Raw genomic sequence first — 144,179 nt, 5'->3', positions numbered from 1 at the left:
AATGGATACCGGTGGTTCTTGTTGATACCGGATCCGCCATCAACGTTTGCTCGGCAAGGACAGCATATGCGATCGGCTTAAAAACCGTGGACTTTTTACCAACAGCCCAAGTAATTCGAGCATACGATAACACAAGTAGAGAGGTCATGGGGACGGTGAAAATTCAGACTAAAGTTGGGCCAGGACAGCATGAGATAGATTTCCATGTCTTAGAAGTTCAGGCAACTTTCAACCTGCTTTTGGGGAGGCCGTGGCTGCATTGAGTGAAGGCCGTCTCGTCCACTCTGCATCAGATGGTGAAATACCCCTATGAAAAGGGAGTAACCATTGTTTTCGGAAATTCATCGATCCACCCACCTCCAGAGGTATCTACACCGGTCTTAGAAATTGAGCACGGCATGGAGGACGTGTTTATATCAGGTTTCACCCTTGCTGAGGCTCGGGTTGTACAAAACATCATGGCTGCTAACGAGGGGATATATGTCAGTGCTCAAGCGGTATACCTCATGAACAAACTCCAACACATCCCTGGGATGGGGTTAGGAAGGAGCGGCCGGAAGGGCGTCGCAGCATTAGCCGAAGTGCCACATAACCCTCATACCTTTGGCTTGGGTTACCTGCCCACCAAGGAGGATTGGGTAAGGAAAGGAAAGGAAATGGCTGGAAGAGCCAGAGCGAAACAGATGGGAAAGCCTTTTGAGTTGATGCACCGGCCCATCTAGGGTACCTTAAACGGACGCTTCGTCCGGGAGAGGGAGGATTTTCCATTTTGTGGTTTTCCGGAGCCGTGGCTGAACGCGGAGAGGAAGCGCGTACCGGGGTTCGAGATTTTCGTTGACCTACAATTATCTGGGGACGATGTTGCCGAAGAGCAAACAGACCCGACAGTCGAGGCTGAGCATAGTGGGGAAATGGAGTCTGAGGACACCGAACTTGAAATGGGGGTAGCACTGGCATGTCTACTTTTAGATCCTTCGATCGAACGGAAGTGCTTGGGGGATAACTTCTCGATGTCCATGATTGGTAATGAAACGGTTGCGGGCCTACCATCAACCATTTTGGATGCATCCATCGCACCCTCTCTCGTTTGGCAATACGAAGAGGGATTTTTGTCGAACAGCACCAAGTCAGGTAGTGAGCCGGAATCTGATTCCACCGAGTCTTGTGAGTCGGAATCAGGTTCCAGCTCAACTGAATCTGAGTCCGGTATTCTTGGGGGTGATAACCCGAATGCCATAGTCCTGTCCAGGTCGTCTTTTTCTTTCTCCTTTGAGTCTGTTGTAATAGAAGAATCGGACGATTTGGAAGTACTTAATGAGAATAATGTAGATGTGGTTTCCGAGTACTTTTCGGTGCCTTTGATATATTGCTTAAATTAGGACTTTCAAAATTTTGACGAAAACGACGAGGGAGAAATTCCTCTGGTTTTGCAACGATTAATTGATCAAGAGCAGGAAAGATTTGTTAAACCTTTAGTTGATGAAATCACTACTGTGAATATTGGTACTGAGAAGGACCCGCGGCTGGTCCAGATCGAGTCCACGTTGTCTTCGGAGGAACGCGAGCGCTTAGTCGCTTTATTAAAAGATTTCAAAGATGTTTTCGCGTGGTCCTACGAAGACATGCCTGGAATCGATCCTGAGATTGTACAGCACCGGATCCCTCTTGACCCCGAGGCCCGACCTGTCAAACAGAAACTCAGAAGGATTCGTCCAAACTGGGCCATCAAGATTAAGGAAGAGGTCACCAAGCAAATCGATGCAGGCTTCCTGCTGGTATTCGAATACCCGACTTGGTTGGCAAACATTGTTCCAGTGCCAAAGAAAGATGGCAGAATCCGAGTATGCGTGGATTTCAGGGATTTGAACAGATCTAGTCCAAAGGACGACTTCCCCATGCCACATATTGATGAGTTGGTGGATTTCACGGCAGGGCATGCTTTGCTTTCGTTTATGGATGGCTTCTCAGGTTACAATCAGATAGTGATGGCACCTGAAAATCGGGAAAAGACTGCTTTCACCACCCCGTGGGGGACATACTGCTACAGAGTGATGCCATTTGGGTTGAAGAATGCTGGACCTACATATCAACGGGCCGCGACCACAATATTGCATGACATGATCCATAAAGAGGTTGAGGTGTACGTGGACGACATGATTGTCAAGTCCAAAAAAAGAGCGGGCCACTACACCGCCTTGCAAAGTTCTTTCAAAGGATCAGAGAATTCCGGTTGCGTTTGAATCCTCAGAAGTGTACATTTGGTGTTACAGCAGGGAAAATGCTGGGGTTTCTTATTACACAGAGAGGTATCGAAGTCGACCCTTCCAAAATCAAGGCCATCCTAGAAATGCCACCACCAAGGACTGAAAAGGAGGTGCGAGGCTTTCTGGGTAAAGTGCAATTCATAAGACAGTTTATCTCAAAATTAACCTTGACTTGTGAACCACTTTTTGGTCTCCTGAAGAAAGGAAAGAAATTCCAATGGAACGGCCGATGCCAAGCTGCTTTTGAACAGATCAAGGAATACTTATAGAACCTGCCCGTGTTGTCACCGCCAGAGCCGGGGAGACCGTTGATATTGTATCTTTCGGTAACCGAGACCACAATGGGCTGCATGCTCGCGCAAGAATCAAAGGACAAAGTGGAGAGAGCCATCTACTATCTGAGCAAGAAGATGCTAGAGTATGAGACTCGCTACACACCGTTGGAGAAGGCTTGCTTAGCTTTGGTATAGGCTACCAGGAAGCTGCGGCACTACCTGTTAGCTCACTCTGTAATGTTGGTTTCATGACTCGATCCCATCAAATATCTTTTCGAGAAACCGGCACTTACGGGTAGGCTAGCTCGTTGGTTGCTGTTGTTTTCCGAATTTGATCTGAAATATGTGACGCGCAAGTCAGTCAAAGGAAGAGCAGTAGCAGAATTCTTAGCCGACCATCCAGTTGCAGGGGGCGAAGCAGTTGAGTACTTATTCCCAGATGAGGCCATTTTGCATATCGACGATGAAACTTGGACGATGTACTTTGACGAAGCGTCAAACCAGTACGGGTATGGAATAGGGGTGTTACTGATAGCACCCGACAATTCCCGTATCCCTCTAGCATTCAAACTCCGATTCAAAGTCTCGAACAACGAAGCAGAATATGAGGCATGCATTGCCGGTCTAGAAGCAGCCCTGGAACTAGGGGCAAGACGGTTGGATGTCATCGGGGACTCGAACCTTGTTGTGTCTCAAGCAAAAGGAGACTAGAAAGTCAAAGAAGAAAAGATGATAATGTATCACCGGACCTTGGACTTGTTAATTCCTCGGTTTGAGAAGCTAAATTTTGCTCATCTACTAAGAGAGAACAACAAGTTCGCAGATTCTTTAGCAACTCTATCTTCCATGATAGACATCCCGTCCGAAGTCCAGATGCGTCCAGTCATCATTGACTAGAAATTTGCGCCAGCCTACGAGTCAATCGCCGCCATAGATAAGGTTCAGGACGAAAACCCCTGGAATTACGACATCTAGAACTTCTTGGAGAAGGAAATGTATCCGCCGGAGGCAAACGCCAAGGATAAAAGGGCAATCAGAAGAATGGCCGTTCAGTTCATCATCTGCGGCGGTAAGCTGTATAAGAGAGGTCATCTGGGAATACATAAGCTGTGTGTAGAAGCTGAGGAATCAAAGCGCCTGATGGAGGCTATCCACGGAGGAGAATGTGGGGCACATATGAATGGGGTAATGCTAGCGCGGAAGATCCTCAGACAGGGTTACTACTGGTCCACCATGGAGGAGGATTGTATCGGCTTTGTTCGGCAATGCCACAAATGCCAGATCCATGCAAATCGCATGAACATTCCGCCATCGAAGCTGTACAATATGACTTCGCCATGGCCATTTTCAGTTTGGGGAATCGATGTAATCGGGGCTGTTACTCCGAAAGGGTCGAATGGGCATGAGTTCATCCTGGTCGCGATAGATTACTTTACGAAGTGGGTCGAGGCCCAATCTTATGCGGTGTTGAAGGCTTCACATGTTACAAAATTCATCAAAAACAACATCATCTGCCGCTATGGGATCCCAAACGAGATTATTTCAAACAATGGTTCCCATTTCAAGAAGGAGGTGATTGATTTGTTAAAGAAATACAATGTGGCTTTTCATAAGTCGTCCACATACCGGCCGCAGACCAACGGAGCAGTTGAGGCCGCTAACAAGAACATCAAGCACATACTGCAGAAGATGGTGGAAACCTACCGGGACTGGCCAGATAAGTTGCCGTTTGCTCTGTGGGGCTACCGGACTTCAATTAGAACTTCTACAGGGGCGACTCCATATTCATTAGTCTATGGGATGGAGGCCGTTCTACCTATAGAAATTAAGGTTCCGTCATTGCGAGTATTGGCTGAGTGTCAAATAGCCGAAGCAGATTGGCAGCAGAGCAGATTCGAGGAACTTATGCTCTTTGATGAGAGAAGACTGAAAGCATTGTACCATGTTCAAGGTTATCAGCGCAGAATTGCCCGGGCTTTCAACAAGAAGGTTAAGTCCAGGAATTTGAAAGAAGGAGATTTGGTACTCAAGGATAACCGAGCTCCCATCCATGACCCAAGGGGCAAGTTCAGACCCAATTGCACTGGCCCCTACATCATTAAGTCTATTTGATCAGGTGGAGCTGTTGTTCTGATGGACCTAGACGGCCTAGAGTTCTCCCAACCGATCAACATGGACAAATTGAAGAAATATTACCCCTAAGAGGCTCGCTAGGCCGAAAACCCGAAAGGGCGACCTAGGCAAAAGCTAGAGCACGGGAAATTAGAAAATATAAAAACTGAGCTCGCAAGGTTGAAAACCTGCAAATGGTGGCCTTGGCAAAAGTTAGAGCGTAAAAGAAGAGTGAAAATACTCGAGTGAACCCAAGCCTAAACTACGTAAGGATTGATTCCTATCTTTGGGATACGTAGGCAGCTTCATCCTAAAGTTCAGCCATAAACACTTCCCCGATCAACTTTGTCCATTTGATCGTCTTGGGCCATCTTTGTCTATTCAGCATCCAAGAGCTCAGTTATGATCTCCGGTGCAGTGCTTGGCAGACTAGGGGCAACTTTCCAGTTGCTGGGATCCGGGGTTTGTGCATCTCAGTGACAGATCTCAGGCGTGTCCAGTTCTGATCCATATCGAAAATAGATTTGAAAAGTTTTCATAAAAATTGACTTTGTTCAAATTAATCTTTTTACAACTAAGACCATCTCTGGACCAAAACGGGAAATTTTCAGTACCACAACCTTCAAGTTCATTGATTTCAGTACAGAGTCCTCCTGCTCTTGCATACAAATTGAAGTTGCTTTTTATTACATTCATAAGGAAAACTTGAAAGTACTAATAAAGCAATAAATCCGGGGCATAGTCAAGTCAGGTGTTCCTGCGCCCCCTCCCAGAGCTGGTCGAAGCCCCCGGTGCCAAGCTGGGCCCGATCTGTGCCTCCTCATTAAGCCAATCTATGCACTCATCAGACAAAGTACAACTGAAAGTAGGAGCGGGGGCCAGGAGTTCTCTTGTCCTCCACGCTGTGGCCTGCCGAACAAGCTATGCACCTCGAAACGGAAAGGCAGCAGGATATTCTATCCCCTTTGCGGGGCAAATCTGGTCATGGCCGAACTGGCGTCGGAACCGGAATGGGAAATAGAACACACAGTGAGTAAAGCCAATCAACTGAATCCCAATCTGTCGGGACATGCTGTAGCCCATTACCGGTGGATTGAGCCAAGGGCACCGCCAAGCAATGACGTCGACAGATAAATTGCACATCCAGTCGAACCACCAACCCTCATCAAGGGCGTCGACCAGATGTTGCCTGAAGAAGTAGCCGCGAGCTGAGTATGCTGGGCAAGAGTCCACAACCTGTAACTTGTCCATCAACCACACCTAGGAAGGGATGAAAAATGAGAGAATGAAGAATATAGAGATATACGATGAGAGAAAAAGTGAGAAAAGGGTTTTGTGAGAAAACGAGTTTGAGGGCCGAGCGGCGTGAGTAGTACACATGTGAGATTGGGTAGGAAACTTTACCTGCAGCAATAATGGACTCCCCGCAAATCTAGTCGTCTCTCGATGATAAAAGGCGTCTAACCCCATCAACGTCTCAGCCAGAGTCATGACAACACAACTCTTGCCCTCTTTCAAGCCCTGGGTAACCTCGATCAATCGAATGGAGCCTGAGACAAACAAAAAATGAGATAGCATGCACAAACAGAGGGCGTGTCGCCGGAAGCCTTGCCAATGATGGTTGTTGCGATCGCCGGCATCGAAAAACCGATAGATCAAACTAGGAATATCCAGCATTCCGTCATAAATCAAAGACCGAGCGTCATGCATAGTGAGTCCACACATTCGCCCTAAGGTTTGGGCATGGCCAAAATTAAGATGGGGCAAGATCTCCTCGTCACGCTCAGATTCCAGTAAAACTCGAAAATCTTCAAAGGTAGGACACACTTCTTGCCCGCTAAAGCTAAAGACATGTGTCACCGGATTCCAAAACCTTGCCGCCGCATGGAGAAACGGGAGGTGTAATGGGGTACGACCCAGAGTGAATAGTGCGTTTATGCCGAAACCCCGAAAATTCAGCTTTTCCGAGCCATCCAAGTTGTTAATCCAAGTTGTGAGATTTTGGGCAAGAAGCGCTTCCATTTGGGGCAAATCAGTGTTGAATTGGGAAGAACCACGAAGCTGAGGCCTTTTTGTAGAAGATAAGGTTGAGTGAAGGACAGATGTCAACATTCTGCTGATTCTGACAATATAGCACCGACCGGCCACCACTTTTGGCCGATTGATCAAAGTTTCTGGCCGATGGCCATTTCTCACGGCCGATGGCCTTTATCTCTGGCCGGTGGTCTTCCTCTTTGTTCTCTGAGCTGTTCATGCTGAGGATTGGGGAATTCCACCACCTCCAATGCCCTCCGGTGATCAATTCTTGTGGAGTCACGCCTATTTGCTTATCGAGTTGTTGTACATTTGCTTATTGAGTTGTATGTCACTCTCTTCAAGTCTTTAATTTGCTTATCGAGTTGTACTCACGCTTGGTTGGTTATATCGAGTCTCTCTATTTTTCTTATCGAGTTGTAAATTGGCTCACTACCTGATTATTACGACGCGAATGCTCTATTTTCAAAACGAATCTCATTCACATTGTTATGTGATGCCATGCGATGCAATGCATAGAATACACAAATACAACACCTTTTTGAACAAAATAGCAGTCTCATTCCCATCACATGCTTTGCAAAAATATGCAGTTTTGAGAAAAAGTAAAACCTGCCTGAGGCAGTGCAATGTGCTTAGACTACTAGTAAAAAGGAAAGTAAAGCAAAAAGAGAGTAGGGCAGCAAAGTATCAGAGTTGATACCGGTAACCCATCCCTTGAGGTCAATACATCTCTCGCGCCTTTGTTGGGATCCATTGTTTAGTGTTGCACCTCAAGTTTCTCAAGGCAATGCAAGGAAGTACACCTTTGAAAGGTTCGTAGACCTCCGAGTTGACCTCAAATTGTGTCTGCTATGAGCAATGCTCCGTGTGTGCGAGGAGCATCCCCTCCCATATCCTTTGTGTATCATGTGAACTCCACAAATCACTTCAATCATAATGTATTGCAGTACTTTGTATTTCGACATCTTGGATAGCTTACCTTTACCATAGTTCAAGTCCCTTTTTATACACATTGCTTGCGTAGACCGCATGCTTTACTTACATGTGTTCAAGTTCCTTTCTATACACATTGCTTGCGTAGACCGCATGCTTTACTTACATGTGTTCAAGTTCCTTTTTTATACACATTGCTTGCGTAGACCGCATGCTTTACTTACATGTGTTCAAGTTCCTTTCTATACACATTGCTTGCGTAGACCGCATGCTTTACTTACATGTGTTCAAGTCCCTTTTTATACACATTGCTTGCGTAGACCGCATGCTTTACTTACATTTGTTCAAGTTCCTTTCTATACACATTGCTTGCGTAAACCGCATGCTTTACTTACATGTGTTCAAGTCCCTTTTTATACACATTGCTTGCGTAGACCGCTTGCTTTACTTACATGTGCTCAAGTCCCTTTTTATACACATTGCTTGCGTAGACCGTATGCTTTACTTACATGTGTTCAAGTTCCTTTCTATACACATTGCTTGCGTAGACCGCATGCTTTACTTACATGTGTTCAAGTTCCTTTTTTATACACATTGCTTGCGTAGACCGCATGCTTTACTTATATGTGTTCAAGTTCCTTTCTATACACATTGCTTGCGTAGACCGCACGCTTTACTTACATGTGTCCAATTTCAAGTCCCTTTTTATACACATTGCTTGCGTAGACCGCATGCTTTACTTACATGTGTTCAATTTCAAGTTTCTATACACATTGCTTGCATAGACACGCATGCTTTACTTACATGTGTTCAATTTCAAGTTTCTATACACATTGCTTGCGTAGACATGCATACTTTACTTACATGTGTTCAAATTTCTTCATACACATTGTGCACGTTGTCACGTGTTCTTTACTTACATGTGTTTGTGCCTTCACAGCATTGTTATGCGCCCCACTCGACTTGCGTTGTCACGCACTTTCGATTGCATTATTAGGCATGTTGCTAACAATATTGTACCTGTTAAGTTTGCTTTCTTTGCAGGCACGATATTGTATGTACGGTTCATTTGAGGCTAGTGCAACCAGACGAACCGGACAGGTACTGTATTCTCCGAGTGAGACGTATCGAGAATTGCATCCTTTCTGCATTGTAGTGTAGTTTGGTGTATGCTAGCTTAAAATTGTCGCATGTTATGCTTCGTTACAGCTTTCTTTGCATGATCATAAGTTATGCTCGGCGTGGTGCATTGTCTTGCATTCTGCCCCTACCCTCGGGCACATATCTTTATCTGCAGCTTGTATGCCTTGTCTAAGTCTTCGGCCTGATCAAAAATGGGTCATCTCTGGGCTTTCACAATCACTACCGTCATTGTTATGACTTTCGAGTTTTGTCAAAGAGGGGCAACTGTAGACACCCTATTTTTGACCGTCCTCAAGACTTGGACGTCACCGCTCGAACACTCAGTGTTTGTGTTTCGTTTTGAGTTCCCAGAGGTCTCGGCCACGCGCCTTGCCTCAGGATCTCTCAACTCGACTGTTCTGTGTTTGGTTTTGCACCAAACGCTTGTGTTTTTGCTTCTGAGGGTAGAAAGTAGCTTGTTAGCTACCCCTAACACCTACCGGCCTTGGTTTGAGGCCACCGGCCATGTTTTGAGGCTACCGGCCATTGGTGAATTATACCATTGGCCGGTCGGCACTCAGTATGGCCAGCCAGCCATCTGTTTGGCCGGTGACCTCCTTTTCTGGCCGGTAGCACTTTTTTACCTTTTTCAGGCATGGTGCATGCCAACTGTGCCAACTGGAATGCACCAAACCTGCCCCGGGGCATACTTGTGGCTGTTTTGCCCTTTTTGCACCCTTTTGGTCAAAGCTTCTTGAGGAAGCTTGACCCTTTGTCAAAGCTTCCTCAAGAAGCTTGCCAGTTGTCCTAGCTTCCTCATGAAGCCTTGCCCCCTTTGCCCCATTTGACCCCTTTTTTTGTTTAGCTTCTTTGAGAAGCTTCAAACCTTTGTTTTGTCTATATATAGAGCCCCTCCTCCTCCTTTGTTGGGTTCAGCAAAAAAAACAAAAGGATATACATATATACATCTGAGATATACCTTCTCTCTCTATATCTCCCTCTCTCTCATCATTTGTGTGTGTTTGAGGGCCTTAAGGTGTATTTTACCCTTAGTTTTGCACACAAACAAACACTGCTACACCATACTTCGAATTTGAGAGGCTTTGAGGGTTTGTTCTTGAGGTTTTGGATTGGTTTTGATCAAAAGAAGAAGGCTGCACTTGTTGTTCATCAAGGGTTCTTCCAAGGTAGCTCTTTTACTTTAGATTCCCCAATCTTGCACTAGACTTTTACCTATCTTGCTCATTGTTTTAGACTTTGTGTATAACTGAAAAAAGTCTTGTATTTGCATGCTTAAGATACTTCATTAAGGTTGTTTTGGTGTTGGGGGTCGATCTCCCCCTCTTAGGCCTTGTTTGGCCCTTTTGGTGCTCTCTTTGCTAAGCTTTGGTTACCCTTGAGTATTAGCCTTCTCACCACTGAAATCCAGTGGATTTTTAGTGGTAAAGAAGAGGTTTTGAGGTCTTGCACAGGGGAGGGACACCCCACTCCCTTTATCTCTTTTTTGCCCTCATTTTTGGCTCATAAGGGTAGCATGTATGCTTGGTTGTATTTGGCCCCATTTCAGAAGTTTTTGGATGTTATTTGGTCACTTATTGCCTCTGTTTTTGGTCAGATCTGTGGTCCCTTACATGCATAGTATACTTGCCTTGCATTCCTCCCTTTTGCCTAGAAGTAAGCCATGCATTTAGGCCATGATTCTTGCATGCTCTAGCTTAACTCCATGAAGGTCTTAGCATTATTTTTGCCATGCTCAAGGACTGTTGGGGGCTGTTTTAGTCATATTTTCCATGTTTAGGGTAGCCTCTTTGCATTTTGGCTTGTGAGCCTTGAGCATGTGGGTCTCTAGCATGCTTAGCCTAGCTTATTCTCATGATTTGGAATCATTAGGGACCATGTTTCAGTCCATAAATCATGCTTGTATGCATACACTCATCATCTCTTTTATGCTTTAGGGGAGTTGTTTTGTTGTGCCTTGAAATGAGCATTGTACATGCCTATGTGTTTTAGGCTTTGAGTTGCCATAACAGTGGGTTTTGGGACTTATTTTGGTACATTAAAACTCTGTTTTTGGTTGCATGACGCATGTCATGAGTGTTTGGGGTAGTTGTAGTAGAATGCTCCTTGTTTTGGGCCTATTAGTATGCATGTTTGTGTGAACATTTATCCATCCTTTTTGGAATTTTTTGGTTACTGTTTTGGGAGTGGGTTGAGGTCTGCCCTTTGTGTCTTAGGTCCACCATTGCATGATCATGTTGCATTGGTTTCATGCTTGCATTGTATCATACTTGCATGCTTCCATATTATTAGCTAGTTGCATTTCAAGTCTTAGCTTACATGTTTGATTGCATTGCATTGCATCTCACATGCCTAGCATTGTACATTTGCATGTTTAGCTTGCATCACATTTGGCATGTTTTGCATCTTAGCCTCATGTTGCATCTTTGAGCCAAGTTTGTATACATACATTGCATTGTTTGGTTTGGGGTGTCAAACCAAACTTGAGGGGTGAGGAGTGTCCGTACTCCAAGTGACGAAACACATCTCGACCCTTGGTAGCCAATGCCCTTGACTTCAATATGATAGGGAGTTGGCACTCATCTCTTTTGTTGCATTCATTCACATTGAATTGCAAACTTGGCCTCTTAGGCCATCATGCGTCGAAATGCGCAATTAATGGCCCGAGGGTCGAGGGTCATGCTCCCTTGAGTCCCTTGCATGATAGGGAGTGTGTCCATGCTCACATTTGCTTAAACAAATTTCATGCCATACACTGCTTGCCCTCTGCTGCTGTCAACTGCAGGTTCTGCAGGAAATTTTGGCCGGTCGGCTACCAGGAGTGCCGACCGACCAATAATTTGTGGCCGATAAGCTTTATCAGTGGCCAGTGTCCATCCCCTTTGGCCGATGATGTCCCCACTCGGTCGGTGATGCTCCCCAGTGTCCATATAAGCATCCTTGGGGCTTGTGAGAATTTTCAGAGGAGCAGGGCAGTGCAACCAGAGGCAACAGTGCTATGGCAACGAGTTTCCGGGCGAGACGAGTCAAGCATGCATCGTCTGCGCACCTCGAGGCGGGGCTGCGGCCACCTTTCTTCTGCATTTAATTTGTTAATTAATTAGAAATTTTTGTAATTAATTATTTAGCTTGAGAGTTAATTAATTAGGTGGTTTGTAATATTTATTCGGACCCTCCGAGCGAGGGCAATTATATAATACGCGTGCGTGAGTGTGTGTATGTCTCCCAACCCCACGTCTTTCTTCCCTTTTATTTACTAGCTTTCGATGGTTAGCCTAGGGCATGTTTTAATTAGCATACAGTATGATAGCATGCGTGCATCCATACATTTGTCTTACATGCACCGGGCTCGGCGCATCATACTAACTGCATTTGTATTTCAATTCCAAAGTTGAATACATGTTAGTTATAGCATCATCACATGCCATCTTAGAATAGCCGAGCCTATTGTAGTTACATCTTGTATGTGTTGCATTAGCCATCTTAACATGAGCTAGGATCATGCATTGATTACTAACTAGCTTTTGTTTTGGCTCGGAGTACTAGGTAAGCATTTACGCTTTAGCATACCGCATGCGTGTGACTGTTGCCATAATAGCATGATTACCATGAGGCTAGCTGCTTATGTGATATAACTGCTTGAGTGCCTGTGGGTGGAGGTGGAATTACCTAAATTGGAATAATGCATTAAAACTGTGAGTTTTAAGCCCACTAGATAGTGGCAAAACCATCTTTTCTAAAGCCCACTTGAGGGTGGCAAAACCTACATTTTAGCCTACTTACGAGTAGCAAGCCATTTTCAAAACAAGCATGAAATGTTTTGTTCCAATTTAGGCGATTTGGTCTATACTTGTTTGCTGTGCGCATAACATAGTAATTCTAGGCTAATAACCGGAATAAGAACACATAACGTTTTCAAAAACGGATATCGCGGTTAGTAGAGGCCAATCTTCGGATCGGGCGAGAGGGGGTGCTCATAGCTGACCTTCCCCAATCGTACCCAAGCTCCCGAGCCGAGGCAACTTTGGTGATGACGGACACGTGGCCTTTGGCACCGAGTCAGGGTTTCCTAAATTCCCCATAAAAAATATTTAGGTGGCGACTCTGTATCTGGCAAAGCAGTCCATGTTTGGCACTTCTTTTCTAAAAATCTATTTTCTCAAAACGATTTGCCAGATTTGGACTCTTTGATGATTCATCGGTCTTGCATTGCACTCTGCGAGATTAGATACAGGACCGTGACACCAATTGAGTCCAAACTGTAGCATGAGGCCCGAGGGCGCGTCTACACATACATACATACACAATTTAAGTCAAGTGACTGTGGTTCCAAACATACTGGCCTTTGGCCCATTTATCTTCCATTTGTCAAACTGGCCTTTGGCCCATTTAGATTTTCATGTCAAACTGGCCTTTGGCCCATTCAACTTTTATTCATTTCAAACTGGCCTCTGGCCCATTCATTCATGTCAAACTGGCCTCTGGCCTATTCATTCATGTCAAACTGGCCTTTGGCCCATTCGTTTATTCATATCAAACATTTGTCCGTAATTCAAACTAGCAAACTTATAAGGCTTATAAGGAAATAAGCAATTGGACAAATGACGACTTCAAGGTATCGATATTGTTCATAGTGATCGGTTGGTTGGTTTGCCCTGGAGCTCGACCCTAGACATTCCATGAACACAAAAGGGTCACAAACAATTCAATCCGTTCTAAATTCACATATTCCTCTTTAGGCTTCATTCTTATCTTTGTAACTCAATTACAATGCTTAATGCATACCTAAGAGTACTTAGAAGTGAAAGAGAACAGAAAACGAAACACAAGATGTCTTCTCAAAATTTCAGAAAGCAGGGTCCCCGCTCGAGCGTAGACTTCCCCGCTCGAGCGGACCCACGAGGCCTACAAAAGTACTGGATATGTCAAATTTACGCTCGATCGCGAACTCTGGCGCTCGAGTGGAAGGCCTATCTACATGGCTCCCCACTCGAGCGTGAACTTACCCGCTCGAGCGGACACCATGTCTGCAAAAAATACTAGAAACACGAATTTCACGCTCAAGCAGCGGTTTCCCCGCTCGAGCAGACATCAAAATTCTGGAAAATCCAAAACATGTTCTTAAGCTTCAACTCGACATTCAAAGGCTCCAAATGCATGCTTTTTGCTCAAATTCCACATATACAAGTACTAATCATGGTACAAACACCAAATTACAACATTATGAAGCTCAATTTCACAATTTAGTCACATGCATGTCCCAATTCACATCAAATTCATTTCCAACATAACAAACTCATACATTCAAACTCATATTCTTATAAATTGTACATGCATGTGAGATATGACTCTCATTACCAACTCAAATGGTGCAAATGGTGATCACAAGCATGAACTCTAACCGAAATCTTACGTGGATCATACCTTTCATGCTTAATTATACAAATTCAAAGCAATTACACACATGCATGCATACATTGACCTTCAATTCAACAAAACCAACCCAATTTCATCATACTCAATTAAACTCATGTTCTTGACCATTAATCAAACTTGGATTCACAACATGATAACTTAAAATTTATGAATTCACTTACCTAGGAGCTTCAAACCCCCAAACTCTAGCCAATTCTTGAGTTTAATCTTCAAATTCCCAAGCCTTGAGCCAAGATTACACAATTCTCTCCCTTTCTCTCTCTATAGCCGGCCGCTCTCTCTCTCAAGGCACAAAATCAGATTTTTGAGCTCAAGTGTACCAATTAAGTGTATAGTGCCTCTTTACATAAGTTCCCACTAGCACCAATTTAATAATAATAAATAATTAGGCACTAATTTAATAAATTAATCCAATTAATCTGATCTGAATCAATTTTCAATTAAATTTCACCATAGGCTCTAAAAATTATGCTAATCACAATGGCATAATCGATTTCGGGTTTTGTGGCCGATAAGGCCTTCAATTAACTTCCAAAACAGATAATCAAACAGATATTCCTACGGTGAATAGATAGAAATTCAAAACCACATATTTTCACATAATGGCACACAAAATCATATGAAACACATAATCACATTCATATTAAGGACCAATTAACATATTACGGAACAAGAATATCACACGCGACATGGCCACCGCCACCGCCATCGCCATTCGGTATGCCACGAGTGTAACATCAGGCTCTTTTGGATAATTAAGCCACTATTCAGCAATTTGTGGTTGATCTCCGGATAGACTATCAAGCCTATCGGGATTACTCGCAGATGGCATTTGATGGGTATCAACAATCAGTTGCATCTCTGCAAACTGACTTCTACGCATACCAGGACTCGAGCGAGCAGTGGTTTGATCAGCTTGGTACTAGGGTTCATGATGAGGCGTTCGAGACTCGAACACTGACATATGCCCTAATTGAGTAGCATTTCCCACCACTGTCGGATCCAAATCAGTGATATCTGTATATTTTCTTTGTTTTATTTCTTTATTTATTTTTGTTTTGTTTTATTTTATTTTTCTTTTCCTTTTATACTGTACTGTTCAAAAAGAAAAAAAAATAAATAAAAAGTGTGAGTGTGTGTGTGTGTGTGTGTGTGTGTGTTTGGGTGTCCTTGTCTCGCTGGATGTGTGCCTACGCCATCTGGTAAGATCCTCTCTTTCTCATTTTACTATCTACTGTACAATTGCTTACATTGAGGACAATGTTATATTCTAGTTGGGGGGGTGAGGGTATTTATAAAAACAATTCATGTTTGTACTTGTTGTACTTGATTGCACCACTTCACTTGATGTTCACTTTGTGCTAGTATGTGTAACACATCCGCGAGGGACCCCGCTACAGTTCGGACTCGATTTGTGTCACGGTTCTTAATCTGAACCAAAAAGTCCAAATCGGGCAAATCGTTTTGAGAAATAGATTTTTGAAAAGAAGTGCCAAACATGGACTACTTTGCCAGATACAGAGTCGCCACCTAAATATTTTTTAAGGGGGAATTTAGGAAACCCTGACTCGGTGCCAAAGGTCACGTGTCCGTCATCACCAAAGTTGCCTCGGCTCGGGAGCTAGGGTACGATTGGAGAAGGTCAACTATGAGCACCCCCTCTCGCCCGATCCGAAGATCGGCCTCCACTAACCGTGATATCCGTTTTTGAAAACGCTATGTGTTCTTATCCCGATTATTAGCCCAGAATTAATATGTTATGCGCACAGCACAAAAGTATAGACTAGATTGCCTAATTTGGGAATAAGCATTGCATATCCGTTTGTTTTGAAAAAATGTTTTGGCATTTGCTACTCGCAAGTAGGCTAAAACACGGATTTCAATGAGCTATTTCAACTCAGACAATCCAACCTTCACCCATAGGCATTCAAGCAGTTATATCACATAAGCAGCTAGCCTCATGGTAATCATGCTATCATGGCAACACTCACACGCATGCAAGGATGCTAAAGCATAAATACTTACATCGTACTCCGTGCCAAAACAAAGAACTCTTTACCAATCAATGCATGACCCAAGTCCATGTTTAAATGTCTAATGCAACGCATACGGAATGTCACTAGAGTAGGCTCGGCTAGTCTATGAATGACATGTGAAAATGCACAAGTACCATATATTCAAGTTAGATTTGAAATACTAATGCAGTTAGCATGATGCGCCGAGCCCGATGCATGCAATACTGATGAATGATGCACGCATGCATAGCATAAGGTATGCTAAATTAAACATGACCTATTACTAACCATCAAAGCAGGTAAGTAAAAGGGAGAAAGAAGTGGGGGTTGGAAGACATGCACACACTCACCCACACTTATTACAAATTTGCCCTCGCTCGGAGGGACCAAAAGAATAATACAATTCGGATAATGAATTAACTATCCTAGCTAATTGATTATTACAGACCAACTAAATTAATTAAACAAATTAATTAATTTAAGAAAGCAAGAAAAAAAGGGGGCCTCGGGAAGAGGGCTCAATGCACGCGTGCTCGGGTCTTGCTCGGAAGTCCACTGCCACGCACAAGCTGCCTCTGTTTTCCCTGCTCTGCTTCTCTGAAGACTGCCAAAGTCTCAGGATGTGCTCACTGGATGTTGGGGAATGCCACCGGCCGAAGGGAATCATCATCGGCTGTGATTTGGTATCGATCAGCCAAAAATGAATCCATCGGCCACATATGGATTGCCGGTCGGCACTCTGTGCAGTCGATCGGCAAAAGGTTCCTGCAGAATCTGTTTGACAGCAGCAGAGGACAGGGCTTTGCATGGCAATGCAATTCAAGCAATGTATGCACCGACCATATCCCTTATCATGTTTATGACTCAAAGGGACATGGTCCTTGGTTCTCGGACCATCAATCGCGCATTTCAATGCATGATGGCCCAAGAGACCAAGTTATGCATGTTGATTTCAAATGCAATGCAAACCAACAAACAAAGGCCCAACTCCCATCACTAAATCAAGGAACAAGGCATGCATGCTAGATGGAGTGCAACCTAGGCATGTGAACTAGCATGCAACATGGACATACAATGCATTTATACAAGTATGCAAGCAAATATGCAAGGTAAGCATGCAAACAAGCAAAGGATGAACTTAAGCACGGTTTAGGCAGCCCTTGCTAGGCCTAAAACAGTGGCCAAGGTGCTCAAAAATGAAGGACTAATAGGCACACAAACATTCATGCGAATGATCTCCAACACATCAAGCATTAAAGAGCAATTCTCAAGCACACTCAAGAGGATACAAACATGGACATATAGCATGCATTAAGCTCTAAAATCATGTTAATGATGGTGCCAAAACAAGCAAACAAGACAAGCATAGCATACAACAAATGATCTAAAGCCTGAGGCTCACCAAAGAAGCATTGAACTACACTTAGTGCAACCACACATGGCATGAATTAAGTGACTGAAAATAGAGATGTGACATGCTAAAATGAGCCTCAAAACCCACCTAAATGGCATCTAAATGGCTTAAGTATGGAAGCATGCACAAGGGCCCAAACAAGGAGCATAAGACAACAACCTTTTAACATATTAAAGGGATATCAAATGCAAGCATATAGGCATGCCACAAGGACTGAAATAACATGACAAGTGGTTCCAAACCACTGAAATGATGCAAGGATGGCATGCTAGAGGGGTCAATGCTCAAGGTATGCAAGAGAGTTTGCATGGTAGCTATACAAAGCAAAGCATGGATGACTCAAATGACCAAAAACAGTTCCTTAGCATACTAAAACAAGCATAAAAGCTTCACAAAGCTAGACCAAAACACATGAGCATGGTAGTCTAAATGCTAGGCACATGTTGAGGCAAATCATGGCATTAGAAGGCATGTATGCTAAGCAAGCATGGTGTACCAAAACCAACTTGAAATAATGCTATTTCATGGCAAAATAAGCATAAATAACAGCTAAGGCATGGTCAACAAGAGCCTAAGCTAGGTGCTCCCTTAAGAGGCAAAAATGGTCATTTTCAAGGACAACAAGGAGAGGGGGTGGCCCTCTCCTTCTTGGGACCTCAAGGCACCATCCTCACCTCTGAAATCCCTCAAGATTTCAGTGGTGAGGAGGCCCAAACACCAAGGTCTCGGAGCTCACCCAAAATAGCACAAAACAAGGGCCAAACAAGGCTTAAGAAGGGTCAAACAACCCCAAAGCTTAAAACACTCTTAACAAACTATTTAGAGGCCTTAAAAACAGAACTTTTATGTATTATATGCAAAGCCAAAAAACAGTTGCAAGATAGGTAAAAGTGGTGTGCAAAAATGGGGTAAAAAGGGCTAGTTTCTTACCCTTGAAGTCCTCCTTCACAAATGATGATCTTGCTGCCTCCTTGAGCTCAAATCCAGTCAAGAACACCAAGAACAACCCTCTGGTCCCTCAACAACCAAGAGAAGGTGTAACACTATGTGTTTGTGTGCAATAGTATGGACAAACACACACTAGACACACACAAGAGAGAGATATTGAGATAGGAAATATGTATCAACCCTAACTCTAATCTAGAACTCCCTCTGAAATTTTTTTGTAACCCTAAGGCCAAGAGAGGAGCCCTCTTCTTATAGGCAACTCCCTCTTGTAAGGCTTCCAAAACAAGCCATCCAAGAGGGAAATCCCTCCATACACGTGTATGGAGGGGAGCAGAGTGGGTGCCAGTTATCACAGCTGGCACAAAATATCTACTAAAAGTAGATGAACAGTGATCGGCCATTCAGAATTGCCATTTTGGCAAAATAAATGGCCGACCGGCAACAAAGAGTACCGACCGGCAATATACATTGCCGATGGCATAAAATCACTGGCCGGTGGCCTCAAGCCATGGCCGGTGATGTGTGGGGATGCCTCACAAGGCATTCCCTGCCCTTCCAAGGCAAAACACAAGTGTTTGGTGCAAAACCAGACACAACACGGTCGGGTCGAGAGATCCTGAGGCAAGGCGCGCAACCAAGACCTCCGGGAACTCAAGACGAACACAAACAAGGGTAATCACCAAGTGTTCCAATAGTGACGTCCAAGTCTTGAGGACGGTCAAAAATGGGGTGTCTACAGTTGCCCCTCTTTGACAGAACTCGAAAGTCATAACAATGACGGGAGTGAATGTCAAAGTCCAGAGACGACCCATTTTTGACAAGGCCGAAGACTCAGACAAACATGCAAGACAAACAAGATATGCGCCCGAAGGCGGGGGCAAGATGCAAGACAATGCATAGAGCCGGACATAACTTATGATCAGGCAAAGAAAACTGTAATGAAGCACACATGCGACAGTTTTAAGCTAGCATACACCAATGCAACTACATTACAAATGCAAAAAGGATGTAAGAGAATTATGCAATTCTCGATACGTCTCACTCGGAGGATACAATACCTGTGCGGCTCGTCTGGTTGCACCTGCTTCAAACGAACCGTACATACAATATCGTGCCTGCAAAGAAAGCAAACTTAACAGGTACAATGTTATTAGCAACATGCATGACAATGCAAAAATGAATGCAAAATGATATGCAATATATACAAAACAAAGTATAAACAATGCAAAAGAAAATGCAATGTAATTGAAACAATGCAAACTACATGCAAAGCAATTGAATCATGATCCAATCATGAGCGGTTCGAAACCACACCTATGTCAAATAGATTGATGGAGGTAACAAGTCCGTCTACCATAGAACGGTCAACAGAACTATGAGTAATGTAGACGGACACAAGAACAAGTATTGGGGGGAATGACAAAGGTGGGGAAACGACCTACTGGGGAAAGGACTACGATCCTAATGTTGGATGCAACAATTACACTACAATGTAATATATAATGAAAATGCTGGGGAAATGGCAATGGATATGGCACGCAGGCCAAACCAAATCTTGCCTAGGCAAGGCATGTACAGATACAAGCCGTGTCTAACATAGAACGGTCTACTGAACTATGTTTCAATGTGAAAAGTATGGGCACATACCAGACCAAGCTCAATCATGGAAAGGCACAAGCCATAGATGGAAGTGATGCAGTGAATGCATGCAAGCTACAATGCAATATACACTATATTAAAATGATGCATGACAATGCAACTATTTACGATGGTGCATGACAATGCAACTATTTACGATGATGCATGACAATGCAACTATTTACGATGATGCATGACAATGCAATTATATATTTTTTTGTTTGTTTTTTGAAATGCAAATGATGTATGAAATGCATGTTGCATGGAATGCACGACAACACGCGGCTTTTGAGATGCACGTGAACTTGAACATGCGACGACGCGAGTCGCTTGAAATGCATGTATAATGCAACTTATCAAAAGTCATTCGGGCACGACAAACAGCGAAGGCCTTGCACCTTCAGAGGATTTAGGGTCTCTTAGACCGTAAAAATTCTCGATATGTCTCACTCGGAGCATACCATACCTGTCCGGTTCGTCGGGTTGCACCAGCCTTAAATGAACCGTACATACAATATCATGCCTACAAAGAAAACAAACTTAACAGGTACAATGTGATTAACAACATGCATGTTAATTGTACTTGAAAATGCGTGACAACGCGAAGCAAGTGGGAAGCATAACAATGCTATGAAGGCACAGACATGTAAGTGGAGCACGCGGTCTACGCAGGTAACGAAATTGATCATAAGCATGCGGTCTACGCAAGCAATGAAATTGGTTTCAAACGTGCGGTCTACGCAAGTAGAACATGCAGTCTACGTAAGTAATGAATTTGAACATAAGAATGCGGTCCACGCAAGCAGAACATGCGGTCTACGCAAGCAAAACACGCGGTCTACGCAAGTAATGAAATTGATTACACACATGCGGTCTACGCAAGCAAAACATGCGGTCTACGCAAGTAATGAAATTGATTACAAACATGCGGTCTACGCAAGTAACGTAATTAATTATAAACATGCGGTCTACACAAGCAAAACATGTGGTCCACGCAAGTAATGAAACTGATTACAAACATGCGGTCTACGCAAGTAAAACATGCGGTCTACGCAAGTAGTGAAATTGATTACAAACATGCGGTCTACGCAAGTAGTGTGTATGAGAAGAGTTGAATGTACACATGTAAGTAAAAACATGTTATTCATGATGCTGGAACGTAAAGTACTGTAACACAGCATAATTGAAACGATTTGTGGAATCCACAAGACATGAAAAGGATACGGGAAGGGACGCTCTTCATACGTACCGAGCATCGCTCATAGAAGACACGGCTTGAGGTCAACTCGAAGGCCGGTTGAGCGTCGGAGATGCACGTTTCTTGCACCGTCTTGAGCAATGAAGGCCCTGAACCACACATATAACCCAAAAAGGATGTAGGAGGCTCCCAAACCACTGTAAGAGACCACCGGATACCCACCGGCCATCAAAATGCATCATCGGCCGTCCATCGGCCATCATACAATTTCCATCGGCACAATATTTTGCCGACCGGCAAAGAGTGTGGCCGACCGGCAAAAAGTCCCTGTATCGGGGCAGTTCAGTCATTTGGCCACGGGTATTTTAAAATAGGGCTTCTAGCCCTATTTTCTTCACTTCCTCTTGCTCGAAATTTCTCTCTCTCTCTCTCTAGATCATTTTCCTCCTTTGATTTCCTCGTTTTCTTGCGTTCTAGCCTCCATTTCGTCGTCCGATTCGCGAATACCTTCGCGTTTCGAACGTTTTGAACCGAACGAAACTTCGTTTCGGTGTCTCGTTTTTTATTTCCGCCACTCGGGGCTTGTTTCCCTCGAGTTTTTCTCAATATTTGTGCCTTTTCCGCCCTTCGGCTTTTCCGGCCTTTTCCGGCCCTCTCGGGGTTGACTTTTTGTTGACTCTTCACATTCTCGCCCAGTTTTTCGTCTTCCGATCATTTTCACATTCTCTTCGGCGGACGATCTTCCACAGGGCAGGACCCCTCCAGAGCTCGAGATGGATCCCGAGGCCGACCCCTTGCCACTTCGCATCTGGCCGTTCGATCCAGAGACCTACAGGCCTGCGGTTCATGTGATGCTCCCCGATGGACTACGCCAGTTCCGGAGCTTCGAGAGGGGCGTGGCACCCGAGCTTCGAGAGGGGCGTGGCACCCGAGCTTCTCCTGCGTGAGCCCACCTCCCATCTGTCCTTCGGCGCTTCCGAGGTAACATTCTTTCTTCTGTTTTATTATTTTCTGCAACGTAGAACATAACTGTCATTAGTTGATTCTATTCTTTAACTGCTTAGCCTGGATGCACCGATACACTGTACACTCTAGTTGATTGCAAACAAACTTACAACCGATATCTGTTTGAAACTTACACATGCACACACACTGCACTGACCCTGAATCGCCCAAACACACGGCGCACACTGTATTTTACTGCATACACACTGGTACCCGGTATCTGCTTGAGTCTGAAAACATGCACACATGTTGTATTTGCCTTGAACCACTCAAACACACTGACACATCACACGTTGTAGTTCACTGTAAGTACACCGGCACCCGATGTCTGTTCGAATTTGAAAACATGCATGCATGCTGTATACCTATATGCTTCTTAAAACTGCGTTTTGAATATTGCCTCGCAATTGTTGTTTTTGATTACAGGGGGATTCCCATACCATCCGCGGGTATGGGAATGTCGTTGCTCGGGATTGGTATATAGAGCTGCCAGACGCAGTTCGTCATATCGTCGACGAGGCCAGTTTCGGCATCTTCTGCAGGGGGCTCTCCCGGCTTACGACCTGCAGGCCCTTGCTTGCCGCTTTAGTGGAGAGGTGGTGGGATACCACCAACTCCTTCCACTTCATCGTTGCGGGGGACATGACGATGACCCCTTATGATTTCTCGATGCTCACCGGTATCGGGGTAGGGGGTGATCCGATCTCCTTCGACACCGATATGGATGAGTGGGACACCGCCCAGCTGTACCTGCTCGGCACTCAGCCTCCCCTCGCTCGAGCAGGGTTTGTCACGTACTCTTGGTTCGAGAGCCATTTTCGGATTCAGCTAGCCTTAGCGGAGGAGGCGCAGATGACCCCAGAGGAGGTGGATCAGTATGCGCGGGGCTTCATCATGTTTCTGCTCGGGACGACCCTTTTCGCCGACCGGGCGAACACCGTGCCTCTATGTCTGTTGAGCGCACTGGTGGATGTTAGGCGGATCCGCCGTTATGACTAGGGTGGCGCAGGCTTGGCCACATTGTATGGTTACATGAGCTCTTCTTCCCGCCTCAGCGGACAGCTTCTTGGCGGCTACTGGCGAGCTTGGGAGGTACATCTTCTTCCCCTTTTACATTTCTGCTTCACGTTTTCTGTATTCTGTACACTGCACACACCACGGTCTGCCTCTCACTGACTAATACTGCACACGCGGCACACATATACTCTGCTTTACTTTGACTGTATACTACACACACTGTATACCCTATACAATACACTGCACAACACACGGCTCTGCCATTTCTGCTTTATTCTGTATTTTGCTTTATCTGATAGTCATGCTTATATCTGTTCTGCAGTTATGGGTGTATGCCTACTTTCCCAGGCTTGCCCCAATACCTGATGTGGAGACCCCACTCGGCGTCCCCTTTTCTCATCGCTTTGATGTGCGATGCGTGCGGAGACCACGGGAGTCTTTTATTTTCTTCCGCCGCTACTTCGACACCATCACCGCCGTGGAGGTATATTCAACTTTAGAATTTGCTTAGGCTTCGCTTAGCACTGTATGTTTTCAATAACAGTAGATAACAAACTACATTTCATTTTCAGATCACCTAGCGGCCTTGGGCTACGTTGCCAGTCGTGGTGAGGGATCACTACGAGGGCGCAGAGGAGACTGCCCATTGCCGGATTCTATTGGAGGGCCCGGTCTGTCGGGCTTGGTACCTGGGCGAGCATTTTTTGCGTCAGACCTTGGGTTTACCGGAGCAGATAGTTCCGGGTCCGCCTCCTACACACATGAGGCATACAGAGGGGTTCTCTTTTGAGCACATGAGGGACTACACCGTCGGCTGGGGTGCAGAGTGCCACAGAGGCGAGGGCGACTACGCAGAGTACGTCTGGACCTACATTATGCGACCCTTGAGCGGTGGTCGTCGGGCTGAGAGGGAGAGGCCAGCGGCGCCGGCAGCTAGAGCAGGAGCGGGGGCTGGAGCAGGAGCATTGAGGAGAGCTCGAGTCCACGGCAGGAGCGGAGTTCAGAGAGGTCATGGGGTTAGCTGGCCTGCTCTGCCCACTATACTGACATGCCGAGGGCAGGGTGGGGCGACGTACCAGATTTCCTTTGCTCCTCCTCCGGCTGACCATGAGTTGGTCGGGTTCTATGACTTACCTCCGGTATGTACTACTTCATCTTGCATCTTGCATTGTCATTTTATTTCAGTTTATTTTGATATTTCGCAGAATATTGATGCTTTTGATACTTTTGCAGGCATCCTCCGAGTACACCCGGCAGTCCCTGGAGTTGAATGCCTCCATGATGGGGATGCTACAGCGGACCTTCGGCCTCCTGGTCCTCTATAGTATTCCGGTATGTTCTTCTGATCACGGCCTCAAACCATACTCATAAGCTACTTCACATAATCTGGTGCACAACACAACACTTGATAAGCTGCTCACGTCATTCATACACTGTACTCATATACTGCATTCTGCACTGATAAACTATTCACGGCATTTGCACACTGTACTCATACACTGTATTCTGCACTGGTAAACTGCTCACGGCATTTGCACACTGTACCGCATACATTGCATTCTATACTAATAAACTGCTCACGGCATTCGCACGTTGCATTGCATTCTGCACTGATAAACTGCTCACGGCATACTGATGTGTTTGCCTCTTATACTTTTCAGCCTCCTTTCCCGATTCCCACTGTGGGAGGTATTCCAACTGGGCCCTCTATTCCTGCGCGAGGAGGGCGTGGAGACGCTGTACGTCCCCGTACCAGGGCGGGGCGTGTTCATGTCGGGAGTAACTCTCAGGCGCCGACCCCTGATGATGACGATGATGATGATGATGAGTCCGAGGCAGAGGCCGGGTCATCTGAGGAGGTTGGAAACGACTCAAACTCAGGCTCAGATGACGATGCTGATGACGATGCCCCTGGACCTTCGTCCAGGAAGAGGGTGAGGACAGATCCCCGGGCCTGAGACTACTGATGATGATCCCGATTGCTGTTTTTCTTCTTTTTTGTACTTTTTTCTTTTTTCTTTCTTCTCTTTGCTGGTAGTTAGATTACCTTGTACTGCCGCAGGCAGATTTTTGTTTTCAAAGCTATGTACTTGAAAAAGATAATGAAATAAACAAACTTTTGGTTTAAAAAGTGTTACATTTACATATCTCATGTATTGCATCGCATCACATCATGTTACACCTCAATGTGAATGGAATTGACCTGTTGTCTGAAAAATCGACATTTGTACTGTAACGATCAGATAACCAAATGGCCTCATAGCAAAACAGCCCAAGCAATACACTGCTCAAACTGAACGCACAGCCCATACTCTGTTGGGGATTAGTCTGCATACAACCCCTAACACCACACTCGGTTCATTCTGCACACAGCAAATCCTGAACAAACAGCCCAATCGGACAAGACGGAACATAAAGATGGAACCAGTTGAAGTTGAAGCACGCTCAGATGCCCCGAATTTTTTCTTCTTCTTTTGCTTCGCACTGATGTAGAGGATGGCACAGCACTCTGAGCATAAATGATTTTCAGAATAAAAAAGGATCTTCAACCAGGGTATCGAGCCTACAACTGAACACAGCAGGAAAGACTCAAACAAAGGGGTACACGACCTAAACACAACGAGACACGCTCGGAAAAGACCCAAAACAAAAGTTGAGGTGAACAAAACGGAAGACACGACACGCGGACGTGTTCAATGAAAGACCTCAAATCTCGAGGAGCCAATTCCTCCGGGTATGTTTCCCACCCTTTCTGATTTGTGATTCTCACATCACTCGGCCCACGGGCTCGTTTTTTCCTCTCAAAACCCTTTTTCTTACTTTTCTCTCAACTTACACCTCTTTATTCTTTATTCTCTCATTTTTCGTCCCTCCCCAAGGTGATTGATGAATGAATAGGAAGTTGCGGGTTCATGCCCAACGCCGTCAGCTCACAGCTATTTCTTCTAGTGGGTAGAGTGCCCTCCTGGCAAGTATGTTGACGACGGGGGAAAAACAGAACGCCTGACTCAACTGTGCCCCTAGTTCATCATTTTGACCATTTTTTGTTTTGGTTTTCTACTAAAACAGTTTTGATCAAGATGAGAGTCGGATTAACGTACTTGTTCGATTTTTGATTTGAAAACCATGCAAGTCAGACTATAAGCACTGAAAATTTTCCTTTTTGGGTCCAAGAAAATGGTCCAATTTTGGAAAATGAAATAATTTTCGAGAAAATGGTCAACCTCAGTAAAAATTCTCAAAGATTATATTTGCAAACGGCCGCCGCCCAACGAGCGCGGAACTCATTCTTGAGATGCACAACCTCGGATCAGAGGCAATGGAAAATTGCCCCTTGTTTGAAGGACGTTGCACGGCAACGGAAAGTTGCCCCTGGTTTGAACGGCGACTCATGGCAACGGAAAGTTGCCCCTTGTCTGGATGATGTCGCAGCATATTGTAAACAGTCATTACCAGTGATGATCACGACCGAACTTTCTCGGATACAGAGAAGACGAAGATGGTCAAAACCAATATATGGACACAGTCACTTTGAAGGTGTTGAGGGCTGGACTTCAGGACGAAGTTGCCTATGTATCCGGTTGTCATAACCGAACTATCGGATTCAGAGAAGGCAAGGATGATCAAAACCATTACATGGACTGAGGCGCTATGAAAGCGTTGGGGGCTGGACTTCAGGATGAAGTTGCCTACGTATCCCAATCATGGGAATCAAGCCTTATGTAGTTCCGGCTAAGGTACACTCGGGTATTTTAACCTTCACTTTTTAGGCTCTAACTTTTGCCAAGGTGCCCGATGCGGGTTTTCGACCTTGCAAGCTTCTTTTCATTTTCTCTTCTTTTTTTTTTCTTTTTTTCTTGATTTTTTGTATTTTTTCATTCTCTTTTTTTTCTTTCTTTTTTTTTTGATTTTATTTCTCCTCTTTTTTTGCATTTTTCGTATTTTTCTCTTGCTCTAACTTTTGCCTGGGTTGCCCTTCCGGGTTTTCAGCCCAACGAGCCTCTCAAAGGGTAAAAGTGTAACAAGTCCATGCCAAATGGTTTTTGGAGTTGAAGCCTCTCTGTATCTAGGAGAACGGCTGTTGCAATGATTTGCAGAAGAATCCATCATGGCTGCTCCACGAGCTTCTTCTGGTGAGATCTAATCTTTTTGATTCGACTTTGGTGCCTCTTGTTCAAGGGCTGCTTCAAAACTGGCCACACGGGCCTCCTTTGACAGTTGTCCGTTGAACGTTCCGAATGAGTTCGAGGTTCAAAACAAACAGGTCGAATCTTGAGGCTGAGAGCGATCCTAGGCTGCACAATCTCAAGAGCGATTCCACACAGGTCTTCACAGGACCGCGCAAAACATTTGTTTTTGAAAGTTTTTAAGAAAGCGACAAATCGCTCGCGCCGAAGATAGTGTGGAACCAATCTGGATCAAGCCAGGGTCCTTCTCAGTACTCACGCTAACAAGCATGGTTTCATTCATTAAAGGCTTAGCATGCCTCTCTTTCTCTCAATTGATCAAATTTTTGCAAAACCAGAGGAATTCCTTCCTCTTCATTTTTATCACAATGTTTCGAAAAAAGTTTTGAAGAACTTAGGTCAATGCAATAATTCTCAAGGCACAAAAGAGCAGGTAGAATGCAGGGCCGTTCCATTCAAAACCTTTGGCACAACTAGCCCAAAACAAACAATAAGCACGGAAACATGATAGCCGCAACTGTTTCATTCAGGTTTCTCGGATGTAACTGGCTCCATAGCAAAGACAGACTCAAAAAGAAAGCAAAAAGGGTAAATACAAAAACGGTGTTCGAGGCAACAACCCCGAAATCACTCGACATCCGATACAACGGGACTAACTCGGTACCACAAGACAGACCCAAAAACAAAAAGACTGACTCAAAACAAAGAGGCAGACTCAAAAACAAAACAGAGAACTGACTCAAAACCCAAGCCAGAAGCTACAAAACTGCATTTACAAATGCTCAAAAAGTGCGTGCTAGATGCCACATCTGAAATACACCGAGCCCCGCCCGCAGGTGGTCCAACCCCTGATCACATACTCGCAGTATCCTCAAAGTCCAACAGCTCGGTGGTAACAGACTTTGCTGAGGTAGGTGGAAGAATGACCTCATTATCGATCAGATCTTGCACTTCATGGCGAAGGCGGAAACAGTTATCGGTGGCGTGACCGGCCTGTTGGTGGTACGCGCAGTACAAAGCAGCATCATGTGTGAGAGGGAGATTCTTCGGGAGAGGCCGAGGTTCAAGGGGTTTGAGGTGCCCCCTTTCGGCAAGAATCTGAAATGCCTTAAACAGAGGCATGTAGAGAGCATGAAAGATCCTGCGCCCTCGGGGCAGGTACTTTGAAGTCTGAGTATTCTTACTAGACGCACTAGCAAAAGGGTCGACAGGCACTGCCTTGGTTTTCTGATCTTTCCCAGGTGCAGGGTTGGGAATAGGAGGAACTATTCTGGCATGACGGGGCCTATCCCGATTTTTTGACTGACTTGAACTACCCTCAGGTGGAGTGGGGAAAGCGTCCTCCACAGTTTTTACCACAACTGCGGATATCTGTTGCTTGTTCATCCCTCGGCTTTCAAAGCCTTGACTGCCCGCAGCAGTTGTTCAATGGGATCGGCATCTGCCTTTATTTTGTTCTTGCCTCTGGCCACGGCCTGATCAAGGGTTTGGGTTGCTACATCAGAGCGAAGCCCGGTTGTTGCTGACACGTCGTTGCTGTAGCTGGAAGCAACCTCTGGTTGGCTGAGCTCTATCACAATCCGTCCCAGTAGCGGGGGCTCCTGTGGTATGAAATTCCCGGCATACGGTGCTGCTGGCGGTGAAGCCGACATTCCATAGGCCAGATCGGCCACGGATCTCTGGAGGTCACCAATCATTCCTATCAGCTCGAATGTAGTGGGCTCGCGAGCCTGATACAACTGGGGGGTCCAGACCGGGTGCACGACAGGCGACCTGGGCGGATGCGATACATCAACATTGGTTTCATCCCGCAGGGTGATCCCTTGATCTAGCGTAGCTGTCATAACCACAATCTCTTCTGAATTCTGCGTCATCATAAGTCCTGCCTCAGTAAGGGGGAACACTAGCTATTCTGTATCAATTCTCTGGACACTCTGAACTGAAAGGAAAAACAAACAGCATTTCAGCCCAAACAGATCAATCACAGGTGTAGCCGAACAACTGCACTCTACTACTGATCACTATTCCCCAGAATCACTGTTCCCAAAACTGAACTTGATACCCGCAGATAACTGATTTCTCAACAACACTGATACTGGTGCCCTCGGGCCTGATACTCAAACTTGCAAACTGATATATACGTTCCTGTAGAGATACACTCTAAAGCACATAGCAGATAAGTGAGAGCCAAAACACCCCTATAGAGGGGTAGGGTTTCCCTGTCCTATTTTGTCAGGAGCTAGGGTTTCACTATGCACGCAGCAGTTTTCAAACAACCTAACATCGGGTAAGCAACCTGTCCTAATTTGGAATGGTCACTATGGATTTCGATATGCACTAGGTCGAATGGTCGAAAAGGGTGCCCCGGTAAAACCGGGGTTTGTGTTCCCATACTGTCAGAGCCCACAACCGGTCAGCCTTATGGCATGCTCTGACAAAGTCAAGCCTCGGGCAAACCGTTCAGGAATGACAGATGGCAAACACGGTGTCCTAGGCGCACCAATGCACATGTAATGTAAAGAGACACATAAATGAAATCAAAACAGGATATCATGAGTTCGAGTCAAGCTCTCTAAACTCCCCAGCAGAGTCGCCAAAAACTGTAACACGTCCGCGAGGGACCCCGCTACAGTTCGGACTCGATTTGTGTCATGGTTCTTAATCTGAACTAAAGAGTCCAAATCCAGCAAATCGTTTTGAGAAACAGATTTTTGAAAAGAAGTGCCAAACATGGACTGCTTTGCCAGATACAGAGTCGCCACCTAAATATTTTTTAAGGGGGAATTTAGGAAACCCTGACTCGGTGCCAAAGGCCACGTGTCCGTCATCACCAAAGTTGCCTCGGCTCGGGAGCTAGGGTACGATTGGGGAAGGTCAGCTATGAGCACCCCCTCTCGCCCGATTCGAAGATCGGCCTCTACTAACCGTGATATCCGTTTTTGAAAACACTATGTGTTCTTATCCCGATTATTAGCCCAGAATTACTATGTTATGCACACAACAAAAAAGTATAGACTAGATTGCCTAATTTGGGAATAAGCATTGCATATCCGTTTGTTTTGGAAAAATGTTTTGGCATTTGCTACTCGCAAGTAGGCTAAAACACGGATTTCAATGAGCTATTCCAACTCAGACAATCCAACCTTCACCCATAGGCATTCAAGCAGTTATATCACATAAGCAGCTAGCCTCATGGTAATCATGCTATCATGGCAACACTCACACGCATGCAAGGATGCTAAAGCATAAATACTTACATCGTACTCCGTGCCAAAACAAAGAACTCGTTACCAATCAATGCATGACCCAAGTCCATGTTTAAATGTCTAATGCAACGCATACGGAATGTCACTAGAGTAGGCTCGGCTAGTCTATGAATGACATGTGAAAATGCACAAGTAGCATATATTCAAGTTAGATTTGAAATACTAATGCAGTTAGCATGATGCGCCGAGCCCGGTGCATGCAATACTGATGAATTATGCACGCATGCATAGCATAAGGTATGCTAAATTAAACATGACCTATTACTAGCCATCAAAGCAGGTAAGTAAAAGGGAGAAAGAAATGGGGGTTGGAAGACATGCACACACTCACCCACACTTATTACAAATTTGCCCTCGCTCGGAGGGACCAAAAGAATAATACAATTCGGATAATGAATTAACTATCCTAGCTAATTGATTATTACAGACCAACTAAATTAATTAAACAAATTAATTAATTTAAGAAAGCAAGAAAAAAAGGGGGCCTCGGGAAGAGGGCTCAATGCACGCGTGCTCGGGTCTTGCTCGGAAGTCCACTGCCATGCACAAGCTGCCTCTGTTTTCCCTGCTCTGCTTCTCTGAAGACTGCCAAAGTCTCAAGATGTGCTCACTGGATGTTGGGGAATGCCACCGGCCGAAGGGAATCATCATCGGCTGTGATTTGGTGTCGATCGGCCAAAAATGAATCCATCGGCCACATATGGATTGCCGGTCGGCACTCTGTGCAGTCGATCGGCAAAAAGTTCCTGCAGAATCTGTTTGACAGCAGCAGAGGACAGGGCTTTGCATGGCAATGCAATTCAAGCAATGTATGCACCGACCATATCCCTTATCATGTTTATGACTCAAAGGGACATGGTCCTTGGTTCTCGGACCATCAATCGCGCATTTCAATGCATGATGGCCCAAGAGACCAAGTTATGCATGTTGATTTCAAATGCAATGCAAACCAACAAACAAAGGCCCAACTCCCATCACTAAATCAAGGAACAAGGCATGCATGCTAGATGGAGTGCAACCTAGGCATGTGAACTAGCATGCAACATGGGCATACAATGCATTTATACAAGTATGCAAGCAAATATACATGGTTAGCATGCAAACAAGCAAATGATGGACTTAAGCACGGTTTAGGCAGCCCTTACTAGGCCTAAAACAGTGGCCAAGGTGCTCAAAAATGAAGGACTAATAGGCACACAAACATTCATGCGAATGATCTCCAACACTTCAAGCATTAAAGAGCAATTCTCAAGCACACTCAAGAGGATGCAAACATGGACATATAGCATGCATTAAGCTCTAAAATCATGTTAATGATGGTGCCAAAACAAGCAAACAAGACAAGCATAGCATACAACAAATGATCTAAAGCCTGAGGCTCACCAAAGAAGCATTGAACTACACTTAGTGCAACCACACATGGCATGAATTAAGTGACTGAAAATAGAGATGTGACATGCTAAAATGAGCCTCAAAACCCACCTAAATGGCATCTAAATGGCTTAAGTATGGAAGCATGCACAAGGGCCCAAACAAGGAGCATAAGACAACAACCTTTTAACATATTAAAGGGATATCAAATGCAAGCATATAGGCATGCCACAAGGACTGAAATAACATGACAAGTGGTTCCAAACCACTGAAATGATGCAAGGATGGCATGCTAGAGGGGTCAATGCTCAAGGTATGCAAGAGAGTTTGCATGGTAGCTATACAAAGCAAAGCATGGATGACTCAAATGACCAAAAACAGTCCCTTAGCATACTAAAACAAGCATAAAAGCTTCACAAAGCTAGGCCAAAACACATGAGCATGGTAGTCAAAATGCTAGGCACATGTTGAGGCAAGTCATGGCATTACAAGGCATGTATGCTAAGCAAGCATGGTGTACCAAAACCAACTTGAAACAATGCTATTTCATGGCAAAATAAGCATAAATAACAGCTAAGGCATGGTCAACAAGAGCCTAAGCTAGGTGCTCCCTTAAGAGGCAAAAATGGTCATTTTCAAGGACAACAAGGAGAGGGGGTGGCCCTCTCCTTCTTAGGACCTCAAGGCACCATCCTCACCTCTGAAATCCCTCAAGATTTCAGTGGTGAGGAGGCCCAAACACCAAGATCTCGGAGCTCACCCAAAATAGCACAAAACAAGGGCCAAACAAGGCTTAAGAGGGGTCAAACAACCCCAAAGCTTAAAACACTCTTAACAAACTATTTAGAGGCCTTAAAAACAAAACTTTTATGTATTATATGCAAAGCCAAAAAATAGTTGCAAGATAGGTAAAAGTGGTGTGCAAAAATGGGGTAAAAAGGGCTAGTTTCTTACCCTTGAAGTCCTCCTTCACAAATGATGATCTTGTTGCCTCCTTGAGCTCAAATCCAGTCAAGAACACCAAGAACAACCCTCTGGTCCCTCAACAACCAAGAGAAGGTGTAACACTATGTGTTTGTGTGCAATAGTATGGACAAACACACACTAGACACACACAAGAGAGAGATATTGAGATAGGAAATATGTATCAACCCTAACCCTAATCTAGAACTCCCTCTGAAATTTTTTTGTAACCCTAATGCCAAGAGAGGAGCCCTCTTCTTATAGGTAACTCCCTCTTGTAAGGCTTCCAAAACAAGCCATCCAAGAGGGAAATCCCTCCATACACGTGTATGGAGGGGAGCAGAGTGGGTGCCAGCTATCACAACTGGCACAAAATATCTACTAAAAGTAGATGAACAGTGATCGGCCATTCAGAATTGCCATTTTGGCAAAATAAATGGCCGACCGGCAACAAAGAGTGCCGACCGGCAATATACATTGCCGATGGCATAAAATCACTGGCCGGTGGTCTCAAGCCATGGCCGGTGATGTGTGGGGATGCCTCACAAGGCATTCCCTGCCCTTCCAAGGCAAAACACAAGTGTTTGGTGCAAAACCAGACACAACACAGTCGAGTCGAGAGATCCTGAGGCAAGGCGCGCAACCAAGACCTCCGGGAACTCAAGACGAACACAAACAAGGGTAATCACCAAGTGTTCCAATGGTGACGTCCAAGTCTTGAGGACGGTCAAAAATGGGGTGTCTACAGTATGGTAGTGATATAAGCATATGTTAATTGGGGAACATAGTGGACTTGTATGAAAAGGGTTTATTAGGTAGATATTCGCATGAGATGTTTGCACTGGGAGAGTTGTTTGTGTTTGTGGTATTAGTACACTTGTCATAGGTATGCCTTGATTCACATGAACACACTATCATAGCGGTGACCTTTCTATTATAATCCCTGATGTACATCATTGATAATGGCTAAGGTTGGAGAAAAGAATAAATAAGTAGCTAAGATTCTTTATTAAAAAAATAAAAAAAATAAAAAAACAACGACAACAACAACAACAACACTTGACTTGTTTGGGTTCATAGCCTTTTTAACTCGAGTTATTAAGCCCGTAGAGGTGTCTCTACACCTAGTGCCTTAAAACTGTCTGGTTTGGGAGTCATTGGCCCAATACTTGCTACATGGGTTAATTAGAAAGCTTAAGGGACGTAGACATTGCACAGTTAAAGAAAAATAAGAAGAATGACTTGTTTAGATTCGTAGCCTTTTCAACTCGAGTTATTAAGCTCGTAGGGGTGTCTTCACACCTAGTGCCCTAAAACTGTCTAGTTTGGGAGTCATTGGCCTAATGCTTGTTACATGGGTTGATTAGAAAGCTTAATAGATCAGGACATTGCACAGTCTTTCAACCAAAAAAAAAAAAACAATTTGAGAATCTTGGTTGCAATAGTTTAGTTTTTCTGTATAAGTTTGGTGTTATTATGAGTTACACTGAGCTATTATAGTGGACAGTTAACTAATATGGAGATTGCACTTTACACCGAGGGTACTGATGATGTGTCTACTAGCATTCACAAGTACAGGGGACTTTACTTTTGTATTAACTGAATTGTGATTTTGGCTTAATAGATTCTTTCATGCTTGTCCACTATGCCTTCAATGACTCATCATGTCTTAAGATCACACTGTAGTGGCACATAAGTTTATTGTTAGGTGGAGTGGTGTGGTTAATTATTGTTGAGCAAATATGAATATGTTGATGTCTGTGGATATCATTTTTGGAAACCCTCATGAGACTATACTCATCCACTTGGGGTAATCTTGTGGTTTACAAGCTTGTTGCATATGCTAAATGCAATCATGATCCCTACAAAAGTGGCTTAGAGTTATTTTAATTTTCTTTTCTCTATTGTTTTGCTCGAGGACTAGCAAAATATAAGTTGGGGGATGTGATGTAGGCCAAAAGGTACCACATTGAGGTCGCTTAAGTTACATTTAAATTCTTTCAATTTTGTTTATCTAGTGGACATGATGTGTTTAGTGCACTTGTACAGATTTGGTAGGAAATACGCAAATTCAATCAAAAAGAGCGCAAAAGCAGATTATCCGTGCAAGAAGCGAAAAATCCGAGCCAGCCACCTCACCGCACATGCGGCCAAGCTTCACTACACGTGCGGCCTACCTAGCGCTACGTGTGTGAAATTTTCAGCCTATTCTGCTGGGAATAAAAGGAAGAAAAAAGGGCTGTAAAAGGGTTCGAAAATTATTTGAAGAAAAATGGAGGCTAGGGTTTGAAAAGGGTGATTTTTCCTCAAGCTTAAAAGACAACTTCCATGGGGGCTTCTTCCTCATCCTCTTCCTCTTCCCACTCCTCCATGAGTGGCTAGTCTTCTAATTTTAGGGTTTTGACAAAACCCTAGCCATGTAAAAAGATTTTTCTTAAGCTTTGATTGTGAAATGGTTTGAATAAATGTATGGATACTTTAGAAGTATATAATATTATTCTTTTTCATCTCTTCAAGTGTTTTACTCTCTGTGATTGTTTAATACTTTCCATACATTAGTTTTCTTTATCATTGTGTTCAAAGTATGAGACAAGTCATGCTACGAGAGACGGGTCGTGTTACTACCATAGTTTAGAGCAAACGCCTTGTGCTACTTAAGATGACTCGTGCCTATACGTTGAACACAACCATCCTCTTGATCAATATTTCAAACTTGTAGTTGTGAAATTTGGGTAGTTTAAACCGGATTGCAAGTGGTGGCCGTTGTTAAGTCTTATTTATGTGGTTAGTGGTGAATTCTTTACCCTAAGATTTTTCCAAAAATCAGTATCTTAAACCCTAATTTTAATTTTCAATTTCATTGAATTCTTGTTTAATCATAATATCCTTTAATCTTTTTAATCAAAATTAATTTAGGAATTCAGCAATTAAATTAGTTTAATTTCACAATTGTCCCTGTAGATCGATACCTGGACTTACCATTATTCCAAAGAGTTTGGTTTAGTTTAGTGTTTATAGTTGGTGTGTGTAACGACCCATCAATATTCAACTCATAAAAGATAACAAAAATGTTAGAAATCTCAAAAGTTTTACTAAAATTTATGTCAAATATCTTACATAAATGTGGGATCCACATGAGACCCACATGGTGTGGGCCCCACACCCATGTGAGACATTTGGTAAAAATTTTGGTAGAACTTTTGGGGTCCTTAGTACTACTCAAAAGATAATTTAGGATTTTGGACAAAGATTTGTAACTCGAGCCCGCCTATGAACCCAACCCATAAGAGTCCTCATGGGTAAATCTAACCTGACCATCCCATTAGCCCGCCTCAAATTATCTCGTCCATTTTTTTTTTTTAATATGTATCAAAAAGAATTAACACTGTTTAATTCAAATTTAATCCAATTAACATACATTGATAATTATATATACACTGTTGGAAATGAGACATTTAGAGGCATTTAAAAAACGCCGCTATATGTCTCAAAAACGCCGTTAATTCCTTTTATGACGCTTAGGACCAAACATCGAGGACGAGGCCGTCACTGTAAGCTTATGGCACTTTATAAATGTCATTATATCCGTATAGGCGGCATTTATAAAAACACCGCTAAATGTGCTACCTAACGGTACAGTGACGTCACGCACTAATTTAGCAACATTTTAAAAATGCCATGATAGCTTTTTTGCCATTTTAAAAATATAACTGTTGGCACTATAGTGGCGTTTTTAAAAACACCGCTATAGCTTCATTTTTTTTTTTTAAATAAACTGCTAATTCTATTGAGATTTAGGGTCACGGATTAATAATTTTCTTCATTTTAAAACAAAATGAACATTAATGATGTTTTTCCAGTCAATACACAAAATGATATGAAGCATAAAGATAAAATCAAAAATTAGAATTATGCCAAAAAAATTAAGAACCATACAAAATTGGAAGTCATAAAAAGAACCCACACTTCCATGTGAGTCACAATTGTTTTAAGCCAGAATTAGCTAGTTCAAGAATAGAGAATGGTGCATGAAAATGCAATATTATCTAGATTCATTCTAATGCAAATAGAGAGGTGAAACTACCTTAACCGCTAATTCTCCAATTGCCCAACATGCATTGTTTGCCATCGAAATAGTTTCCTTCAGCTTAAGGATGCTCTGTAAAAAGCTTGTATAAGTAAATCTATGAAATAATAAGACTATAAGAAAGGATCTCAGAAATTACAAATCCATTCTACTTACCAACTGCTTACTGGCAACATCAAGAAATTCGGACAAACGCAAGTGTAGACGTGCCCGAGGACTCCCGAGTTCCACGCGCGAGGGCGCGAAATTCGTTTGCTCTCTAGCTACTACGAGTTTGGACTCATGTCGCGGTTCTGGATCTAATCTCACAATGTGCGATGTAAGATCGATAAATCACCAAAGAGTCCAAATCCGGCAAATCGTTTTGGAAAACTAATTTTTAATAAAGAAGTGCCAAACATAGACTGCTTTGTCAGATACAGAGTCTCCACCTAAATATTTTATTTTGGGAGAATTTAGGAAACCCTGAATCGTGCCTAAGGCCACGTGTCCATTATCACCAAAGTTGCCTCGGCTCGGGAACTTGGGTACGAAAGGGGAAGGTCATGCAATGAGCACCCCCGCTCGCCCGATCAAAGATCGGCCTGTACTAAGCATGATATTTTGTTTTTGAAAACACTCGTTCTTATTCTGGTTATTAATCTAGAATTACTATGTTATGCACACAGCAAACAAGTATAGACTAGATCGCCTAAGTTGGAACAAAACATTGCATGTTTGTTTGTTTGAAAACGGTTTGAAGTTTGCTACTCGCGAGTAGACTAAAACGTGGTTTTTGATGAATTGTTCCAATTCAAGCAATCCAACCTTCACCCACAGGCATTCAGGCAGTTATAGCAAATAAGCAATTAGCCTCATGACAAGCATACTTTCATGGCAACATTAACACATATGTAGTATGCTAAAGCGTAAACACTCACAGTATACTCCAAGCCAAAACAGAGAACTAGTTAGAAATCATGCATGATCCTAGTTCATGTTAAGATGGCTAATGCAACACATGTAAAAATGCAGCTAAGATAGGCTCGGCTATCTAGAATGGCATATGAATGCAACTTGGTACACGTATTCAACTTGGAATTGAAATACAATGCAGTTAGTATGATGCGCCGAGCCTAGTGCATGCAATAGAGATGAATGGATGCACGCATGCAAGCATAAGGTATGCTAAATGAAATATGCCCTAAAACTAACCATCGTAAGCGGTTAAGTAAAAGGGAGAAAGAAATGGGGATTGGAAGACATGCATCACGCACACGCACGCTTATTACAACAGTTGGCCCTCTCGACGGAGGGACTGAATAAGAAGTTAACTAGCTAATCCAAGCTAATTATTACAAAACAAACTAATTAACTAATCCTAGTTAACTAATTATTACAAAACAAATTGAAATAGCAAAACGCATTAACTATTAAAGTATAAAACGAATGCCTAATCTAGCTATTAAATAAGCTAAATAAAGCAGTAAAACAGGAGGTTCTTAGAGGGAGAAGACTAGATGCATGCTCGGTTGCCTCGTTCGGAAATCCGTCGCGATGCCCCAATTTGCCTCTGTTTGCAATTGTCCTCAGAACCTTGCACCAAGCTCCAGAAAGCTTCCAAATCACCTTGGAGACCTGTGGGAGGTTGGCCGACCACCTAGGGATGTCACCAGCCACTGGCCGACCACTTTCCGTGCTGAAAACTAGAAAAAGTGGTCGGCCAGCTAGTTTTTCTGGCTGGCCGACCAGTTGTTGCTGCCAAACTCCAATTTTCTGCAACAGAGAGCAAGAAAGGGCATGGCAATGTATTTGCAAGATATGTGTGCACAACCACCCTCCCTATCATTTCATAAGCTCAAGGGAGTGTAGTTCTCAACCCTCGGGCCACCAATCACGCATCTCGATGCATGTTGGCCGAGAGGCGAAGTTGCACCATTCAATATAAAATGAATGCACAAGTAAACACAAAGCCTAAAACTCTATCATGCTTGGTCAAGAGCATCGGCGACCGAGAATTGAGGCATGTTTCATCACTTCAAGTATGAAACGTCCCTCCTTTCCCGTGTTTGGACTAACACCTATTCCAAACACAATGCAACACATAACATGGCATACACAATGCTATGTGACATGATCAACTTAACAAAGCTAATGACATGCGAACAATGCTAATGCATGCATGCACAATGCAATGCTACAAGGGCAACTTAGAAATGTTAGGAACATGCATACTCAATGCAAAGAAACAACTTGGCATACACAATGCAAATAACCACATGGCATGGACAATACAATGTAAGATGGCATACTAAATGCAATGAACAATAAGCATGCAAACAACATGTAAACAAACATGCTAAATGGACTTAAACCAAAAGGAGGTAGACCTCAGTCATGCCCAAATCAGTGGCCATAACACCAAAATAAAAGGCACAAAATACAAAGCATGCATGCATAATGCATTGGCCATTCAACTAGGCCTAAGAGCACAACTCTCAAGAGTGCTCAAGGAGTGATAAACATGGAAGTGTGACAACACTAAAGGCTCTGAAATTAAGTAAGAAATGATACCAAATCATTCAAACAAAGCAAGCATGGCATGCAAAGGTCCTTAAGCATTAAAGCTAACAAAGAGGACTACAAAGGGGGCATGCAATACATGGCACAAGTACATGAAACAATCATGGACAGAGCTTAAATAGGTCAAAACAAAGACCAGAACATGCTAAGATAGAGGCTCAAATACCTAGGCAAGATGGCATACATGCTAGGCCACAAACTAGGCAACAATGCACAACACTTAAAGGCATTCAAAGCATGAAAGAAGTAGGAACATGGCAATGCTATAAGCTCTAAAATGAAGTATTAAATGATGCCAAATCATCTAAATAGCTCAAAGATAGCATGCATGAGTCAACAAAACACAAAGCTAGCAAGGCCAATTGCATTACAGCTATACAAAGCATGAAGGATATGGCAAAGACAACCCAAAACAATCCTAGAACATGTCAAAATGTTCATAAAACATTCATGGAAGGAAGCCAAAACAAGCTAGCATGAAGGGCATGATGCATACAAGGCAAATAAGGTGGATTACACTACACCTATTAAGACCAAACATGGGATGACTTAACCAACAAACATCAGAGTTATATCATGGCAAGATAACCCCAAAAACACATTGAAATGATGGCTCACAAGCTAAGGCATGAAGGCATACGCAATGATTCATGTTAAGGCATAAAGGGGAAAACCCTCCAATGCATTGAATGAGTGATAAATGCAAGTACATGAGCATGAAACATGGACTGAAATCACATAATAAAATGATGCCAAATCATTCAAATAGTCCAAGTAAAGCATGCTAGTGGACTTGGTACACAAAGCTAACAAGCTAGATTGAACCATGGCTATACGAAGCAAGTCATGCATGGCCAAAACAACCTAAATCAGAGCTAGAGCATGATAAAAACATGGACAAAAGCTTCTTGAAGTTAAGCCAAAAGCATGCTAGAATGACATGTCAAATCATGAGGCATGTTAGGCTAATTCATGGAAATGCACTACAAGTGCATGGAGCATGCAAGAGGTGACCAAACCAAACCCTAACAGAGGTATGACATAGTAAAACATCACCAAAAACATGCTAAAATGGACTCAACATAAGCTAGAAAGACATGCTACTTCATGAAGCATACAAGACTAGTTTATGAAATTTACACTACAAGTGTATAAGGCATGCAAGAGCCAACTATACCAACCCAAAATAGATCTAAGGTATGTTAAAACAACACCAAAAATCTACTGAGATGGCTCCAAAACAAGCTAGAAAGACATGCTCAAACATGAGGCACACAAAGCTAGTTTGTAAGATTTACACTACATGTGTATAAGGCATGCATGGAATGACCAAACCAAGTCAAAACAGATCTGAGACATGCTGGAATAACCCCAAATACATGCTAAGAACAAGCCAACACAAGCTTAATAAACATGCTCAAACATGAGGCATATGAAACAAGTATACAAACACAAGGAGAGGGGATGACCCTCTCCTATTAGGGACCTCAAAACTACCTTCCACCACTGAAAATCCTCTAGATTTCAGTGGTAGAAAGGTCATGCAAGGGCTACAACAAGAGCCTAGAGGGATGGCTCAAAACAAGGCCTAAGAGGGGGTAGACAATCCCAAATACAAAAGTGACCTTAAACAAACATTTAAAGCATGCAAAAACAGAACTCTTTGTAGTAGAAAGTTAAGCTTAAATCAGCATGAAAATAAGGCTTAAAGCTTAAGCAAAAATGGAGGATTTAAGGGTTAGAAACTCACCCTTGAAGACCACCTTTAAAGCTGCAACTCCAATAGGTTTTTCAAGCTCAAACCAACCCAAGAACACCAAAGCCAACTCCTAAGCACCTTCTATCCCTCCCATGGCGGATTTAGAACCCCAGCGACAGAACCCCCGGAGAGATGGAAGGGGGAGGCGGGCTGGCAGCCCTCGTCGCTCTCAAAGTCCTGAAAGACAGAGGCTTAGGATGGACCCTCAAGTTCTGGAGGATCAAGTGAAGGAGCAGGACAAGTTAATAAGGAGGATGGCGGCAGACATGGAGTCAATGAAGCGCCAGATAAAAGGAAAAGGGATGGCAATAGAAGAGGGGCGCAAAGGCAACACGCCCCCTTGCCACTCGGAGGATCGCGATAGGCGTACCACACCATCGCAAGCAGAAAGTAGGAGTGTTAGAACAGGCGACACTCAATCGTAGACTTCCAGGACTCGTTACTCCAGGTCTGAGAGAACGAGAACTGAGAGGTCGTGTACTGAGGGAAGCACCTATCGGCCCTCGCACACACACCAGACATCATCTAGGCACATAGAGTTACCTAGATCATCTGACTTGCGAACTGTGCTTGAAGAAAAGGCCCGATGGAAGGAGGATACTAGGGCACGCGACCCGCGCTGAGTTTCAGCCCTTCAGCGGTTGGCCCCTCGAATGCATGGGAGCGTCGAGGTAGGAATGCCAATGTCGCGCCTTGCTTACGAACCAACAGACAAAGTATTAGCAAGGTTACAGAGCTCACCGTTCGTTCTGGAAATTGAGAACGTGCCACTACCTTCAGGTTTCCACCAGCCCAAATTCACCACTTATGAGGGAAAGACAGACCCCTACATACACTTAAGCCACTTTCACCAGGTTATGGAAGTATACCAGCGAAACGAGGCTTTAATATGCATCCTATTTCCATCCAGCCTTGGCGACCTAGGTTTAACCTGGTTCAAAAGGCTACCAAAAGGCAGCACCGCCTCCTAGGCACAATTGGTAGAGGGGTTCGTGACTAGGTTCAAAACGAACACCAAGGCACCAGTGGAGATCGATCAGCTACTCTCCATTGACATGGGCGACAAGGAGCCGTTGAGATCCTACAACAGTCGTTATTGGAAAACCTTCATCCAGATTGGGGATTGCCCTACAAACCTCGCCATTGCACAATACAAACGGGGCCTGCCAGTCAATAACAAATTGAGGAACTCAATTACTATAACGCCACCCCTCACGATGGAGGCCTTAATAGAGAGAGTGCACCAACATATTCGCATAAGGAAGATAGCGCCTGTGCTAAAGCAAAATCTGGCACAACAGCAATGCCAGATGCAGACGTCCCCGAACGTCCCGGGAGGGAATCCCGTTTTGTTCATTTGGGCTTACTACAGTTCAGAACTCAATGTCACGGTCCTGTATCTAATCTCGCAGAGTGCAATGCAAGACCGACGAATCATCAAAGAGTCCAAATTCAACAAATCGTTTTTGAAAAATTGATTTTTAGAAAGAAGTGCCAAACATGGACTGCTTTGCCAGATACAGAGTCACCACCTAAATATTTATTTTTTGAGGGAATTTAGGAAACCCTAACTCATTGCCTAAGGCCACGTGTCCGTCATCACCAAAGTTGCCTCGGCTCAGGAACTTGGGTACGATTGGGGAAGGTCAGCTATGAGCACCCCCGCTTGCCCAATCAAAGATCGGCCACTACTAAGCATGATATCGAGTTTTGAAAACATTATGTGCTCTTATTCCGGTTATTAGCCTAGAATTACTATGTGATGCACACAGCATACAAGTATAGACTAGTTTGCCTAAGTTGGAACAAAGCATCGCATATCTATTTGTTTTGAAAATGGATTGAAGTTTGCTACTCACAAGTAGGCTAAAATACGGATTTCGACGAATTATTCCAATTCAAGTAACCCAACCTTCACCCACAGGCATTCAGGCAGTTATATCACATAAGCACATAGCCTCATGGTAAGTATGCTATCATGGTAGTCACTCACACACATGCAAGGATGCTAAAGCATAAACACATACTGAGTACTCCGAGCCAAAGAAAGAAGCTAATTAGAAAACATGCATGAATCCTAACTATGCTGAGATGCCTAATGCAACACATGCAAAAATGTAACTATAATAGGCTCAGATATTCTAAGATGGCATATGAGATGCAACAATCGATACATGTATTCAACTTGGAATTGAAATACAATGCAGTTAGCATGATGCGCCGAGCCCGGTGCATGCAATACAGATGAATGAATGCAAGCATGCGTACATATAGATGCTAATTGAAACATGCCCTAAAACTAACCATCATAAGCTGGTAAATAAAAGGGAGAAAGACGTGGGGTTAGAAGACATACATCACACACACGCACACTTATTACAACATTGCCCTCCTCGGAGGGTCCGAATAAATAATACACAACCGAATGAATAACGAATTACAGCTAATTATTACACAACCCTAATTAATTAACAAATTAACTAAAAATAAATAAGCTAGCATGCAAAACATATGAAATGGACTGCCTCAGCTCGGTCTTGAATGATAAGGAATGCATGCATGCTCAAGTCGCCTTGCCGGAAAATCCATCGCGATGCCCCGATTTGCCTCTGTTTGCAACTAATCCCAAAACATTGTTCAAGACTCCAGAAAGCTGAAACTCCACCATGCTGTAGGGATACTACTGACCAGCTTTTGCTGCTGGTTTCCGATTTGCTACAACAGAGAGCAAGAAATGGGCATGGCAAAGTATTTTCAACATATGTGTGCACGACCACTCTCCCCATCATTGCATAAGCTCTAGAGAGTGTAGTCCTCGTTCCTCGTGCCACCAATCACGCATCTCGATGCATGATGGCCGAGGAGTCAGATTGCACGACCGATGTAAAATGAATGCACATATAAACACAACAAGGCCTAAACTCCATCATGGGTAATTCGGAGTATCGGTGACCGAGAATCGAGGCACGTTTCGTCACTTGGAGTACGAAACGTCCCTCATTTCCCGTGTCTGGACTAAACCCTACTCCAAACACAATGCAATACACATGGCATGCATGAATGCAACTCTAACATGCAACCTAAACATAATGCCACTAAATGATGCAAGCATGCAAATGATGATATGCAAACATGCTACTAGCGTACACAATGCTATGAAATAATCAATGGCATACTCAATGCACATGAAAACTATATGGCATACGCAATGCACACATGGAGACTAACAATGAAATGATCATGGCATACACAATGCAATGGCCAATCATGCTACAACATGGACTATATGGCATACACAATGCAAGATGGACTTAAACTAAAATGAATGGGCCCCAGCCACACTTAAATCAGTGGCCAAACATGATGAAATTAGGCAATGAAAATACATGCGAATATGCACAAATGCAAGGGATCAAACCTAAGCCACCAAATGCAACTCTACCAAAGCATGGAAAGGGATGAAATATAGTATACAATCACACATTTTCCAACTCTGAAATGACATGCAAGATGGTCCCGAATCATGTAAACACCTCACACAATGCATGCTAGATGGCCCGGATACCGAAACTAGTGAAGTCCATTACACTAGAGATACATAAAGCAATGCACAAATGGAAAAACCAACCCCAAACAGACCCTAGGCAGGTCCAAGACAGTAGGAAAATGGTCTAAAATGATGGCTCAAAAGGTACAGAAATGAAGCTCATGCAATGGTCCAAAAACGAGGCATACAAGCACGACCCTCAAACGCATTTAAAGAGTGGAAAACATGGGAATATAGCATACATGTAAGCTCTGAAATATGATGCACAACGGCCCCAAAACATGGAAACACTTCAACATAAGCATGCAATAGGCTCCAAAACTCAAAGCTAGGCAAGGGTATTGAACTACAACCATGCATAGCAAGCATCATTCGACCATGAGGCATAAAAATAGAGCTAAGGCAGTCCAAAACATGCACAAAATCAGTTTAAAGCATGGCCAAAAAAGTGCTAGAATTAAAAGCCAAAATAGCATGCAATATAAGCTAGTAAAGAGGATTTGCACTACAAGCATGTGAGGCAATCAAGAGGCCATCAAACCAGCAAAAGTTAGAGGTATGACATGCCAAATAAAGCCCAAAACTCACTAAAACATGGTCTATGCATGCAAGAATGATAGGCTCCTTTGATAGGCTATAAGGAGGGTTATTCTGCACATGCAAGATGGACATCCAATATGGAAAAAAAAGCTTTGGAAAAAGCCTATGCAGGTCCTAAAACCCACCAAAAATGGCCTGAAACATGGCTTGGAAGCATGCAAATAAGGGCTCCTTTGTTAGGCCAAATATGCTAATAAACAAGACAAGGGGTGAGAGGGTCACCCCTCTCTGATTTTGGTGCTCAAAATAGCATGCTAGCCACTAAAAATCCACTGGATTTCAGTGGCTAAAAGGCCAAACAAAGGCCAACACCAATGCTCTAAGGCATGGCTCAAAACAAGGTGAAATGAAGCATGCAAGGGGGTAGATGACCCCCAACAGAAAAATGATCTTAAGCAAACATGTTAAGGGCCTCAAAATAAGACTTTTTTTAGTTTACACCGAAGCTCAAAAATTCTTTTAAGTATGGCTAAGAGATGGAGCAAAATAAAGCAAAAAAGAGGGAAATGGTGTGTTACCCTTGTAGCTAAGAACTCCAGCAGCTTATGGACCAAAAATGCAGCTCCTTAGCCTCTGAAAACAAGCTCCAAGAACCTTAGATTGATGGTGGAAGTGTGTGGTTGTGAGGTGGTGTGTAAAGGGCCAAGATCAAGGCTCTTTTTGATCTTGAATGTAGAGATATAGAGAGAGAGGTATATATGCCTTAGACCAAAAATTTTGAACCTTCACAAAGGAGGGGGAGGCCCTCCTTTATAGCCAAGAGTGTCCAAAGCTTCTCAAAGAAGCTAAAAAACAAGCTTGAAGATCCTCCATGTGTATGGAGGATCCATTCTGTGCCTTCCAGCTAGCACAGCTGGCAACAACTCACAGAGATAAGACTGAGAGAGGCAGGCCGACCAGTTTAGGTGGTCGGCCGACCACTTCCCCTAGTCAGCCGACCAGTTCAAAAGGTTCAGGTGGTCGGCCAGCCACTTTAGGTGGTCAGCCAGCCAGTTCAAAAGGGTCAGGTGGTCGGCCAGCCCATTTGGTGGTCTCTCAACTGAATGCAAGCTAGTGGTGTGGTGGGAGACCAGCAATTGTGGCCCAAAAATGAGGGAGACCAGCTACTTGGCATGAAAATCGACCGGCGGGAGAAAAGTGGTCTCCAAGGAGAAAAGGTGGTCTCCCACCCTTGTACCACCTTCCAAACAATGAAAATAGGGTCCATACCAAAAATGAACCAAGACGGATGCAAAACGAGGGTTCGGGGGCCAAAACGCGCAGCCGGGTGCCCCGAAAACTGACTGTTAAACATCGAAAGTGGCGTGCGACCACGAAGGTGGTCTCCCGGGCCACAGTGTCCCTCTAGAGAGAGGAAACAAGGTGTGTGCCAAAAATCGGAGCAAACGGAGAAAGTTAAGCGGTCCCGAACCGAGGTACACGGCCGACGGTTTCGAAAATTGAAAATTGGTCTCCAAATCGGAACAGTGGCCTACAACCACGAAACGTAGCCTACGACCACTGAGAGATGGTCTCTGAGACCTCTCCCTCTCGTCAAGAAGAGAAAACAGAACTTGATTCGCAAACCAAGGCAAAGCATAAAAGGGTCTCGAGGTCCGGGGGTAAGGCTCTCAGCCGAGACTCCGTAACCTCAGAACGAGCACAACATGCGCAATCACCGAGCATTCAATCGATGACGTCTGAGTCTTAAGGTTGGTCAAAAATGGGGTGTCTACACCAAATAAAAAGACTACAACAAAAGTCAACACGGTAAAACAACCAAGTAGGAATGGGCAAGGCAGGCGGGCCAACAGAGAGGACCCCGACAAAAGGAGGTTAAGAGTTCGTACTGCCATTACCACAGTGTTCAAAAAACCAATCTACCGGATTCTCAGGGAGATACGCAATGAACCTTTCGTCCGATGGCCAACTAAGTTGGGAGAAGCACAAAAAGACTATGACGAAAGGTCCCGGTGCACCTTCCATGATGAAAAGGAGCACTGCACTAAAAATTGCACGCCATTGAGGCAGCATTTGGAGGAGTTAGTGGCAGCTGAGCACCTAGACCAGTACATAGAATGAGGGACACAGCCAGCCCCCCAGAACCACAACAACCTAAACGGGATGCCGGTCGACGCTCCACCTCAAGGCGTAATTAACGTGATACATGGGATATTCGAACCTGAGTGGGTATGTGAGCTCAGGGGGATGATCAAAAAGGCTGAGCACTTAAGGGAGGTATTAAGTGCACAACCTGCCATCAAAAAGGGGAGAACAGAGGCCACAAATGTCATATCTTTTTCAGACAAAGATTTAGCAAGGATATACTGCCCTCACAATGATGCGCTGGTTGTCACTCTACGTGTCAAGAATTTCGGCATCAAGCGGATTTTGATTGACCAAGGAAGCTCATGTGAGATAATGTATTACGAAACCTTCAAACAACTGAAATTGAAGGACAAAGACCTGACGCCTGCAACATCTCCCCTAATCGGATTCAACTCAATGCCAGAGTGGCCAGTGGGCAAGATAATCCTCCCAGTCAAGGCAAGAACCGTGACGAAACAGGTGGAATTATGGGTATTAAAAGTCCCTTCCACTTACAACATAATCTTGGGGAGGACATGGTTACACGCCATGCGATCGGTAGCGTCAACCTACCATCAAGTATTGCGGTTCCCCAACAAAGCCAGAGTAATTGAAGAGGTCTTGGGAGACCAAATTATGTCAAAACAATGCTTCGTCACAGTAAATGGCAGCCGCGCTGCAAAAGGGTATGTACAGATGGTGGAAGAGCTTGAGAGCAATGAACTATTTGCGGATGTTGGCAAGGCAGTTGAACAGAAGGCAGTGGAAGACTTGGTACAGGTAAAGATAGATGAAAAGAACCCAGAAAAGTTCTTTTTGCTCGGCTCGTCTTTGTCCAGCACTGAGAGAATAGAGGTCATGGAATTCTTAACCTATAACATTGAAGTGTTTGCTTGGACGCCGTATGACATGCTTGGCATTGACCCAAACTTCATCTGTCACCAACTGAATGTCCACCTAACTGCCAGACCAATTATACAGCACACTCGCAGATCAACACTACACCATGTCGAGATAATGGAAGAAGAAGTGGAAAACTTGTTGGAGGTAGGAACTATCAGAGAAGTACACTATCCCAGGTGGATCTCCAATACCATGGTAGTGCCAAAGAAGAACGGAAAATGGCATGTCTATGTGGACTATAAAATAGTCAACAAGGCATGCCCAAAGGACAGTTTTCCCTACCACGGATAGACCAACTGGTAGACCTAACGGCAGGACACAATCGACTTAGCTTCTTTGATGCGTACAGAGGTTACCATCAGATCGCTATGTATGAACCAGACCAGGAGGTCACATCCTTTACAAATCCTAGAAGATTATATTGTTACAAGGTCATGCCCTTTGGCCTAAAAAATGCAGGGGCCACATTCCAACGGATGGTCACCAAGATGTTTGAACCATTGTTAGGCAGAACAATGGAAGCTTACATAGATGACATGGTGGTCAAAAGCAAGGATGAGAAGGACCATCTCAGGGACCTAGGTGAAATGTTCCAGATTTTGAAGAAGAACAAGTTGCGCCTAAATGCATCCAAGTGTGCGTTCGACGTAGGATCAGGCAAATTCCTAGGCTTCCTAGTGACCAACCGAGGTATAGAAGCAAACCCCTCCCAAATCAAAGCAATCCAGGATCTAGAAAGGCCCAACACAGTAAAAGAGGTCCAGCATCTCACTGGCCTAGCTGCCGCACTCAACCGGTTCATAAGTCGATCGTCAGACAGATGTTGACCCTTCTTCCAAGCATTAAAGGCCAAGTTTGAGTAGGATGAAGAATGTGACCGCGCCTTAGAAAGCTTGAAAGAGTACATGTCTTCTCTACCGTTGCTAGTAACCCCAATACTTGGAGAATAGCTCTTTTTGTACTTAGCAGTTTCACAACACGCAGCCAACGTAGTGTTGGTCAGACCGGAAGGAATCCAACACCTACCCATCTTTTATGTTAGCAAAACCTTGCTGGGCGCAGAAAACAGGTACCTACCATTGGAAAAACTGACATTAGCCTTGATGATGGCCTCCAGGAAGCTATCGCATTACTTCCATGCCTACACCATAATCATCCTAACAGCTTTTCCCTTAAAAGCCTTGTTTGAGAGGACGGACTTTTCTGGGCGAATCTTGAAGTGGGCGGTAGAATTGGGACAGTTTGATATCAAGTTTCAACCCAGAACCGCAATAAAAGCCCAAGCTTTGGCAGACTTTGTGGCAGAGTTCACACCAGGAAGTCATCACACCTGCCCAGTTGACTTGACTGGTACAACTAAAATAGGGACAGAAAGTACCGCAGGAAATACACAACCCCTAATACAAGATACCCAGCCACATTGCAAACCATATAGGCTTGAGGATCAAAATGAAGGAATAAACTATGTCATTCCCAGTGAAGACTCATCAACAAGTAAAAACTTGGGGCAGTCAGATAGTGAAAAGCAAACCCTGACAATAGGCATGGACTTGGAAGAAAACATCTGCAACACGCATGACCCCAAGACATCATCCGACCCCTCCACTTGCTGGAGGCTATTCATTGGAGAGATGTGGAAGCTCTTTGTGGATGGAGCATCCAACAGGCACGATGCAGGACTTGGCATAGTCCTTATCTCACCAGATGGCCTAATAGTAGAACAAGCAGTCAACCTTAGCTTCCCAGCATCAAACAATGAAGCGGAGTATGAAGCGCTTTTAGCAGGCCTAAAATCAGCACTCTTCATGAAGACCACCGAGCTAATGGTTTACAGTGACTCCCAGCTGGTAATAAACCAAATTTCAGGCGACTACAAGGCAAAAGATAAGAGGATGGCTAAGTACCAAGAGTTAGTCAGAAAGGAAATCATGAAATTCGATGTAGTGCGGATAGAGCAGATTGGCCGAGAAGAAAACAATAGAGCAGACGAACTAGCAGGCTTTGCTTCGATGGCAGATACATCTATCCCACATGCATTACTGATCGACTTCCTACCAAGACCAAGCATTGAAGAACCCGAAGTAGCTGGGATATGTTGTGTCGAACTAGGCCCTTCATAGATGGATCCCATTATAGTATTCTTAAAAGACGGCGTCTTACCTGAAGAGAATAAAGAGGCCAACAAGATCAGAGCAAAGTCACAGCGGTTTTGGCTCTCTCCATCACTGGCCTTGTACAAAAAATCCTTCACAGGACCTTACTTGAAATGTGTTCATCCCAACAAGGTCGAGGCATTCTTGTTTGAGATACACGAAGGCGTATACGAAAGCTACCAAGGAGGAAGATCATTGGCCTACAGAGCAATTTCACAAGGATATTGGTGGCCATACATGCAAGCAGATCCAGAAAAGTATGTCAAGAGGTACGAGAAATGCCAAAAGTTTGCACACCAAATACATCAACCAGTCAGAGAGCTTTCACCATTAACTAACCCATGGCCCTTCGCAATGTGGGGCTTGGACATAGTAGAACCACTTCCAACGACACCCGGCAACAGAAAGTTCTTTCTTGCAGCAACAAACTACTTCACAAAGTGGGTGGAAGTAGAAGCACTAGCATCAATAAAGGAGAAAGATGTGAAGAAGTTTGTCTGGCAGCATATCATCACTCGGTTCAGCATACCCAAGGCTCTAATATCTGACAACGGCACTCAGTTCGATGGCAAAATTTTTAGAGGCTTTTGTGAGGAGTACAAGATAGAATTCTACAATTCTACACCAGCATACCCCCAAGCAAATGGCCAGGCAGAAGCATCAAACAAAGTCGTCATAGATGGATTGAAGAAAAGGCTAGAGAAAGCAAAAGGCAAGTGGGCGGAGCTTCCTCATGTTTTATGGGCTTACCGCACCACACCTCGACGGTCAACTGGAGAAATACCTTTTTCCTTGCCTATGGCATGGAAGCAGTAATCTCACTGGAAGTTAGCCTCCCCACAATTAGAAGTGAAAATTTTGATCCAAACTTAAACGGAGAAGCAATAGCCTTGGAACTCGACCTTGCAGAAGAGAGAAGAGAAAGAGCACTGGTTCACATCGCCTCGTACCAGCAAGAGTTATCCAGAAAATATAACAAAACAGTACATCCGAGGCAATTCAAGATTGGAGATTGGGTGCTGCGCAAAGTAATGGGAAACACTCTGGTACCCGGAGATGGCAAGTTAGGGCCTAATTGGGAAGGACCATACAAAGTGGTTGGCTTGGTAGGAAAATGGGCATATCACTTGGCAGATAGAGACAGCAAGGCCATTCCCAGGCCATGAAACACTGTCAATCTCAAACTGTTTTATTTTTAGCTTTTCATTAAAGTACTTGTAATTTTTCTTTTTTATAAAACAAGTAGTTCCCTTTTCAGCATAATTCTTTTCTTCTGTAAAAGTTGTTTTAGTGAGCTAGGGGCAATAAAAGAAGAGTTGGCCGGAATAAACCAACACTTCGCTCTAGGTTGGCAGGAATAACCAACTTTGAGCTATCTTCAGCCGAGATCAGGATCTAGGCTGAAGAAGTTTGGCAGGAATAACCAAACACTCCGCTCTAGGTTGGCAGGAATAACCAACTTTGAGCTCTCTTCAGCCGAGATCAGGATCTAAGCTGAAGAAGTTTGGCAGGAATAACCAAACACTTATCTCTCTTCAGCCGAGATTAGGATCTAGGCTGAAGAGGTTGGCTGGAAAAACCAACACTTATCTCTCTTCAGCAGAGATAAGAATCTAGGCTGAAGAGTGGCTGGCGGGAATAACCAACTTTGAGTTCTCTTCAGCCGAGATAAGAATCTAGGCTGAAAAGAGGTTGGCAGGAATAACCAACTTTGAGTTTTCTTCAGCCTAGATAAGGATCTAGGCCGAAGAGAGTTGGCAAGTAAACCGAGATAAGTATCTCGGCCAGAAAATGCTACACTTCATGCAAATTATAGTTGAAACATAAATGCAGATATGGAATAAACCGAGCAGAAAGAAGCAGATTTCATTCAAGATTCAAAACAAAGTTACAAGAAGTGGGACTTTAGCCCGGTTACAAATTCTTTCCAAAAGTAAAAAGAAGAAATTGCAGAATCAAGCAAAAAGGTAGTCCAAAACTGCATCCAGGTCAACTCGAGCTGCACCACTCGGTAGCCCGGTGTCAGCAGGTAGCTCAGTCACATTTTCAACCAAGTCTTCCACCGGTGGCTCAACCTGAGCTGATGGAGCAGTATGGAGACCGCGATCATTGTTGGCAGCCGGGGCGTTGTTTGGTTCTGGAGATGTCTCCCCTTCCTCCTCCACATGGACTAGTTTCTGTTGAATAGCATTGGCGTAGTCGGCCATATAGCTCAGAATGAAGTGGAGAGGAGGGCTTTGGAAGACCTCAGTTTCGTTGCCATAACCAAGCTGTGACAAAGCCGCCTTCCATCCGCATTTGAAGAAAATGTCCTTTACAGCCTCACATTGCAAGATGTAGGTGGCCTCCCCTTCCTTGTAGCCATGGTCTTCCACATCTTTCGCGCTCTTTTTCAGCTCGGCGATCTCTACATCCTTCTTCTTCTTAAGCTTGGCCAGCTCGCGTAGATATTTATCTTTCCGCTCGACCAAAGCCTTTTGCTTATCTGCTTCAGCCAGGTTGACTAGTCCGGTGAGGCGGGCTATTTCGGTGTGTAGCTCGGCCATTTTCTGCTTAGACTCCTCTAGCTCGGCCGTCTTAGCATTGGCCTCTGCTACGGCCAGTCGTGTGGTCTTACGCAGCTCTAACACGCGCTTGTGAGCGACATGATTCTTCTGCATGGCCTGCAAAATGAGAGATAGTATAGTTAAAACTATACAAACGGATGTACAAACTGGAAAAACAAGCAGAGAAACTTACCAGCACCATCGACTTTGTCGCCGAGCGGATGGCCTTCAGCTCGGTCAGATGATCATGATGCTCCATGTCGGCTGGCAAGCACACGCTCTTGGCAAGGTTGAAGACGAGCGAGTGGTTTTTTTCAGCGACCACTGAATCTGTGCTTATTATGGCTCGGTTCTTATACGTCACTTTTGGTGCCCACTCTGAAGTAGGGGTGAGCAGCGGATATACCGATCCGCCAAAACCGACCAAACCGAATCGATCCGTCGCATTTTGGACGGATACGTGATGACGAGCGGACGGTTGTGGATTGATTTTCTCCATTCCACCAATCTAGCGGACGGATGGCGGATTTGAGATTCCTTTGGCCGCAACCGAACCACCAAACCGCGAGCACCCCTAGTAATTTATAAGACTTTGTGTTTTTAGTTTGTTTAAATATTCTGTTGAAAAAAAGTTTTCAACTTGAATATCTTATTTGAATTGAAAAAAATAAACGTATTATTTATCTATATTTTTTAGTTTTAAATCTATCTCTAAAAATAATAAATAGAAAATATGATATTTGCTTGTTGGTTTTTGTTTTCAAAAATAGATATAGATGTAACAATACAGAGACATACAATCGCTACTACTACTTTATTTATGGTTTTGGTGGTTTGAATTATTTTTATATTTTAAGAACCACAGATTGTAATGCATGTTGTGATTTTGATATTCTAAAGTTTCAAACTTTCTTACCTTGGATGAGGCATGCAGTGATTGTAATATTTTTTTAAGTCATTGACTGTAATACTTTCTTCTTCTTTTTTTTTTCTTTTTTTTTGAGGAAGTGCACAAGTTGAATTATGTTGAAAATTTATAAAATTTTAAACCGCCAAACCGATTCGCATCCATCCGCCAAACCGCCAATCCGCTCAATCCACATCCGCCGGATTGGCGGACGGATGCGGATTGATTTTCTCTAATCCGCCAATCTGGCGGACGAACGGCGGATTGGAGGTTCCGTGGCCGCAACCGACCCGCGCCCACCCTTACTTTGAAGGGCTAACCCGGTCAGAACGCACTAGTTCTGGGCTCGACTGGGTGGATTGAGGAAGTATGGTATCATCTTCGTCAATGAGGTGTTGTGGCTCGGTAACAGATGTGCGAGCGCGCTTGCTTGGCCGAGATGACAAGGCTCGGGCCGTTGGAAGGGCCACCACGGCCTCATTTGTTTGGCCGACTTATGGTACCTCAGCTTGGGTCGTCTCGGTAATCAATGCTCGGACAGCTCGACGTTTGGCCATCTCTTGTTCTTCGATTAGTGGAATGAGATTGATTTGGGGTAATGTTGGATCTGGTTCTAGTGAAGGTTCCAGGAGGAAACCTGTCACCATGGTCTTCCTCCTACTGTTGTGTCTATATGTCGGTTCAAAATTGAGTAGCTCGGCCCAACCTCGATCGCGGTACCGAAGTGCGGAGTGAAGTGTGTCAAGATTGGGGTATTGGTACTGCAACTTTAGTTGGTTCAAGTCTGCATAAGAAAAAGGAAATGGTTAGCACGGTGCAAAACTTATAAACAGAGTAAAGAACGCACAAGCTAAGCCGAGGTATTCATACCGACTACTCCCTTATTCCAGTTAATTCGGTCGCCCAGTATCTGGGCTTCCTGGTTTTCGAAGTTGCCCGAGACTCAGAAAAAGTCATTGTCATTTACGTCTTTGTCCGGTGTGTTTTTGATTATTTTCTCTCGGCGTCTTCTTATTCTTAAATAGTATACCCAGCCATCTTCATTCTAGCCAAGTGAATATCGGTGAAATAGCTCGGCTAAACTAAGGTTGAGGCCAAGTCGGCGATTTAGCTCGGTGATGCCATTTATTATTCTGTAAGAATTGGTGCTAAGTTGGGTTAGGCATATTCTTGTCTGCCTAAGGAATTCACAAATGAGTGGCTGGACTGGGAATCGGAGACCGGCTTCAACAATGGATAGTACGGTAAATGGAACGAAACCTTGTTTTTCCCAGGGCGTGGTGTCTAGTTCGGCTAGGGAAAGATAGACGTCGTCTGGAATTTGGTAATCCTTGCGGAATTCAGCAATAACCCTTGGTGAGTTTACTAGGAATCGATATTTACCCTTTTATGACTTAAATTATGTATAACTTAGCCCGGAGTCCTAGCGCGGTGTTGAGATGATGTTGAGTATCTCGGTTGAGCGTACAAATGTGTGCCTGGCCAACCTAGTCAGAGTCTGCAAAGTGGAGATAAAAAGTGTTAAGCCTAGACCATTGGACTGGGCTAAGTACAAAGGCAAAATAAATATAACCCTAGTTCGGTTACGTGGGGTGCAACCAGTTTTTAGTTCAGTTGGAGCAAAACTCTTTTAGCTCGGCTGAATAAAAAGGAAGGTTTTTGGACCGATTGTAATAGAAAGAGTGGCGCAAAATCTTAGTTCGGTCAATGGGTGGAGTTTTCTAGTCCAGTTTTGTGCGCACCTTGGAGCAAACAGATTTCTAGTTCGGTCGTAATCTTATTTCAGATCAAATACATCATGTTACAGATTGAGTGAGAATCTAGTAGAGGATCTATCATATGGTTTTTGAGACCAAGAGGTTATTTCTCATTGATGTGAAAACTGTGCTAGTATGTTTTGAAAAACATACATATACTATGTTGTATATTGCTATACTATACGAAATAAGTGGAAAGAAAGAAGGCTGGAATCACTTACAGCTTTGAGTCGAAAGGATGAAGATCAAGACCGCAAGGATGAGCTTCGCAGGTGCTGTGTTTGGAAAGATGGAGGCTCAGAGGGCAAGAGAGAGAAGATGAACAAAAATGTTTTGATTTGAAAAGATAAGGGTTTTGTATAAAACCTATATTTGGGCGGAACTGTTCAAAATTCACGAGGTATGAAGACGGCGTTGACAGCTGTACTCAACTGATAGGGGCCAGCCACGTGTCTATGGGAATAGCAAGCGATTCAGATGTACAGCGTGACTGAAAAGACGTTTTTTGACCGGACAAAATTAGTAGCCCGGTATCAATTTAGCTCAGTTAAAGGCCAACTTTTAGCTCGGCTGGTAAAAAGGTAATCCCAAACCCTGCATGGCAGATGGAATTAAGGGGCAATTGAAAGGGAGTTTTTATGTGCATTAGGGCCGAGCTAGGCCCAAGCGTAGTAATGGGTCGTTTTATGGGCCGTGGTGAAAAGGGCTTAGCAAAGTGGACTTTGCTGCTAGCTCAGTCCAAGTATGGTTGCAGTCACCACGGTCGGAGTGGTGATGATTAGCTCGGTCATAGTATTCGGAGCCGAGGGGTTTGGGCTTCTTAAGGTAGACCTTGCTCTTGTTAGCTCGGTCAAAGCTTGCTGTAGTTAGCTCGGTCTCAATAGACAAAACCGAGGTACAAGTGAACAAGAGCCGAGTTAGGTGTTGCATGTGAACACGCTGAATTAAATGTGTCAAAGGGATGGTGTTAGCTTGGTCATACTAACATCTAACCGAGGTAAAACCATCTCACTTGGTTAAAGCAGTGAGGGGGGTGTTGAAGGACTATCTTTCAGGAATGTGATTCCTAGGAAGACTCTACCTTGAGAAGTAAGGGTCCTACTAGGATTGTGCCACGCAAAACCTATAAAAGCTCACGACATAACTTATGTAGAGGTAACACACAACTTTGATTCTCGGATTACACAGAGCTTTTGTCTATCTGTCTATTTTGCTGACTTAGGCATCAGAGAGGTATCAGGCACACACCCGCCGACTAGCTCACGTTTATGTTTTCAGGGAACAAAACGACGACGTTTGGAGGAGCGCAGACTTGATCAACAGGATTATACGAGAACATTATTTCGTGCTCGTATAATACTTTATCTCTTCATACTTCTCTTATGGGGCTCAATTCTAAACTCGCACCAGTGATGCAAACCGTCTATCTCGTAAGTTTTGCAATAAAGGTTATCTATACAAAAAATAAATTTCATCGGACATTTATAAATATAAAAAAATCACATTTTTTCTTATAAAATAAATGATAAATATAATTGTAAACTTAAATTATTTATTTTTTAAAATAAAATATTATTTATATATTTATAATTATTCAATAAAATTAATTTTTTATAGAAGTAACTTTTACAGAAATGTTTATGAAGTAGTATGAATTTAGAATTAAGTCCTATAAAAAAGAATATGAAAAGAAATATAGAGAGATAAAGATATGAAGGGAGACTATCATATACTATTGATGATGAAATAACAGTGTGTGGCATAAATTTCCCACTCCATGTTCTCAAAAAAAAAATAATAATAATGATAATAAAACAAAATAAAATCCCCACACTGTACATACAGCTCAAAACAAGCACAGTTGGCACACACACCACAAACACACGTACACGCTCTCTGCTTGGTGTTCGCTTTTTTTTTTTTATCAGATCAGATCTGTGTGAGAAAATGGGGAGGAAAATGGAGTATTTGGCAATGAAGACCGATCATCCAGCCCCAACCCAATCGATGAATTCCGACATGAATGAGCTGAAGATCGCCGCCAAGCGACTCATTAACGACGCCACCAAGGTCGGTGGCCTAGGGTTCGGCACTTCCTTCCTCGAATGGGTTTCCTCCTTTGCTGCTATGTATGTTTTCTTTCTATCTCTCATTTTCACCCAAATTTCACTTTAGTTCAGGGATGATCTGAGGATTGACTTTTTAATGACTTTTTTAGCTAAAACGTGACATTCCCAAATGATGCCTTAGTCCATCATCATCATCTTTTAATTTAATGAACACTCTTTTTCAGTGATTATTTCACCTATAGTTTGTTTGAGTAGTAAGAATTGCTAACACTACCTTTAAAAAAAAAAACAAAACAAAAAAAAAAAAAAAACTCGGATTGTTGTACTTGTACATGGTCAATTCTTCTGTAGCCAATTTTTCTATTTTTATATTGCACCTCAATCTTTTTTTGTACCTAGAGCAAAAGAAAATAAGAAGGATCTCTTGTGGCCAAATAATCCAACCGCCCTTTCCATTTGGAAAATATACACCTCTGGCAACTGTGAAAATGGATCATGGGAGAAATAGTGCTTGAATGTGTTTGTAAAATACATGCAGCCAATGGGGTAAATCAAAAGTTATAACTGTAGCATGTTCATTACATCTATATGCTTCATGAAGTCTATTCCTGCCACTTGTACATTCTGTTGAGTATCCACACCATGCGTCAAGAATGGAGGCTGCAGATTTGCTGAAGATTTTCAAACCTAGGATGGCTGTGTTAATGGCTCTCCATTTATTTTTGGTAGTTGGTTGTTGACAAGTAGTTCTCCCGTTTGTGTATGAATGGGAAGAGCTGTGAGCTGAGATTGTAATGAGAGAGATCAAGAGTGAAGAAAAAAGAGAGTTGTGAGAAGTGTATGATCTGTGAGAGTGAGACTCCTCCTCCTCTGTTTTTGTATTTGTTTTAATCATAGTGAAACTTTCTTTCTTTCACCCGTGGACGTAGGCTTTGGGGCGAACCACGTAAATATTTGTGTCTCATTTGTGTGTGTGATTGTTTGTAGATCATTTTATGGATGTCTTTAATCACAACAAGTGGTATCAGAGTCTCGTTGGTCGTTTTTTTAGAAAAACATGGTGTGTTTTTTAGAATTGCCTATAAATCAAAATGGTCAAAATCCACTTTTGATCACACTAGGTTGAAGCCCTCGACGAGACGAGCACACAAAAAAATTGCATCGCAAAAGGACGCCAGAGGAGCCTTCACGTGCTGTCACGCGCCCTCTGACACCTTGACCACGCGTAGCGACGCGCTACACGCATGGCACGCATTGTCCTCGTTCTTCCAATCGCTGACGTCATCCTATCGCCGGTTGCTGACGTCTAGCTGTCAATACCAATGCCATCTGACCCGCGTTGACCGAGCCGACCCGGAGCCAAGCCGCGTTGACCAAGCCGCTGACGTCAAACTGACGCCAACCGAACCTAAGAAATTATTCGATGCTTCTCAGCCACTCCAGATTCTACCGATCTGAACCGTTCAACCTGTTTTGGCTTGATCTGAGCTATTTGAAATTCGTTTTTGACGATCCAATAGTGTTTTTCAACTATTTGGAATATTTTGGACATATCTGTATAGTCAAATTTTGCAAATCAGATTTTAAAAATTTGCAGTTTTTATTTTTGGCAATCCGAAGTGCTCTTCCGACTAATTTGACCAGTCCGGACTCAATAGGGAAGTCTGATTTTTCAGACAGAGATCATTTTTGTAGAGACAATTATAGATGAAGGAATCAACATTGGCTTCAGGATCCATGATCAAGCTAAATGCTTCCAACTATGCAATTTGGAAGCCAAGAATGGAGGATGTCTTATATTGTCAAGATTTGTTTGACCCCATTGAGCTTAATGGAGTTAAACCTGCTACGGGGAAGGATGAAGATTGGAAGCGGAAGAACCGAAAGACCATTGGCCAGATCAGACAATGGATCGATCATAGTGTCTTCCACCATGTCGCCCAAGTGACTGATGCCTATGCTCTTTGGACAAAATTAGAAGGCATATACCAGTTGAAGACTGCTTGAAATAATGCCCTTCTAATGAGAAGGCTCGTAAATTTGAAGCTGAAAGGCGGCGTCTCTATTGCAGAACACACCAGTGAGTTCCAAAATCTGGTAAACGAATTAGCAATTGTGGAGCTGGATGATGAGATGCAGGCTCTATTGCTGCTCAGCCCCTTTGCCAGATAGTTACGAGATGTTGGTGGTGTCCTTCAGCAACTCTGCACCTAAAGGAAGACTGACCACGAACATGGCCACTGATGCTTTATTTAGTGAAAAGGTAAGAAAGAAAGATATGGGTGGAGATCAATCCCATGCTCTCGTCACAGAAATATAGGTGGAGGCAGAGGTAGGGGAAAAAGCAAAAGTAAAGGACGTAGCAGAGGAAAATCTCAAGACAGAGGGAAGTCCAAAGATGGTACAAGCCGGCCAAGGTTCACATGTTACCATTGTAGCTAGGAGGGTCACATAAAGAAATATTGTTATGCCTTGAAGGGAGAACAAAAACAAGGCAATAGACAGTCAAAGATCGAAGATGGGAACACTGCAATTATTGTCTCTGAGGATATTTCATTATTCTCTGTTGAAGAAGAAGAATGCATCCATATGTCAGACAACGATACCGAGTAAGTAGTAGATACAGCAGCTTCCTATCACGCTACACCCCGGAAGGAGTTCTTTAGTGCGTATCAAGTTGGAGATTTTGGTACAGTGAAGATGGGTAACTCCAATTTTTCGAAGATTATGGAAATCCGTGATGTTCATATCCAAGCCAAAGTTGGGTGCACAATGGTGTTAAAAGATGTCAGGCATGTTCCCGATTTATGCCTGAATCTTATTTCAGGGATAGTCTTAGATTGACAAGGCTATGAGAACTACTTCGGCAAGTACAAGACTCATGTGAATGTGATTTTAGATAGCCTCAACGCAGTAAAAGATGAAGCATCACCAAGTCACATGAGTGAGAAAGGGTTGCAGATTTTGGCAACGAAGTCTCTTATTCCCTTTGCCAAAGATGCAAAATTGAACCCTTGTGACAACTGTTTATTTGGGAAGCATCATAGAGTCGCTTTCCACTCATCATCTAGAAGACAATCAGAGTTGTTGAGCAGAGTATACTATGATGTATGCGATTCCATAAAAGTGGAATCTTTGGGTGGTAAAAAATACTTTTTGACATTTATTGATGATAAATCACGAAAGGTATGGTTTTATGTCTTAAAGACCAAAGCTAAGGTGTTCCAGCATTTCTAGACATTCCATGCTATGGTGGAAAGAGAGACCGGCAAGAAGCTGAAGTGTCTCCGAACAGACAATGGAGGCGAGTGCACGTCCAAGGAGTTTAAAGCCTACTGTGCTACTCGCGACATCCGGCATGAGAAGATTGTTCTTGGAACCCCACAACACAATGGTGTAACTGAGAGAATGAACCGGACCATTGTAGAGAAGGTCAAATGTATGTTCAAAATGGCAAAGCTACCAAAGTCATTTTGGGGAGAAGCTGTTCGTGTTACTTGCTAATTGATCAACAGATCGCTATCAGTTGCACTGAATTTTGAGATTCCAAAAAAAGGTATGGTCTGGAAGGGAGATTTCTTACTCTCACTTGAGAGTGTTCAGGTGCAAAGCATTTGCACATGTATCCCTTAGTATTAGGAATCATTCATGCTGCTCACGATTCTTCCTCAGAAGTGTGATTCTGCGCTTTTGACTCAATTTCGTTGAAGAATCGCGATTTTGATGCAAAAGAAACGCGAATCTGATCACGAATCTGTCTTCTTCTCAGTCAGAGCTCCATCGCTGGCCATCGCAAGACATAGGACATCACAGACTTCTCTCTTCCTACTCGCTACTTCTCTCTCCTCTTCACTGGTCATCGCAATGTCTCCCTCTTCGCTGGTCTTCGCGGGTTGCACATAGGCCATCGCGACTTCTCTCTCTTCTTCGCTGGTCTTCTCGCGACGTCTCTCTCTCTGTGATCTTCTCTTCTCAGATTAAAGATATATATATATATATATAATACATACTATGTATATATATTTGTTTTTATAAATATATGTTTTTATTTATATATATATATATATGTTTTAATTTATATATTATATATTATCTTTATAAATTTATGTGTATTTATTTATGTATTATATTTATTAAATTAATATTATTATGCTATTTTTTTAAGAAAATAACATAAAACAAATAATTTTTAACAAAAATATTTTAGAATAAATTAAAAAAATTCTAATAAAAGTATATAATTAGAATATTTTAACATATAATTTTTTATAATTCTTATTTATTTATAACATGTATAGTCCCATAAAAAAATATAATCTTACAATATATTTTTATATATTATTTAAAATATACACAAATGCTCCCAACTAACGATTCTTGAAATGTCTACGATTCCCCGCTCCCGCTTTCGTTCCCTTTCCCGTTCCCACTTCGTGCAACTAAGATGTATCCAAGGAGCACAGGTAGAAGTTGGATGACTCTATGCATTTTTATTGGATATGGAGATAAAGAATTTGGATACAGATTGTGAGATCCTAAAAATAAGAAGGTTATTCGAAGCAGATATGTGGTGTTTCAAGAAGGCCACATACTTTAGAAGACTTTGGGCAACTAGCCAAACCCAAAGTAGATGATGTTTCAGAAATTGTTCCGAATCCTACACCATCACAGCATGCCACTAATGAAGAAGAGCTACCACAGTATGCAGCCAATGATGTAGAGGTGCAGGATGGATTTCCAAAAGAAGAAGATCTAGAAGAAGAGGGTATTGAGCAGGGGAAGCCACAACCCCTTTTTCCAGAGACTGTTGGTCCACAGTTATGAAGATCAACAAGAGAGCCTAAGCCGTCGTCGAAATACCCTGCTTCTATGTATATTTTGCTTATTGATGAGGGGGAGCCAGAAAGTTTTCAAGAAGCTCAGAATCATAAGGAAAAGAGTAACTGGCAGCAAGCTATTCAAGAAGAGATGTAGCCCTTGCAGAAAAATCAGACTTACTGATTTGGTAAAACTTTCCCAGGGTCAAAAAGCACTGAAGAACAAATGGGTGTTCAAGTTGAAGAAAGATGACAGCGGAAAGCTAGTCAAGTATAAGGCTCGATTGGTTGTCAAAGGTTTTGGGCAGAAGAAAGGTATTGATTTTGATAAAATCTTCTTGCCAGTTGTGAAAATGATATCTATTCGAGTAGTTTTGAGCCTAGCGCCCAGTTTGAATTTGGAACTTGAACAAATAGATGTGAAGACGGCATTTCTCCATGGTAATTTGGAGGAAGAAATTTACATGGAGCAACCAAAAGGTTTTGAAGTAAAAGGAAAAGAAAACTTAATCTGCAGATTGAAGAATAGTCTCTACGGCCTCAAACAGGTGCCAAGACAGTGGTACAAGAAGTTTGACTCATTCATGGTGGGTCATGAGTACAAGAGAACTGCTGCAGACCAGTGTGTATTTGTCAGGAAATTTCCCGATGGAAACTTCATCATACTCCTGCTCTATGTTGATGACATGTCAATTGTTGGTCAGGATGTTGCAGCATTCAGATCACTGAAGGAGTTATCACAGTCTTTTGACATAAAGGACCTAGGCCCTGCAAAATAAATTTTGGGCATGAAAATTATACGTGACAGGAAAGCCAAGAAGTGGTTGTCACAAGGGAAGTGTGTTGAACGGGTGATTGATAAGTTCAACATGAAAGATGCCAAGCCACTCAGTACTCCGCTGGCTAATCATTTCAAGTTGAGCAAGAGTTCTTGTCCTTCCTCTACAAAACAAAGAGAAGAGATGGAGGTAATTCCCTACTCTTCTGCAGTAGGGAGTTTAATGCATGCAATGGTATCTACTCAACCAGATATTGCTCAAGATGTTGGAGTTGTGAGTAGATTTCTTTCCAATCCAGGGAAAGAGCATTGGGAGCAGTCAAGTAGATTCTGAGGTACATTAAGGGTACATCTAAAATGTGTTTGTGCTTTGAAGGAGCAAAACCAGTCTTGGAATGCTATACTGATTCAGATATGGCAGGCGATCTTGATGGTAGGAAATCTACATCAGAATTTTTGTTCACTTTTGCAGGGGGGAGTTGTGTCTTGGCAGTCCAAGCTGCAGAAGTGTGTTACTTTATCCACAATCGAGGTAGAGTATATTGCCGCAGCGGAAGCTGGGAAAGAGATGTTGTGGTTGAAGCGGTTTCTCCAAGAATTTGGACTAGAGCAGGAGAAGTTCATGGTACATTGTGATAGCCAGAGTGTCATAGACCTAAGCAAGAATTCTGTGTACCATTCTCACACGAAGCACGTTGATGTTCGATATCATTGGATACGCAAAGTGATGGAGAAGCAGTTATTGGAACTAGTCAAGATCCACACAGATAAGAATCCTGCCAGCATACTTACAAAGGTGGTCTCGAGAGACAAACTCAAAGAATGCAATGACATTGTTGGAATGGACTTCCAGCAAGGATCCTACTCCTCATGGGTGTGGAGGGGGAGAATTGTTGAGTATCCACACCATGCGTCAAGAATGGAGGCTGCAGATTTGGGCTACAGATTTGCTGAAGATTCTCAAACCTAAGGTGGCTGTGTTAATGGCTCTCTATTTATTTTTGATAGTTGGTCGTTGGCAAGCAACTCTCCTGTTTGTGTATAAATGGGAGGAGCTGTGATCTGAGATTGTAATGAGAGAGATCAAGAGTGAAGAAAAGAGAGAGTTATGAAAAGTGTATGATCTGTGAGTTGAGTAGAGAGAGTGAGACTCCTCTGTTTTTGTATTTGTTTTGACCATAGTGAAGCTTTCTCTCTTTCTCTCGTGGACGTAGGCTTTGGGCTGAACCACGTAAATATTTGTGTCTCATTTGTCTGTGTGATTGCTTGTAGATCATTTTCTGGGTGTCTTTAATCACAAGACATTGTGGCAAGTGATACATTGAATAAATATTTGTCTTTGCTGCTAAATTTCCAGTTTCCAATCTGTTCCTCAAAATATAGACATGCTTGTGGTTGAGTTTCATTTACTAAATATATGATTTCATAGTCTATATGAATTACTTAGGAATGAGTACCTTCTTCTTCTTTTTTTCCCCTTTTCTGTTTTTTTTTTTTTTTTTTTTTTTTTTTTTTTTTTTTTTTTGATTCCTGTGCAGTTACTTCTGTATGTATAAATTGCTGCTGTGTGTAAGAACCTTTGCTTTCCTATCAACCCTGTTTTGTACACAAAATTTTGGTTATGCAGTTATTCAGAGATCGAGTTCATTGTGCTTTCTTGGTTCAAATATAACCTCAAAACTAGCAAGCACAAAAGATGTTTCTTCTAAAATTTTGACAGAAGTAGACTCAATAGCTACAATTGGGTGATGGATTAGACCTTAACCACTACCTTAAAAACTGCAGTTATGGAATAGTCATATTATCATTCATTTTAGTTTTTTTTGCTAATTCATAATATCATTCACTTGCTTCTTCACTTTATTTGACATTTGCATACGTATATACTGAATTTTTTTTTATAAACTACTTGTGGATAGACTTATATATATGAACCACTGCCTTGTATATGTTTCTGCAGTTACTTGTTGATATTGGATCGAACAAACTGGAGAACAAACATGCTGACTTCACTTTTAGTTCCTTATATTTTCTTTAGTCTTCCGTCAGTCTTGTTCAACTTCTTAAGGTGAACATCTCTAATTTGGAGTTGAATTTCTTTTATTATGTTTTCCTTCATTGAAATTGATGTTCTTCATGAGTTAATTTCTTCATTCTTTAGAGGAGAGTTTGGGAAATGGGTTACTTTCATTGCAGTTGTACTAAGGCTTTTCTTCCCTCGCTATTTCCCGGGTAAGAATCCAGTTACAGAATTGTTTATCAAGTATGGCAAGCTTGCAGAATAATATGCTATCTGTTTCCCCATCATTGAGCCTGCTGATAGTTTTAGTTGTTTATTACCTGCAAAACTACGTATTTTGGCTCGCTGTTTATGTTTGCTCGATAAATTTCTTGCTAAATTTACAATTTTAAAATTTCATCCCTCTCATTTTCATATTGTTGTGAAACCTAACCAGAAGGAAAGAACCTTGCAAGGGTATCAGAATACCATCTTTTACTTGCAATTTGTTATCCACTCTGTCTCCTTATAAGCTTTGCTTTTGCTGAACTTTGAACTTCTGCTTCCAAGCCTGCTGGTTCTAAATTTGCACCATATTTTAGATCCTTGATCTGAATGTTTTGAGTTGTGTAAATTGGTACAAGGAATTGGGTAATTACCATCTTAAAGATGAATAATAAGGGTTGGTTTGGCATAAACTAAATAATACAAAAAGTCTCTATCCTATTTAAGTCATATCATCTTATTTAAATCACATCACATCTCTAACACATCACATCAAACCCAACCCAAACCCAACCCATATAAGCCAATAAGTCAAAAAATACACTCTTTTAGAACATCCCAAACCAACCCTAAATTTCCCAGAGTGAAAGACTCCATGGCTAACCTCTTTTCCATCATATAAGGAGGGTATGATACAAAAATCTACATCATCCCCTGCTAGATATCCTTGTAGTGCCTATTCCATTTGTTGAAGCTGTGCTTATTGTCTCGTTGACTCATGCATTCTTGGCTGTTTGAATCATCTTTACTAAAATGCTTTTTACTAGTTGATGACTAAGGTTTAAAAAAACAGTGTATATTTGTAAGTAATTAAAAAAGGGAGATCTGAACAAAACTGATCTGTAAAAAATGCCATCTGATTATTCTCTTAGATTTTGATTTAATAATGTTTGGGAGGAAGTTATTTACTTTTTTATTTTTTGTGGCCTATCTGTCATAGTATAATTCCTTGTATTTTGAAGAGGCTATTTTCCTCTCATCTGGGCTAATTTTTTTCCTTTGATTGCCCAACTACAGACCAAAATGAAAAAAGGAGCTCAAACTATACATTTCTTGATAATTTTGTATATTACACTTCTATCACTAGACTCCAAGAATTGTGTACCCATGAAATTCATGCACTCACCAATTTACAGTACAAATGTGCTTTAAGTTGGAGTGTACACCTTCAATTAGAAGTGCCGTACTCATTTACTGCATTTTATGTCATCTTCATCAATTGTGTTGACTAAATGCAGACTGGCTGGAGATGCCCGGGTCGTTGATTCTTCTTCTGGTAGTTGCTCCAAACTTCTTTGCACACACCCTACGGGAGAACTGGGTCGGCGTCTTAATATGTCTTATTATTGGTTGTTATCTGCTGCAAGAACACATCAGGGCATCCGGTGGATTCAGAAATTCCTTCACACAAACCAATGGTATATCTAACACACTCGGCATTATCCTTTTGTTAGTGTATCCGATCTGGGCACTGGTAGTCGACTTCATCTAGTTTTTACTGCCTACACCAACTTTGTTTGTGATTGTTCAATAGTTTTGCAGTGTTGGATGATAGACTTTTCAGTAGTTTTAAAAAACTGTATCAGATCATGTTTTCTCTCGTTTCACATTTGTAACTTTTACCTGGATCAGAATTTTGAAAGCTTATCTGTTACTATAAAGTTTTTCGTCTGCGAAGTAAAGATGTTCTTCCCTATCAATTTTTGTAAGCTTTTGATTAATTTTTTATTTTGGATTTTAAGGATGGTATGTTTGTCCTTTATTTTTTGATAATGGAAATAATAGTCTACCAAAAATATAAGGGAAATAATATGGATAAAAAATAGAATAAAATAAAGCTGACTCTGATGTGTTCAAATTATCTAGTGCCTAAATAATAGATTATTTAAAAAAGAAAAATTGATAAGAGACTAGTCCATCATAATTCAGCGCATATAAAATTCGTAGAATAGAGAATCTTGTAAACTTTTTTGGCCTTCTCAACTTAGGAAGTTTAATTCAAGCAATCATAGGTGTTCACTGGGTTGGTTAACCAGGTTAAGGCCTATTCCTTCTTGCTTTTTTCTAATTTTTTTATTTTAAAAAAAATTCAGAAAGTAAAAAAAATGACTTTTAACCTAGGTGTTCACTGGGTTGATTGAGCAGGTTAAATAATAAAAATCTAGAGGTTATGGTTTAAAGTTTGTTATTCTGCCTACAAATTGTCCTAGCATGTTTATATACACCCACAAAATTGTTTTGCACTTAGCAGCACATAACAACATTAAGTAGATATTTGACAAAATTGTTTTGCACTTAGCAACACATAACAACATTAAGTAGATATTTGACATAATTGTTTTGCACTTAGCAACAAATAACAACAGTAAGTAGACATTTGACATAACGTCCATTTCTCATTTTTATCGCGTATTTTTTCCCCTAATTTAATTATTTTATATATGAATTTGTGAAATATAATTTTGAACAATATCATCCAATTGATTAATTTGTGCGCTTTTTTTTTTTTGAAATAAATAATATTTTTTGGTTAAAATTAAAAATAAATAAAATAATTATGGTTGCATATTTACTAATGTTTTTTACCCATTTTGTATTTTGAACCAACTCAAACTGTTGGTTTGAAATTGTTATAATATTCAATCAATTTCATTTTTTAAAAATGGACAAGTTAGTGACGGGTTAAAAAATTCTCAATCTGTATAATTCTATTAATAACTTTCTCAAAATCAACTCAAATGAACCCGCCTACAACCCTAATAATTTAATGTATAAGTAATCTATGCTCATCGAGAAAAATTTTAAACTTCTAGAATTATCGAAGAAAATTAGTATGAGAAATATCTCCTTTCAACTAATAATGTGCTGACATGAAGTTAACTAAAAATTTCCATAATACAGATTACAAAATAAAAATAATACTTTTATTAGCAGCTCATAAATTATTTTGAATCTCTCAATTTTTAATTTTTTTATTTATTATTATAATAATAATTTCAAATAAAATTACTACAGAGGATATCATTAATTTTGGGACACTCTATCTCACAATTAAACCTACACACTCACTACATCATGAATTAGGATTTATGAGAGCACCCACTTCCATCACCACCCATCCATCTTCTCCAAATCTTACCTTCAAAACCTACCAACTCTCAAAACCTTGAAACCCCTTTGGTAGCAGTATTCCGACAGTAATGATGACAACCATTTGATTACATATACTTCTCTAGTAATGATAATGAGTAGAAATTTTTCTAGCAACCACAACTCCATAAAACAAGAGGAGTATAACAATAAAAACTTAGAGGAGATTCATAACTTTAATGTTATTCTTAACTCAAAGGAGATTGACTTTGTAACGGTAAGTTTCTTGGGAAAAATGACAAAATAATAAAATATGTTTGTCATTTTTTCAGGATTGAACTCCTGAACATATGACCAAAATTTGAGAACACAGGTCCGAACATTATTTATTTGTTCGAGAACCGATAACCGAACATTTATTATTTGTTTAAAAATAGGTAACCGAACATTATTCATAGGTTCAAACCTATTTTACTGAGAAAATTAAACCAATTATTATAATTTTTTCTTCAAGAGAAGAAATTATTATGAGAAAACTAAGAAATTATGTGTGTATATATATACATAGAGAGAGGGGGAATATACCAATTGCGACAATGGTAGATAAGGCATCAGAAATAGTAATCACATTGCATTTTCTTCTTCTTTTTTCGTGGGCTTTATTAGGGTTTTTTTGGGAGTGAGATTTTTTTAAGGTGTGGAGGTATACATTTAATGGGTGAAATATTTTCACAAGGATAATTTTGATATTATTTAAGGAAAAAAAAAAATTTAAAAGTTTCAAAATTTATAACTAAGAGTTCAAAAAAATAAAAGATCTAAAATAATTCATAGGGTGCTAATGGCACCCCTCAATAAAAATCATGGCACATATATTTCATATAGCGTGTTCATTTTGTTAATTAAAATATGGCGCAAAAAGAAATAAATATTATTAAGATGGATTTTTGACTCTTTATATAAAAAATATATAAAAATCGTGTCAATGTGAACGAATCTTTAACTTTATAAAATAAATAAAAATAAATATTTTCACTTTTTGATATAAATTAATTTTTTTAAGTTTTTATTTTTTTTAATATTTTTTAATTAAAAAAATCATTTGTCAAAAGAGTCTACATATTTCAAATGCAGAAAAAATGGCAAGCAATGTTATTTTATTTAGAAAAAATTGGTGATAAATCTAATTTAGAGAGTCTCTAAGATAAGAATAATACTTGGGACCCCCTTTTGGGGGTCACCCCTCACCCCCTTTGCTACGTGGCGGGTGGTGATTGGAGGAGTAGGAAAAAAAAGAAAAAAAAAAAAAATGTAACCAATGAGAGAGAGAGGGGGTCAAAGGGGGTGGGAGGAAAAGGGGGGATGAATCATTGTTGCTAAGATAATAGGTCCAATGAATATTTTTTGTTGGTGATAGGTTCATCTTTTTTGAAATAATTTTGTTTCTAATTTTACCTTGTTGACTTTTTTTTATTCGTTGACTATCTGTTCAAAAAAAATTATCTGTTCAAATTTTTGGTTATATGTTCAATTTTTTTGTCTATCTGTTCAACTTTTTGTCTATCTGCTCAAATATTTTTTCATCTATTGAATTTTTTTAACTTATTTGTTGAATTTTTATAATTTATTTTTTCTATCTATTCTATTTTTTACCTATTTAATTTCTTATTTTTTCTTTATCTGTTTATCTCTTGAAAATCTCTATTTAATTTGGACAGATAAGAGACAACCTTTTATCTATACAAATTTTAGTTGCAAAAATTTTGTTTGCACAGATATAAATGATATACATCTGTTTCATCATCATCATCAAATTTTTATCTATCCAAATACAAATCATCAAACAATTGAAATACATACACAACAACAACAATACATATACATACAAATGGATCAATATTTGAATTTGATAAAAGAATTGGTGAAGCATTGAGTAAAAAAAATTCATTAAACAGTTAAAATACTCAATAAAAATAAGAAATAAAAAATAATAATTATTTCATATTATTTATTGATAAATAGAAAACAAGTGCTTGTTCTTCTTCATAAGCCCTAGAGAGACGATCGGTGAATTTAACACTTATGCAATTCCTCCTCCGTATCAGTGAATACTACTTTAGGTTAGTTAATTTCGACTATTCTCTCTTCGTTTCTCTATAATTCTCTTTCAATAATGTCTCAATTTGAACTCATTGATGTTATCACTATTTCCAAAAGCCACATATATATTTATACATACATATGGATCTATATATATATAAAATGAGCACATTTATATATGAAGAGAGAAATAAATGAGAAAATGTGTATAAACAAACACATTTTCGTGTGTATGTGTGTGTGTGTGTATATATGTGTGTGTGTATATATGTGTGTGTGTTATCTGTGTAGAAGAACTAATAAAAGAAAATGAAGAGGAAAAATGAGAGAGAAAGTTTCCATGTAGAGGAGTCCAGATCCGAGGCAGCGGAGTCCAGATCCGGTAGATCAGGTAGCTTTGATCGTGGAGGAAGGCAGAGGAATCCGATGACCCAGAGGAGAGCTAATTCTCAATGGCAACAACAATCCGAAGCCAAAGATTCTAGTACGCAAGCCATGGCGACAATCGACGATGGAGTTATGGCTAAAGCGAGAGAGAAAGAGAGAAGAGAGGAGAATGGAGATCACTGGTGTGAGAGTGAGAGAGAGGTACACGGTGGCAACGAGGTTGGAGGTGGAAGTGGAGGTGAGAGAGAAGGTGGCGACGAGAATAGATGTAGAGGTGGTAGTAGTGGCAGTAACTGAGACGATGGAGTAAGCGTTGTCATCGCCATGTATAAGGCGAAGAAAAAAGCAAAAAAGTAAGAGAGAGAGAAGTGTGAGCGTTTAGGGTTTGGACAGTGTTGTAATAACCCCGGCCCATAATTAGCAACTAATCAATTATTAAAGATGCTAATTGAGTGGATCAAGTGAATTATGGGATTAATATGTAAATTGCATGATATTTGGCTTTCTATCTGTTACTTATAGAAATATCTGTTTGGAATTCCACTTTAATATGTAAATTGAAAGCCTTATCGGCATTCGAATCAGAAATTGACTTGATTTATGTACTAGTTAGAATTTATAGAATTTTATGGTAGGTTTAATTAAAATTCGGTTTGAAACAATTAAATTTGATTAAAATAATGACATTTGTTTATTTGTGAGCCATTACCACTTATTAGGCTAATTGAGCCCCACTCACCTCCTTTAGTCATTCTTAACCACACTTGAGCTTTGAAAGGAAGAAAACGTGGGAGAGAGTGAGAGAAAGAAGGAATTGGGATCAAGCTTGAGGATTGGGAGAAATTGCTAAGAGACCTTGGTGGTTTGCTCAAGAACATCTCTAACCAAAAGGAATTGAGAACTTCAGGTAAGAATGTTAGTCTCTAGCCTTGTAATTTAGTTGATTAATGCCTGAAATCAGTTATGTAGGCGAATTAACATGTGAATTGAATTAAAGGTTGGGAATTAAGAATGAATTCATGCATGCATGCATGTTTCATGGCATTTTAGAGATTTATTTCAAAAAATCCGTCATGCATGTGTTGAGTCTATTCTGATTTTGGAAACACAATGAGTTTCATGTGATTTGGTAGCATTTGATCATGTTTTGAAAAGCCTTAGCTCAAAAATGTACTTGCATGTGATGTTCATCAATTGATATTGAATTTAAGTTGAGTTTGTGCAAAATTGATATCCTTTTGGGCCATGATTTCTTGAAATGATCTTTTAAACATGTTGTTCTATGAGTTGTTAAGTGTTTTCCAAAGTTTTGGGCCCAGAAAATTGAGTTTGATGCTTCAAAGGTCGAGTTTGAGCTTAGTGATCAAATCTGGAATTTCTAGAAATTTGATCCACGCTCGAACGTGGGACTTTACCCTTGAGCGTGAACCTTGAGTACGTGCACTCCGCTCGAGCGTGGAAGTATACGCTCGAGCGTGAAATGCATATACCTAGAAGTTCTTGTGTTTTACAGTCCGCTCGAGCGAGGGAATCCACGCTCAAGCGAGGTTCTGAGTCTCACGTTCGAGCGTAGGTCGAGCGCCCGTCAAGCGTGAAAATCATGCATCCAGCACTTTTTCATGAGTTTACAGTACGCTCGAGCGAGGAAATTCACGCTCGAGCGAAGCTTCATTGCCTGCATGTCCGCTTGAGTGAGGAAAGCCACACTCGAGCGTGGACCTCATTTTCAACAAATCTTGAGAAATGTTCTCCAACGCATTCTTGCATCCTCATTTCATCCTAGGCATTTCTAAGCCATGTTTAAGACTCCATAATGAGGATTAAGGGTTAGAAACACACTAAAAGCAAACGACATAAATTATGTACAACTCGAACGTGTGTTTCAAGTGTGTGTTTGTATGTGTGTTCATGTAGGTAGCGCGCCTCAGAACAAGTGAAGGGACGCCTTACCATCTAGTTAGGGCTACCAATCTTCTATGAGTAATAACTTTGTCAAGTTATGTTCAATGTTAAGTATTTTCTGAATATTATGATACGAAGTAATTAGTTCTCTGAAATGCTATGCTATGTTTGAAATGAATGAATGGTTATCCAAAATTCTGAAAGTTATTCGTGGCATCCTTAGCATCATATGATATGCGTCCCTTTATGGATCATCAGGTCCCTTTATGGGTCATTAGAAACGTCTCTGTGCACATGAGTCATCAGAATGCCTTCAAGGCCGTCCCTTTTTAGGCCATCGGATTTGTTAACGTTGAGGGATATACCACGTATGATTATATGTGAAATCTGATTATGGAAATGATTATGAATATATATATGAATCTGTTCTGATAATAATTTGATTTCTAACTCTGTGACGGACATCATTCATTAAATCCTTTACTCTGTTATTATTCGCTGGGCTTTAGCTCACAGTTTATATTATGTATGTAGGTGAGCTGGCGTGTGACCAGGGCCAGAATTGACGGCCTTCTATTCTATTTTGTCAGCCAACCATTGTGCCTCCCGAGGAGGTTCCGAACAAAGCCTAAGCCATGGCTATTTTTGTATTCATGCTAGTCTTTGCATATGCTCTGTAAAGTCAGGTCTTGGGGAGTATATTCTATAAATACCTTGTAAATATTGTGTATCTGGACGGCACGTTTATGTATATATAAATAAGTTTTGAAATGTTCTGTCCCATGTACGTTATCACAGCTCATTGGACCTTGTCTATTTTGTATTATCGCTTCCGCAGCCCCTTATTATTTGTTAATCTATTCAGAGGCCTTTAGTAATCCACGGATTACTAGCCGGTCACGGTGCTAAACCTACAGGAGCGGGTTTGGGTTGTGACAGAGTGGTATCAAAACACGAGTTATACCGCACACACGTGTCCATATGAGCTATAGGATGTCCTAGAAATGAAATAGGGACATTGCATTATCATGTGTAAGTATGTGAACTGTTATAAACACGTCCTTATTGAAAATACAGTGAAATGAAACCTTTGTGCATGATTAAAGAAGCTAAGTGGAATAACATGTAATGTTAATTGCAATATCGAATGTGGAATCCATGTGAACATGAACGTATGAAAGTAAGGGATTATGTGACTGTATCTGAATTGAAATGAAAGTATAAACACGTCTGATATGGAATGAAATGTGAAATCAGTGAGAACTTTCCTTATATTAATAAGCATCCTGTTTGTGTGTAGCCAATGGAAAGGACAAGGAATGTAGACGAATTTGAATCTTCTGACGCTAGAATTAGCTAGATAGAATGAATGGTTGAAGCCTTAACCGAAAATATGAAACAACAGCAACAAGGGCAAATACATGTACCTGAACCAACTAATTATGATATGGTAACACTGAGGCACATAAATGTTGTGAAATGTCTAATGTTATAAGGGAATCAAGAGTTTGACTAAAGCATTGGTGAGAATAGGCATGTTAATTTGTGAAAACATAGTATTATGCAAAATTAGAATCTTCAATGAAGGTCATGGAAGCTATATGCACTATATGTTAAACTGGACTATGAGAATACTTGGAAAATAGAGGAATTTGATGATCAACGAGATGCGTGGAACTATGGTGATTGAGGACGAGAGAAGTCATTTGATATGTAAGATAGTACATTTTAGTGGGAACCTACTATGTGGAATAGTAAACCGTAGAGTCTCATGCCTTTGTAAAATGACCTTGAAAGTCTGATTGGAATCACGTTTAGCCAGTGTGCTTCGAATCAGAAATTCTTGGTAAATTCCTTGGGAATGAATAGGTCACCCTACCAGCGTCCTTATATATCTATGTGTGTATGTCTACTTGTATATGATATGTGCTTTGTAATATAATTTAAATCAACGAAGCAACCCAAGTATTGTCAACCATTTTCTTGTGTTTAACCCTTCCCTTCCGTCAATAGGAAGAGGTGGTGAAAAAGTATAAATGAAGTGGAAATTGAGTCTTTATCAGAGTGATGAGGTTAAGTAGAAGAAGTATTGGAGAACGTAGTGAAGGCTGTGAATCCTACCGCACATAGCAAGATCAAAAGGGAGAATTAAGTGTGGAAGTGAAAAGTGAACCAAGGGAGAAAACTAAGAATTTTGTGGCAGGAAAGATGAGCAATTCCAGGTAAAGTTGTAAGAAAAGTAAGTTATCCTAGTATGTTATATGTCACAAGATCTATCGGGGACTGTGTCATCGAATTACTGGAAATGTGAGAAGTTAGGGCATTAAATAAAAGACTATCCCAAAACCTAAGAGAAAGCTTAAATAATTTAATTGGTTAAAGATAGTACTTATGTACAAATAGAACTGCTTGAAGTTAACAGTTTATGTGTGGGTGTTTGTTTTTAAATAAAGTTGTGTTATAATGTTTTGATAAAGTTTTGCTTTGCTTTGTTTTGGAAGAGTATTTAGTCTAGTATGAATGATTATCTATTAGTTTCTGTATCAAGTGTTAGCTTTGTTTTGATGACATTCTTGAAAGGTCCTTTCGTGCTAGGGGACGTTAAGCTTATGTAGCACCTTTGTTGAGATATCTCTTTACTATTGACGGTCATGTACGGATGGTACCACCGACGGTCTTGTACGGGTGGGTTGTCTAACCGATTCCGGGTCGGCCACCGACGGTCGTGAACGGGTGTGCTTCGATTCCGAGGCGGTTATTCCTCTGTTTTGTCAAGAATTTCATCCTTTGTGTTATGTATATGTTAGTAAACAACCCTAGAGGCTTTGAAAGATTTTGATTGATGAACTCAATTCATCCCATGTTTTGTTACCAGTTATGTTATGTGTTATTTGATTAAGACGGAACCCATTTGTTGGAATCATTTAGAACTCAACTGAGGTTGCAAAAAAGGAAATTATTATCAGAGTATCGCTAAGATTTGAACTAACTTAAAGACTAAACAATTTGAGCCAATGAAAATTTTCCTACTTGATATCTGAAGAAGTAAGACTTCATTTACTGAAATTATATTATTATGGAACTAGTGAAAACATTGATAGTGACTAATTACGTCATATTGAATTATAAACCTGGAAGAATTAACGGGGCTGGACTGTGATTAATGAACGCTTTGAAACTCACTTCTTGATATGAACAATTACATACCTATGCACCCACATGTGAGCTTACTTGGAGAATCTAACATTGTATTTGACCCGAACTCTTCAATATAAACTATTGTGAAACATAACTCTGATGTGATTTGAGAACCGAGGAACTTGGAACAACTGTAGAACTACTGACTATGCACCTAAGCGAATAGAGTACGAACTATAGAATTAATATACCTCGTTTGGAAATAATAAGGCTAGAACCTTTACCTGATCTAATGTGATAGAACTATGGTTTGATGAGACCTTTGTTTACCTGAGAGAACTTCTGTTTGATGACTCACGCTTGAACTTTGACTCGATATGACTGGGTAGAACTTGCATCTGCTATGACCTGGTTGAACTTTCATTGATTTGATCAGAGGAGACCTTTATTGAGAGCTATTATCTGATTGAATAACAGGGTCGTACTGCTAAATGAACTAACCGAATGAGAATTAGAATCAATCTTGAACCCTTAGGAAGAATGTGAACCGTCAACGGCAGACTATATGATTACGAATAGCTTCTTACTATATGCCTGTAACCGATTGGGAAAAACACGTGAATGAGATTATGAAATTTGGTAACTTGTGCTCGGGAAATATGGGAATACTGTATTTATGACTTGTGATTAATTACCCGGTATTACCGTTTTGACCATGAACTTGTTTGACTAGAGAATGATTGCTTTGGTATTACTGTACTTCAAAACTGATGGGATTTGTGACAACAGACTGGTTTGATTATAAACTCTGACTACCTGGGGATATATGTAATCAGTAGGACTGCTTCTGTATTGACACATAGTACGATTGAATCTGTGAAAATTGAGGTCGATGAATAGTATCTGAATGATTACCTCGGAATTTCGTTTACTGCTATGAGGTTAACGTACGAAATTGCCTTGTATTTCTACTATACTTTGGATGACCTGGACTAACTGTAATGGATTATCGAATTGAAAACCAAGTTGCACAAGGACCGGGTGGATGACTCGGGAGTTAGTAAATCAAGCCTCTGTGACTTAATAATGGGAAACAATGTGAATCTACGACCCCGATAAGTACTTGATATAAGTAATGTGAATAATAACGTAGTAAAGTTGTGTTCAACTGTATTTGTTCTCTGTGTGTCTAAAGGGGATCTATTTTCTGAAATATTATGTGTTATGCAATGAATAATTGTCCAACCTCTGGTATGTATTCGTGTGACTCTTGGTATTATGTAATATCTGTTGGCTGTTACCCGGTATCGGAGGTTCCTTTATGGAACTTATATCTATCTGTACTCTGTTACCCGTGCTGGAGGCCCCTTCATGGGGGCTCAGCTTATCTGTTCTCTGTTCCCGAATTCGGAGGTTCCTTTATGGAACTGGTTATTCATAACCATCACATGTCTGCATCTGTTTTGTATCTGTTGTGTCTGTATCTGTTTCTGATTAAAATATGGATGTGTATAAGACTCTGTTTTGATACGAACCCTAATCTCTGTATACGATTTGTGATTCTGTTTCTGTACGAAGCTAAGGTCGAGATTGGGTTATGAGCATATTTATGAATATGGTTATGCTTCTGTTTTGTAAAGAATTGCAGTTATATTTTCGATGAACATCATTTCTTTTGATATAAGATAACTTGAGTTTGGAGGACCAAACTTTTTAAGGTAGGGAGACTGTAATAACCCCGGCCCGTAATTAGCTACTAATCAATGATTAAAGATGCTAATTGAGTGGATCAAGTGAATTATAGGATTAATATGTAAATTGCATGATATTTGGCCTTCTATCTATTACTTATAGAAATATTTGTTTGGAAGCCTTATCGGCATTCAAATCAGAAATTGACTTGATTTATGTACTAGTTAGAATTTATAGAATTTTATGGTAGATTTAATTAAAATTCGGTTCAGAACGATTAAATTTGATTAAAATAATGACATTTGTTTATTTGTGAGCCATTACCACTTATTAGGCTAATTGAGCCCCACTCACCTCCTTTAGTCATTCTTAACCACACTTGAGTTTTGAGGGGAAGAAAACGTGGGAGAGAGTGAGAGAGGGAAGGAATTGGGATCAAGCTTGAGGATTATGAGAAATTGCTAAGAGACCTTGGTGGTTTGCTCAAGAACATCTCTAACAAAAAGGAATTGAGAACTTCAAGTAAGAATGTTAGTCTCTAGCCTTGTAATTTAGTTGATTAATGCTTGGAATCAGTTATGTAGGCGAATTAACATGTGAATTGAATTAAAGGTTGGGACTTAAGAATGAATTCATGCATGCATGCATGTTTCATGGCATTTTAGAGATTTATTTCAAGAATTCCTTCATGCATGTGTTGAGTCTATTCTGATTTTGGAAACATAATGAGTTTCATGTGATTTGGTAGCATTTGATCATGTTTTGAAGAGCCTTAGCTCAAAAATGTACTTGCATGTGATGTTCATCAATTGATATTGAATTTAAGTTGAGTTTGTGCAAAATTGATATCCTTTTGGGCCATGATTTCTTGAAATGATCTTTTAAACATGTTGTTCTATGAGTTGTTAAGTGTTTTCCAAAGTTTTGGGCCCAAAAAATTGAGTTTGATGCTTCAAAGGTCGAATTTGAGCTTGGTGATCAAATCTGGAATTTCCAGAAATTTGATCCACGCTCGAGCATGGGACTTTACGCTCGAGCGTGAACCATGAGTACGTGCACTCCGCTCGAGCGTGGAAGTATACGCTTGAGCGTGAAATGCATATACCTAGAAGTTCTTGTGTTTTACAGTCCGCTCGAGCGAGGGAATCCACGCTCGAGCGAGGTTCTAAGTCTGACCCTCGAGCGTAGGTCGAGCGCCCGTCGAGCGTGAAAATCATGCATCTAGCACTTTTTCATGAGTTTACAGTACGCTCGAGCGAGGAAATTCACGCTCGAGCGAAGCATCATTGCCTGCATGTCCGCTTGAGCGAGGAAAGCCACGCTCGAGCGTGGACCTTATTTTTAGCAAATCTTGAGAAATGTTTTCCAACGCATTCTTGCATCCTCATTCCATCCTAGGCATTTCTAAGCCATGTTTAAGACTCCATAATGAGGATTAAGGGTTAGAAACACACTAAGAGCAAACGACATAAATTATGTAAAATTCGAACGTGTGTTTCAAGTGTGTGTTCGTATGTGTGTTCATGTAGGTAGCGCGCCTCAGAACAAGTGAAGGGCCGCCTTAACATCTAGTTAGGGCTACCAATCTTCTGTGAGTAATAACTTTGTAAAGTTATGTTCAATGTTAAGTATTTTCTGAATATTATGATACGAAGTAATTAGTTCTCTGAAATGCTATGCTATGTTTGAAATGAATGAATGGTTGTCCAAAATTTTGAAAGTTATTCGTGGCATCCTTAGCATCATATGATATGCGTCCCTTTATGGGTCATTGGAAACGTCTCTGTGCACATGAGTCATCAGAATGCGTTCAAGACCGTCCCTTTATGGGCCATCGGATTTGTTGACGCTAAGGGATGTACCACGTATGCTTATATGCAAAATCTGATTATGGAAATAGTTATGAATATGTATATGAATCTGTTATGATAAGAATTTGATTTCTAACTCTGTGACGAACGTCATTCATTAAATCCTTTACTTTGTTATTATTCGCTGGGCTTTAGCTCACAGTTTATATTATGTATGTAGGTGAGCCGACGTGTAACCAGGGCCAGAATTGACGGCCTTCTGTTCTGTTTTGTCAGCCAACCGTTGTGCCTCCCGAGGAGGTTCCGAACGAAGCCTAAGCCATGACTGTTTTTGTATTCATGCTAGTCTTTGTATATGCTCTGTAAAGTCAGGTCTTGGGAAGTACATTCTGTAAATACCTTGTAAATATTGTGTATCTGGACGGCACGTTTATGTATATATAAATAAGTTTTGAAATGTTCTGTCCCATGTACGTTATCACAACTCATTAGACCTTGTCTATTTTGTATTATCGCTTCTGCAGCCCCTTATTATTTGCTAATCTGTTCAGAGGCCTTTGGTAATCCACGGATTACTGGCTGGTCACGGTGCTAAACCTACAGGGGCGGGTTTGGGTCGTGACAAGTGTTATATATGGTTTATATATAGAAGGGTATGTTGGTTATTTTACATATGCTTGGCCTTATGAGCAAAGAAAATCAATGCCTCGATTTTTCGACCAAGAAAATTTGAAATTGAATTTCTCAACCGAGTGCCTTTTTATTTATTTATTTTTCTACAAAAGAAACAACAAATTTTTTTTTAAGAAAAAAAAAAAAAAACATAGTTAACAAGGGTAGTGGTAGAAAAATGATTATTCATTCTCTAATTGACGTCCCTTAATTCCATTCTCAATGACATGTCACTTACTTGAAGACAGACACAAACACACACACACACTCTCTCTCTCTCTCTCTTTTCTAACTTCATTTTTTCATCCAGTAATGTTACGTCTATCGAATTTTGACTTGTTCGAATTGTTCAAATTTGTGCATGTCGATTATTTGGAAGAATGTTAGTTGACACACCGAATGACAAGGGTGACAACCGCGGTTGACAAGAGTGACGCCAGTCATTCAACTTACGTTATTCGTACAATTCGGGCGAGTCCAAATTCGATAGACCAATCATTTTTATTTTTCATTCACATTATTGTGGATGGAATTAGGAGACTCAATTAGGCTGTTTGGTTTATGGATTTTTTTGGAAAGAGAAAGAATAAGGGTGTGTGAAATATAAGTAAAATATATATATATATTTCATTTATATTTGTTTACTTTTTTTTCCCTCCATTTTTAAATGTCTCACAAAATCCATGAACAAAAAAGGGAAATTTAGTCATAAATCTCTCAAGATATACTTATCTTGTCAAAAGGATAAAAATTATATGAATACTTTCAAAAGTTTTTAATATTTTAAAACATTATTCTTATCATTCTCATAGTCATTGTTTGTCTTCACTATCTCATATTTGAGATTTATTACCTTAGATTTGAAAATCGATAGTTCTTTCTCTCTTTTTTTAAACTTTGTTTCTCTCTCTTCTTTGATCCCTCTCTTTATGTGTTTCTCTCTCATTTGATCTCTTTCTTTTTCTCTTTATTTCTCTTTTTCATTCACTCGTTTCCTATAAATTCTTGTTTTTTGTTCGTTCCCCTTTTTCTGTTTGTTCACAAGCGAAATCACAAATTTTACTAAAATTTACTTTGATTAAGAATAAAATTTTACTATGAATTAAAGTAAAATTTTATCCTTTTAATAAAAAATAAAGCTATGAGAGAGTTTTGTAAGTATTAAATTTTTTTATCCTTTGAACAATTTTTTTTGGGCATATTACAAACACCTCCCTCGAGATTTGATAAAAATATAAATTCCCCCTTGAGGTTTAAGAAATTACAAATTGCCCCCTGAAAGTCAAATTTGCTTAACAAATTAGGAGGGAATCTGTATGAAAATAAAAATCTTAGGGGACAATTTGTTATAGAAATATAAATTTCAAGGGATGGAATGTAATTTCTCAAACCTCAAAAAAAAATTTGTATTTTTACCAAATCTCGAAAGGGTAGTTGTAATTTGCCCTTTTTTTTTTTTTTTTTTTTATCCTTTTAGCAAAAAAATGAAAGTATGAGAGACACGTGACAAATCTCCCAACAAAAAATGCTGCGGGATTGGATAGTGGTAATATCGTAATTTGAAGAAATTGTGGAAGCCAAAAAAACCCTAAACCTAACCCTAAAGCACAACCCATCGCCTATAAGAACAAGTGTTTCGGTTCATCAGCTAAGAGAGGTATCCAACAGAGGCTGCGGGGACTTGAAACTTCTTAAAACGCTTCTCGTTTTGTTTCAGGTACTCTCAATTATCTCTAAGTTGTTTCTTTTAATTTGTTCTTTTTGATATTTGATTTTGCATAATCATTTTTTGCTTTGATTTTCAGTTTCATTTTTTTTTCTTTCTTCTTGGTGTTTATATATATATATATATATATGTGGGGTTTAAGTTTCTCGGTGATGAACAAATAATAAGATGACGAGTCCGATCTCAAATCCATTCTTTTAGAAATCGTGACGACAAATCGAGGCATTTGTCTGAGAGATTACTCACTCCCTCCCTCTTCCATTGTTTCTTAGTTTGTTTATTTGCTGCTTCTTTTTTTGTTTTGTTGCATTCTTTTATTATTATTTTTTTAATGTTGCATAATTATATAGTTTCGATTCGCATTCTATCAAAACTTTTTATACTCCGTTTGGATTGAGGGATTAAAAAAGAAAAGAAATGATAGTGTTTCTCACTTTCTTGTTTGGATTTTGGTTTCTGATCAAATCTTGCCACTTTTGGTGAGGAAAAAAAATTTAAGTTCGGTGTGATTTGGTTTTCTCTTTCTCACTGTTACTCTCCTAGTTAATCATCCAAACAACCAAACAAACAAGTAGAAACTTTATTCTCTATTTCTTTTCTTTTCTTACCAAACCCTTCAATTCAAACGGAGTGTTACTTGAAGTACAATAATATGAGGATTCACGTGTCAGGTGATCCTCCCATTCTCCTTTCTCTGCGCTTCCGTGCTAAGATATTCTTTACAGTTAACCTGCATTAACATTTCTAATAGTTGTGTTAAGGGACTTGTTATTGTAAAATGTTAATTTGTGTGTTATCTGTGGGGAGTACTCTAGCTGGGAGAGAAGAGATAGAGAGAAAAACATTACCCAATGCCAAGAAAGAGTGAAAAGAGAGAGAAATGGGGTGGAGACATGATACCCATTGGAGACCCGCAGGTTCTTGCTAATCACTGATTATTGTGTGTTAGTTAAAGGTCAAATATTGGGCAAAAAATTTAGCTCTAAAATATTCAAAAAATCATTACAAGTTTTCACACCACTCTCATTACTTTTTTGGATAAACCTCAATATATCTATATCTATATCTATATTTTTTTTACACATGTACAAACATTAATTATAGCTCATTGGGCATGCTAGTATTGACTTAATAAGGATGGGGAATGCTAATCATTGTTTAATGAGTGGTTAAAAATTAGTATGAGTAAACAATGCATTGAAATATTTGAAAAGTGAAAGTTTATCCTAACTTGATGGTTTTGCTCATTGCCATTGGTCATTGGCATTTGTTAAGGATGAAATAATATGTAAAAAAGAGTTGAAAATCCAATACATATTTCACATATCTTTTTACACTTTTATATATTTTAATGTATGTTTTTGACATATTTTAATATATTTTTTACACATATATCACATTTGTTACCAATCAATGAGCAACTGTTAGCATTTTCTTATAATAGTTGAGAAATGTTAATCATTGCTCAATGTGTGTGATTGAAATTGATATATGTGTAAAAAGTGTATTAAAATATGTGAAAAATGTTTATTTTAATATATAAAGCCAACCCTTTATGTAGATTGAAATTGGATCGCTCTAGGTTTGTCTAGAGTAGTTACCAATCTTATCTAGCTGTTTTAATGAGTAACTATAAGATTTAACTAATTCGCACATAATAATATGGGTTGTGAAATGTGGGTATAATGATGATGCAAGTATTGTGTTTTGAGGTATATTTGATTGAATCAATTGGACTGAGATCCTCTCCCTTATATGGTTGTGATGGAGGATCTCCATTATATCATTTAAGGGTCATGAAATAATTATGAGAATTTATTACTATTTTAAATTTAGGAATTATTATAAACCTTTGGATGATGTAATAGAGATCTTTTATTACAATTTTGGAATGGAGAGAGAGTATCACAATTCGAAACAATTACCTCTTACTTGAACTTTGACCTTTTTCATTACACAGTTGCAATGGAAGATCTTTATCAACTATCCAATGGCTATAAATTAGGTTTTGTGAATTTATCAAAAAAGTCATTTTTATAACCGTAGGATGATGTAATGAAAATATTTTATTACAACTATATAATAGAGAGGATCACACTCCCACAGAGACATTTTGAATGCTTGCAATCCAATCCATTTGTATATTTTTTCGCCATTTTAAATCATTAGGTTTAAGCTTTAGCTCCCATACTACCACCACCATGCATGACATGTGGAGGTGGTGGTTTTAATAAATGAGGCAATGCAAAAGCTTTACTCCCATAGTATCCTTGTATCTCTTGATTGAGGTCTCATAACTATAGTTCTTAGTGATTCTTGTTGGGGAGTAACATGATCTGGTCCAATTATTTTGTAGACATCGTTTTTATTGATTCAGGAGCATCATGTTGGCATGCTAATTGTTGAGTTGGTGTTTTGAATTGTTGAATCATTATCCCTTTTAAGTAAGGTTCATTGCATCTATTATTGTATTATAGTTGCATGAAATTTAAAAAATTGAGTTCTGAGTTTCTACTCACTGTTTGCCCAAAAAATAATGTGTAGGAAATTTGGAATTATCTAGTGAAACTGGTAGGATATATAATTATTTAGGTGCCGTTTGATAACACTTACGTTTTTAATTTTCTGTTTATATTTACAAAAATTTTAAAAACTCAAATAAAAACTTGTTTGGTAAAATTTTTGATTTTTAAATTAGTGGTCTCAGTTTATAAATTTGGCCAAAAAATGAAAACACAAAAAATGTGTTTCCGTTTTGAGTTTTTTGTTTTTTTTTTTTACCACCCAACACTAGCCACCACCCGCCACCATTTTCCACCACCGTCTTCCACCACCACCACCTACCAGCCACCACCACCCACCTGCCACCCACTCCCTGCCACCACCACCACCATCGACCACCCACCTACTATCCACCCGCCACTATAATCCACCACCCGTCACCACCACCCGCCACCTACTTGCCACCACCACTCACCACCCACCTGCCACCACCAGCCACCCATCACCACCAGCCACCTGCCACCCACCCGCCACCACTACCACCACCCACCATCACTACTACTACCACCACCCACTCGCTACCACCTACCACCCGCCACCTACACGCCACCACCCACCACCACCCTCCATCCGCCACCTACACGCCACAATTACCCGCCACCCGCCACCACCACCACCACCACCACCCACTCGCTACCACCACCACCACCACCACCACCCACTCGCTACCACCACCACCACCACCCACTCGCTACCACCCGCCGCCACCACCACCACCACCACCACCACCACCCACTCGCTACCACCCACCATCACCACCCACCACCAACCCGCCACCAACCCGCCACCACCCGCCACCAACCCGCTACTACCCACCACCACCCGCCATTCGCTACCCACCTACCACCACCACCCACCACCCGCCACCACCACCACCACCACCACCACCCACTCGCTACCACCCGCCACCCGCCACCGTCACCCATCTACCACCACCACCCGCCATCCGCCACCCACCTGCCACCACCACCACCACCACCCACTCGCTACCACTCACCACCGTCACCCACCCACCCACCATCAGCACCCACTACCCACCCCGCCACCACCCATCACCACCCGTCATCCGCCACCCACCTGCCACCACTACCCACCACTCGCCGCCACCGCCACCACCACCCACTCGCTACCACCCACCACCCGCCACAGTCACCCACCCATCCACTCACCCACCACCACCAGCTACCCACCACCAACCGTCACTACTTTCCACCACCGTCTTCCGCCCCCACTTGCCGCCACTTGCCATTTCTCACTCTTTTTTATATTTTTAAATTTTTTTAAGTATTTTGTCAATTACCAAACGCGTTTGCAGTTTATATTTTTTTAAAAAAAAACAAAAAAAAAAAACAAAAACCAGTTTATAAATTTTTTGTAAATATAAACTGAAAACGTAAACGTTACCAAACACACCCTTAAAGTGCCTAGATTTAGAGCCAATTTAAAATGAGGCCAGTAGTTGTATGTTCATTGACTTGAGTTTCAGTTTCATCCAAGATTAGGTGCAATGTGTGCAATCATCTTAAGTTCTTCCTTCTGAGTTTGTTTTTCATCTATTTGATTTTGTGTAAGCATTTTTGCCTCAATTTTTACTGTTTATATATACTCATGAGATTTATGCTTCTCGATGATGAACAAATAATATGATGATGAGTCTGATTTCATTCCATTCCTTTAGAAATTGTGACGACAAATTGAGGCGTTTGTCTTGAGAGAATGCTCATACCCCAAGGCATTTATCAATCTGAGGCATTTATCAATCTCATGTTTAGTTCTGAATTGCTCTTTATTAGAAGTTTAGAACCCATATCAGTAGTACAAGAATAATTATGCAAAAATATTATTCATACACCTTAATATTTCAATATATTTTGAGAAATATTAGAGACCAACTCATTTAATTTTACAAATTCACCCACAGTGATGTGGTAAAGTAGTTGGACCCGTATCATTGGGTGTAACAAATCAAATATTGATACCTATTATGCCACATCATTGTGGGTTAAATTGTGAGATTTTTGTGGGTTTCAAATATTTTTCATATTTGTATGTGTAAAAATATATTAAAGTATTAAAAATTTATATAAATATATTTAAAAAGTATTTCTTAACAATTATTTTGAGTGTAATAGTTAACAAAACTTGAAATAGTTGCATATTTTTTAAACACAATTTTATTTTTTTAAATGCGAACCCCTCTCATTTCTCTCTTTTTCCTTTCCTCTTACAATCCTCTCTTATTTTTTTCTCTTTTCTTTCTAGCTACTTTTAGTTAGGATATTTTTTACAGTTAAACATTATTGTAGAGTATCTTTAATGGAGGTGTTAAATACTTTGTTTTGTGTTTAACTGTGGAGAGTAACTTAGCAAGACATAGTTATCAAAGAGGAGAGATAATGGGTAGGAGTATTGAAGAGAAAGGAAAAGAGAGAAAAAGGGGAGGGGGGGTTGCTATAAACTAATTGTTTTAATTGTTATTTTTTTGTATTTTTACGTTGTTTAACTTTTTTTTTTTTTTATAAGCACAGGTTATGTATTATTTATTTAAATGCTGGTTGAAAAAGGGGTGCAAGTATGTTTGTGGTAGGATGCACATAAAAGATTGTGAGGAGTGCATGTCACATGTGTTCATATTTTTTTTTCTCTCTTCTCTCATCTACATGTAGTTTTTCTATATTTAAACTATAATATTAAATTAATTATAATATTTTTATTTTAAAATATGGAAAAAAAGTATTTATTCAACAATTTGATGTTGCCTAATCATTCTCATTCTGATTTTTATTTTTATTTTTATTTTTTAAATGGTTTTTATATACAAAGATGCTAGATCCCAAATGAATTATTAAATATTAGGTTTTGTTGATGAGTGTCGTTAGGCTACTTGATAAGAAGTTTAAAATGCTTGTACATAATGCATGTGTGTACATGTAATGTATAATCAATTTACATATTATTAATCAATATCCTTATGACACTCGTTAATTAAATTCTTAAATATTTTATTAAATATGCACATGAGGCACGGTGTGAGTATTTAAGGGGTTGTTTGGGATGTCTTAAATAATTGCACTCTTTGACTCTTTAGATTAAAAAGCCAAAGAAAAAAAGACGTTTGGGATAATTTTTTGATTTTTTACGAAAAAATATGTATTAAAAAATTATATAAATTAGTGTGTAGGAGAAGCTTAGGATCGAATAGGCAGTACGGTGGATGTCAGCGTGTGCAGAGTAGTGTATAGGAGATGGTTGTCTCCTTGTCGAGCATTGAATTGGACAACAACCATCTCCTTAGCGTGTCCAATTCAATACTTGAAAAGTAGGCAATCATTTCCTATACACTACTCTGTACACGTATATTTTGTAAAAAGTCAAAAAGTTATTTCAAACAATCATCTATTTTTTCTCAATTTTTTAGTTTAAATAGTGTACTTATTTAGGATATTCTAAACAATTGCATAATATTTGGCAATTTATTGGGATCCTAACATTGTTCTTTTTTATATATATATGGGTTTTATGTTTTTCCATGATGATCAAATAATATGATGAGGAGTAACCATGGAATGCGGTAAACCTTTTCTGGCACCCGGCAGTGCGGAGTGGGGAAAAATGAAAAAGAAGAAAGCTTCCATTTTTTATTGCCTTTCTTGGGTCGTAGTTTCGGTTGTATCACGTTTTCTTGATATGAAATTTCTAGTATTATTTTTCTAGAATTTTTATGTGTGATTTAATATGATTTTATTTTATTTTATTTTATTTTTTTTATGGTAATCTTGAGGTACTTTTTTGATGTGAATATTTTGTTTAAATAGATAGGTTTTTGAAGAAGAATTGATATTAGTTTGATCATCGAATCATTTTATGATGATTTTTTCAATTCTGGGAAAAGAAAAATGTTGGCACAAATTGACTGTTCAACACTTCGGTGAGGGGAATGTTTTTCATTGCATATGCTAATTCTTTTTTGAGTACAAGTGGTTTGGTAACTTGATTTTTAGGTTGAAATCAGTGACTAAAAAAATTAAAGTTAGTTAATAAGTTACTAGAAAGACAATTCATTTTCTCATACAATTAAAAAGTCATTTTGAAACACTGCTTTTTTCATCTGAAAGCAAGTTAATAAAAAAATCAAGTCGTTGAAGGGGCACTTATGTGTACTCACCTAGCGACCACCTCACTCTTTTAATTCGGACTGTAATAATACATTCATTGAAATGGCAAAATAAGTTGAAAAGGCAACAAAATTTTGTAGTGTTTCTTGCCTTTAAAAGGTAGTAAAATTTTACTGTCTTAGACGAAATATCACTTTTTAAAAATGGATAAATTTAAAATTCAGGCATAAGAACTATGTTGCAAAAGAAATTAAGTACAGTTCATTTATTTTTAGAACTAAAAAATTCAAATTAAGGGATCCAAACATGATAATAAATGGAAACTTCGATTATTTTAAAATAGAAATCTTTCTTGTTTTTTGGAAATACTGAAATTTCTTTGTTTTGTTTTCAATTTCACTTGCTGTTTATTTCATTTATAAAATCAGCAAGGGTATTGTATTCACATAATGGTGGAAAAATAATTATATAGACAGAAATATCAAAGCATGAGTAGAGTAAAGGCAACCAAGTGCAACAAAGCCTAACCTTCTAAACGAGCCATGAATGAGCTACAATGCTCAAATAGTGATAAGATCTCTAAGCTTGTTGATTTGAAGTCATCTTCTTTAAGCTTGTTGACGGAATTGGTGGAAGCTAAAGAGAGTTGTATATCCATCAGTGGAGAACATTGAAGTAATTGAGCGTGTAAGGGCAAATTGGACAAGATTAATTTAAAACATAAAAATGGACTTCGACTTCTAAAGTTTAAAAGCTTAGGACCTTGGCTATGAAGCACTTCTAAGTTCTAAGTTAAAATTCAACTCTTATAGATTAATGGTTAAGGAAGGATTGCTATTTTTTCCTATAATTCATTTGCAGTGACAAATTAGATGCTTTGTAACATAATTTTAATAACTGCATTGATTTTTTATTTTTCTGAACACCAAAAAAGGACTTTTTGTAGGGACATCATAGCATTTGTAGGTGCTGATCTCGAAATAATTGGTTGACGGCCATATTAAACCCAAAAAAAAGGATCCACAATTGGGGTAAGCGGGAAATGCACCAATTCCCAGCACACAAGGCATAATTACGAGCAAAGTATAACATTGTTAGGTCATGTTTGTTTGGACGGATTGGAAAAGGGGAACTGTAATCCATCGGACTATTAATCTTGAGATATAAAGTTCTTAGATTATTTAGTTGGAAAGAATGTGTATCGGATTGTTTTATCATAAGATTAGATGTATGGAAATGACTATTCTATTGAATCCAATGTTTGATTGGAATATTATGAGCAAGGATAAATGTTTAATAGATTATTTTATCATTTTCAATTGTTTACTTAGTACATCAGTCTTTAGTACTTTAATTATTTTTTGGGTAGATTAAATAAAAAAGTATTTTATTTTATTTTATAAAAATTAAATAAATTTATTTTTTTAATTAACCAAATTAAATAAGGGATTTTTGTTTAAAATTATTTGATATTTTATACGATAAAGTACATACAATATTTTTATAGTAATTAAAGTCATTTATCATTTTCACAGAAAAAATGCGACTTACAGAGAAATAAATTTCTCTGGTACGATCACAGAGAAATTTTGAATTTTCTTTGTGAAACTAGAGAGATTTTTTGTGAAAATTGAAGGCTCTATTTGGAGGAATTTTGGAAATGTAATTCTACCTCTTAATTTGTACGTGGTGTTTAGTTACAGTTTTCAAAATTTAATTCCATATTCACTTTTGAAAACTCTTTCCAAGACAGGAAAATTTAGGTTAACCGGTCATCCCCCGAACGATCGACCGGTTGATCGGAACAGTGCAATTATTTTTTTACTACAATTGGCACATGTTATTTTTTATATTTTACATAAAAAAAAAATCAGAATTTTTAAATTTTTTTTATGAGTTTTGAATAGAATTTTGAGTTGTGTGTTTGGTTTTGAGTTGTAAGTTTTTGTATCAAATATCATGTCACATCAAAAAAATTTCACTCAATTTAAAACTCTTTTGAAAACTCATTTACCAAACAAATTTTTCACACTCAAATCATAATTTCAAAACTCACAAATTCAAAATAAAACTCTTATTGTCAAATCATATTTAAAAAACTTTACCAAACGCTACCGAAATTTCTTTGAGTTGGAGCTGAAATTTCTTTGAGTTAAATTTTCTCTGTGAACATATTGATGAACCTTAGCTAATAAAAAAAAACATTTTGTACCTCTCATACTACACAAAGTTGGAGAAGGATGTTTCACTAATTTTTTCATTAAATAAATAAAACATCAATAAAAATTTATGTTATTTTTAAAATAAAATTTTAAATAAATTTATTTTTTAAAATATTAAATAATGAAATGAAATAAAATATCAACAAAAACTTAAAATAAAACATCAATAAAAAATCTATAAAATTTATTTAAAAAATTAAGTAAATAAACATCAATAAAAATTAAATAAATTTATTTTATTTTATTTTTTAAATGAGATTTTTATATTTTATTTTATTTTACTAAATATTATACATAATGAAATCAAATGCTTGGGTAAATTTATCATTTTACAACTTAATCCAATGGGATTCTGATCCCACCATTTCTATCCTACATCCCTTCTAGGACACAATAGTCTAACATATATGAGATTCATAGTTCGATGGGACTCCTAATCGGATCTACAAATTTTCAACCAAACAATGAATTCTATAGTAGATTAGACATGGAGTCTAATCCTTCCAAACAAATGCCCCCTTAGCGTTCACCAAATAAATGAATGGCTAGTTGTGTCCCAAAAATCGAGCCCTGCTATAGCTGGTTTTTCGTGCTCCTCGGAAGGCTTTAGTGTCATTGGATACGATAGCCCTACAGTTCGGATTCCCGTGGTTCTAAATATAATCTAGTTTCACAAGTGCAACGTGAAACAGAAAAAAACACAAATGAAAGTCTAAATCCGACAAATCTTTAGAAAATCCATTTATCATTAGAGATACTAGAAATGGACTACATTGCCAGATTTTAGAGTTGTCACCTAAATATTTTTAGAAAATTTAGAAAACACATAACTCGTGTCAAAGGCCACTTGTCCGTCATAACCAAAGTGTCTTGGCTCAGGAACTTAGGTATGAGAGGGCAATGTCATAAATTGAGCACCCCACTCACTCGATTAAAGATTGACCTCTACTAATCATGATGTGATTTTTATGTACATTATATGCTCTTGTTCTAATTATTAATGCTACTACGTCACCCACTTTGGAATGCTTTTGATTCCTTGTTTGTTTGAAAAGAGTTTTGAATATGTGCTATTTGAAAAGCAAGCTCATATGTACATTTATCAAAGTCGTTCCAACTTAAGCGAAATAATCTTCATCCACAAACATTCAAACAGTTATTTCGAATAAGCATGTAGCCTCATGGTAGTATGCTTGACATGGAAACACAAACAAAAGTGAATATGCTAAAGCAAAACTGCTCATCTAGTACTCCGAGACAAGCCAAAGAAAAAGATAATAGTTAGAAAAATGTATGCTCCTAATATGCAAAGTGACTAATGCAACACATAGAAAATGCAACTATTAGGTTCGGCTTATTTATCATGTCATATGGATCAACTTAAAGCATGTAACAACGCACATATTCAAGTAAGTAGGAAATGACAATGATATTATAATGATGAACCGAACCCAATGTATGCAAACATGGATACAAATCATAGCAATGATATGAAATCAAAACATGATACTACCACATTAAGCATGTAAGTAAAACAGAGAGAGAAATGGGGGTTAGAAGACATATAACTATTACAAGTTTGCCCTCATACAAGAGGGTCCGAATGAATGTCCTAATTAAGTTAATTATTGCAAACCCCAAATGAATTAACTAAATTAACTAGCTATTGCAAATTCGAATGAAACCAACTAATTAATTACACATACTAATATTAAAGTACTAATTTAATGGATTTGAATGGAAGGTGAGGAGCCACTTGTGCACAATCAAGAACATTCTCTAGAAACTTCTTTGTTTACTGCCAGAATCTGCTTTGTTTGCAGTCAGAAAATCATTCTGTTTTGGCCTCAAATTTTGCTCAGATTTGCTGTAAAAATGCCATTGCCTGTACAAAATAGGTAGCTGGCCGACCTTGAAAAGTGGTCGGCTGTACAGAATTATGGCCCCCAGGCCACTGTTTCTAGGGGATACCCTACTGCCACAGAGCTAAAACAAAGCAAAAACAGAGTGTTTCCAAGTAGGGCTGCACACGGGTCGGTTCGGATCGGGTTAACCTATTAACCGGTAGCCGACCGAGCCCATTCGGATTGGAAGAATTAATATCCGATTTTGACCGGGTGATGGTTCGAAACCGTCCGTTCATAGGAATCGGATTGACGGTCGGATTCGATCGGTTTCACGGGTTGGACTGTATCAATAAAAATTTTTGGGCCAAACCATAACTAGGCCTTCACCATTAGCAATTTTATTATGAGAATAGACATTTTTTTATGATTTTTAATTTATTACCAAGTTAAAATATTAGTAATTTTAAAAATAGACAACTTTACAATTAAATGTATAATTAGCAAAAAAATATTAAATTTATAATTTTACAATTCTAAAATAAATTCCACCAATTCAATAAATAAATCTGTTGATGAATAAAAAAATATGAATAAAAACAGTAGTTTCGACCTTAAAGAATTATTTGTTAACCAAACAAACAATAAATTCCACACAATAATATGAATAAAAAATAATTAACTAAGAAATTTCATACACACTTGCTACCTGTTTTGAACCCAATTATATCAAGAAGAATAGTAGTTTCAAACCTTTCACAAAAAAAAAAAAAAAAATACGTTAGTCTACAAAAAATTAAATATATATATATATATATATATGAAAGGGTAATTTTTGGGAAAAATTGGGCCGAGCTGCGAGTTAGGCTTTGAGGCCCAAAGTGCGAAGGACTAAGTAAAAAGGCCGTAATGGTTACTCCGACCCAGGAGAGCAAGGTTACTCCGACCTAGGAGAAACAAAGTTACTCCGGCCCAGGGAGGTAAAATTACTTCGGCTCAGGAATTATAAAGTTTCTCCGGTTAAAGGATTGTAAATGTACTTCGGGTCCGGGAGCAACTTGGAGTTAGACCGGCCTTGAAGTTATGTCGGCCTTAGAGGTGTACCGGTCAGGGAGTTATACCGGTCGAGAGTCGTTGGTTCGGTCCAAACACACCATGGGTTGAACAGATGAGAAACCGATATAAGGAAGAGTAAAGGGAAGGGCTGAACTAAGGATAGTTCGGCTTACTTTGTGGCTCAGCATAGCCAGTTTTACTTCGGTCAAATGGTAGTTCGGCCATGGAGAAAACCATCTCACTTGGTTTAAGCAGTGGGGGGGGGGGGTGTAAAAGGATAAGCATTATCCTTTAGGAGTATGAATCCTAGGAGGACTCTGCATGGAGAAATAAAAGTCCTACTAGGATTATGCCACTCGAAACCTATAAAAGCTCACAAGCATCACCTTGGAGGAGGTAATTGAACACAATTTTCTGAGAACTTAGAGCTTTGTCTATTTGTCAAGTTTTCTGACTTAGGCATCGGAGAGGTTTCCGGCACACACCCGCCGGCTAGCTCACGTTTGTGTTTTCAGGTGAGAAAGCGACGTCGTACGGAGAAGTGTGGACTTGGTCAACAGGATTATACGAGGAGAATTATTTCCTCCCCGTACAATTGGCGCCGTCTATGGGAACAAACAGACAAGAACAAAAACCTCTTGACTAAGCTTCTCATTTTCTCAATCAATGGCACACATTGAAGAACTACCGCAGTCCGCCGTCGACGGGCTAACTCCAGACGGGGGCGCAAGGCGAGAAGGATTACCCTCTGTCCCTCCTATGGCAAATCTGGAGCCCCAACAACATAACTCCAGAAGGAGTGGCAAGGGAAGGCGGAATAACAGCCCTCATCACTCTCAAAGTCTTGACAGGCAAAGGAGGAGGATTGATCCTCAAGCCCTGGAAGATCGCATGAAGGAGCAAGATGAACTAATTCGGAAGACGGCGGCGGACATGGAGGCTTTGAAACGCCAGATGAAGGCTAAAGATGTGGCGATAGGAGAGGGGCGCAAGCACAAGACGCCCCCTCGCCACTCAGAGAATCGTAGTAGGAATACTACACCCTCCCAAGGAGAGAGCAGAAGCCTCAGGACAGGCGACACTCATTCCTTATCTTCCAGAACTCGTCACTCCAGGTCTGAGAGGACGAGATCCGAAAGATCATACACTGAAGGAAGCATGTATTGGCCTTCGCACTCACACCAAACCAGATCTAGACAGACAGAGCTGCCGAGGTCATCCGACTTACGAACCGTGCTCGAAGAAAAAGCACGATGCAAGGAGGATGCCAGGGCACGCGATCCACACAAAGTCTCTGCCTTACAACGGTTGGCTCCTCGGACGCATGGAAGCGTCGAGGTTGGAATGCCAATACCGCGCCCAGCATATGAACCAACGGACAAAGCCTTAGCAAGACTACAGACTTCGACGTTTGTTCCCGCAATTGAAAACGCGCCCCTACCATCAGGCTTCCTTCAGCCGAAATTCACTACATATGAAGGGAAGACGGACCCGTATTCACACTTGAGCCACTTTCGCCAAGTCATGGCTGTGTACAGGCGAAACGAGGCCTTAATGTGTATACTCTTCCCGTCAAGCCTTGGCGACCTAGGCTTGACTTGGTTCGAAAAGCTCCCAGAGGGCAGCATAGCCTCCTGGGCCCAATTGGCAGAAGCGTTCGTAACAAGGTTTCGAACAAACACTAAAACGCCGGTAGAAATAGACCAGTTGCTCTCCATCGACATGGGTGAAAAAGAGACCCTCAGATCTTACAACAGTCGCTACTGGGAGACATTCAACCAGATTGGAGACTGCCCCACCAATCTAGCCATTGCGCAGTATAAAAGAGGCCTTCCAGTCGGAAACAGACTAAGGGACTCGATCACCATGACGCCACCCCTTACCATGGAAGCCCTGATGGACAGAGTGCATCAGCACATCAGGGTAGAAGAGGATGGCGCACGTGCCAAAGCAAAATCTAGTGCAACCGCAGTACCAGAAAAGAAGACCTCAGCAAAGGTCAATGCAGTAGATCGGCAGAATAAAAACGGGCGTGGCAGACGAGATAACGGAGAAGACCCAGACAAAAGATGGTTGAGAATCCGTACTGCCATAACAACGGTGTTCAAAAAACCAATATATCGGATTCTGAGTGAAATAAAAGATGAGCCTTTTGTCAAGTGGCCAGCCAAGCTAGGGGAAGCTCAGAAAGATTACGACGACAGATCACGGTGCACCTTCCACAAAGAAAAGGGGCACCGAACTGAGAATTGCACGCCACTGAGACAGCACTTGGAAGAATTGGTGGCAGCAGGCCACTTGGACAAATACATTGAAGGGGGGACGCAACCGGCCCCCCAAGATCATAATAACCATCCCAATAGAATGCCAATCGACGCACCGCCTCAAGGTATTATCAATGTCATACATGGAGTTTTTGAACCTTAGCGCGTATGCGAGCTCAGAGGATCAATTAAAAAGGCTGAGCACTTTAGAGAAGTGCTAGGTGCCCAACCAGCCACCAAGAAAGGGAAGACAGAGGCAACAAACGTCATGTCTTTTTCGGATAAAGACCTGGATCGAATATACTGTCCTCACAATGATGCTCTGGTTGTCACTCTTCGAGTCAAAGATTTTGACGTCAAGCGAATTCTGATTGACCAGGGTAGTTCATGTGAGATCATGTACTACGAAACATTCAAACAGTTGAAGCTGCAAGACAAAGACTTGGCGCCTGCAGTTTCTCCCCTAATTGGATTCAACTCCATGCCAGAATGGCCCGTCGGCAAAATAATTCTTTCGGTCAGACCGGGAAGCGTAACAAAACAAGTGGAGTTCTGGGTATTGAAGGTCCCCTCCACTTACAACATCATCTTGGGCAGAACATGGCTGCATGCCATGCGTTCGATAGCGTCATCATACCATCAGGTAATGCGGTTCCCCAACGACACCGGTATAATTGAAGAAGTCTATGGAGATCAGATCATGTCAAAACAATGTTTCGCCACGGTGAATGGCAGCCGCCCTGCCAAAGGATATGTTCATTCGGTGGAAGAACTAGAAAGTAATAAATTATTCGCAGACGTCGGCAAAGAGGCTGATCAGAAAGCGGTGGAGGACTTGGTGGAGGTAAAAATAGATGAGAAGAACCCGGATAAGTTCTTCTTGCTTGGCTCATCGTTGTCCAGCACTGAGAGATTAGAGGTCTTGGAATTCTTGACCTCTAATATCGAAGTGTTTGCCTGGACGCCCTACGACATGCCAGGTATTGATCCAAACTTCATCAGTCACCAACTCAATGTCCACCCATCCGCCAGACCAGTCATCCAACGCACACGCAGATCGGCACTCCACCACGCCGAAATAGTGGCAGAAGAGGTAGGCAACCTGCTGGAGGCAGGAGCAATAAGAGAAGTGCACTACCCAAGATGGATCTCCAACACAGTCGTAGTGCCAAAAAAGAATGGTAAATGGCGTGTCTGCGTCGACTACAAAACAGTCAACAAGGCGTGCCCAAAAGATAGCTTTCCTCTACCAAGGATAGATCAACTGGTGGACCTAACGGCAGGGCATAACCGACTTAGCTTTCTGGATGCATACAGAGGCTACCACCAGATCGCCATGCATGAACCAGACCAGGAGGTCACATCCTTCATGACACCAAGGGGATTATATTGCTACAAGGTCATGCCCTTTGGCCTAAAGAACGCAGGGGCGACATTCCAACGGATGGTCACCAAGATGTTTGAACCATTGTTAGGCAGAACAATAGAGGCTTACATCGACGACATGGTGGTCAAAAGCAAGGATGAGAATTACCATCTTAAAGATCTAGGCGAGATGTTCCAGATCCTGAAGAAACACAAGTTGCGCCTCAATGCGCCCAAATGCGCATTCGGAGTTGGATCTGGCAAATTCTTGGGCTTCCTGGTGACCAACCGAGGTATAGAAGCAGAACCCTCTCAGATTAAAGCAATCCAGGAGTTGGAGAGACCAAACTCAGTCAAAGAAGTACAGCATCTCACTGGTATGGCAGCTGCGCTCAACCGGTTCATAAGCAGGTCATCAGACAGACTACGACCATTCTTCCAAGCTTTAAAGGCCAAGTTTGAGTGGGATGAAGAATGCGACCGAGCTCTGGAAAGCTTGAAGGAGTACATGTCTTCCCCACCACTACTTGTTACTCCAGTACCTGGTGAAGAACTCTTTTTGTACCTGGCAGTCTCTCAGCACGCAGTCAGCGCAGTGTTGGTTTGTGCAGAAGGAATACAACACTTGCCCATCTTTTATGTCAGTAAGACATTATTGGGAGCCGAAACAAGGTACTTGCCCTTGGAGAAACTAGCATTAGCATTAATGATGGCATCCAGAAAATTGGCGCACTACTTTCACGCCCACACCATAGTCGTCCTCACAGCCTTTCCACTAAAAGCTCTGTTTGAAAGGGCGAACTTTAGTGGGCGAATTTTGAAGTGGGCAGTAGAGTTGGGACAATTCGACATCAAGTTCCAACCCAAGACCGCAATAAAAGCCCAATCTTTGGCAGACTTCGTCGCAGAGTTTACTCCTGGAAGTCATCATATCTGCCCAGTCGACCTAACTGACACAACCGAACTAGGGACGGAAGTTGACACAGGAATAGCGCAACCCCTAGTAGAAGGTAGTCAATCAAGCACCAAGGCAGACCATACTAAAGACAACAAGGAAGAGACAAACAAAAGCTCACCAGCAGTTCAAACAGAGGACGAAGGGCAGACAGCCAACATGGACCTTGAAGAAAACACCATTCTTGACCCCACGACATCATCTGATCCTTCCACTTGCTGGAAGTTATTCGTTGGAGAGATGTGGAAGCTCTTTGTGGATGGAGCATCCAACCGGCATGGTGTAGGGCTTGGCATAGTCCTCATCTCTCCAGACGGCCTGGTTGTAGAGCAAGCAATCAACCTTGGCTTCCTAGCATCCAACAATGAAGCGGAGTATGAGACGCTTCTCGCAGGACTCAAGTCAGCATACTACATGAAGGCCACCGAACTAATGGTATACAGTGACTCTCTACTAGTGGTGAACCAAATTTCTGGCGAATACGAAGCAAGGGATGACAGAATGGCCAAGTACCAAGAGTTAGTCAGAACAGAGATCAAGAAGTTTGACGTAGTAAGGATAGAACAAATTGGCAGGGAGGAAAACAGCTGAGCGGACGAACTAACAAGCCTCGCCTCAATGGCAAATACATCAATCCCTCATCCATTACTCATCAACTTTTTACCAAGACCAAGCATAGAAGACCCCGAAGCAGAAGAAGTATGTTGCACAGAATTAGGCCCTTCATGGATGGATCCCATCATCCTGTTCCTAAAAGACGGCATCCTACCAGAAGAGAAAAAAGAAGCCAACAGAATAAGGGCAAAATCGCAGCGATTTTGGCTATCTCCATCTTTGGCATTATACAAGAAGTCATTCTCTGGGCCTTACCTCAAGTGCGTTCATCCCAGCAAAGTAGAAGCATTCTTGTTCGAAATACACGAAGGGGTGTGTGGAAGTCATCAAGGGGGAAGGTCGCTCGCTTACAGGGCTATTTCGCAAGGATATTGGTGGCCATATATGCAAGTAGACTCAGAAAAATATGTGAAGAAGTGTGAGAAATGCCAAAAATTCGCGCACCAAATACATTAACCAGCAAGAGAACTCCTACCATTAACTAGCCCTTGGCCTTTCGCAATGTGGGGCTTGGACATAGTAGGACCACTTCCAACAGCGCCCGGCGGCAGAAAATTCTTTCTCGCAGCAACAGACTACTTCACAAAGTGGGTGGAAGCAGAAGCATTGGCATCAATCAAAGAAAAAGACGTGAAGAAGTTTGTTTGGCAAAATATTATCACTCGGTTTGGCATACCAAAAGCACTGATCTCAGACAATGGTACTCAGTTCGACGGCAGAATCTTTAGAAACTTTTGTGAAGAGTACAAGATAGAGTTCTACAATTCTACACCGGCATATCCTCAAGCAAATGGACAAGCAGAAGCATCAAATAAAGTCGTCCTGGATAGACTAAAGAAAAGGCTAGAAAAGGCAAAAGGCAAGTGGGCAGATGAACTTCCTCACGTTTTATGGGCTTACCGCACCACACCTCGACGATCGACAGGAGAAACACCATTCTCCTTAGCCTATGGAATGGAGGCAGTAATCCCACTAGAAGTTGGCCTCCCCACAATTCGAAGCGAAAATTTTGATCCAAACTTAAATGGAGAAGCCATAGCCTTAGAACTCAACCTTGCAAAAGAAAGAAGAGAAAGAGCACTAGTCCACATCGCCTCATACCAACGAGAGTTAATCAGAAAATACAGAAAAAAGGTCCATCCAAGACAATTCAAGATTGGAGATTGGGTACTGCGCAAAGTAATGGGAAACACCTCAAACCCAGGAGATGGCAAGTTAGGCCCAAACTGGGAAGGTCCTTATAAGGTGGTTGGGTTAGCAGGCAAAGGGGCATACCACCTAGAAGACAAGGATGGCAAAGCAATCCCTAGGCCATGGAACACGACCATTCTCAAGTTATTTTACTTTTAGCTTTTCTTTTTTCAAACATATGTAATTTTTTCTTCCTTCAATAAAACAAGCAATTCTTTTCAGCACAAGATGTTCTTTGTAAAAGTTAGCCTTAGTAAAGATTAGGTATATTGCAAGCATTGTTCTAAGTTAGCTGGAAAAAACTAACTTAGAGGTTGGCTGGAATGAACCAACTCTTGTTACTCTTCAGCCGAAGTAAGTACAAAGCTGAAGAGTGGTTGGCTGGAATAAACCAACTCTTGTTACTCTTCAGCCGAAGTAAGTGCATGGCTGAAGAGTGGTTGGCTGGAATAAACCAACACTTGTTACTCTTCAGCCGAAGTAAGTGCATGGCTGAAGAGTGGTTGGCTGGAATAAACCAACACTTGTTACTCTTCAGCCGAAGTAAGTGCAAGGCTGAAGAGTGGTTGGCTGGAATAAACCAACTCTTGTTACTCTTCAGCCGAAGTAAGTGCAAGGCTGAAGAGTGGTTGGCTGGAATAAACCAACTCTTGTTACTCTTCAGCCGAAGTAAGTGCAAGGCTGAAGAGTGGTTGACTGGAATAAACCAACTCTTGTTACTCTTCAGCCGAAGTAAGTGCATGGCCGAATAGTAGTTGGCTGGAATAAACCAACACTTGTTACTCTTCAGCCGAAGTAAGTGCATGGCTGAAGAGTGGTTGGCTGGAATAAACCAACACTTGTTACTCTTCAGCCGAAGTAAGTGCAAGGCTGAAGAGTGGTTGGCTGGAATAAACCAACACTTGTTACTCTTCAACCGAAGTAAGTGCATGGCTGAAGAGTGGTTGGCTGGAATAAACCAACACTTGTTACTCTTCAGCCGAAGTAAGTGCAAGGCTGAAGATTGTTGGCTGGAATAAACCAACTCTTGTTACTCTTCAGTCAAAGTAAGGGTATGGCTGAAACTGGATTGGCTGGATTAAACACTTTGTACTCCTCAGCCGAAGTGATTATATCAGCTAAGGAGTGGTTGGCTAGTAAGCATAGTTTAACCAGCCAAAACCGAAATAACAGTTGGAGTAAATAGAAGACATTACAAGTGCAAGCATATGAATCAGAAACCGGAATAAGAGTCCAACAAAATTTTCATTCATTAAAAAGCAAGTACAAGAAGACATAGCCCGGTTACAAAAAAAAAAAAGGTAACAAAAAAGGAAAAAAATCAGGAAAAAAGTTCTTCAATTTCGGCGTCAAAAGCCGCGTCACCAGCGACTTGAAGACCGGTTTCAAGAGGAAGTTCACTCTCGGTTGCCAGGATGCTTTCAGTTGGAACCACGGTTTCATTTGGCTTTTCGATAGGTAGGTCCTCTACCATGGGCTCCAACCGAAGTGATGGGTCTGCACTAACAACCGGAATGTCTTCGGGAGCAGAGGAGTCATCAGAATCGGAGTCTTCCAGAAACTCTTGTTGCAAGGCATCCGCATACTCCGCAAGGGACTTCGGTATAAAGTAAGCTGGAGGGTCGAAGACCTCGGTCTGCTGATCATGACCGAGCTTCTCAACAGCCGCCCTCCAGCCGCACTTGAAGAACAGCTCCTTGGCAGCGTCGCATTGTTTAACATAGGCATCTTCTGCCTTCTTGTAACCTTGCTTATACCCCTCCTTTTCGGCTTCCTCCGCGCTCTTTTTTAGTTGAGTTATTTCGGTGTCTTTTCTCTTCTCAAGCTTCACCAACTCCCACAGATACTTGTCCTTCATAGCGATGGCGTACTTTCTGCTTCTCCGCTTCAGCCGAATTAACCAGATCGGCAAGTCGGCCGTTCTCTGCTTGCATCTCGGCCATTTTCTTTTCAGCTTCTTCTAGCTCGGCCACCTTTGCCTCGACTTCCGCCATTGCCTGCCTTGTGGTTTTTCTAAGCTCTTGGACTTTCTTGTAAGTGATGTTGTTCTTCTGTAAGGCCTGACAAAACGAAGACTTCTCTTAAGCCGAAGTAAAAGTTAGAAATCAGACAGAAAAAAAAAAACTGACAGAGCTACTTACCAAAATCATGGACTTCGATGCGGACCGGATTGACTTCATTTCGGTGTTTAGCTGCTTTAAGTGGTGCTCCATATCTTTTGGGAGGCACACACTCTTGGCCAAGTTGAATGCCAACAAATGATCTTTTTCAGCAACAACCGAATCGGAAACTTTGATATCTCGGTCGTTGAAGGTTAGCTTTGGAGACCAATTGGAAGGTTCAGCTCGGTCGGCTTGCTCTGGTTGGAGGATAGGTGGAGGACTCTGGGGGATGGATTCAACCTCATCGATAAGTTGCTGTTCGGTTGATGTAGATCGGGCGCGTTTGGAAGGGCGAGAGGAAGAAGGCCGTTGTGAAGGGAGGGCCACAACGGCAGGCTGCGTTTCAATAGTTGGTGGTACTTCGACCCTGGTTGTTGCAGTCAGAAGGGCCCTAACTCTGCTTTTCTTTGCCATCTCTTCTTCAGCAGTTAATGGGACAAGTCGTATTTCGGGCAAGTTTGGGTCCGGTTCTGGTGCTTCCTCAAGAAGGAAATCGGTCACTCGGGCCTTTCGACGACCGCTATATCGGTAGGTCGGTTCAAAGCTTAGAAGCTTGGCCCAACTTCTTTCTTTAATCCGTAGTGCGGCTCGGAGTGTGTTCAGATGTGGGTAACTATAGTAGGAAGCAAGATGGGCCAAGTCTGCAAAAAATATACGACTGTTAGATCGGTCATGATGCCTGAAACCGAAGTAAAAGAGAGACATGCATAAAACCGAAGTAACTTTACCAGTTCTCCTTTCTTCCAGTTAATACTTCGGCCTGGGATTTGGGCTTGGTGATCCTCAAAATTGCCCGATACCCAGAAGAAGTCGTCGTCATTAACATCCTTATCCGGGGTATCTTTTATTATCTTTTCTCTACGTCGGCGTATCCTAAGGTAATAAACCCAGCCATCATCTTTGGAATCTATGGAGTACCGGTGGAAGATTTCGGCTAAACCGAGGTTCAAGCCTGCTTGGCGGTTTAGCTCGGCAATACCCATTATTATCCGGTATGTATTGGTGGATAGCTGGGTTGGGCATAGTCTGGTTTGCCTAAGAAATTCGCAAATTAAAGGCTGGACCGGGAACCTTAGTCCGGTTTCTATAATAGATAAAACAGTAAAGGGGACAAAGCCTTGGTTGTTCCACGGAATGGTTTCCTTTTTGGTTAGGGTAAGGTGTACATCATCTGGAATGCCATAATCCCTTCGGAATTCGGCCATGCCACCTGGGGTATCTACCAGATACCTATACTTACCCATTTGTGGTATAAATTATTAATAAGTTATCTCGGTCGGAAGGTTGGACTCAAGTAGCTCGGTTGAGCACAAGAAGGAATGCCTGGGCAACCTAAGTCTGCAAAGTAGAAAACAAAGGGGTTAAGCACAGATCATAGGACCGTGCTACAAATTAAAAACAAGGTAAAAATGCCCTATTTCGGCTTTAAGGGCAGGTGATATCTCGGTTTGGCAAAAGGTTTGGTAAGCTCGGTTTGAGCAAGTTGCTTATTAGACCGATTCGCCGTCTAGGGGCGGCTTTCTTAGTTCGGTCTAAAAACTAAGAGAGCTGGCTTAGCCCCAGGGCCTAAATCGGTTGACCTATGTGTTTTGTTTCTTCGGTTGAGCCTCTAGGGGCAACTTTCGAAGTCTGATATAGAAACCGAGAAAGCTGGCTTAGCCCCAAAGGCTTAGCTCGGTTAATGACTGAGGTTCCTGGTTTATTGAGTTCATACTTCGTTCGGTGATCTTATTTCGGCTAAATTGAATCGGAAATTTATTTTTCAAAGCTACTGTCATCTTACAAGTTCTAGTTTGGTTAATTGTCTAAGATGATCTACCGCTGTAGCACAAAAACAGTATCCTAGTTCGGTTGGGGCAAGATTTTGGATCAGAAACTAATTTTCTACAGAATAGTTCATACACATACATAAGTTCTACTGAGAGTTCAGAAGCAAAACAGAAAGCGAAGAACATGTTTTGCAAAAACACATTAAACCAAATACATAGAACAAATACAAAAGCAAAACGAAGGAAGGAAAATGAGTTTACTTACCAAGATTGAAGAAGAGGGAACTGAAGATGTGATGATGGCAGCAAGATCAGTCTTCAGAAGCAACGAGAGAGCAGCAAGAACACAAGGTAGAGAGAGAAGAAAGGAAATGATAGAGTGGTTAATCCAAAGGTGAATGGTTCAAGTATGAAAAAAGTGTTTTGTGAAATGAGAGAGAGGGAAAAGAAAAGGGAAGAAGCGGGAACTGTTCAAAAATTACGAAACACGAAGACGGCGTTGACAGCTGCCTTCTACGAATGGGGGCGTGCCACGTGTATACGGAAAGGGAAGCGTTACAGTCGTGATTGAAGAGACGTTTTGACCGGACAAAGTGAAGACCGAAGTAAAATTAGCTCGGTTGGAGATCCCAAGGGTTTTTCGCTCGGCTGGAGAGGCTAAAGGGTTTTTAGCTCGGCTGGAAAGGCTTAATAAACTCTAGCTCGGCCAGTAGACTGGTAATCCCAATCATGTTGCGTAGATGGAATTAAGGGGCAATTGAGAGGGTAATTTTTGGGAAAAATTGGGCCGAGCTGCGAGTTGGGCTTTGAGGCCCAAAGTGCGAAGGACTAAGTAAAAAGGCCGTAATGGTTACTCTGGCCCAGGAGAGCAAGGTTACTCCGGCCTAGGAGAAACAAAGTTACTCCGGCCCAGGGAGGTAAAATTACTTCGGCTCAGGAATTATAAAGTTTCTCCGGTTAAAGGATTGTAAATGTACTTCGGGTCCAGGAGCAACTTGGAGTTAGACCGGCCTTGAAGTTATGTCGGCCTTAGAGGTGTACCGGTCAGGGAGTTATATCGGTCGAGAGTCGTTGGTTCGGTCAAAACACACCATGGGTTGAACAGATGAGAAACCGATATAAGGAAGAGTAAAGGGAAGGGCTGAACTAAGGATAGTTCGGCTTACTTTGTGGCTCAGCATAGCCAGTTTTACTTCGGTCAAATGGTAGTTCGGCCATGGAGAAAACCATCCCACTTGGTTTAAGCAGTGGGGGGGGTGTAAAAGGATAAGCATTATCCTTTAGGAGTATGAATCCTAGGAGGACTCTGCATGGAGAAATAAAAGTCCTACTAGGATTATGCCACTCGAAACCTATAAAAGCTCACAAGCATCACCTTGGAGGAGGTAATTGAACACAATTTTCTGAGAACTTAGAGCTTTGTCTATTTGTCAAGTTTTCTGACTTAGGCATCGGAGAGGTTTCCGGCACACACCTGCCGGCTAGCTCACGTTTGTGTTTTCAGGTGAGAAAGCGACGTCGTACGGAGAAGCGTGGACTTGGTCAACAGGATTATACGAGGAGAATTATTTCCTCCCCGTACAATATATATACATTAAATCTAGTGTTTTTGTTAAAACAAAATTTAAAAATACGAAATCCATGTAGGATTTCAGTTATTCAAGAAACAATTAACTATAAACACAATATAGATCAAGGGTTGCAATTAATCAAAAACAGTTTAAACAAATAAACTCATACCTAAGGTTTTGGTTAGTAAGAGAACACCACCACCAGCATCTCTGATTTGAAGGATAGATAAAACACTCACAAAGTATCAAAGAGAGAGAGAGATTGGAAAGAGATGGAAGTTGAGAATGTGTGATCAAAGATGTAAAAAGATATATAATGAAGGAAGAGATTGGTTTACGTTATAGAGAGAGAGAGAGTGAGAGAGAAATATGGGCAAGAGAGACATATGGGGAAGAGGAGAGGAGAGGAGAGGAGATGATACGATAGGTCTGCCACTGTTGGACAACTCTTTTGCTTTGAAAGTTGAAAATTGAAATGCATCATCATCATCATAGAAAGCTTCCACAAGAAGCCTTGCACTTCTCCCAATAATAAAACAATTATACAAATATAAAAAAATGTAACAGCTGCATGCTTGTGTTGGGTAATTTGGTTGGGTCGGTTTCGACCGAAATAATTTACATAAAACCGTTGCCGACCGTGAAACCGCGAAATTCAACCAAATGAAACCGCGGCCGACCGGTTGCATATTCGAAACCGTCCGTTTTACTTCGGTTCGGTTCGGGCGGGTGGGTCGGATTCCGATTTTTCATGAACACCCCTATTTCCAAGAGATATTTATCTTTTCTACCCTTCCCTATTATGAAGATGATCAAGGGAGAAGTAGATTCGATTCACAAATCATCAATTGTCGCAAATTTGTTGCGGGATGATCTTAGAACCGATAGGACAAGAGCTCAATAAATTAAACAAACGATAGACAATACCCCCTCCCTATCATGGAGTTACCTCAAGAGAAGGGGTAGACATTGCTTCATGACTCATTAAACATCACTAAAAAGTATGCAATGATTCAAGACGCAATAGGTTCAATATAACATCCGATTGAACCTAACTCAATTTTATTACCTCTTTTTACTCTAATTTTATTAGCCATTTTACATTATTTTTCCATTTCTTATCTTTTCTTCAATTTTGTCCAAAGGTAATGATTACGTCCACTAAATTGAAAGTAATAAAGAATAGAAAGCATTGACTTAACCCAAGAAATGAGCTTTTCAAGCCCTTTTCTATAGGGGAAATTACAAAGGAAGAATCAAACTCATTTACAAGCAATAATGAATTCGGAGTCAAATCCAAAATGAGCGATAATGGCTAGTCAAACTCGAAAAGAGCGATAATGACCGGTCAAACCCAAAATGAGCGATACTGACTCTTAATCCAAACTCGATAATAAGTTACAATGAACCTTTCCTTTGTGATTTTCAAAGGTCTAATTGAAAAATTAGTCCCTTAGAAGTAAATGCATCGGCGATAAAGAGTGGTATCAAACAAGAGATTTTGCTTAGCATAAGAGAGATGTAATGCCCTGGTAATGAACCTCCGAAGAGATTAAGCCATTTAACATGAGGGGTCTCTTTCTTATGCCTTGAGCAACAATCTTTTGTTTGATCCAACTCTTTAATCAAAGAAACAAAGAAAAGAGGGAAATTGCAGATTGCTAATGGAAAGTGGGTGATTACAATGACATGAGTATGTATGAAAGCTATAAAAAAAAGAGTTATGCTAGGAACCTCAAATATTCTACCAAATATCTCTCACATAGGTGTGGGACCCACACACATGTGAATTTGTATTAGGGGTGGGTGCGAATCGATTGCGGTCATGAAACCTCCAATTCGCCATCCGTCCGCCAACTTGGCAGATTGGCGGTTTGAAATTTTACAAATTTTCAACATATAAAAAAAAAAAACCCTAGACAATGCAATATTTATTCATTCACATCTATGAAACAACTTGGACAGTGCAACCTGGGCAATGCAAAATTCATTACAATGGGCATAATTCAAAATATTTATTCATTCACATTTATGAAATTTGCAAAACATTGTGCATAATTCAACATCTATGAAACCTGCCAGCGCAACTCGAAAAACTTGGAAAACATGGAAAACATCTATGAAACTTGGAAAACATCTCTGAAACCTGCCAGTGCAACTTGGATTGTAATGGGCATAATTCAATATTGGTTCCAATGGGCATAATTCAATATCACCCAAAACATTGTGCATCCAATGTGCATAAATCGTCTTACACATAAAATATAAGGAAAACATTGTGCATCCAAGTGACAGTCATCCAAGAGTTCCAAAAATAAAAAAAGTTACAGTCATCCAACAAACATTGTGTATCCAAAATAAATAAATTACAGTCATCCAACAAATATTGTGCATCCAAAAAAAATAAGTTACAGTCATCCAAAAAGAAACAAAAAAACTATTCATTTCTTTTCACTAAGTCATGAGCCATGTAAACTTGCACAACAAAAAAATGAAATTATTTAATAAAGAAAGCACTAAAAAGTTTTAAACTTAAAACAAGTAAACATCTGTTAACAACATTTAACCAAGGGGAAATATTTTACCAATGATATTAAACTTCAATAAAATTACTCTCCGGACTTGGGCTTGAACATAAATTTAACTCCGAAACAACTACACAAAAAACATAACATAACAAAAATATGTAAAGTGAAGATAATGAATTTTGAATAATACAAAATAAATGAAATGAATAAAAATATAAATATACCATTGTATATATTACCCGAATCATATTGTTGTTCAAATTGTTCAACATCCTCTATTGCTTGTCGAAGGCATGTTGGAATGTTATTTCGAAGCCAATTTTGTGTACAAACAAGAACCTCCACCATCTTGGAAGCAAGTGAACTACGAAATGGATTAAGTATATGACCTCGTGTACTAAAAGCCGATTCAGAAGCAATAGTGGAAATAGGCATTGCCAACACATCTCGTGCTATAAGTGATAATACTCTATACTTTGTTGCATTAACCTTCCACCACTCCAAGATATCAAATTGAGCATTATTCCCACCTTTCGCAATATCACCCAAGTACTTGTCCAATTCCGACATACTTCCACAACTAGAAAATTGCCCCTCCAAAAATTAGTTTAATTGAGAGTTTACAATAGAGTGTGGGTCATTTTCATCTATCACCATATCTACTTTTTCATTTACATTGGAGGCATGCACATTTGTTGGCTCAAGTGTGGCATAACGATCATACAATTAACTCAAATAATTTTTCATCTTGTCTAACATTTCTTTCATTGTCACCATATCTCCACCAAAAATTGTTAAAAAACAAAATTGCAAGTATGTCATTTTTCTTCGAGGATCAAGCACAACCGCAACATACAAAAGTAGATTGATTTTATCCCCATTTCCCCAATACTTGTCAAACTTCTCTTTCATTTTCTTTGCCATTGAAGACAAAATAGGATCATTGTCTTTGATTAATTGTCTAATCATATTTTCAATGACAAAAATTTCAGTGTAGAATATGTTTGAAATAACAAATAAAGATCCAGAAAATCTCTTTGTGGCATTGTAGAACATTCTAAGAAATTTCAAAAATACCCTACAATTATCCCAATCCTCGGCTGTAGGCATCTCTCTCCTCTCACCTTCTTCATTATTCAAAAAGTAATGTTTGTAATTGTAGTCCTCCTCACCCATTCTTTGAAAAGCACTCTCAAATTTTTCTGCAGCCTCCAACATAAGATATGTGGAATTCCACCGTGTTGGCACATCTAGGCACAAGAGACTATTACTCTCAATTTTCAAACTTTCCACATACTTTTTAAAAGTGTCCAGGCGGTTTGGAGAAGACCTCACATACCTCACTACATGTGTGACACCCCAAATTTTTTTGGAACATCAAGGGAAGTTAAATAAATAAAATGACTTAATAAATCAAAAAGTTGACACCTGAATTGGACATTCCAACTCTCGTACATAACCAAAGGTTCAAACAACAATAGATAAAAACTTAAAATTATTCAAATACAACATCAAATGAAATTATAAAGTCCTTAGTAGCTATTATATAAAATAATATAATTTATTCGGCTCTAATCGGGGTTTCAAGTCAGCCAAGCCTCTATGTTAGCGTCAACTCCATTTCAGTTTCAATTATTTCCTCGCCAAAACCTGGCATAAAACGCCAGGGCAACAAAAATATGTCATGAGTTTTGCAAAACAGTAAGAAAACATAACCAACTTACCATTCTTTTTTTAAGAGAAAAATAATGAGATTATAAACATGAGATAATAATATAATTGTAAACATAAGTTACAATCATTAAAATAATTTCAATAATTTTAATAACTTAGGTGACACTCGAAATCTCACCAAAGAGATTTAACTTACCAACCACTAAGCATGGCAACGGTTAATTTGAAAACCCCCATTGGTCAAATATTCAAGTGTTACCAACCGTAACTACCAAGGATGCCCACGTCCGGAGTTATATACCCAAGTAGTGGCATTCGTGGTCTGTCTCAAGGAAACGGTCTGCCAGGGGTACGTAACCTCCCTATGTGCCACCTGCACATCTATCATTATTCCAAAACCGAATACCGAAAAGGGTTTAAATAAGTCATGTGCCATCTTAGGGTTTCGCGACACAATTTACGTGAGAATTCTCAAAACTAGGGCTCATCCTGAACAACCGGTATTAACCATCAGCCCTTAATTTCATACACTTTTTAAAATCAGGACTCACCCTAAGCAACTGGTATTAACCATCAACCGTTAATTTCGTACATTTCGTTGATCATTTTAGTTAATTTTCATACTAATCACGAATAATTACAAATTAGACCAGAATCGATATTATACCATTTCAATATAATTTTGAACAGAAAATATCAACACATACATTCTACAACAATCCATCAATATGTATAAATTATTGTGAATAGTTTAATCAAGTCATGGTGTGATATAATAATTTTAAATACTAAAATAAATTACAACACATATGCATGGACTACTAATTTACAAGATTCAATTAAATAGACTAGCACAATATTGATTTTTAGTCCTAATAAATAGTTGAAGTAGAAATCTTGATTCTTTATCATTCTGCCTAGAATTTTCAGAACATAATTTTTATAATTAAAATTATAAATAAATTATTTATATAACTCTAAAATTCATGTAACTATATGAGATATTCAACAAACATGTTATGCTCATTTTTCAGAAATAATTTTCCAAAAATAAGTTATAACTAATTCAGTGAAATTTCATAACACAAATTTGTTACATTTTCTTAAAATAATTCCACACTTAAATTTATAAATCAATTCCATAATCTAAAAATTTATTATGAAACTAGATTTCCCAAATTTCATTTTTTATTTTAAAAAAAATACCAGAATTGATTAATATAGAATTTTTAATAAATTTTCAAACATATAGTAAAATCCGTCTTACAGTTTCAGATTTAATTAAAAATTTGTGTAAATTTGTACAAAACTCAATAATTGTTGTGAAAATTCCTAGATGAACTAGACATCATTCTTAACAATTTTGTAGAAGAAATCATCTCAAAATTTTGAGCATAAAATTGTCTAAAACTTTGTACAAGTTTCTAGCAGATTTAAGAGTCATGTAATTAAACCAAATAAAATATTCAATCATCTTTTTAATGGTACAAACTACACGTGCAATTTTAATTCCAAAATTATACCATGATTTTAAGACTACTAATAAAAATAACCTTCAAATATTTAACATACAAATCACAAATTTACATACAACTATAAACAATATTTTTATCTAAATTTTTAGCTATTTATAATATATGAACACAAATACGAAAAATTAACAATTAAAAAGAATGAGAGGGTTAAGAGAGTTTTCTTACTATGTTAGGTTGCTAACGATTTATCGTCTGAATTTGATTTATGATTCTGATACTGTCCTGGCTCCATGATCGTCTTGCTAAAATTTCACATTAATCGGACGCGATCTCACCGTTAATCTTCCATTGGATTCTCTTAGAACTTTTAGTTGTCGATCATCATCTTAGACTCAGAATTTTCAAGATCTAACCCCAAAAATGGATTCTACACGTCGAAAAACCTGAGGGCGGTCATCTCCAAAGTCATAGGACCACTCGATTAACCTAAATGTACTAGGATGCACCGTAACACCATGGGCTGAGAAATGCTGGATAAAATTCAGTTCATCTTCTCCAACCAGCCGTAGCACGCACGAATAGAAAGACCAGAAATTTAGTTTCAAATTCACTACTTCAAGTTCTTATATCTTTTTTGTCATAACTCCGTTTTGTCTTATTTTTACGTCATTGGATTTATCTCACGGCCTAGTTTTTGTTTCACTCCTCACACGCCTCGTTCCGTCTCTTTTTTGCATGCCATCGGATCTCTAAAATTTGACCAAAAATAAGATTTTTCCTCCTGTCTCCAATTTTTCTTCGAACTATCTATCGGACTCCATAACTTTTTTAATTCTTAATGGTTTTACTTCATTCTTTCGTCAATCCCTTCAACTTACTTCGTACTTCATTCTACATGACCTAGTTTTCTCACTTCTTCCTGGAATGGATGGTTTTGGCATGCCGAAAGTAAGCCAAAAACCAACTTTCGAAATTCAAAATAAACTTCTCTAACTTTGTTTCTTTCTCCTCCATCTCCATTCTTCTTCTCTTTCTTCACCTACAAAACTTTGTGAATGGTGGTTCTAGACAATAATGGAATTAGGTGATGGTGGTGGTGGCGGTTTGAAGGTGTGACGGTGGTGGAGAAGTTCGCAGGTTGGTGGTTCTGGTGGTGATAGTATGGGTTAAGGCCGTGGCTATGGAGGTCGGAGGAGAAGGAAGAAAAAAGATAAAGAAGAAGAAAGAGAGTTTTGAGAATGAGAGGTGGAGAGAAAGAGAGAGAGAAGGAAAGATGAAACGGACAGAGAGAGAGAGATATAAAACTGGAAGAGAAGCAAAGATGAAGAGATGTGAGGGAGAAGTTAGGCTCAATTTATGGGAAAATGAGGAAGAGTAAAAGAAGATAAAAGAAAATGAAAAGAAATTTAAATAAAAGAAGATGAAATTGAACACCTTGTGGTATGGCATCAGCATGTCCACCACGTTTTGTTTTGGTAATGATAACCGAGAGAGGGGTGCATGTGGAAGGTAAGAAAACATGGGGAGCAATCCCATGTTTTTTTTATTTTTTTTTATTTTAGTACAAAAAATATTACGTTTCAGTGTAATTTGATTACAAAAAAATATAGAGAAAAATATAATAAAAATAAGGTTCAAAAATTAATATTGAGTAATAATATAAAGTCAAAATATTTTATTTTATTTTATTTTGAATAAATTTTCAATATAAAAATGTATAGACTTTTAAATTCAAAATATTGTGAATAATTATTTAAGAAAATTAAATATATATATATATATATATACTATTTTTATTATATAAAAATACGGGGTTTCACAGCATGCCTCACATTCTATAAAAGACTCAAGATCCTTCAATCCATCACTAATAATGAAATTTAGAATATGCGCACAACAACGCATGTGCAAAAATTCATGGCCCAAGACAGTTCTCTTCCACAGTTTTATGGTTCGTTTCAAGAATCTAATGGTTAGATTATTGGAACTCGCATTATCAACAGTTAAGGTAAAAAGGCCATCAATGTCCCACTCTTTTAAGAGTACCTCAATTTTTTTTACCAAGAGTTTATCCTTTGTGGTCTTCAACTTGACAAAAATTTATGATCATCTTTTGTAACTTCCAATCATCATCAATGAAATGTGCAATTAGACACATATAACACAAATTTTGTATGGAAGTCCATGTGTCCGTGGTAAAACAAATTCTACGCCCCTTTACAATTTTCTCCAACCTCTCCCTTTCATTAGTGTATATGTCTAGAATGTCCCTAGCAACGGTATATCGAGATGGAATCTTGAACTTAGGTTGCATGACATTACAAAACCTCTTAAAACCAATCCCGTCCACAAATCTAAAGGGCAATTCATCAATTACTATCATCTCCGCAAGATACCTTTTAGCAACTTCTACAGAAAATGGCGTAGCCACAACATCAACAACACCCTCCCCACTAACTTCTCTAGGTTTAAATCCCAATGATTATTGCCCGCGAGTATCCCTATATGGATACTTTGTACAATTTTTCAAATGACTTAACAAATTACTTGTTCCATAACTCTTAGAGCTTGCCATATATTCTTTCTTACAACACTTGCACATAGCTCTATCTTTCCCATCAATGCCCTTAATCTTTTCAAAATGATTCCAAGTCTTTGATGTTGTTCTCCCACTACTACTACTAGTTTTGGCTAGGGGTGGTCTAGGAGGAGGAGCATTAGGTTGGGTGGAGGGGTCAATAGAAGATGATTCGAGCTCAACATTAGGACTCATAAAAAATGTTTCATCACTTGAAGGATCCATGACCACAAGATTATCAAATAAACTGCCAAAACCAATAAAAATTCATTCAAAATATGCTTTTCAAATCCATGGTCTAACAACAGTTTAACAAAAAAAAAAAAGCTTGAAAGAAAATAAACTATGTATTTATTAACCAATGTGTCTCAATAAAACTCAAACAGAATTATATGTCTCAATAAAACTCATCACAAGACTCCTAACAAAAACAATAATAGTTGCTAGCCATAATAACCAAACCTGATAACCAAACCAACCATAATAATCAAAGTTTGGAAAATTCAATTAACCAATTAACCAATTATCAGTGATGTTCATTTTCAATTAACCAATTATAAAATTCAATTATTTTATATTAGTTTCAAATTACCAATTATAAAATTCAATTATTTTATATCAGTGATGTTCATGTTCATTTTTCAATTAACCAATTACAAAATTCAATTAACCAACTATAAGTTTCTAAACCCACGAAGGCAACCTTAATTAACCATGGAGTGTAGGTCATAAATTTAACACAGTCAAATACTCAGAAATTTAACACAGTCAAGTATTTTATATCAGTGATGCTCATGTTCATTTTCAATTAACCAATTATAAAATTCAATTAACCAATTATTAGTTTCTAAACCCAGGAAGCCAACCTTAACCATGGACTAACATAGTCAAATACTCAGAAAAAAAAAAAAGTCAATATATACATCAAACCCTCAATCAAAGAGGGAAAAAAAAAACAAAGAAAGGTATCTATAAGTTATATACAAAGAGAGGTATCTGTATACGAAGATATACAAAGATATACGAAGATTTTCATACGATTACTCAATATATATTATATACAGAGAGATGTATCTTTAAATCTTCTATCTAGAGAGAGAGAGAGAGATACCTCAGTGTAGTAAATTGATCGCCGTTTAGTGCAAGCAAATCGATCGCCGTTCAGAAGTGTAAATTGTCGGTTGTTCAGTGTAGATTGTCGGCCAGAGGTTACCGTCGGACAATAGGTAGGGTAAGGTAGGGTAGAGAGAGAGAGAGAGTCTCATTGTGTTGGGTCTGTGAAGAAATTAGGGCCAACTCTAAAGAAAAAGGGCCGCCTGAGGTGTGTAATAAAATTGCGGGAAAAAAGAAGGAAAAAAAGTCACGGGCGGATCAGGTCTGCGGGGTAAAATGGCGAATCACCCACCACCCAATCCGAGCCTGAGAAACTTAAAATATTGGGCCCGCACCCGTCCGCCACACACCATGCATCCATTCATTTAGGGTCAGGTCGAGTTGGATCGAACGGTTCTGGCGGATCCGCTGCACAGCCCTAATTTGTATGAGTCCCACCCCATGTGAAAGGTTTGTTAAAATATTCGGTAGAATGTTTGGGATATATAGCATTTCTCATAAAAAAGTGAAAGAAAATATTATCAACTCAAATAGATTAGAAGCTATAGCCTATACACCAATCTATAAGGACTTACAACAACACATCTATAGTATTCAAAGCATAATTTAACACATTAAAAAGCTCTGAAACAGCACAAAAACAATGTTGAAAATTAAGTTTTTGAGGTGGAAAAAGTGAGTAAAAATTGGATAAAGCCAAGGGGTTTTAACCAACCAGTATGCCTAAGGAATGGTGGCTAACCCCTCCTCTTTTTGTGACTTAAAGTCACATATTTCAGGCCTCAAAACACTCTGAAAACAGTATGAAAAAGCAAAGAAAAGAAAGAGAAAAGATGGAACAAAAGCTCAAGGATTACCTATTTAAAGAGATGAAGAGCTTCTAGTTTACAAACCACTAGTTGAACACTCTCAAAAGGCTGAAATTATCTTCACAAATCTCAGCAAAAGGTCTCAAGTTCCAGCTTGTAAGGTGTATGCATGGTGTATGTAAATTGCAAGAGAAGAGGGAAGTGCGTTGGACAAGTTATAGCTTTTGGCCAAAATTTTCTAACCCCAAACCATGGAGGGGGGCTTGTATTTATAAAAAAAACACCATCTCACGTCGGAAATATCTGTAAAGAGACAACTGGTACAAGACATGCACATGAGGATAGCTGGTTGTTGCAACATAGCTGACCAGCTATGAAGGGGAACGGTCGATCACCTGAAAATGGCATGCCGGCCACTTGTTGGCCAACCCTTCTCTGAGTGGTTAGGCTAGAAAAAATAAGATTTTGGTTCAAAAGGGGTGCAAGGTTTAGGTTTTAAAGCCCGAAATCGAAACCTTTTGTTAAAGAAATTGAACGATTACATAGCGTAACATTTCATCATCGAGTGTTCAGCGTGAGGCGTTCAAGTCTTAAGGGCGGCCAAAATAGAGTGTCTACACTTGCTCACATGTATGGAAGGTTAGTGTCTTTCCACCCGGTGGTGATAATTGCATTGATTGATAGTTTGTGAAGCATACACATGCCCCAAGAATTATGCGCGGGGGGAGGAAGGGAATGAAAAACATATATTTGATTAAACTATTGAAAAAAAAATGTTTGGAAAATATATATTTTTTAAAAAAACAACAACATACATACATACATACCTTGTCAAAATTAGACTAGGATTGTTTTCCTAGTCAAATTGTCATTAGATGTGGCATTCATCTCGTGTCTTACGCATGACAGGTTGACACTGTCCAATGGTAATGCAGATGCTCTATCTCAACTAACCAGTGTTAAGATCCTTTAGAGTGTAAATCCTACAGTGATCTCTTAGAATGATTCATCCAAGGGCTGATATTAAGCCTCACCAAAACAACGTCGTTTTGGTGAGCAATTTTTTTTAAAAAAAAAATAAAAAAGAAAAAAAAATCAAATTTCAAAACATCGAATTGTTCCTGTGAAGCATTACAGAGAGAAAGAAGGGCTAAGAGAATGAGAGAAGAGGAGGACGATCTCAAGGCTAAGAGAATGAGAGAGTCGTCACCATCACCGCCAGCCGCTCCTCCTCTTGGACCATCGCTGCCAACCACTCCTCCTCTCTCTCTCTCTCTCTCTCTCCGCACTTGAAAGTCCAAAGGGTTTCAATGCTTGAAATTTTGTCTCGGGGTTTCTTCACTGATTTTGCTCATTTTTCTCCCTCCAAAATTCACCTTCAATCATAACCTTTCCTTGCATATCTCTATTTTCAAAAACATTTCTATTAAATTTGTAAATATTCTGGGAAAAAAAATGTTGATTGGAAGTGCCAACAGATATACAAAACAAAACAGAGACGCCCTGCCGCCGCCGCCGTCCTGCTGCCTTGCTGCAGCCGATTGAAGAAAATAACAACTTTGTACTCTTCCAAAATTTCTCAGAACAGGTTATCTTACCTCTTTATTTGGTGAGGTAATTAATTGAAAATAAAAAGGGAAATAAAAATTTTCTACCAATAATAAAGAATTTATGCTTCAAGAGACTCTTCACTTCATTCAAGCTATTTGGGTTTCTTTTGGTAATCAATCTCTCTCTCTCTCTGACCTTGACAAAGTCTCTCTCTCTCAGTCCTTTTATTGGGAAATTTCTGTTTGTCCTCTTCTCTCCTCTCTCTCTCTCTCTCTCTCTCTCCTCTCGCTCTCTCTCTCTGTGTAATGCTTCACAGGTTTTGAAATCTGATTTTTTTTTTTTTTTTTTTTTGAAATTGCTCACCAGCCCTTGGATGAATCATTCTAGGAGATCACTGTAGGATTTACACTCTAGAGGATCTTAACGCAACTAACCAAGCTTGAATACATGACCACATCCACATGAATTGCCAGTGCATCAAAACCGTGCACATATTTAGAACTCGGGAAAAAAAGAAGTTACAAGTTAAATCTTTACAGGATGGCCATCAAATTGAATTCTAGCGTTAGCAACACTAAATTTATGTGAAAAAAGGGTTATAAGTTTGTCGGATTCTCATTATCCTACTTTAATTAACAGATCATTTTTAATATAATTTAAGACACAAAACAAAATGAAAGAAGACAAAACAATACTGAATACTCTCATTGGTCCGAGCCCAAAATTTTCAGGCACATGTTAGATTGGAACTAGGTTCCCCACCAATCCATTTTCAGAGTCAGAATGAATATCTTTATCACAAACTCCATGATTGCCACGTGGCAGAATATGAAACCAGTGGCAGCAGCAGCTCCAAGCAACCAATGAAAGAAGATCTTATCCTATCCCCTTATCTTACTCACATCGATGCCACCAAAAAACAATCTGTCCCACAATCCATTTCTTGCTCCTATACCATAGTGCTGGTGAGGGGTGGTTGTATACTGAGAAAGTGAGAGGGGAAAGAATGGCAGCCTCATTACAAGCAGCGGCAACAATGATGCAGCCGACCAAGGTCGGCGTTCAAGGGCGGAGCACTAACGTGCAGCTGCTGAGGTCTTCTCAGAGCGTTTGCAAGGTGTTCGGTGTTGAGCAGACCGGCAGTGCAAGACTGACTTGCTCAGTAACTGATGCCAAGGACTTGGCTCAAAAGTGTGCCGTTGCTGCCAAGGTTGCTGGCTTTGCTCTTGCCACTTCTGCCCTCCTCGTCTCGGTATGACATTGTCCCACCTCCCACCTTAATTCATGTTGTTTTGTTGAAAATTTAGCTTAATTGGCCAATGTGCTTCTAATCTAGTGTTTGTAAACTTTATTGTTTAAGTTATAGCTAAAATCTTCATAATATGGCTTATCAGAACACCAATTAAGTCATCATTGTTTTGCAAAGGTAAGAACAACGAATGTACATGTTAGCACGATAGAGAGCAATTCTTGTAAAAATAATAAGGATATTAGAGAATGACAATATCTCTCATGGGTCCCATGCCATGAACATTTATATTCGTGATATTTTTTTTGTGAATATGAATTTTCTATTTCTAACTTTCTTTGTTTACATGTATCAATGTATTCTCAATAATTGGATTGTGTGACAATCTCGATGCATGAAAATCTCGAGACATAATCTAATGATTAAAAATACATTGAAACATGAAGACAAAGAGATTTGGAGACAGAACATCCCGTGTCTTATTCTATGGTTTAAATACGTGTATTTGTAGAGCAATTCTTGGGATTTGAATTACTTAATAACAACCTACTGGCTGAGCAGAACCGTCATGCCACAATTTTATTTGATAACCAATCCAAACAGCTATGGAATCCACTTAATGCTCAATTATAGCATGAGACATTAGCTCTTTGAACTTCAAATTTACGAGTCTACATTGAGAAATTTGGCACTACTATGTTGATTAAGGTTAATTTGGTTATTAATGTAGTCTTATTCTTTCACTGTTCTTAATATTCCCTACATAGTTGTTTTCTCTTAATTTTCCTATTTGGGAATAAGACACTAACATCTGCATTTTTGGCACAATCTAGGGTGCAAGTGCTGAGGGAGCCCCAAAAAGGCTAACATTCGATGAAATTCAGAGCAAGACATACCTAGAAGTAAAAGGAACAGGGACGGCTAACCAGTGCCCAACCATCGATGGAGGTGTTGACAAATTCACCTTCAAGCCTGGCAAATACAACATGAAGAAATTCTGCTTGGAACCCACATCGTTCACTGTCAAGGCCGAGAGTGTGAGCAAGAACGCCCCGTCAGAGTTCCAAAACACCAAGCTCATGACCCGCTTAACCTACACCCTGGATGAGATCGAGGGACCCTTTGAAGTATCTCCTGATGGCACGGTCAAGTTCGAGGAGAAAGATGGAATTGACTACGCCGCTGTCACGGTTCAGCTCCCAGGTGGCGAGCGTGTGCCTTTCCTCTTCACCATCAAACAGCTGGTGGCGTCGGGCAAACCAGAGAGCTTTAGTGGGCAGTTTCTTGTACCATCATACCGTGGCTCGTCTTTCTTGGACCCAAAGGGAAGAGGTGGTTCGACTGGTTATGACAACGCGGTTGCACTGCCAGCTGGTGGGAGAGGAGATGAAGAGGAGCTTGTGAAGGAGAACATAAAGAACACTGCATCGTCAACTGGGAAAATCACATTAAGTGTTACCAATAGCAAGCCCGAAACCGGGGAGGTGATCGGAGTGTTTGAGAGCATTCAGCCATCTGACACTGATTTGGGGGCGAAAGTTCCAAAGGATGTGAAGATCCAAGGTGTCTGGTATGCTCAACTCGAGTCATAGTGATTTTAACATTGATGTATTACTAGTCTTGGCCCGGATTTTGTGAGAAGGGGAAGTCTTTGTGAACTTTATTGTAACCCCCTTTGGAGAAACATTTTGAGGTGGTCGTTGTGCTTGTATATTATCATGGCTGCTTACAATAATGTTTTGAATTTCAAGCCTGTTTTTGGATTCAATTTGACCCCTTAAGCTCTCATCCGGTTGAACAGACAAAGAGTCGAGTTCTAGGAAACAATGTCTCACTGAGACAAGCTTCCACATACTAACTGCGATTTGCCTGAAGTTCAAACAACTTGCGTACATACATGTTTACAAGTGTACTATTCACAAATACATTGTTTCCTTTCAAACAACAGAGCCATGAATTTCTCTACCAAAACTCTCAATTATGAGCAAGCAGGAAGAATGGAAGAAACAGACTACAGAGTAACTGAATTAGGTCTCACTCCATTTAGTTCCATCTCGTGAAACGCACAGAGAGCCTTCATGGGCAGTGCACATTTGATGTAACAAGAAGCAGTGGAAGTCCATGAAATTACATATTTTCGTGCAAAATCAGGGAAAGAGTTACTGCAGCTTCCAAATATCTGTGTTACCATACATAACAATCATTGCAGTGCAGTATCAGCTACCATTGCAGTGCAGTATCAGCTACGGTATGCGGACTCGGGTGTAGGTATCGGATGCAGGTGCGTATCTGGGGATCGGAGACTAAAAATTGATGATACGTGCATATAGATCCAAATATGGATACGGGTAAGGAGATATATTAAATAATTATTTTAAAAATATATTTGTTATATAAAGATGAGTTAAATATTATTTTTTATCTTATGTATTATTTTTATTGATAATATTTTTAATAATTTATATATATATATATATATATTTATTTATTTTTAATTGACACACATATATATATATATATATATTATAAATAAAAATTATAATAAATAAGGAATAATAAATTATGTTAAAATAAATAATAAATAAAAAATAGATATTTTATTTTATACATTTTTTTGGTTTTTATTTTTTATTTTTTTTATATACATGATTTAATCAGATTTCTTTTATTTATTATATGATTTCTTTTATTTATTTTAAGATTTGGTTTGGTTTGATTTGATTTATATCTTAAAAAGTTAAGAAAAAATAATTTTTGTTGAAAAAATAATTTTTGTTAAAAAAATAAAAAGAAATAACAAATAAAAATTATATTATTTATGATAAAAATTATAATTTATAAATTATATTACATATATTATATATTATAAATTATACGGAAAATTAGTTTAACATCCCTCTCTAATTTTTAGTAATAGGAGAGGTCCACGATAATTTTTTTTGTAGTCTAAGTTCTCTCATTCTCTCTCTTCTCGTACCAAACGACCTCTTTCTCTCTCTACACTTCTCTTGTCTTTAACAGAAAACAACCATTCTGATTCCGCCAACGAGAGATTCAACCACTGCAACTTCAACAACGAGGTCGTCGACGACGATGATCCAGAGAGATCATGTCAGAATTGGAGTCTTCGTCCACAGCATTGTTCGAAGCTTTGTTTGCGTTAACTACAACGGAGGAATTCGAAGTTCCTAAATCATCACCTTCCTGAAGCTTTCTTGTTGCGATCTTCTTCTTCTTGAGCTCATCACAAGTTGTTTCTTCCGTAACCACATCAATGTTGAGATCCAACATCTCTCTCTCTCTAGGTTCAGAATTAGCTTCAAAATACTAATATTCAATCGCAGTGATTTTCACAGAGCATTGAAATTTCAATCACAATGACGATAATGAAGATATATATATATATATAGGGAGAGAGAGAGAGAGAGAGAGATTGAGATCTGAAAATTAGAATTAGAAGAATGAAAAGAGACACAGAGATTACAGAGATAGACACTGAAATCAAGAGAGAGAGAAGAGAAATCTGATAGACAATTGCTTTGTCTTGTCTCTGTATGTGTGTGTGTGTTTGTGTAAGGGAAATAGAAGTGAGGTGTGAGAATGAAGCTCAGAGGAGTTGCATTACATTACAACAGTAGAGAAAGAAAGAAAGAAAGAGATTTACAAAGAAATTTGTACTAAAATCTCTTTGATTTGATTAAAATAATCTTTTTTAGATCACTCCTTGATCTACTTGGATAACAATGTCTATGTATGATTCATGTATTAGATTTTATACTATATGATTTTGAGGAACTGATAAAGGGTTTCTTTGGGTGTAGGATTTGTTTGGTGCAGATATGTGGAAACATTAGAATTAATTTTCTCTGGTTTAAAATTGTGAACAAACACTGAGAAATTTGTGCTAAAATTTCTTTGGTTTGGTTAAAACAATTTTCTCTAGTTTAAAATCGTTGTGCTAAAATTTCTCTGGTTTGGTTAAAATAATTTTCTGTGTTTAAAATTTTTCGCTGGTTTAAAATTGTGAACAAACACAGAGAAATTTGTAAACAAAGTCAGAGAAATTCTTTGTGAACAGAGCTAGAAAAATTTCAATTCTCTGTGAACAAAGCTAGAAAAATTTCATTTTTCTTTGGATTTCTTTAGTTTGAACTCAGAGAAATTTCAATTTTCTCTAGTTTGAACCAAAAGAAATTATCTACACGTAATTTTTCTAGGTCGAAATTTCTTTAGAAAAATATTGAAAGACCTTAACCATTATGAAAATATTTCTCCAGCATTACCATCTTGTAATATTTGGTTCATTTTTTATAACATGCTTTTTGAATTTTTTTTTTTTTTTTTTAAAAATTAGTAACTAATTTGAGGTTCTTTCTTTTGATAGTGCTGAGGTTCTTTCTCTGGAAATAAATTCTCTAAGAATAAATTCCTAGAATTTCTCTAGAGATAAATTCTTTGAGAAGTCTATAATTTCTCAAGAGAGTGGGAAGTCAGAGAGAAATTCCTAAAAAGAATTTCTCTAGGAAGTTTCTCTGGATCGATATTGAGGAATTTTAGACATTATGAAAATATTGAATGTTTTTTATATTATAAAATCTTAATACTAAGGATTTTAAAAAAAATTCCCTAAATTATATTATATAAAACAAATTATATTAAAATAGAGAGAGAGAGAGAGAGACGAAGAGAGAGAGAAGCACAGAGACAGAGGAGATCGGGAGTGAGAGAAGAGAGAAAGATGAAGATGATCAAGATTGAGATCGACATTGAAAGAAGAGAGTGACCAAGAGGATCTCAGCTGTAATCTCAACCCTAATCATAGCTTCACAAGTATGCCAAAGTATCCACTTTCTCCGTGTCATATCCCGGCCGGATTTTGCACCTGTACTCGTGTCATGTTGTGTCGATACAGGTACTTTGCCAAATTTGGCGAGTCCATGTAATGTAGGTACCCAGCAGAAGATCTGACCAGATTCCAAATCTGATTCAATCTTCACGAATCTCCTTCACATTGTTAATATCCACTGAATTATGCCAACTAGTCCGGCTGCATGTTCTTCTTCTGCAACGCGGCATAAATTTTTAAATTTTATTTATTTATTTCTGCTTCAGTTGGTAAACCATGTTTTTTGTGTGCATCTATTAACACGGTCCATGAGCGCAATTATAGTTCAGAAATTTTATCGAACAATTGGTGGGCGCGTTCTAAATCCCCAGAATTTTGCATATAACTCGATGGACCTGAAATTTAGATGAGTGGGTAGCTTTGACAGTATGTGATCTTCGGATCTTAGCAAGTATTTGGTTGTCAAAGAATGGAATAGTCAGGCCCGGTGGATGTTTCTTAACTCTTCTTTGGGTAGCCCAGAAATTGCAGAAGAGAAAAGAAAACAAAATGTTATATCTACCATGTTCGGTCTACTTTTTGCCTTCTAGCTTATAGATTCGTGAGGCTATGCTGAGTTTGGGCTTCTGGGTCTGAAAATATCAATGTCGATGTAAAATTCAAGATGTTAGCTTTCTTTTAATTTCCTTTCTTTTTCTCGGTAACCAAACGGAACGTTAGGGCTTGGGTCGAATAACTGTACTTCTAACGGTATTAACGATATTGAGTGACCCGTGTCTTTTTCTGTCTTTATTTTTTTATCTTATTAAATCATAATAGTACATAAATAGTTGTGCAATTAACATACAAGATTTTTTTTAACAACAATGCTAGGTAGCTCAAAATTTTGTGGCTTAAATGACTCAAATCACTCAAAACGACGTCGTTTTGACAGATTTTAAGTGTAAAACGACGTCATTTTGACAGATTTGAGCCATTTGAGTTACAAAATTTTGAGCTACCAAAGATTTTCCTTTTTTTAAATGGTGAATTACACTAATAGTCTCTATAGTTTAGAATTTGTATCACTTTAATCCTTAATTTTTTAATTGTGACACATTTGATTATAAATTTTAAATCTTGTTTCAAATAAGAACAATTGAAGAAATCATTAGATTTTTTAAGAGTAAAATCGTCAATTTGATAAAATATAAACTAATTTGACAAAAATAAATGTCAAAAAAATATTTTTAAATTTTTAAAAATTATTTCTACCCACTAAAGATAAAATTATGTAAAATTGATAAATCTTTTAGACATTTTTTTTTATTTTTTACCAAATTAATTTTTTTTATGTGTTTGGATGATAATCATATAAAATTAATTTTTGAAAATTAATCATGTAGTTTTTATTAATTTTGATCAATTTTACATAATTTTATCTTAGTGGATAGAAATAATTTTTAAAAAATTAAAAATATTTTTCGACATTTATTTTTGTCAAATTAATTTATATTTTATTAAATTGACAATTTTGCCGTTGAAATTAAACAATGGTATCTTCAATTTCTTTATTTGGAATAAGATTTAAAATTCAGGATTAAATGTATCATAATTGAAAAGTTAGAGACTAAAACGACACAAGTCTCAAACTATAGAAACTGTTAGTATAATATGCTCTTTTTTAAATGATATACAGATGTAAAACAAATTATGAGTCATACATGTGGGGAGCACTTAGGGTGAAAATTTGACATATCACCTGTTAACATGACTTGAACTATACACATAATTAGTGGATTAGAGTTGATTAATTTTTAACACAAACACAAATATAACATGACATGACGAGATGCCCACTAGGTGCATCATATGTTAGGTGGGACTCAACATTATGTGTATTTTATTCAGTAAAAATAAAAAATAACAATGTTACAAACTCAAAAAAAATTATTTAAAAAATTACCTAGAAAGTGAATCAATGGACTATATTCATTGTATGAATTTATTTTATTTTATTTTTTTTTTGTAAATACTTTAATTTGCTCTTAACGAAAGAACTTGTAAATTGGGTTGATGGAGGCTATTTGATGAATGAAACTTTCTAATATTTAAATAGGAAGTGGGAGTCGAATTATGAAAGGAGGACTGGCTATGAGTCATAGCGTTATTGCCACTCCACCATGACATATAAAGACTATAAAGTGAATAAACAATTGAGGGGTGAAAATAAAGAGTGTGATCACACACGTATATAAAGTATTTCATTATATATATATATATATATATATATATATGTATTTTTTTAGGATAAATTATCAATAGTTTCTAATAGTTAGATTTAATTCTCATTAATATATATATATATATGTATGTATTTTTTTTAGGATAAACTACCAATAATTTCTAATAGTTTGATTTAATTTCCATTAATTCCTAATGAAAATAAGTCTTGATAAAATTGTCACAAAAAATAATTTTTTGTGACAATTTTTTATATATGTCGCTAAAAATTGACAATTAAGGACTTTTTTGTCATGATTTTCGTAAATTGTCACTAAAACTTACAATTAGTGACTTTTTTTTATGATAAATTTTTTTCATAAGACCTATTAGATAATAAGTCCATTTATATATTTTTTTTTCTGCAATGTTTAATTTAGAAATATGTTGCTTTCATGTTGCCAACTTTGTGACAATTAGCCTAGTGATTTCGTGATTAACTGATAACAGAGATATCTTTATATTTCAATCCAATCAACGAATTCTAATTTTTGGGAGAGAGAGAGAGAGAGAATTTAAAGTCTATATTATTTCAATAAATTGTATTCAATAATATGTATTAGTTTTATGTATAAAGAAAGAGAAAGAATTGTATGTATTGATGTATTGAAAAAATGGTATTATTGATTGATTTGTATATTGTTTACAATGATCAAATATATAGAAGAGAAGAAGGTAGTAGGTGAAGTGGTAGGGGGTGAAGTGGAGGTGGTAGGTGGAGTGGGTTAGGTTGTGGTGGAGTAGGTTTAGTGGAGTGTAGTAGGTGATAGGAGTAGTAGGTGGAGGTAGGTTTGGTGGTAGGTGTAGTAGTAATTTACATTTACATTAACAGCCCCCCTCAAACTCAAGGAGGATAGGTACTAGCCAACTTGAGTTTGGAGAGAGTAACAAAACAGAAAAATAAGCTGACAAATAAAATTAAAAATGGGATAGGAGACACTGTATGGTCGTGTCGGACCGTTGTAGCAGACAGTTTACGGGGTCATGTCGGACCGTTGTAGCAGACACTGTGTGGTCGTGTCAGACCGATGTAGCAGACAGTTTATGGGGTCATGTCGGACCGGTGTAGCAGGACAGTTTACGGGGTCATGTCGGACCGTTGGAGAAGACAGCTTATGGGGTCATGTCGGACCGTTGTAGAAGCTGACCGGAATCAATGTCGGGACAGTTTATGGGGTCATGTCGGACCGATGTAGAAGCTGACCGGAATCAATGTCGGAATCAATGTCGGGACAGTTTATGGGGTCATGTCGGACCGTTGTAGAAGACAGTTTACGGGGTCATGTCAGACCGTTGTAGCAGACACTGTGTGGTCGTGTCAGACCGTTGTAGAAGACAGTTTATGGGGTCATGTCGGACCGTTGTAACAGAGGTTGTGGTGATGCACAGTGCGCCATGAGCGACTTATACATGATACTGTGTATAACCCCCCCTCAAACTCAAATAGGTGTGAAGATAGAAACCTATTTGAGGTTGAAACAAAGGGATTGATAAAGCTGACCGGTGTAGAAGACACTGTATGAGTGTGTATATAGGCTGCCCAAAAGATATACATGGATGTAGATATCGAGCCCTCAAAAGTCGTGTCATGAAAAGGCGTGCCCGAGTCATGAAAAGGCGTGCCATGAAAAGGCGTGCCAGGTTGTCGGCGTCAAGAGGCGCGCGATGCGCGTGGCTGCCTCGGCTATTTAACCAAGACAGAGCCTGAGGCCGAGGCAGAAGCAAAAAACCTACGAAATCCTCTGTAAAACTCTTCGTTGTGCTGAGAGAGAGAGGCTGTAACACTGTTGTGCTGAGAGAGAGAGTCTGTAACACTCTGTTGCGAGAAAAAAATGGCTTCGTCGTCCCGTGGTCTGCTGACTCTCTTTCCTGACCTCAACGAGTCAACAAGAGAGATAACGGGTGCGGTGGCCAGTGAACCTCAACCAAACACTGCCGGTTTTGCGCCGTTGAACTTTCCGATGCGATCGGTGGAGCAAAAAATGGCTGTGCAGTCGGATGTGGAGGCCAATCAGTATACTTTGAAGTCATGTGTGGAAACCATGACTGCGGTGACAAACTTGTCGAACCGGCTGCAGAGTAGGGCAAATGAGGTGCAGCAGTTAAACTCCTAGCTGGCTCTGCTCCAACGCATGTATAAGGATGCGCGAGCAGAGATAAGCGTGCTAAGGGCAGAAAACAAGGAGCTGAAGCGGAAGACCACCGTGATGTTCCGATTTGGAGGTCCTCCATATGCTGCAGTGGAGGAGTATGGGGGAGTGAACGTGCTCGGCGGCGTGGAAAACACAGAGGCAGCACCGTCAAGGGCCGCGCAAGACGGAGGCAAGAAAAAGAGACCGGCGGCAGAGTAAAGAATAAAAATCCCGCCTGTGGATGGGGTTGTTTGGTTTGAGTTTGTTTGTTTGGGTTTGATTTTTTTTTTTTTTTTTTTTTTTTTTTTTTTTTTTTTTTTGGGAACTGGAAAAGGGAGTGATGCCGGTACTTGATTATGGAAAGCTAATGTGCTGGTGCAGTTGTGTAATGCTCAAAAAGAAGAGAGAAAAATAAAGAAAATAAGCACCCCTAAGAGACACGCCTAGGTGGGTGATGAATAAAAAAAACATAAAAAAATAAATAAAAATAAAAACAAGAGGAAAAGGTGGAAATATTAAAAAAGTGTGGTGGGTATGTGGGTAGTGGAAACATGGGTGTGAAAGGGGTCACCAACTGAGCTTTATAATCATGAAATCTTGAATAAGCACAACACCCAAAACAAACCCATCTCAAAAGAGCTCTGTGTGCGGGGGGTAGTAGCAAATGGAATCAGATGAGCAGATCTGGAAAAACGATGGAGTCTGTGATGAGCTCCACCGAGACAGAAATCTGCCCTAGGTTGAGAAGTAGATGTGGAACATAATGTTTTGGAAGTAAGTAAGTGGGGGTTTGAAAGAAAACTCAAATGGGTGTCCACAGATTCGATTGAAATGATGAGAGATCTGAAAAGCAAGTAAGTGGACATGGTTGGAGAATTCGAACCCAGATTCAAGCGGGTCAGATACCGGCGATGTTGCCGGCGAGCACCCCCATGTAGGTCGTCAATGGGATTCGCGTCGAGCAAGGCCTAGACAGGCCTGGAAGTGAGGCTACAAGACAGGTCGAAGTCCGTGAGAGGCACGTGACCAGACTGTTGTACAATAAGTTCTCTGGCTTGAGGTCGCGATACACGACGCCCATGCTATGGAGGTGTTTGAGAGTGCAGATGATCTCAGCCAGGTAGAAGCAAATGACTAAAGGAGAGAAGACGTGGTCGGTCTGACGGTAGCGGAGAACATTGAGGTCGCCGTCGGGACAGCAGGGGATGGTCCAACCCAACAAATGGTTGTAGCACTGATCCGGATATTCTGATCCGAAGTTCAAGGGAGGACACTCTCTTGTGTTGCTGTTATGTAGATATGTGTTGAGGTCCGGCGGGCGGCCAAGGCGAGACTGCCGCCCGCCGGTAAAACAGAATGACTAGGTTGTTAACCTAGCTCTGATACCATATTAGTTTTATGTATAAAGAAAGAGAAAGAATTGTATGTATTGATGTATTGAAAAAATGGTATTATTGATTGATTTGTATATTGTTTACAATGATCAAATATATAGAAGAGAAGAAGGTAGTAGGTGAAGTGGTAGGGGGTGAAGTGGAGGTGGTAGGTGGAGTGGGTTAGGTTGTGGTGGAGTAGGTTTAGTGGAGTGTAGTAGGTGATAGGAGTAGTAGGTGGAGGTAGGTTTGGTGGTAGGTGTAGTAGTAATTTACATTTACATTAACAATATGCTCAAACATACGTGCCTAAGTTAAAATTAGACAAATTTTCTCCAAAAAATAATCTCCAATGTCAAAATTTGGTAATCTCTCTCTCTCTCTCTCTCTCTCTCTCTCTCTCTCTCTCTCTCTCTCTCTCTCTCTCTCTCTCTCTCTCTCTCTCTCTCTCTCTCTCTCTCTCTCTCATAATAGGACTAACAAATATACCAATTAGCATTTTTGCAAAATTTTTTTAAAAAATGATATTTAAATTATTAGAATAATATTGTCAAATTATAATACCTATTTTGATACTATAACCAAACCAAAATTTGGCTTTGGCATCCGTCATTGAAGATGCTTTAGAGTGTTGTGCTATACAGAAACTTTTTTTTGATCAGTAAAGAAAAATTTCATTAACAGCATGAAATTAAAGGTACAGGAAGATGACATACATCGAGAGAGATTCGAAAAGTATAAAAATACCCCTACTACTGCTACTCACATCCATACAACCAACTCCTTGGCCTTACGACTTTTTTTTTTTTAAACAAAAAAGTTAAGAAGAACTTAACTATAAAATAAAAACATGAAACCCCACAAGATCAACCCAACAAAACACCCAAGCTGCACCTGATTACAACCCCACAAGACCCACGCCTATGCCTAACGAGCAAGGATCCTCTAGAGTGATTTTTTCCTAAAGTTTCCTAGAGTGCTACATTGTGTGGTTGAGATTTACTGACAAGTCACCTCAATTTTTCTGATGTGACTTGCCAGTAAATCTCAACCACACAATATAGCACTCTAGGAAACTTTAGGAAAATTTCACTCTAGAGGATCCTTGGTGTATGCTAACACCCTATGCACACGCCACCTCTGTTGCAATATAAAAATGTAGAAAATCATATTTTCAGTGAATAATCATTGATGAAATTGTCAGCAGTCTAATGAAAAGAAGTTAAACAATGTCAAAAACATCTTTTGCGCACAAAAATAGTTGATCTCTATATATTTGGTACATTCATACATGAAAGACATTATTGTGAATAATCTAGATAGCATTCTGAATTTTATTTTTTTTATTTTTTTTACAACATAGATAGCATTCTGATTGTCACAGGACAAAACAAAGGAGGTTGAACGTGAAACTCTCCCATATCAAAGTTGAGTCTTAAATAGTCTTGTAAAATGCTTAGAGACCATTCCATGAGAATCTAAACGAAAAGCTTAAAAATAGGGGAGTTGCAGCTACTTCTTCTTCTTCTTCTTCTTCTTCTTCTTCTTCTTCTTCTTTTTTTTTTTCTTTTTGTGCTGATGAAAAAACGCACCAAAACAAAGAAATTACAAGCATAAGCTCAAATAGATGAGAATTGCTTGAGCAGCCAGCTGAGGAACATCCTCCATCCAAACATGAAGACCTACTTGATGGAGAGCCATAATTTGTAAAATTTTAAAGCTTGGATAGTATAATTTTAAATTTAATCAAAGCTTGAATCAAAATTTATCAACCCAAATTAAATTTGAAAAACCCTTGAACAGTGATTCTCATAACTCTAGAAATCCTAAAAACTTGAATTATATTATTATATATAAATTATATATTAAAACAAAAAATACATTCAAAATACTAATTATTTGCCTACCATTAAATTAAGTTATATTGTAATGTAAAATATTCTATTGCTTAATATACATAAACTTGGACAAACCTCGAACTTAACTATACCGGCACACCCAAGTTACAACCTTACCCTACAATAATAAGTTATATATGCTTGCCCAAAAAATTATGAAAATATATCTCAACATGAACCATGAAATTTATAAACTAAATGTATTCCAATAACTTTCTTTCTTCTATAACTCTTTAAAGAAAAAAAACAACCAAAACAAAATATATCTCAATAGTTATTATATGGGTTACAATAATAATAAAATTATTATATCAGATTTAAGAATTCAAATATAGTATATATGAACCTAGCTACTTATTGAAAGTCCAAGTTCAATAGGCTAGAGGTCATTGTCACAATTTTCTTAATAACTTTTTACGGGCAAAGCAAAGAACTTCGTTAAATAAAGAAGTAATAAGCATAGTAATTAAAGACAAACTACATTTTTTTTAATTATTATTACAAAGACAGCTGAACTAAGATGATAATAATCTCAATAACCAATTTTGTGGGTACACATAGGATTTTAAAATATTATACATTTTTTTACACACATTTTTTGTGCAGAATGCCCAATTTTTTAAAAATGTGCTCTTAACACGTTCGTCTTAATAAGAACACGTTAACAAGACCAATAATCAATATTGTTTATTGAACATGAGTTTGGAATACAATTGAGAAAGTCATTTTTTGTTTTTTGGTTTGCAGTGATCTTTGTTCAAATTATGTTAATTTTTTTTTACTTTCAAGATCAGTTTTGTGTAGATGAATGTAAAAAGTAAAAAAAAAAAAAAATTAAAATTTAAAAAAGTTTATTAAACACCAAAAAAAGGAAAAATAAACTAAAGTTTTTGTTTTTGTTTTTTGTTTTTTTTGTCATTTTTGGACTTTTCTTAAATTTTTTACCTTTTCAGTTCATCTAGTCAAATAGAACTAAAAAATATAACAATTTTTTAATTTTTTTAAAAAAAATCACGAAACAAAAAAAGTCACGTAAAAAATCAATCCAAACATGCTACGTAGAAAAGAATATTTTTATTTTTTATATTTTCAACCTTTTCCCCTTCCTCTTCAGTTCCAGCATTTGGTCTATTAGAAAAATGATATTCACAATTTTCACTATATTATCTTGCAGATTTTTCAAAAAAAAAAAAATCTCCAACATGTGCATTTTCAACCATGTTAAAGATTCATATTTTGCACCCATAGACGGATCCATAACAATATGATAAAAGTAATGGGTCCTATATAATTAAGTGTATAATTAATTAAAATTGACACTTAATATATCACATCATTATAAATTAAATTATGCAAAAAAAATTTAGAGTTAATTATCTAAAAGTCTTATTCACAAATGTTAAGATAGTTCAGGTCGTATTTAAGATTTTTTGTACCAATAAATTCTATTTAGTAAAATTGAAAATATTATCAATTTTTTTTTAATTTTAAAAATCAATAACATTATCAATTTTGCATAATAATGTTTCAAATAATTGTTTTACTAACTGATAAAAAAAGAGAGCATAAGATTAAATGTTTTTGTCATTTTACTTATTGGTTTGATTCAACTATCTAATAAAATCGAGAATATTATCAATTTTTTCTAATTTTAAAACTGAGAACATTATCAACTTTTTCATTTTTAAAGTTTTTTTCTATCGTCATGCTCCTTTATAGATACAAAATTTTTAGTTTTGAACAAAAAAAAATTCAGTTTTTTCAATTTTTTCAAAAAAAAATAGTGTGTTTGGTTTTAGTTTTCTGAATTCAGTTTTTTTAAAAACTGAGTTTTTTGTTTTTTGTGTTTTTTTTAGTGATTTTTTTTAAAAATTTTAAGCAATTTTTTTACTTTTTTAGATGCATCTTACTTAGATGTATTTAAATAGTAAAATATTTCTGAAAAATATTTTAAAAATTAATAAATACACAAAAATACGAAAAATGTACTGAATTTTCATTTTTTTTGGTATTTAGTATATTTTTAAAAAAAAATTCAAAAATATTAGAGTTAATTACCAAAAAATCCTGTCTACATATTTGGTGGTAGCTTAGGTCCTGTCAAAAAGTTTTTGAACCAATATGTGACGCCCCCCAAAATTTTTTTTTTGAAACGTCATAAGATTTAAATAACAATAACTTGCTAGATAAAATTTTAACTACTAGATAGGAACTTTTAAGTTCTTACAAAGCCAAAGTCCAACGACAGAATAAAACTACAAGTTCACACACAACGTTACAACATAGTTTAATCCTAATACAAGGGATAACAGGATTTTATTCTGACAAAATATTGACTCTAAGTCAGCCAAGGTTCGATATTGGCAGCAGCTCCAATTTCAGCCTCAGTCCCTTCTTCAACATAATCTGGCATGAAACGCCAGGGCAACAAAATATATGCCATGAGTTTTGCAACACAGTAAGAAAACGTAACCAACCTACCATTCTTTTTAAGAGACAAATAATAATATTCTAAACATGAGATAACAATATAATTATACACAGAAATTACAACCATTAGAATAGTTTCAGTAATTTTAATAATTTAGGTGACACTCGAAATCTCACCAAAGAGATTTAACTTACCAACCACTAAGCATGGCAACGGTTAATTTGAAACCCTCCCTTGGTCAAATATTTAAGTGTTACCAACCGTAATTACCAGGGATGCCCACGTCCGGAGTTATATACCCAAGTAGTGGCATCCGTGGTCTGCCCCAAGGAAACGGTCTGCCAGGGGTAAGCAACCTCCCTGTGTGCCACCTGCACATCCACCCTTATTCCAAAACCGAATACCGAAAATGGTTCAAATAAGTCCCGTGCCATCTTAGAGTTTCGCAACACAATTTACGTGAGAATTCTCAAAACCAGGGCTCACCCTGAACAACCGGTGTTAACCGTCAAATCTTAATTCCGTACAGTCTTTAAACCAAGACTCACCCCGAACAACTGGTATTAATCGTCGATTGTTAACTTTGTATATGCCGTTAATCATTTCAGTTAATTTTGATATTAATCACAAATAACTCCAAATTTTTAATCACAAGTAATGTTATACCAACTCATTAAAATTCTCAATCATAAAATATTGCATGGGTCACACAATACTAAATAAAAGTACAGAATTTAAATAAACAATTTATTTAAACCATGGTATGAAATAATAACTTAGATACAAGAATTAAACCCTAAATACACACATGCACAAATTTTTGATTTACAAAATTAGACTAGCATAATATTAAAGTGGTGATTTTATTCTGTCCAGAAAATTTTCAGAGTATATATCTTGCAAATAAAATTATAAATACATTACTTATACAACTCTAAAATTCATATCAATCTATAGGATACTCAATAAACATGTTATGGTTATTTTTCAGAAAGCTTTTCCCAAAAATAACTTATAAATAATTCTAAACAAATTCCAAGGGTGTTTATGACACAGATTTGTCACATTTCCTTATTTTAATTCCATGCTTAAATTTATAGATCAAACCCATAATCTAAGGATTTATTATGAAACTAGACTTCTCAAATTTCATCTTCTAGTTAGAAATTACCAGATTTGGCTTAGTATAGAATTTTAAATAAATTTTCAAATACATGGTAAAATCTGTCTCACAGTTTCAGATTCAGTTAGAAATTTGTATAAATTCGTAGAAAGCTCGAAAATTGTTTCCAAAAATTTCTGGATAAACTAGACATCATTATCAACAACTTTGTAGAAAAAATCATCTCGAAATTCTGAGTATAAAATTGTCTAAAAATTCGGGTAACATGCTGGCAGATTCAAGACAGAGTATTCTCAACACAGTTTCAGATTTAGTCAAAAATTTGTATAAATTCGTAGAAAGCTCAAAAATTGTTTCCAAAAATTTCTGGATAAACTAGACATCATTATCAACAACTTTGTAGAATAAATCATCTCGAAATTCTAAGTATAAAATTGTCTAAAAATTCGGGTAACATGCTGGCAGATTCAAGACAGAGTATTCTCAACACAGTTTCAGATTTAGTTAAAAATTTGTATAAATTCGTAGAAAGCTCAAAAATTGTTTCCAAAAATTTCTGGATAAACTAGAAATCATTATCAACAGCTTTGTAGAGGAAATCATCTCGAAATTTTGAGTATAAAATTGTCTAAAAATTCGGGTAACATGCTGGCAGATTCAAGACAGATTATTCTCAACACAGTTTCAGATTTAGTTAAAAATTTGTATAAATTCGTAGAAAGCTCAAAAATTGTTTCCAAAAATTTCTGGATAAACTAGACATCATTATCAACAACTTTGTAGAATAAATCATCTCGAAATTCTGAGTATAAAATTGTCTAAAAATTGGGGTAACATGCTGGCAGATTCGAGACAGATTATTCTCAACATAATTTTAGACAATGTATCAAATGTACATAATCTGAAAAATTTCAATTATATAAAAACAAAATGAGAGGGTTGAGAGGGTTTTCTTACTTAGTAATAGAGTGACAAAATGGTTGAGAATTTTGGCTTCTTTAATCTCCTACTCTTCTTCCTCTCCTAACACCAAGCTTGGTGGCTTTGGGGATTTCTCTCTTCTTCTTCTTCTTCTTTTTTTTTTTTTTTTTTTTTTTTTTTCACCGGATGCTTGCATGCACAAGGAAGGCTTGCATGCATATAAATATTGAAGACATCTCTCTCTCCCTCTCATTCTTTCCATTATTTTATTTTCTCAAAAACATTCCATTCCCTTTCTCCAATTTCTAAGAGCAAACTTTCTCTAATTTTCATGGTTTCCTAATTTCTAAGAGATGGTGGATTTGGTAGGAACTATGGGTTGTTTGCCCACGGTTTGTTTGTTTGTATTTTTTTTTTTTTTTTGTGTGTGGGTTTCTGAAAATTGACACACTAAGATTTTTAACTAAGGTATTTAGTAAGAATAGTTATTATATTGAATCATAATTAAAATAATTTATAAACAACAAATATTGAGCACCCACAGAATTATTATTCTTAATAATGTCTTGTTAGTGATTGAATTGAGTCAATTTAAAACTAACTTTTACACTAATGTATAATTCAGATAGACTGTAGACAAAATTAATTAATAAATTTTCTTTAAAGAATAATTAAAAGATGGGTTTTCACAATCTACCCTCCTAAAAGAAAATTTCGTCCTTGAAATTAATTCGTACCTTTAGACTCGAATAGTTGAGGGTAATTGATACGTATCATATCTTCTCGCTCCCACGTTGACTCTTCCGTCCCACGATGTCTCCAGAGAACTCGAACCAATGGTATAGTTTTGCCTCGTAATTTCTTCTCACGACGATCTAAAATCTTGACAGGCTTTTCTTCAAATGTCACGTCTTCATCAAGATTAATTTCCTCCCAATTGATGATGTGAGAAGGGTGTGGCTCGTATTTCCGTAGCATAGAGACGTGGAAAACATTATGTACTCCAGCCAGTTGAGGCGGTAGAGCCAAACGGTACGCCACTTCTCCTATTTTGTCCAAAATTTCGAAAGGCCCTATGAAGCGAGGTGACAACTTTCCCTTCTTTCCGAAACGAACAACTCCTCGGCGAGGCTGTATTTTCAGAAACACATGATCTCCAACTTTAAATGCTAAAGGTCTTCTCCTTTGATCTGCATAGCTTTTTTGCCTACTCTGAGCGGTCTCAAGCCTTTGCCTAATTAGTTTCACCTTCTCGGTAGTTTCCTGAACTAACTCTGGCCCTAAAAGAGGTGCTTCTCCGACTTCTGTCCAACATATTGGTGATCGGCAAGGCCGTCCGTACAAAGCTTCATACGGTGCCATACCAATACTTGCTTGAAAACTGTTATTGTAAGAGAATTCGACTAGTGGTAAATATTTCTCCCAACTACCTTTAAAGTCCATCACACAAGCTCGAAGCATGTCTTCTAAAGTCTGAATTGTTCTTTCCGATTGACCGTCAGTTTGAGGGTGAAAAGCTGTACTAAAACACAACTCTGTACCCAAGGCCTTTTGCAGACTTTGCCAGAACTGTGACGTAAAACGAGAATCACGATTTGACACTATTGAGACTGGTACTCCGTGCAATCTAATGATTTCTCGAATAAATAATCGACTTAAAGATTCGAGTGTGCCTGCTGGTCCTATTGGTAGGAAATGTGCCGTCTTAGTTAATCGATCAACCACCACCCAAATTGCATCATGGCCTTGCGGCGATCGGGGTAATCCCGTTACAAAATCCATTGTTATGTGTTCCCATTTCCACTTAGGTATTGGTAAAGGTTGGAGTTTCCCTGCCGGCCTTTGATGTTCTGTCTTCACTTGCTGACACGTCAAGCACTTAGATACGAATTGAGCAACGTCCTTCTTCATTCCACTCCACCAATACTGTCGCTTAAGATCCTGGTACATCTTATTTCCTCCCGGATGAACCGCAAAAACCGAATGGTGAAATTCTTTAAGTACTTCCTCTCTTAATTGTTCGATGTTTGGCACAAAAATTCTACCTAAATACCTTAAACTACCATCTTGATGGAGCGTCCAATCTGGTGAAGATTCCCCGGACACTAATCGGGCCTTGATGAAGTCGGTCTCCTGATCGAACCTTTGGGCTTCCAACACTTTGGTAAGAAGTTGGGGTGTTGTAACTATTGTAAACAACCTACCCTTCCCATTCTGAGTCTCTGGTTGTAACTTAAACCCATTCACAGTGCTTACCATTTCCCATTCTTTAATTGATATGTTGGCTACAATCTCCCTTGTCTTTCGACTTAGTGCATCTGCTACAACATTAGCCTTTCCGGGATGATAAGACAAGGTAAATTGGTAATCTTCAAGGTACTCCATCCAGCGTCTCTGCCTCATGTTCAAATCTCTTTGTGTGAACAAGTACTTCAAGCTTTTGTGATCGGTAAATATCTCAAATTTTTCGCCATAAAGGTAATGTCGCCAAGTCTTAAGTGCATAGACCACAGCTGCCAACTCCAGATCGTGAGTAGGATAATTTTTCTCATGATTCTTCAATTGTCTTGATCCGTAAGCTACTACCTTCCCGTTTTGCATTAACACACTACCTAACCCTTCCTTAGAGGCATCACAATAAACAGTGTACCCAACGTCACGTTCGGGTATGACTAATATAGGAGCGCTTGTCAGTCTCTTCTTGAGTTCTTGAAATGACTGTTCACACGCTTCGTTCCATTCAAACTTTACTCCTTTTTGCGTTAGGCGTGTCATCGGCTTGGCTAATTTGGAGAAATCCTGAATGAATCTCCTATAATAACCTGCTAATCCCAAGAAACTACGAATCTCAAACGTATTCTTAGGTTGTTTCCACCCCATCACTGCTTCTACTTTAGCAGGATCCACTGATATCCCTAATTCAGATACAACATGACCTAAGAGCTTTACTTTCTTTAGCCAAAATTCACATTTGCTAGCTTTAGCATACAATTGGTTTTCTCTTAGAATTTGCAAAACGGTCCTCAGATGTTGCTTGTGATCTTCCTCCGATCGTGAGTATATCAAAATATCGTCAATGAATACTACCACAAATTGGTCTAAATAGGGGGTAAAAATTTTGTTCATTAAACTCATGAATACCCCAGGAGCATTTGTCAAACCAAATGGCATTACCACAAACTCATAGTGGCCATAACGGGTTCGAAATGCAGTTTTGGGTATATCTTCTCCTCTAACACGAAGTTGGTGGTATCCCGACCTAAGGTCAATTTTGGAAAAACATTTTGAACCTCTTAATTGATCAAACAAGTCATCAATTCTGGGTAAGGGATATCGATTTTTAATGGTGGCTCGATTTAGTTGTCGATAATCGATGCACAATCTTAAGGTTCCATCCTTCTTCTTTGCGAATAATGCTGGCGCTCCCCAAGGGGACGTGCTTGGTCTGATGAACTTTTTATTCAACAGTTCTTGCAACTGTTCCTTCAATTCTCGAAGTTCAGCTGGCGCCATACGATGTGGTGCTATTGAAATCGGTGAAGTCCCAGGTTGAAGCTCAATCATGAAATCTACATCTCGTTTTGGAGGTAATCTTGGTAATTCGTCAGGGAAAACGTCAGCGTACTCGCACACCACATGGGGTAATCCTGGATCCTCTCGATTTTCGTCTTCCAAAATTAGGCTCGCCAACCATCCAGTTAGTTGATCATGCCATCGCGACTTGCGACACGTTGGAGTTAGAGAATCTTGTCTATCCCCTTTAAATTGGACTTTCGTGCCGTTAAGGGAGGATGCTGTCACTGTCTTACAGTAACAATCAATAATGGCTCGATGAACTGGCAACCAGTCCATTCCTAGGATGACGTCAAAATCCGACATATCCATAACTCTTAGATCACAGATCAAATGTGAACCGGAGATTTCTAGCTCGCAAGATTTACATACTAGATTTACTCGGGTCTAACCTCCTAAGGGTGAAGCGACACTCATAGCTATCTCTAACGCTTCTGGCTTTAAACCCAAACTTGTCACACATGCAGTGGATATAAAAGAATGCGAAGCTCCAGAATCTAATAATACTTTAACCCAAGAATTCATAAGGATTAACATACCTTGAATTACTGATGGGTTATCAACATCTTCTTCTTCTTGGAGAGCATACATTCTTCCTACTGCCTGTTGGTTAGTCTCTCCCGGTTTCTTTCCATTTCCAGCTCCTTGTGGTTGTGTTCTTGGTCGGCCTGCATTCTTAGAGTCTTGAGGCTGCCCCTTGTTGGTCTGGGCATGTTGAGTAGGCTTAGAACCTTGCCCTGGTTGGCATTTGTTGTATGGTTGTGCCCCTCGCTGATCCATAAAATACTTCCCTCCTTGAGGACACTCACTTCGGCGATGCCCCTGTTGACCACTTCCGAAACATCTTCCTTTCCACTCACTGACAAAGTTTCCTCCTTGCTGGTTTCCTCGATTCTGTCTTTGTTGCTGCTGCATCCCTCCGGCATAAGGTGCTGGCGCAGGATGGTTTCTGGTGTTGCGGACTGGGCCTCCTCCGCGTGGTTGGTTGTTGTTCCTTGATCGCTGATTTCGAATGCGTTCAAAATCTTCTAACTCTCGTTCCACAATTAAAGCTCGATCCACCATTTGGGCATAAGTGGAGAGTTGTACTGCGATCAATTTTCCTCTAATGTCTGTGTCCAAACCCCATTCAAATCGCCTAACCTTATCCCTTTCATTTGCTACTATGGCTGAAGCATACCGTGAAAGAGCTTCAAAACGGTTCGCATATTGAGCGACTGACATTTTTCCTTGTTTCAGTTGAAGGAACTCTTGAATCATTTCTTGTCTTAGCGAGTTAGGAAAATACTTTTCCATGAACAGGTCTTCGAACTGTCTCCAAGTTAATGTCTCTACTTGTCGAGTACTTTTGATCATTTCCCACCAATGATCTGCTTCCCCTTCCATTTGAAATGCCGCTATAGTCACTCTATCTTGTTCATTTCGGATGTCGGAAGTATCTAGCAACTTCTTAATTTGTCTTAACCAAGCTTCAACTTCATGGGGATTTGATCCACCAAGGAATTTGTGGGGACGTAGCTTTTCAAACTTTGCTATCATCTCCGATTTGTTTTGATCTTGGTTGCGGGGTGGTATATTGCCTACCCTATCAGCAATCGCGCGTATAATTCGAGCAACATCGCCATCAGGCACTCCATCGCCATTACCGTTGTTATTATTTCTTGTTCGTCCAGCCATTCTGCATGACGGGATTTTCTTGTGATTTATTCACTTATTTATTATCAGTATTATTATTATACTTATGTGCAAGGACAGAAAAAAAAAGACTTCATTAATTAGATTAGATAAGCTACAATTAGCAAAATACAAATAGAATAGAGGAAAAGATTAAATAACATACTACGGGCAAGAGATAGCCCCTACAATCCGAGTTAACTCCTACACTCACAATTCTAAACTAGGCAATTTCTTTTACATGTGAGCATACAAAACAATCAGTTAGCCTAGTTTATAGTTCCCTTAAGACCCCTTAAAATAGCCAAGGAAAGTCTCTCCACACCAGGGCTTCTGGCTCCCATGTGGCTTGGAAAAGTCCCATGAATCGCCATAGCACCCTTACGAAGATAGCAGTTTCGCACACACGATGCCCTAGCAGCAGCACCGGCTCCTCCCGATAGGTCCTCCAATCTCTGAAGTCCACTGACCCATCTCTCCTCACAATTCTGCTTGGGTCGGGCATGATATACTGAAGGCTCCAAAAGTCAAAAAGGTCGCCCACTCTTTCGGTGAAACCGTCCGGAAAGGGGCCTAGTTGATATACCCAGGGAGTCTCTTGTCTTAGAATCTGGATAGGTCCGATATAGGTGCCCACCTAACTCTCATTTTTCCAAGCACAACCTCCGAGGGGATAAAGTCTGACATATACAAAAGAGCCAATCTGCGACCCGTTTTGCACATCCCAACCCTCAAACGTGGCTCCTATATCTCCAAGGTTCCCCTCGGTATTGCCTTCCATAGACTCATCCTCAGTGTCTGACTCAATCACAATAACCTCCGGGGGGTTGTATATTGGTACAACTTCTTCAACTTCTTCAGACTCAGGTTCAGGCTCAAGTTCAGGATCAGGTTCAGGGTCAAGCTCAGGTTCAAATTCATAGTATTCTATAGGCATTTCCACGTCTTCACTTGGGTCGGATTCTATGTCATAGTTTTCCACTGAATTTTCCTCGTTAGAGTTAATGTCTGATGACCCTGGCATCCTACAAATAAAAAGGTTCTAACTTAGTTAGGTCACCAAGAATTACAAATTAACTTAAGGTTTTCTTAATTGTAAAAATAATAAGCTACTACTCATGGCCCAAAGGTTCAAACCTAGGCTCTGATACCACGCTGTGACGCCCCAAAATTTTTTTTTTTTGAAACGTCATAAGATTTAAATAACAATAACTTGCTAGATAAAATTTTAACTACTAGTTAGGAACTTTTAAGTTCTTACAAAGCCAAAGTCCAACGACAGAATAAAACTACAAGTTCACACACAACGTCACAACATAGTTTAATCCTAATACAAGGGATAACAGGATTTTATTCTGACAAAATATTGACTCTAAGTCAGTCAAGGTTCGATATTGGCAGCAGCTCCAATTTCAGCCTCAATCCCTTCTTCAACATAATTTGGCATGAAACGCCAGGGCAACAAAATATATGCCATGAGTTTTGCAACACAGTAAAAAAACGTAACCAACCTACCATTCTTTTTAAGAGACAAATAATAATATTCTAAACATGAGATAATAATATAATTATACACAGAAATTACAACCATTAGAATAGTTTCAGTAATTTTAATAATTTAGGTGACACTCGAAATCTCACCAAAGAGATTTAACTTACCAACCACTAAGCATGGCAACGGTTAATTTGAAACCCTCCCTTGGTCAAATATTTAAGTGTTACCAACCGTAACTACCAGGGATGCCCACGTCCAGAGTTATATACCCAAGTAGTGGCATCCGTGGTCTGCCCCAAGGAAACGGTCTGCCAGGGGTAAGTAACCTCCCTGTGTGCCACCTGCACATCCACCTTATTCCAAAACCGAATACCGAAAAGGGTTCAAATAAGTCCCGTGCCATCTTAGAGTTTCGCAACACAATTTACGTGAGAATTCTCAAAACCAGGGCTCACCCTGAACAACCGGTGTTAACCGTCAACTCTTAATTCCGTACAGTCTTTAAACCAAGACTCACCCCGAACAACTGGTATTAATCGTCGATTGTTAACTTTGTATATGCCGTTAATCATTTCAGTTAATTTTGATATTAATCACAAATAACTCCAAATTTTTAATCACAAGTAATGTTATACCAACTCATTAAAATTCCCAATCATAAAATATTGCATGGGTCACACAATACTAAATAAAAGTACAGAATTTAAATAAACAATTTATTTAAACCATGGTATGAAATAATAACTTAGATACAAGAATTAAACCCTAAATACACACATGCACAAATTTTTGATTTACAAAATTAGACTAGCATAATATTAAAGTGGTGATTTTATTCTGTCCAGAAAATTTTCAGAGTATATATCTTGCAAATAAAATTATAAATACATTACTTATACAACTCTAACATTCATATCAATCTACAGGATACTCAATAAACATGTTATGGTTATTTTTCAGAAAGCTTTTCCCAAAAATAACTTATAAATAATTCTAAACAAATTCCAAGGGTGTTTATGACACAGATTTATCACATTTCCTTATTTTAATTCCATGCTTAAATTTATAGATCAAACCCATAATCTAAGGATTTATTATGAAACTAGACTTCTCAAATTTCATCTTCTAGTTAGAAATTACCAGATTTGGCTTAGTATAGAATTTTAAATAAATTTTCAAATACATGGTAAAATCTGTCTCACAGTTTCAG

At 39.5% G+C, this 144,179-nt stretch overlaps 2 protein-coding genes, 1 long non-coding RNA gene and 2 other non-coding genes across 6 annotated transcripts; all 5 read left to right on the top strand.

Moving 5' to 3' along the window:
• The first annotated feature begins 57,846 nt into the window (after window positions 1-57,846).
• On the top strand, window positions 57,847-67,755 carry LOC114262355 (cold-regulated 413 plasma membrane protein 2). Its single transcript, XM_028202722.2, has 4 exons — window positions 57,847-58,236; window positions 65,732-65,839; window positions 65,933-66,003; window positions 67,294-67,755. The coding sequence occupies exons 1-4, from the start codon at window positions 57,911-57,913 to the stop codon at window positions 67,545-67,547; spliced, it is 759 nt and encodes a 252-aa protein (XP_028058523.2). The 5' UTR covers window positions 57,847-57,910; the 3' UTR covers window positions 67,548-67,755.
• Window positions 67,756-82,425: 14,670 nt separating this feature from the next.
• Window positions 82,426-90,569, top strand: LOC114262357 (uncharacterized). Of its 2 annotated transcripts, none has more exons than XR_014328134.1 (2): window positions 82,426-82,564; window positions 90,197-90,569. It is a non-coding gene; the product is annotated as an uncharacterized LOC114262357 (long non-coding RNA). The 2 variants fall into 2 exon arrangements; XR_014328135.1 differs by having other exon boundaries at window positions 90,185-90,569.
• LOC114262397 (small nucleolar RNA SNOR75) lies at window positions 82,718-82,812 on the top strand. Its single transcript, XR_003629340.1, has one exon. It is a non-coding gene; the product is annotated as a small nucleolar RNA SNOR75 (small nucleolar RNA).
• Window positions 86,758-86,852, top strand: LOC114262398 (small nucleolar RNA SNOR75). The gene has a single exon (XR_003629341.2). It is a non-coding gene; the product is annotated as a small nucleolar RNA SNOR75 (small nucleolar RNA).
• Window positions 90,570-118,923: 28,354 nt separating the features above from the next.
• On the top strand, window positions 118,924-121,009 carry LOC114262358 (oxygen-evolving enhancer protein 1, chloroplastic). Its single transcript, XM_028202723.2, has 2 exons — window positions 118,924-119,244; window positions 120,075-121,009. Exons 1-2 carry the CDS (start codon window positions 118,999-119,001, stop codon window positions 120,831-120,833), a joined length of 1,005 nt encoding a protein of 334 aa, XP_028058524.1. The 5' UTR covers window positions 118,924-118,998; the 3' UTR covers window positions 120,834-121,009.
• Window positions 121,010-144,179: the final 23,170 nt, after the last annotated feature.

This window comes from Camellia sinensis, chromosome 4 (assembly GCF_055761805.1).
Source record: "Camellia sinensis isolate YWXY chromosome 4, ASM5576180v1, whole genome shotgun sequence".
Lineage (NCBI taxonomy): Eukaryota > Viridiplantae > Streptophyta > Magnoliopsida > Ericales > Theaceae > Camellia > Camellia sinensis.
This window is presented reverse-complemented; position numbering and strand designations above follow the sequence as displayed.

What these genes read in the sequence shown, in the direction of transcription:
- LOC114262355 (XM_028202722.2), top strand. Translation starts at nt 57,911, where the DNA reads ATGATAATAAAACAAAATAAAATCCCCACACTGTACATACAGCTCAAA. An exon ending in GTCTTGTTCAACTTCTTAAG is followed by an intron (nt 65,840 to 65,932) that starts GTGAACATCTCT and finishes TTCATTCTTTAG; the next exon opens with AGGAGAGTTTGGGAAATGGG. An exon ending in CTTCCCTCGCTATTTCCCGG is followed by an intron (nt 66,004 to 67,293) that starts GTAAGAATCCAG and finishes GACTAAATGCAG; the next exon opens with ACTGGCTGGAGATGCCCGGG.
- LOC114262358 (XM_028202723.2), top strand. Translation starts at nt 118,999, where the DNA reads ATGGCAGCCTCATTACAAGCAGCGGCAACAATGATGCAGCCGACCAAG. An exon ending in CTTCTGCCCTCCTCGTCTCG is followed by an intron (nt 119,245 to 120,074) that starts GTATGACATTGT and finishes GGCACAATCTAG; the next exon opens with GGTGCAAGTGCTGAGGGAGC.